This window comes from Anastrepha ludens, chromosome 6 (genome assembly GCF_028408465.1).
Source record: "Anastrepha ludens isolate Willacy chromosome 6, idAnaLude1.1, whole genome shotgun sequence".
Classification (NCBI taxonomy): Eukaryota; Metazoa; Arthropoda; class Insecta; order Diptera; family Tephritidae; genus Anastrepha; species Anastrepha ludens.
In genome coordinates, this window is record NC_071502.1 from 86,384,813 (window position 1) to 86,528,991 (window position 144,179).

At 36.6% G+C, this 144,179-nt stretch overlaps 1 protein-coding gene and 1 long non-coding RNA gene across 2 annotated transcripts; one reads left to right on the forward strand and one right to left on the reverse strand.

Moving 5' to 3' along the window:
• Positions 1-26,826: 26,826 nt before the first annotated feature.
• Positions 26,827-116,913, forward strand: LOC128868053 (homeotic protein ocelliless-like). The gene is made up of 3 exons (XM_054109782.1): positions 26,827-27,066; positions 30,544-31,540; positions 116,770-116,913. Exons 2-3 carry the CDS (start codon positions 31,021-31,023, stop codon positions 116,886-116,888), a joined length of 639 nt encoding a protein of 212 aa, XP_053965757.1. The 5' UTR covers positions 26,827-27,066; positions 30,544-31,020; the 3' UTR covers positions 116,889-116,913.
• On the reverse strand, positions 98,772-99,744 carry LOC128868054 (uncharacterized). Its single transcript, XR_008455052.1, has 3 exons — positions 99,473-99,744; positions 99,122-99,406; positions 98,772-99,050 (listed from the first exon to the last, which is right to left on the reverse strand). It is a non-coding gene; the product is annotated as an uncharacterized LOC128868054 (long non-coding RNA).
• Positions 116,914-144,179: the final 27,266 nt, after the last annotated feature.

Sequence of the window (144,179 nt, forward strand, 5' to 3'; positions counted from 1 at the left end):
ATGTAAACCGATCTATAATTGCCATGCTACTAGAATGGAAGGGGTGCAACATAAGTTCATTCCCTTTGCACTCCAACCGTTAAAATTTAAAATTCCACTTCCCTCTAATAGTTTACGCTGTATGTTAATTACTTTAAAAACATTTGAAAGCAGAAGAAAAACTCAGTCTCTTATGTTTATTTACTAAGTATTCAGTGGTTTCATTGACTGCTTTTAACTTCTAGGACTGATTAGTTTTAATATGCCCAGCAAAGCTCTTCGTGTTAAAATCTATTTTATCACCATGTGCTAACAGCAGAGAATGTTAATGATCCTTTACTAGCAAACCTTCCGAAAATCAATTGTACTAAAAAATATTTAACAGTAACATTTGCGTCTTCTCATTTCATTAACATTCTCTGCTAACGGCCAATTAACTTTCTCATGCTCTATTGAAACTCTGTGCTGTTAATTTCTATCTCCCTTTTATGGGAGATGTTATTAACATTTACATTTTATTACATTTATATTAGTCTCAGACTAAATGAATCGAAATCTAAATGAAATGTATAACTGCTTTTAAGTCCTATCTTGCTGCTAAACTATTGAAATACGGCGGAGAATAACTGCGTACACAACTACACAGCCTGATGGTAAAGATATGGGGATCAAGAAAAGGCGATAAAGCAAAACTGCTGTAATTATCGGGGCATCTCGCTATTAAACGCTGTATATAATACATTTACAAACATTATATGAAAAAGTACGCGAATATTCCGAGCAAATTCTGAATGATTACCAAGCAGGTTTCAGAGCCAACTGGTCTACAATAGATCAAGGTTTCATAGCGACACAAATTTTCGAGAAGTTATACGAATATGACAATGACGTCCACTCCTTATTTGTGGACTTTAAACAAGCATTTGACATCATAGACAGAATATAGGCATATTAAATTTTTGCTGCAGTCTATAGGCATCCCGCTAAAGCTAATTGAACATTCTATTATGACGTTTACAAATACCACGGCGAAGGTGCTCTTAATAATTTTCCATTATATCGGGAGTTAAACAGGGAGACGCTTTATCAACATTGATGTTCAACCTGGTCCTGCATGCATCAATTACCGAACTAAATCCAAATGGGACTTTATACAACAAGCCGTTCCAGCTTTGTGCATATACAGAAAGCAGGAGTGAATTACAGAGTGCGTTTAAAAAGCTAGAAAAAAAGGTACAAACTACTGGTATAAGAATTAATACAGAAAAAATGAAGTTTATGGTCCGGTCCAGCTCCGGTTTAAGACATGATGACCTGCTGATCGGAGAATGTGCAAGAATTTACCTATTTGGGTATGAAAATATCAGCTAATAAGGATATGATATTGACAATAAAAGACAAAGTTTTAGCAGCAAATATATCTTATTACTTTAATTTGAAACTGCTTAAGTCAAAGTTATTATCTCGCGACCAGAAGTTAAGAATATACAAAACCTTGATTCGCCCTGTGTTTACCTATGGCAGCGAACTATGCACGCTAAAAACCACTGACATCAATCAGTAAATGGTCTTTGAAAGAAAAATTTTACGAAAAATTTATGGACCAATAAGACTGCAGGACGGTACTTATCGAATAAGATATAATCATGAGCTGGAACTTTTAGCAAAACAAATAAGATAAGATTTATAAAATCACGGAGGATAAGGTGGCTTGGACACATAATTAGAATGCCCAAGGAGAGAACAACTCGAAAAGCAGTTGAATTATGCCTGAAGAAGAGGGCGCCCCAGAAAGAGATGGCTCGAAGACGTTGAAGATGACCTTGCAAAGCTGAACGTGATGGGGTGGAAAGAAGTAGCTTTAGATAGAGATAGCTGGCGAAAGGTTGTGAATGAAGCAATGGTTCACCAAGGAGTGTGATATTAAGAATAAGAAGGTCTGTCCTTATATATTAGCTTCGCTTCGTATCTCTGGTTTGTCAGGTTCTGTAAAAGTAGATTTAATAAAATGAAATGAAGTGAAGGTTTGTGATGTATATTTCTTCAAATAAGTTTTTGTGATATCAGGCATGACAAACTTTCTCAAAACATTTTAAATTTGTGAAAATTCAAATAAAATTTTAACTTATCTCTTTCTCCTTCTTTTTTCTGTGAGGATAGTGCGACGGTTTTCCTTGCTCTGCTGCCACAGTAGATAAAGCTCAATAGCCAACGGATGACTTCTCTAAACTCTGACTTTTGTCGATTTATCTATTTTCACAACTAAAATCAAAATATTTTCATCTATGAAATGTTAATTGAATTACCTTAATTGCAAGTATGCGAACATCAAAGTTGAGTATACAATTAAAAAATTAATTGCCTCAATTATAGGGGACCCGGTGGTCTAGAAATTTCAAAAAAATTATTTGGTTTTTTTCGATATTTCGAAAGTATAGTATTTTAGGAATATACTATGAAATTTGCAGGTGAAAATTCCCAATATTATACCTTTTACAGCCCATTAACTATGAAGAGAGCAGTCCGCACGCTCCGGTACCTCAAACTTTAAACTCATTTATCTCGAAATGACTTTTTTCGGCCTGTAATATGTTGTGCACAACATCAATGGCTATCACCGGTACTATAATCATATTATTATTTCAATTATTTCGTAGGTTTTTAATTAAAAAACTAAAAGAAACCGAGTTTTAGAGCGTCAAATTCAAAACCGAGTAAATTTTTTTTATTCTAGTACGGAACTTAGCTACAGTCATACTGATTTATATTTCTTCTTGGTTTTTGTGTTTCAGATAAATAAAAGAGCCAAAATGGACAGCCCCGTCCAGGTCCAATTTTTCGGGAGGGTCAACTTCTGCGCTTTTTTTAAATTATTGAAATTAGAAAACAAAATTTTTTTTTCATTTTTGTTAAAAAAGAAGTTAAATAAAAAGCCTACAAAATTTAAATATCGTTTTTAATTTTTTTTTATTGTAAAAAAAAAATTCCTGAAAATACCCCAAATTTTCGAGCTCCAGATCACCGGGACTCCTTAAGGTGCATGAAATTACTCAAACGTACTAATTGTGATAAAAATCGCATTTGTGATCTCTGTAAATCTTCTCGCCGCGTACGATTTCCAAAAAGATACCCGTTTTTTGAATAATCTTTTTGAAACTTGCGCCATGTTCCGATTTCTACATACGAGTATTTTAACGATTTTAGAAATGATAACATGTGATTAGTCTCAACTTTAAGATGTTTTTTTTCTTCTTTTATTCAGATCGGTTGCTCTTTAGAAGCTGTACCTTCTTAATCCGTTCGCCGAGGGTTCGTATTTCTTTGTTCACTTTGATTTTTGTTGGACCTCTGGTGGATAAAATACTCAATGTTTTTTTATGTGTATTTTTTTTATTATTAAGCCAATGAATATAATAAAATCTTATAGGCTAAGTAAATATATTTGAAGATTAATAGGCATTAAAGAAAAAGAACTAATTATTTATAATAAATATTCATAGAATTCAATATTACCTGTGAAAATATAAAAATAAATGTTTTATTCCATAAATATTTTGGAGGGGAAAAAATTGTCTAATGCTGAATGCTGAAATAAACAAATAAATTTGGTATGAAATTAACTTAAAAAAGTATTTTCTCATTTATTTCAGTACTGAAGCAAGACTTTTTATCGAATAAGAGCAGATAAAATTTGTTCTACTACGTCAGTCTGCATGCCTTTCGTGCAGTGTTATTATTGTTATAACAGCATAAAACATTCCACAAAAATTTTCGGTGAATGCTGCTGAAGAGACAGTTTGCCCAGATATAAATTCAGGTCGCTCAGGCTATAGTAAAACCGACTATTGAGGGATTGTTTCACTCAGGCTCGTCCTCACGACTTTTCCTAGAAAAGAAAGTGAGAAAGAGGTGCTTTTGGACTAGGCTATTGGGCTTTCTAAAAGCAAAGCCATCTTTATGGATGAACAAAAGACACACTATATCAGTCTCTCATCATGCCTGCCCTTTTATATGGCTTGAAAATAAAGATTAGAAGTAAAGCGCATTGGTAGCAATCGGGAGAACAATTTTAAAGGTAGTTTTCAAAAGTTACGCCTAAATGTCAGTAGGGAATAGTTCTTAGACGCTACCTTTTTTATGTCATCTCTGACATTTGTCAGGTGGAGAGATGTACAATTAAATTTATTAAAACTTACTATGAAAATGGTCGATCTTTAAGAATAACATAACGCAAAATTCGTGATTTTTTTTTGGTGAAAATTATCACGCGAATGAGTCGACAATTCAAAGTTTGGTGAAAAAATGTGAAGAAACTGGTTCTGTCGAGGATAGAAAAACGACTGGCAGACCAAAAACTGGACGTTCTGCTAAGAATATTGCTGGTGGAGTGCAAAGAGCTGCTGAACCACCTGCAACATCGATATTTCGATGGTCTCAACTATTCGGCATTTATGAATCGAAATGGACTGTTTGGCGGGTTTTACCTGTAGACCTGTTCATGGTGGACATCTAAGCACATAATTCTTAAGAGGCGTAGTTGGAATGAAAATACAATAGTGAAACCTGAAAGAATCAAAATTTTTACATGATTTATTTTAAAGCAAAATCTAGGCGCATCTCTTGAAATACCCTTTTTTATAAAATGTATGACCCAATTAGGATAGGCGACGTGTACCGAAACAGATAAAATGATGAACTGTGACTTGGACATTGTCTAGTTTAGGTTAGACTAGGCTAATTCATCATAGACGCTCAGTAAAGATGCTCCCAAGCTCATACCTGTGTACATACCTTTAAGAGGTTAGGGGTAGTCAGAATTAAAAACAAATGGATTTTTTTTTGCATTTTCTAAAAGTATAACACCTGAAAAAAAAAAAAAAAAAAAATAGGAGGAGGAGCTCGGCCAAGCTCCTAACAGAAGTGTACGCGCCAATTATTATTATTATTATTACAATATTATAACATCTGAAAATTATTGTGTAAAAATTTGAAGGGAATCCGACAAATACTTTTCTACTTACTATGTTTTTTGAACTGGTGATCACTGTAACTTAAAAACCGCTTAGAAGATTTCAATAAAATTTTAAACTCGGATTTTTTTTTCAAAAGAAGAATGACAAAATTTACATTGAATAATCGAATATACCTATTATAATTTTACCTCCTTTTCATTTATTTTCTCATTTTCTTATAATTTTAAAACTTTTTTAGCAGTCAAACTTCATCGAATTTTACTCCTTTTCCTATTTGAACGACAATTTATATGAATCATGATTAATACTCTAAAAAATATATACATATATACATAAATAAATAAGTAAATTTCGCGTAAACTTCTGTTAGGTATTTGGCCGAGTTCCTCCTCCTATTTATGGTGTGTGTCTTGATACTGTTCCACAAATGGAGGGACCTACAGTTTCAAGCCGAATCCGAACGACAAATATTTTTGTAAGAGGAGCTTTTTCATGGCAGAAATACACTCGGAGGTTTGCCATTGCCTGCCGATTGTCACCTGCAAAAAGCCTCTAATGGTGATTGAAAGCCATGGAAAATCAAACATTTTTGTAAAACCTATACAAAGCACGCGCTCACCTACAGTGGCGAACCAAAGTGATGGTGAACCAAAAATCAATGAAAGTAACCTGCTCCTTTCAAATAAATATACAGATTGGCAATACTTCAAGACTAAACTAGACACATATGTAAACACGACAAATGAAATCGATAATGTTGACGAAATTGAGAAGGAAACAATAAAGCTGTCAGCACAGATACAAAAAGCTGCTTGGTTAAGTACACCTGTAAGAGTCCAAAAAATTAATCGCCTAAGATATCCTTCGAATATAATTGAACTCATAAGGGAAAAAAGGAAAATCAGAAAAAAGTGGCAGTCGATTAGGTCTCCATCACTTAAAACACAATTAAACAACCTCACCAAAACAGTGAAATATGCTATTCAAGAAAATAAAAACAGAACTTTAAATATAAAGCTACAAAACCTATCTGCAGATAAAACCTCTGATTACTCTCTATGGCGGACTACGGCACATATGAAAAGACCAATTCAACATAATCCCCCAATTAAACAGCCAAATAGCAACCAACCTTGGGCAAAAACCGATTCGGAAAAAGCTGAGTTATTTGCACAACACCTCCAAAAAATTTTTAAGCCATTTGAAACGATAAATTACACTTTGTTTCCCCATACTGTGCAAGAATCTGTTGAAATTACAAGTTTTACCACTGATGAGGTAGCAAATGAAATCTCCAAACTAAAACAAAAGAAAAGTCCAGGATTTGACTTAATCACAGCCGAAGTGCTAAAGAACTTATCTTACAAAGCGCTAATCAAACTCACTTTAATAATGAATGCATGCATTGAATTTAAATACATACCAATGCATTGGAAAATTTCTGAAATTAAAATGATCCCAAAGCCAGGGAAAAATCCCAACGAAGTCACAACTTACCGCCCAATAGCATTACTCCCAGCCATCGGAAAGCTATTTGAAAAACTATTTTCCAAACGATTGAAGGATATAATTTCTAATAAACAATTAATACCATCTCACCAATTTGGATTTCGAGAAAAACATTCAACGATAGATCAGATACATCGTATAGTACACATCATAGAAGAGGCCATAGAAAACAATCAAGTGTGTTCAGCAATATTCCTTGATATCGCACAGGCGTTTGATAAAGTGTGGCACGAAGGTCTAATCCGTAAGCTCAGAGCGATGCTCCCATATCAATATACTTTGCTATTGGAATCATATCTCACAGACAGATATTTTAGAGTGAAACAAAGACAAGCATACTCAAACATTAAAAAAATTGAAGCTGGTGTACCACAAGGCAGCATTCTTGGGCCAGTACTGTATTTGCTCTATACTGCAGATCTACCTGTTTCAAATACAAGTAAGATAGCCACTTTTGCTGATGACACGTGTATCTTAGCCTATGGAAATAACGCAAATGAATCAACTAGAAAGTTACAGGCATCGATAGACGAAGTTGTCGCATGGACTGAAAACTGGAGAATCAAACTAAATGAAAGCAAGTCTGTTCACGTAGACTTTACAAACAAGAAAATAGCCTATAACCCAGTGAAAATATCATCTGCTACTGTTCCATATAGTAATACAGCAAAATACTTGGGTATGACTTTGGATGCAAAGCTCAAATGGAAAGAACATGTCAAAATTAAAGCAACTGAAATCAACTTAAAAATTAAAAAAATGAAATGGTTAATTGGCAGAAAGTCTACATTGTCAATACAGAATAAATTATTAATATACAACCAAGTAGTTAAGCCGGTATGGACATACGGCATTCAATTATGGGGATGTACCACTAAATCAAACATTGAAGCTGTACAACGCCTGCAGAATAAGATTCTCAGAGACATGGTCAACGCACCTTGGTATGTGCGAAATCACGACCTGCACAAGGATCTGTCGGTGAAAAAAGTCGCTGATATAATCCAAATTCTTGCAAGTAACCATGAAACCAGGCTGAAAGAGCACATAAACCCGGAGGCCGCAGAGCTTACCAAAACAGTCTGCACAAGAAGACTTCGAAGAACTAAGCCACGAGATTTAGTCGCCAACGCTGTATAATTGTTTGTAAAATATTTATAATTGTTTTTAAATTTCAATGTTAAGGATAGAATGATGTTACTTGTTAGCTTATGCTAGGCGTAATACCATGAAATGTATACAAATTTTATAACGTTTCAATAAAAAAAAAAAAAAAAAAAAAAAAAAAAAAAAAAAAAAAAAAAAAAAACCTACAGTGGCTGCGGCTAAGCATTTCGCTCTTTATTTCAACGTTGTTTTTTTCATTTCTCCTAGCCTCCACAATCAGCAGCTGCAAATCAGCCCAACTTTTCAGTATTCGCCATTTTGCAGACTATGAGAAATGGAAAAATACAACTCCTCTGAGTGGAAGAAGAACGTCAGACACACGTATAGCGTAAGAGTCTTTTGTCACGCTGATGACCGTCGAAAATCGAAACAAGCTTAACTAAATAGTTTCCAAATAGTTCGTTTTCAGTTTTCTTACATCAACAGTTAATCTTAAATCTAGAAATTTTGCCATTTTGGACGCGTAAGATGAAAAATTAGCCAGCTGATCGAGTTTAAACTCACAGGATAAGTTTGTCTTCAATCCAATTAGATGAAAATGGCGGGGTTTCCGATTTTGTATGCCCATAAATACGATTTTTAGAGATATCTCGATCACAGCGCCGCCTATCGGCTAAAATTTAAAACATATTTGGCTAGACGAAGAAAAAATTTGTATGCCAAAATTGATTGCGCCGTAGCGAAGTGTGGTATTGTTTACTAGTTTTATATAAAATTAAAAAATAAATAAAGCGTTCTCTTGGGCCACCCTTTATGTACACATTTACTAGTCTCTATACTAGCACTCATATGCGTGTACATTTAAATATTTGCATTAAATTCGCTACGTTCCACTATTTTGATTGCATGAACGTGGCTGAGCATGCAATTGTTGCTCGCTTCCAAGTTCGTGCGCCCAAATGTATACTATTGTTAAATTCATGCAAATGAGAATTGCCCACAAACTTGTGAGTGCAGTGAGGGTGAATATGTTTACACTAGGAAGTACACACATACACATTCACGCATACACTCCTTTCATATACACGAAAAATAAACCAACAAAAATAAACAGACGAATTCGTGACAAACAAGCAGACGAACACAGCACCAAAATACATTCATACATATAGCGACAGGCTGTAAGGCAAATAGGCAAATGGACGAAAATGCGGAAAACGGCAAGAGGCTGCGTTGTCTGTGGCATTGTCTGGTGCATAGCAATCATGTAACCTTACCAACGTCAACTCGCTACACACACGTTGCCACACACAGGCATGCATAAGCACACACATACACACATATGTACATACATTCATATATGAATGGGAGTGCCGGTGTATGTATGCGTAAGTAAATATGCCAATGGCTGTGTGCACGAACGTTCCGAGCATCGAAAGCGGCAGACAGCTGAACAATTCTCGAATGAATGACTGGCTGGATAGACAATTGCGCAGACAGAAGAGAGGCGACGTTCAGACAAACATGTATGAGTAGACAAATAGACATGCCGACAGGCAGGCGTACGCGAACGGGCGGTTGGACCGTCGGACGGTCGGACGTTGTGGCAGATACTAAAGGCGCGCTTAACGAGCAAAAGAGATCTCTGTGAAAAAATATTAGTTTGGAAAGCGCCGCAATTCAATTTTTTGGAATTTCCATTGCTGCCATTGCTGGCTACAGTCGGGACAGACTGTCTGGATGTCTGATAATTGCGATTGCATCTGACCGGATGCTCACATCAGCACAACTAACCGCCCACTTTGCTGCATTGGTTTACTATTAAATTAAATTTGTAGTTGTTATTGCGGCTGCTACTGCTCGTGCACGTTTCTATTGTTGTTGGGATTTCTGTACGCCCACAACTATGTACATGCCAAAGTGGCATGCTTGGAACACTTTAAAAGTTGTATCGTATTTCAGATAGAATGCAAAGCTGTCACGTAGAAAAATACAACACAAAAATAGTTTTGCATACAAAAGGTTTATTGGTTTATTTCTTGGATTATGAGGAATTCTATTTTATTTCTTAATTTGAGAAAATTGTAGTTTTTGATTTAGAAATAAAGGAGCAAACTGGGGAAGTTTAAGTAATAATTGGGTTGATTTTCTGTAGAGAAAGTTTGACTGCCGAATGTTTTAATCAGCTGCATGATGTGCCGAAGATTTCGTTATTCTCAAGGGGAAAACTATTAGTCTGGCTGATTGATTCAAAACCAGATTATAACAGTTTTTTCATTATGAGTATTATGTTTATTTCTGTAATAAGGGGTTGGGGGTAGTAGAGGCCCGAGGGGGGAATAACGTTAATTCATGGAAAAAAAGGCACATTTTTATGATTTTTTTTTATGACATAGTTAAAATTTATTCGTCAAATCTTTTACTACATAAAACTATAGCATTTGGTGTATATTTTGTGAAATTTTCATCCAAAAATATTTAAAAATACGGCAATGGCAAAAATTATTCGGACGCATCTCAAAAAAAAGTAGTTTTGCGGTGCCCCTCATAACTCGGTGTTAAATCATTTGAAATCAAAAAACCAAAGTTATTTCGTTAGATAATCGTCTTCTCCGGGTAACGCCGAGGGTTTTTTGAAATAAAAAATTTTTCGATTTTTGGGAACACGTTAAAGTCAAAAACACGATTTTCGCGTAAAAAATCGGTGAATTAGTTACCGTAAAAACAAAAGTATCAACAAATTAAAAAAAAAAACTCTTCGGCGTTACCTTGTAAAACATCTACAGAAAAAGTGTTCAAAATTTCAAAAGGATCGGTGCAGTAGTTTCAAAGTTATGAGAGGCACCGATTTTGAAAACGTAAGTTGTGGGAAAAACGCTTTAAAGTTTTAAATATATTACAAAAAAAATCAGAGTAGGTAGCAACACTTACATGGCTGTATCTTTGTAAGTTTTGCTCCGATTCATCTAAAATTTTCACAGAATATTCTTGAAAGGTTCTTCATTTAAAAAATCAAATAAAAAAAATGCAAAAAAAAAATTTAAAAACGTTACCCCCCTTAATATATAATCTTGTGCCTGATCGAAGCTTATTTTCAAAGTTAGCAATATGGCGGCCTCAGGAAATATTTTTCAGATTTTCGAGAAAAAAACCGATAATTAATTGTTTAAAAAAAATAAAAATTTTTGAAAAAAAATTCTTTTATCAGGCACGAGTTTTTTATGTTTTTCAAAAACAGTATACAATTTATTGATATCTACCAAGCGGCTTGTAAGTTACACTGATCACCAGTTCAAAAAACAGAGTTTTGAGAAAAACGCATTTAAAATTTTGCCATCGATTACTGGAGCGCTGTGCTCCCTTTGTTAATTCTTGAATAACTCGAAAAGTAGTTATCGGATGCACTTGAAAATTTCACGCAATGTTTTTAAATATTATAACTTAAGAAAATGCAAAAAAAAATCCAATTTTTTGAAAATTCTGACTACCTTTACCCCCTTAAGACCCTCGCCTCTTTTTAATTCTCGTTTCTTGGGTGCTTCTTTAAAAGCGTGTAAAACGGAAACGAAGAAAGATTTTTTAAATTTGTTTTAAGTATTTTATTTTCTGATTTATCATTAAAAAATAAAAATAAAAATTTTGGCCATACAAGGTTCCTTCAAAAAGTTGTCAGCCTTCAAAAAATGGTCTACAAATGGACAACGGACACATATACTCGTATAGCCGGTTCTACTGAATAAATTTTTATTAATTAAAATTTCAATAACATAGAATTGATGTCGTTATCGTGTGAATCGATTATTTGGAAACAAATTTAGTAGTTTTTTCGGGGCTTTAAAGTAAAAAAGGGTAAAAAAACGGGGTTTCAACTTTGAGCGTCCCCTATTTTTTCAATTTTTTTGGTTTCAAGATCGTAGTTCACACGATAACAACAGTCATACAGAACAAGAACTTTTTTATCTTTTTGATTTCAGACACCTGTGAGTCCCGGAATCCGTGTGGGCAGCGGTATAACTTTTTTTAGAAGACCATTTTTTGACGCTTGCCAACTTTTTCAAGGAACCTGGTATGGCCAAAAGAAAATTTTATTTGAAAAAACGGATTAAAAAATAAATAACTGGAAACAATAATAAAAAGTCTTTTTTCATTTCGGTTTTAGATGCTTTAAAAACAACACCTAAAAAACACCATTTCAAATGAGGTGAGTGCGTTAAACTTTGATTGCGATTTGCAGCCTAGATTAATGTATTGACCAGCGATATAAGCAGTCAGTATTTTTAAAATTTATCTAAGAAAAACCTCATCTCTACTAGATCTAGTCTAATGAGCGATAACAATGTGCAACGGTAAATGTTATGCAGGAAAGGTAAATTTATATGCATGTGAAACCATAGATTTTATCTAGTAATGCTACATACCCAGTTTTTCATTTCCTCATGAATTTAATTTTTAAAGAGCTTTAAAATTTTAAAGAACTTAATTTAAAAAAAAATATTTTAAATATAGGGTGTTTTTTTTAGAGGTTAGGTTTTCAAGATGAAATAAAACGTATATAATTTAATGTTATGACCAAGAATTTAGCTTTATTATAAAGATAAGGGTTTGCCATTATGTTTTAAAAATGACACCCATTCAACCAAAAGTGAGCTTCATCGCTGAACAAAATTTTCTTCGATGCGTCGCGCGAACCGAACCATTATTTTCGTAATAAATTTGCACGATTTGCAAACGTTGTTCAGGTGTAAGTCTATTCATTATGAAATGGCAAACCAAACTGAGCATAAATCAAGTGACAGCTGTCAAAAAGACCATCTACGAAAAAAGTAGTGCCAACTTGAAAACCTAACCTCTAAAAAAACACCCTACATTTTTTTATAAAGAAAAATAGTTTTTTACTTTACGCCAGCACAAATATAGTACAATAATGCCCTTTGAAAAATATATACTTATATACCCTTAAAATTTTCTAATGATTTATTTTGATATTGATATTGATCTAATGATATTATTTATGTTGAAGGTACATTTATTTGGTATTACATACCTCTACTTCGTTCTTCTGGCTGTTTTATAAAAACGTAAAAAAAGTGGTTCAACTTTCCTCCTCTCAAATAAAATATACGCCATGGAGGTCGCTGTTCACGTTTTCCTCTTTGATACTTGAAAGCACTTTAAAAACTGAAGTTGGAAAATGAAAAACTAAGTATGTAGTGTTACTATATAAAATACGTAGTTTTACATGCATATAAACATTTTTTGTATAACATGAATTTGAATTGAATTTTGAACCGAAAAAGTTAACTTTTTGGCGCGCGGTGTAATAACCAAATAAGCTCACAGACCATTTAGCTCGCTGATTAAATACTTGAGCTCAATTAGAGCTTAAATTAATATCACTCCATTGTGAAGACGACAGTTTACGGATTTCTTTAGTTGCACGAGATACGAGATGAGGCTATTAATCCATTACTGTCAGCCCATGGAGTTTTTTCTTTCTGAGAAATTTTTAGAGAAATCCCAAATAGGCAAAAAAAGCTGTCTTACGCAATTTCGGGCCTGTAACTTTTGCTTAATCCGAGATTTGCTTAAATTAAAGACTATTAAATACACTATTAATGGTGAATGAAGTTTTATATTAGTTGTTTCAAGTCATTTAGATCAACTTAGGAATTAGGAAAACTTCAATGCACTATGAAAAAAAAAAAATTGTGACGTTTTTCTTTCATAATTGCTATACCACTTACTCCTTCTAAATTTATATACAAAATAATAAAAATTATAAAAATTTACAAGTAATAAAAAAATTCAAAATTACACAATTCCAAATTTAAATGCATAACCTTTCATAAATAAAATACAATATTTCAGGTTTTTTTAAAACACAGTTTAATTTACTTTTAATTTAATTTAAACGAATGTCATTTAACAGCCATCGAATTCACCCGATCGAATTCACTCCCTGCGATTTTTTTGATCGAGTGACCGATCGGGAAGTAATAAAAAATCGGAGACAGCTCTGTTGCTTATTCCGAAAATAGAGTTCTAGGCATGTCTCGAGAGTTGGATCAGACTCTGTCTTAAGACCGTTGCCGTAAATGGGGAGTGCTTTTAAGGCGATAATATCAGTTTTGAGGAAACGAGAACTCTTTTCATCAAGGTATTTTAGGATTTAACAAAAAAGCAGTTCCAGTCCAGTGCCGTTCTCGTGATGCTATCTGGTGCTTTTCTCAACGTGTGACCTATCTATCGCCACTTTCTGCGTTTGATTTGCCTAAGAATGGGTTCCTCGTTCGTTAATCTCCACAGTGTGTCGTTACCGATGGTGTTTGGCTAGAATACTCTACAGATGATGCGGAGGCATTTGTTGATAAAAGATTGTAGCTTTTGGGTGATGGTGTTGGGGACCAGCCATGTTTCATTTCCGTAAAATAATACTGACTTCACTAATGAGCTCAATATTCGGAGTTTAGAGCTGCTGGAGATTTGCGAATTCGCCTATACTGCATGCATTCGCCTGAACGCCGTTCTTGCTTTGTTTAGCCTGTAGTTGACATCTCCATTTGCTCCACCGTCTGTCGTGAGGTAGCGTGCGGCCGAGGTAGACAAATTCCACCGAACAGCCGTGAGCCATTTAAGATCTTGCTTTATTGTGGTTGACTCTCAGAGGCTTTGTCTTGGTGATGGTGACTTCCAGTCCGATAGTGCGTTACAGCGTGTCTAGTCTGGCTGCCTTCGCTTGCATGCCAGTGAGTTTGTGAGAGTGGAGCCAGATGTCATCGGCGAAGTGCAGGTCCTCAAGATATCTGGTGAAACTCCATAAGACGACTCTATTGTGCAGGGTTAATTGGCTCATAACGCTATCCGGGACGATGGCGAAGAGATGAGGCGACAGGGCACATTCTTGCCGTACACCTGCGTTGGTCGGGAATGGGTCGTTGATGTTGCCGTTGTGAACTACTGCAAATTTGAAATTCTCGCAAGGTGCTTCGACGAGGCGGAGTATTTTAGCGGGAACTCCCTTTCTACTCACCGCCAGCCATTATAGAATAGCCAAACAATTGTGTAGGCAGCCCAGAGTAACTAATATAAGTGTTTTGTAAATGTGCAAAATTTTAGATTTTCCTATAGAAATCGATGTGCCTGAGATTGAGGGTCATGTTATTATGTTTTGGATAATGCTTTTGAAAATACGCGAAACTAAAGGAAGATTTCTTGTGAAAAAGATGACATCGTCGGCGTAGAGCTGACGTTTTTTGCTGGGCTGGTTCGCTGACAGTTTGGCAATTTCATCGATTTAAAAAAAAAATTTTTCTAATAGCGCTCGTCCCTAGGTAGGCAATGGCAAACTTCGAGTGTATTTCTGCCATGAAAAAGCTCGTTATAAAAAAACATATGCCGTTCGGAGTTGGCATAGAACTGTAGGTCCCTCCATCTGTAGAAAAACATCAAGACACACGCCAAAAATAGGAGGAAGAGCTAGACCAAACACCTAACAGAAGTGTACGCGCCAATTATTTATTTATTTTTGTACTTTTACATTTTAAACTGCCACAGAACTTTAGAGCTCATGGCACATATAAAATATAAGAATCATATAATTTTCTAGGCGGTAACTCCGTGCATAAAGTTAGAAATTTGACCACTCTAAGAAAACTCAGACGTAAACTTTCAAATCGCCGACACTCATAAATTTCGTTTGGCCTCTCCATGAATCCATTTTTGCATTTGATTTTTCTATGTTGTGCAGTGTAATTTGCTACTGAACAGAAATTTCAAAAGCAAATTGTGATACTCGCAGCTGGTTCGTCAGATACCATCATCCCAAGTTTTAAAAGTCTAAAAAACACTGCAGTGCTTTCTTTGCAAATTTTTTTTAAAAATCTGCATGAATTTCCATAAGCCTAAAAATATGCTAACAACTATGTACGTATATAAGTACATATGTATGCGTTGCAGCTGTCGAAATTAAATCAAACTTCAATCAACGCGTCTCAATCTCTTCAAACTTTCCAAACTCTTCGCCAACCCAAAAAAGGTATAATAAAAAAAAAAGAGAAAAAAATTACTCAGCACAAAACTTTTTCAAAGAATTTGCATTTGAAGCGGATTTTTCACACTTTTGCCGCTTTAATGACTTCAACTACACTTCGCAAAAAAGCGCTCTCCGGAAGCAGCAATTTATGACCACGCGGCTTTGTGAGTCAAGTGAAAGTAATTGAAGTAGGCAAATCAGAGGCCAGAAAAGAATTAGCAAAATGGAAACGCACACACATACACACATGTATATGTGAGACGTCCATCAGCAAAAAGAGCTTGAGCGCAGTCTCGCTTTAATCAATGACAGTTTCTGTTCACCGCCGACATGCAATTTACCATCAATGGCTACTTTAAGGCACCACCATTGAGTTGGCTGCCAGCTGCATGTCTAGCTGGCATTTTAGGGTCACCACAAGTGCTAAAATTGTTGCTTGTGCCACCCGCCAAAGCGTTGATTACTTCCCCTAAGATAAGTGCGTATGTGCGCGAGCGTGTGGTTGTGAGCTGTGAAAGGAGTAAAGGCTTAGAGTGCGGTGAATGTGGTGGACGTATTGACTGTGACTCGGATTCATTAGTGTTTTTTTTCGTAAATTTTTTTTAATAGTTTTTGCTATTTCGTTGGCCTTTTCGGAGTTGCGTTACGTTTTTGCCATACACTCAGAAAGCAATTTGACTTTATTAGATTTTGGCACGTTAAGGTGAAGCAGCGAGGAGAGCGCCAAACAGCAGTTGTAGGATTTGAGTTGTAGCAGCGCAGAGACGAAGTAGCAGGTAAATGGTGGCAATAAAGGCGAACGAACGATAAATGAGCGCGAAGAATGAGCTGGGAGTGGCAGGCAATCGGAACTTTTCGAAATGGTATGAATGCTGTCATAAATATACTTACACATACACACACACACAAATGTACTTGGATATGTGTGCTTGTGCTGCGCACAATATCTAGTCAAGGTGCGCCAGGGCTTGTTTTTGACCATTTTCGGTTGTTACAGTGTTTTGCCATAAAGGCGTGTTGCTCTGTGGTGCGCATATCTACATACACACACACACACATACAAGTATATGTGTTTAGATGTGCTTTGTGTTTATCAAACGTAGCCAAGCTTTTCATTTTCGTTTTCCTTCTCCACCACCACCACCAACACATGCATAACCAATTCTGTAATCGCTGGGGGTGCACCCAGCCATATGAGTGTTGATCATATTTTATTTATAAGATGTATTCTACTCGTAATTGTATTTGATAGCATTTTCATGCTTTCCTTACATGAAAGCGCCTTAATGTACAGATACATGAAATAGGTGCGAAGCGATAAGTGCGAATGTGGCCGGGCGTCGTCGGGGTGGGGTTGCGCGCCGCCAATATTCGTCCAATCTAATTGACTGCAATCACATGTTGATTTTGGGTATGTGCTTCAGGTAGCAGGTGCACCCACCATTGTCACAAATACCAAAGCACTTATATTCATACTCACATATGCACAAGCGCATACACATGAGTGTGAGTGTATTTACTCATAACTGAAGACACACACAGCAGTTGCTCGTTCAATAAAGGAAAGCGGAAATAGAAATTGAAGAAAAATTACTTGTCGAAACCTTACAAGCTGCACGCACACACACGCGTACATATGTAGTTAATTATGTATGCCAGTGGCAGAGGTAAGTCCATGTTAATACGGCACGTAATGAATGACAAAATAAAATTTTATTAACCTGATTAAGTCGTAAATAAGTTATGTATGTTTGTATGCATGCATATATGTGTGTATGTATAAGTACATGCGAGTACAGGTGGATTTTAAACACGTATTCTGTTCGAAATGATGTCATGGTGAAGTTACAGTGCACAACTAAGCCGTAACACCGAAACATGGAAATCGGGCGAAATTAGTACAATAATTACTAAAGTGCCTGAGTTAGGTCGGGACTGATTTTTACAGTGGTGTGCGATGAAATAGAATCTGTCTTAATCAATGCTATCAGAGTAGCAGGCGTTACAAAACTTTTAAGTTTTTTGGATCTGATTTTTTCTGGTTTTATACAGTAAATACTAATTATTTTGAACAACTTTTGGAAATATTCCAAATAACACATGGGCTGAAAAGTACCCGGCCTAACACATAGATGGCACTAGCTTTATTGCATTCACCTCTTTTTCAGTTAATACTAACCTTAAAAAGACAGCTGCTAAACTTTCATGATATTCTATTCATTAGTTCGTGAGTTATTGCGCTAAGATTGACGCTACTTTTGTTATTTTCAAAACAATGGTGTTACACTGTTTCTTGATGGGGAAAAATACCGGCACTACCAGCAATGGCTTGCAAAGTGTTTTGGGGACTCCACTTCAGCAGAAACAGAAATAAAACGATGGTTTGCTGACTTCAAACATCCAAATAATGCCCAAAATCGTTTTGAGTGATCGAAAAGTGCAGTTGCATGAGTTAGCTGACATCGCAAAGATATCAAAAGAATATGTTGGCTTTATATTGCATGAGCATTTAAACTAAACCTACTTGAATTGAACTTCGAATTGCTTCCACATCCATCGTATTCGCCAGATTTGGCTCCCAGCGACTACTGACTGTTCGCAGATCTAAAAAAATGCCCGTCGGTAAGAAATTCCGCTCTAATGAAGAGGTTATCGCTGAAATTGAGGTTATAGATATGAGATAAAAGATATGGGGTTTTCCAATAACAGGTGTTACATGTGAATGAATTGCGCTATCGAGAGATGATTAACGACCTTTTGTGGTCGGGATTGGATGGTACGTTTATTTTCAACAAGACGGCGCTACGTGCCACACAAGCAACGAAACCTTTAATCTTTTACGGGAAAAGTTTCCGGACCGTGCTTTCTCTCGAAGAGGTGATCACAATTCGCCATCAAGATCTTGTGATCTACCACCTTGTGACTTTTTTCTTTGTGACCACGTGAAAGAAAAGGTCTACGCCAACAGCCCAGGGTTGATTCAAGACCTCAAAGATAGAATTTGTAAGGATATCGAGGACAGAAGGCAGCCACTTTGCAATTCGGTTATGGAAAATTTCATGAAAAGGATATTGTCCTTTAAGCATGGTCGTGGTGGTCATTTGCCTGATGTTGTTTTCCACTATTAACGGCATACCTTTCTCTTTATAATGAAATATACATCCGATCATTTATATTAAAAAATATCAAAATAACATCTCTTATTAAAAACCCGTTTAAATCGTTTTACAAAAGTGGTATTGAAATGTTAGAGCATTGTTCTCGATGGAAATTACGTTGATGACTAAAGCTAATTTTGAACAAAATAAAACGTGTTTTCGTTGTTAGGCCCGGGACTTTTCAGCCCATGTGTTATAGTGAGAGATTGAAATACGTGAAGTTATTTATTTTTTTGATTTGTATTATAACCGCCGACTAGGGGCTGCCCCTAATGAAAACATTACTGAAAGCAGCTGATTATCTAAATGCAAATGAAAACGATTCAAAAACAATTTCGAACTTTTCGATCTCACTTGGAACTGAGAAAACTACCATGAAAAGGATTCGGAATGTGTATTGTTTTACTTTTTAAATTAAATATTCTCTACTCCTAAAATAATGTATACGACTTATTAAAAATATAGAGACATCAGCAGTGAGGTTAGGTTAGGTAGACTTGGTTCACTTCCAGTCACCCATAGACCTTTCGGTCCATAGCGATACTAGATGGAGTTCATTAGTTATGCGTTTTGAATGCGTCTATCCGAATGTCACCTATTATGGTGCCTCCATTGCGAGTTTAAGGAGACATTTTCACTCCACTCATGAGATGTCTGTTAGACATCCGCAAAGGAGATGCTCTACAGTTTCCCTTGAGCCCTGCTCCCTACATTTTCTGCATTCCTCGCTGCCCGAGATTCCCAGTTTGCTGCTACTGCGCTATGTCCTGTCAGTACGCCTATCATAGTTTTACAATCTCTTCGTGTTAGTGATAGTTTAAATGAAAATCGTCTTGTATACATATGAAATTTGCCTTCTTGCAAGTGGACAGACTCTCCCATCTTGTCCTGAATTTTCTGACCATGTTTTCGTCTAATAATAATGTATTGACCTTGGTATTTAGTTAACAAGATCCGTAGATAGAGAGACCCCGTGTCTATATCGTCTACTATTTCATTCCCTTCAATGACCTTTGGACCTCAAACCCAATAGAAATATAGCTTTCAATTCGCTGCCAACCTTTCTATTGCCTCCTTGCTCTGAAGAATGATTTTGCACGTTATACTAAGCGATGGAATTGCTTTAATGGCTGCTTGACTATCTATGCAAAAGTTAACCTTGGAGTTGGTCCCAGTAGTAACACAGGCTAGGTCTGCTGCCTTTCTAACTACAAAAACCTCAACTTGGAATACACTGCAGTAGTCGAGATAAAGCCCTTAAGCCACCTTCTTTTTCGACAGTGATTTTGAACCTTTTTCCCCTTTAAAAAACGCAGCCATATGGTCCATATTGATTATATTGTTGTAGGACCTGTATGAGAGTTCGTTTAGGGCTGCAAGTATGTATTCAAGGGTCGCTGTTGGAATTGTTCTTACAGCTCCTGAAATGCATAAAGCAGCTAGTTTCTGAACCTTTGTCATAAGCGCAATATATGAAGATTTTCTAGTCACAGTCCACCACAGTCGCTTGCTGTCTAGTACTACCCCAAGGTATTTTGTGCGTTGTTTGAGAGTAAGTGCTGCGCTGTTTAGAATTGGGGGCGTCCACCGTGGGATCATATACTTTCTTGTAAACAGAGTCGTATCCATTTTGTCCGCATTTAAGCCCAGTACTGCCTGATCTGCCCATTGCTCAACCGATCTGACAGTATTTGTCATGATGTTACTGATTTTCCTGCGCCTTTTAGAATAGCCCATTTCTGCCCATATTGAATTGATTTTCACATCTTCGAGCAAGATTTTTACATCTTCCCACAACAAGTTTTCGATGCGGTTTAAGTTTGGCGGATGTGGAGGCCAGTTAATACATGAACATTATTCGTATGAAAAATTATTTTACTGTCTCATAAACATTTGATTGATATCTTGTTGAAATAGCTAATGAAATCACTTATCAACATTTTAGTGATAGTCCGTCATCAAGTGATAATCAAGTGGAGATCAAGGCTCTGCCAATATTTGAGGCAAACTACTCAATAGTTGTTGAGTGCGATGCATAATTACATTCAACTCTTCTGGATCTCGAGCAAAACTTTAGATGGGAATAAGGAAGCTGATAGATTAGCTTAAGAGACTGCTGCAACTATGCTCATAGAACAGTATTCATAAGATCATTGGGTTTACATGAGATATTGTGAAGAGAAGAGCGTGAAATAGATCCTCAGGGCTTTTTTCGACATCCTTCTGTTTGACATCAGATTAGAAAAAGGGACACCTAACTGATTTAAATTTAATTTATTTAAGAATAGATTATTAATTATATTCGAATTTTCCCGAATTCTCCCTCTAAAATTTCTACTGCACTGCACGAGTCGAAGTCCTTATTTTTTATCGTGGCTATTTCGCTTGTCTACTACACACATTGTCATTTATTTTTGGCTGCCAATCATTTTGCCAAGCAGCCCGCAAGTCATCCAGTCACCATTTTCTGCACTCACACATCCAGTCAGTCAGGCGTAAGTATTTGCAGACAGTTTGCAAGATTCTTCTCCTTAATTTAAGCAGCAGACTTGTTGTCTTTTGCCATCTCTGCTGTGCCTGCTTCCTCATCTTTTACTTATGTTGCTTCATTTTTCTCCATTTAGTCGTACTTATTTATTTTTGGCAATTGCTATGTTCCAGAGTATTTCAGTTTTCCTTTGCTTTGCTTGCAAATTTTCAATTGTGGAGTCTTTTTTTAGTCACTCTACTTTTTCAATCTATCCAATTACCCAATGCATAAATGAGAAGGTATAAAGAGCCGTGAAGGCAGATCACATCTGGAATACGTATTTTTCATAACTCTATTTTTGGACCCAATGAATGAGAAAATGTGGCGAGGAGCTTCAAGTGGATCTGGAAGTCAAGCTAAAATGAAGATTTTTAAGTTGACAATCTGTAAATGCGCTCTTGATTTAGAGGCCACTAACTCTCTATTGGCTTTGGGATTCTCTCATTCAATGGCGCAGTAGTTGGTGTTAATCACTTTTTTGCAACAACTCAACTCGAAAAAAAACTGCATCAATATTGTTTGAGTAACTCTTCTTCTTTTTCTGGATTGGTGCGATAACCGCTTACGCGATTTTGGCCGATTTTAACAAAGCGCGCTATTCGTTGTTTTTTTTCGTGCTAACCGGTGTCAGTTGGAAACATCAAGTGAGGCCAAGTCAAGTCAAGTCCTTTTCCATCTGATCTTTCCAACGCAGTGGAGGCCTTCCTCTTCCTCTGCTACTACCGGCTGGTACTGCATCGAATACTTTCGCGGCCGGAGTATTTGTATCCATTCGGACGACATGACCCAGCCAGCGTAGCCGCTGGATCTTTATTTGCTGTGCTATGTCTATGTGGTCGTAAAGTTCATTCAGCTCATCGTTTCATCGCCTGCGATATTCCCCGTCGCCAACGTGCAAAGGTCTAAAAATATTCTGCAGAATCTTTCTCTCAAACACTTCAAGGGACACCTCGTCGGATATTGTCATAGTCCAAGCTTCTGCGTCCCACGATAGGATGGGCAAGAGGAGAGCTTTATAGAGTATTGGTTTTGTGCGCCGAGAGAGGACTTAACTACTCGATTGCCTTTTTACTCCAAAGTAAATTCTACGTTGGATTTCAAGGCTGACATTATTATCGGTGTTAATATTGGTTCCTAAATAAACGAAGTCTCTTACCACCTCAAAATCATAACTGTCAACAGTTATGTGGGGGCTGATACGCAAGTGCGCCGATTGTTTGTTTGATCACAGGAGGTATTTCGTTTTGTCCTCATTCACCATCAGACCCTTTTACTTTGCTTTTTTATCCAGTTTGGAAAGGCCGAACTAGCAGCGCTATTGTTACGGCCGATGATGTCAATAGTGTTGAGTAGCAAGCTTGAGTAGCTCTCCTCTGGTATGAAATTTGAATCCATTTTGGTCGAGGACCTTCGAATACGATCTATTAAACATTATTATAAATGGATTTAGCACAGAGATCTGAAAGATCTGTTGGGCCCACCCCTATCTAGCTCAGGTCAAACTATGAACAGCCCAATATAAATTGGACGAAGATTACCTTTAATCGGGATCATAGGGAAAGAGATTTCTTAAATTGCAGCGTTTCTATAACGAATCGACTTTTATCGGAAAACTACAGATATAAGAAGATGATATAAAATCTTATAAACCGTCGATCTTTATGATCACTTCATCATTTGTAAGACTTGAACGAGCTGCTGAAAAAACCAGCAAAATTTTGATAGCGATTCATCAATCTGCGAAGGAGAAATATTATGAGTAGTATTTTTGAAAAGAAAAAAGATATTCATACTGTTTCACTTGGAGCGCAAAGGCTTTGAGGAGGAGAGCTTAAGAAGAGTAGGAAAGTATACTCGTATGCCAGAAATCATGTTCAAGTAAATGTATCTAACCACTTGTGTCTCATCACGAAGCCTTTGAACAGTTAAGAGTGACTTTATAGTCATGATAGTTTTGACAGCTGCGTTATTCTTCAGTAGCTTCCAGCTGTTGTCAAAATAGTCGGTCAGGCTTGCCATTTCTTCATGCAACTTTTCACGCTTGCTAAACGCGTAGAAGTTATTAAAAAAAATTATAGAAATTTTGTTACAATTGTATATAAGGAGATTCGAGATTCAGATTTCGGCCAAAGTTAGACAGATCGATATGCTCGAGCTATGGCTCTAATTAGACAGCGCTACATGTTATGAAAATGATAAAACGCTCGGAATTGTGACGACTGGATTATTTCATGACGAGGTCTCACCAATTGGACGCCGCTATACTGCGACTTGGCGTCCCTCGACCAGCTTTTCTGAGTCTACGACAAGTTCCTAGTTTGTGCACATAAGCTACCTGCTTTGAATGAACTCGAGGCTAACATTCACGGCACTATTGCCGGAATAACGTTACCTATAGTGGATTGAGTCATCACAAATTCTAACGACGGCGGGGAGACTACCAGCGAAGCCCCAGCGGTCTTTTGCGATCTTGCATCATGGTGTTAATGCAACTTCGAAATAAATATAAGGTCACTTTTTCCATTTCTTCAATCAAATTTAGTTGAATATCATTCCTACAAAGCAATATGTGATAAGGTTGTTGGTAAGGATGTTGTCAATAAGAAAGACATACGCAAAATACAACTTTCCAACTGTCAACTTCACCTGCTTCTGGTGCATCCTGCTCAGGCAAAAGAGGCTCTGACGACTGAGATTAGGCGGTATAACCTACAAACGAACTGAGGAAAGCAAAATCTATCTGATGGCTCAGCTGGCAGCCCCAGCACTCTGGGCACTGGGTTGCCGTAGGCAAATAACCTGCCCGCCTGAAACTCAACATTATTGCAACCTCAACCAGTAAAAATAAAAACTGGAACCTGTTACAGTTGACGAACTTTTACATGAAATCAAGGACACGATTTGAAACATGGTACATAAAAAGGATGTTAGAAATGACTATGTTTAATAATGGGCTCCTAAGTTCCATACAAGAATAAAAGGATTAAATATATCTATATAAAGAGTGACTTGTGGCAAGAATAGGCTAAATTGAGCGGGTTGGAGTTTCTTACTATTGTATGATTTGGGATTCTTTTTTCTGCTACAAAATATGCGAACTAAAAAAATTCCTTGACTGAGATAATTAAATATTTTGTTGCTTGCTTAACAGCATTCCCGTACAACTTCTTCTCGTTCGCAAATATGGCTAGGTAGCTCAACTGGGTGACGTATTAGAGCATTATGGAAGGAACTGTTTACAATTTAACATATCAAGTAGCTCCACCTAGTGCATTGATGACTCCTTTTCATTTCGTTCTTGTGAGAATGAAATAGGGAAGAGGTATGGCTGTAAAGACCAGTTAGAGTGGTTACGGCAAAATTGAAGGAGGACAACTTCTAACCTACAAAAGTGAATGATACCCTATCTTTTCCATTCATCTCTTTCCTTAAGCGCTTTTAGAGGTGGGCACTTCTCGTGTGGTATTTATTTTGCAAAAAAATCTAGGACTTCCAAAGAGAGTCAAGGATTACTTTTATTGGGCCATAGTGCCGTTCGAGAGAAAGATTTTGCGGAAGATTTTTGGACTTTGCATGTTGGCGGCAGCGAATATCGCACGCGCTGGAACGATAAACTGTATAAGCTTTACGCCGACCTGGACATAGCGCAGCGAATAAATATCCAGCGGCTACGTTAGTGGGTCATGTCGTCCGAATGGATACAAATGCTCTGGCTCTGAAAGTATTCATTCCGTACCAGCTGTTGATAGCAGAGGAAGAGGAAGGTCTCCTCTACGTTGGAAAGATCAGGTGAAGAAGGACTTGGTTTCACTTAGTGTCCAATTGGAGCCGGTTAGCACGAGCCGATTTAGTTAAACTCGGACAAAATCACGTAAGCGATTATCGCACCAATTAAGAAGAAGAAGGAGTGCACCGCGACCTCTGATGTGGTCTATGTTGTTGCGCTTGTCCGCTAGTCTGTAATGAATTTGAGCACTTGCTCGCGCTTTTTGTTCTATATTTCCAAGGGATTGAGAGTCACACCAGCTGGTGAGTACGTCTTCGTTTTGCAAGAGTTGGATATTCGGAGAGGACGTGCTCTGCTGTTTTATTACCCAGTTGGTTGCTTGATTCTACAAATCCTTATTTCTAGATATGGGAACCAAGGCCACAATGTGCCATATAGTGTACAGTGAGAGCTCGTAAGACTTCTCCATCCAGATTTGAAAGTCTACTTGATGTTTCTCTAAAAGGAAATATAAACGCTTTTGCCTTCCTCTGTGCTGCACTTTTCATGCAGAGTTTCACTCGAACCTCTATGGCTGTAATCTTACGGTCCGTAAGTAGTGATGACCAGCAACTTGCAACCGTGGTAATTTTCGTTCGACTTCTTTACCGGCCATTCCTACATCCATTCGAAAACCTTCAGAAGAGCCAAACCAAAAGAGGATCGGCGGCGTGGCTACCTTACGTGGCTGGGTTTTTATGAGCTCATTCATGGTTTCGTCAATTTATTAACTTAGTGACCTCACCACCATTTTCACTAAAATTTTTAAACTGATATGCGAACTGTAAATGCAGCAATGTATAAGTAAGTAATTTTATACACTGTAACAGCACTTTAGCAATGCGTTGGGAATAAAAAGTTCGCGCCCCAACCTACATATGCAGAATCCTTCACGTTTTTTTTTCTTACTTGAATCCTATTTGCGCTTTTATTTCAGCAGTAACAAAAAGCATCAAGTAAAGCTGGCGTTATGCGGCGAGTGAGAGGGTATCGGTTTGAGGGGCAGATTGCTCGTGCGCCCAAGGCACAAGGATTTCGTATGCGCTACATGTAGAAGCACTTGTCGGCTTTAGCAGTTATATTTTGAAAAATTCGTACACATCTACATATACATGAATGTACTATGTGTGTATGCGAGTGGTCGTGCTAGCTAGTGCTGGTGCGGTCGTATATGCCGTTACACTTAGTTGGTTCGAAAGTCCTCTACTCAATGGTTCGTGGTTCGTTAAGCTTACTTTGTGCTGGAATGTATGAGACTGATTGACTTCGTGCCAAGCGCACTTCGTGTGAGTAAAATCTCTCTTCGCATGCTCGCATACGCTCACGAAAGGTGATAACGGTACCATATAGCCGTATGTGTATGTATGTATAGTTTTTTTTGGTTTTGTTTTCTGTTTCGTTTGTTTACTTGTGAGAAAATTTCGGCGGTGCTTTTATACATTTGCACTCTCACTTAGCTCTCCGTCGCTTTGTCCTTCGAACAAGCGCAATCTACAAACTTACGTGTATATGTATGTATGTGCAGTAATATGTAGATGTATAGTACAGGCGTACATATATAAGTCTGTATATTTTTTTGGTCCTGCGGGACTGGAGGTTGCGTCGCAAAAAAGGTTCGCTCACCCGTACACTTGTTCGTTCCTACATACATACGTACATATTTACATACACATTTCCATGCATGTATGCGTGTGTGTGTGCGTACACCGTTTGGTACTGTGTTGTCTCGCTGATGAGACACTGCGTTTATTTTCCTTGCGGTGCGTGTGCTGAGCAGACGTCCATATAAGCGGTGGTCCTGGCGAACGAAAATCAAAATTTTGCTCTGGTGTTTTTGCGCGTTTGCCGCTTTTGTAGGCGTCTTTTGTGAATGTTAAGTGCGACTTTTCGAAATTCGAAAATTTAAACGTAAATGTGTTGAATAGCAACAAAACGGTTTCAGGCAAATTAACGGTTGTGCGGCAGCTTTGGTGCAAGAAAAAAGTATTTTACAATACATTGTGTTAAAAAAGGTGCGCCAATTTTTTAGTGCTGTTTAAAAGGAAAATAGAAATTTAAAATTAAAAAAAAAAAAATAGAAAACAAAACCATAAAATGATTACCTCACCCGTTTTCTGTGCGAATAATGCGTGCACTCTTATTGCAATCCCCGCCTCAGTCCCCCAGGCATTGCACGTGCCTTGCAAAATTGATTAAACAAAAAATCTAGCACACAGGTTGCCTTGGTGTTTTTATGCAAAAATCTACATATCAGATATGTAAATGTTACACTTTTGCAATCAAAATAAACCGTAAATTATTCCGCGAAACAGTTGTGCGGTTCGTTTAAGCGAAAGTAAACAAAGTCGTTAAATCGAAAACTTTTGTGAAAAAGAAGAAAATAACATAAAAAACCAAAAAAAAAACGAATATAGTAAACAGAAAGTGCTGAGAGTTGTTAGTTGATTAAGTGGGTCTGAGAATGCGAAAAAAGCGAGAAAGTCAAGATAAATATTTATGTGAAATGTTGTCAAAAAATTCGAGTATTAAAAAATTGCAGTTGAATGAACATACAAGGGTGGCGCAAAACTAATCACCTTATCGGCAGAGTTTGTGGAACAAAATCAAGACGCACACCACAAACAGGAGGAACAGCTCGTCCGTTTATTTTCTCTATCCGAAGATTTATAATTTTTGCAAATGACGTCGTACGTCAATCGTATTTGACACTTGTAAACTAGACAGCTGTGGTATGATTTTGATAAAATCTCAAATTCTTACTTCCCTGATTTCTGAAATATATAAAAAAGGCAAAAAATATTTGCTTCTTCGCTGATATACTTTTGTTTTAGGTCTAAATATGCGCCTATATAAAAAATTTCGTCGCTCGAAATCATTCTGTTTTCTAATAAAAAAGTTATGCAAAAACTAATTTTGATGATTAATTTTGCGTCACCGTGTATATATGAACATTTCCATGATGTCGAACGTGATTTTGTGCAATTTTTCGTTTTCAAGATAGTTGCAAAAAACCAAGGCATTCGCAAAGGGACAACACTTTTTTTACGGCCAACAATTCAAACGCCGATAGCAGCGAACCTGAGACAATATTTCAATGTGACAAATTTTAGAACGCCCCTTAAAAATGGTTTTGCTTTTAGCCAAGAATTGTTTGTAAATTAAAATTTAATCACTGTCGCACTGTCGAATGCTGCGTACCCAGTTTTTGATTTTCTTATCAAATTGATTTTTTAAAGGACTTTAAAATTTCAAAATACTAAATTTTCAAAAAATGGGGTTTGATAAAATAAAAATGGTTTTTATACCCATTCTATGATATTAATATGGACATGAAACGAAAGAATATATAACTAGCGATTAAAAAATGAAAACTGTCTGCTTTCACCAGTGCAAATATAATACAACAATATTCTTTGAAAAGTATATGATTAAATATTTTTGATTTACTTTGCTGTTGCATAAAAACGAAACAAAAAATAGTTGAAGTTTCCTTCTATGAAATAAAGTATACGCCATGGCAATAACATTCTGTGCAACTGGTTTGACATCGACAGAAGGGAGGGAAGTACTCTGTTGGTTAGGATACAGGAACAGTGACCAATTAATGTGCAGAATTCTTATGAAGAAGTACTTGGGCAAAGGAAATCACTTGTAAAATGCAAATTAAAATCGATTTCAATTATTTTGATCACGAGCATAGCAGTATAATAGGCTATGTCAATAGGCGATGACTCGAAGCTTTGATTTGACTTAGGCTTTTCTTCTGGATAGGTCTACAATTTCGACTGGAGTTATGAGAATGTTATGTATATGTGTATATACGAGTATATGCGATGGTGTGCGAAGTTTTGTTATTTTGTTATTTTCTGCTATGTTATGTTTTAATATGGTATGCTTTATTATGTTCTGTTATGCTATGCTACGTTTGTATGTTATGTTATCTTATATTAAGTTTTATTATGTTGTGCTAAGTTCTGTTATGCTATCTTACTTATACATATGTTATGTTATGTTGTTTTGTTTAATGTTAGTTTGTGTTATGTTAAGTTATGTTATGTTCTGCTATGTTGATAGTTATTATGTTCTATTGTGTTAAATTATGGTCTTATTTATGTCATCTTATTTTATGTTTTATTATGCTATGTTATGTTGTGTTATGTTATGTTTTGATATGCCATGTGTTATTATGTTATGCTGTGTTATGTTATTTTAAGTTATGTTCTGATATGTGAAACATTTTTCTAATAGCGGTCGCCCCTCGGCAAGCAATGCAAACCTCCGAGCGTATTTCTGCCATGAAAAAGCTCCTCATAAAAATATTTGCCGTTTGGAGTCGGCTTGAAACTGTAGGTCCCTCCATTTGCGGAACAACATCAAGACGCACACCACAGATAGGAGGAGGAGCTCGGCCAAACACCCAAAAAGGGTGTACGCGCCAATTATTTATATATATATATGGTATGGGATGTGTTGTTATGTGCTGTTATGTTAAATTATGCTGTTATGTTATGTTACCCTATATTATGTTTAATTATGTTATATTATACTATGTTTTATTATGTTATGTTATTTTGTTTTATGTTACTTTATGTTATGTTACGGTATGTTTTGCTATGTTGATAGTTATTATGTTCTATTATGTTAAATTATGGTCTTATGTTTTATTATGCTATGTTATGTAGCGTTATATTCTTTTAATTGTTATGTTATGTTATGTTATGCTATTGTATGTGATGTATTGTAATGTTCTGCTATGATATATTAAATTATGTTGTTGTGTTATGTTATCTTATATTATGTTTAATTAATATATGTTATGTTATTTTTTTATAATATGCTAATTTTGTTATGGCATGTTGTGTTGTATTATGTTATGTTGTCGTATGTTACGTGTTATTATGTTCTTATGTTATGTTATCTTACATTATGTTTTATTATGTTATGTTATGTTGTGTTAATTTTTGTTATGTTATTTTATATTATGTTATATTATATTGTGTTGTGCTATGCCATTTTATGTTATGTTATGGTATGCTACGTTATGTTATGTTGGCCTGGTAAATGGCACTATGTAGCCAATGTAACCGAAATAGTTTTGGTGTGACTATTTTCGGAAGCGCCCGGGCGCGAAACTCATTAAGAGCATGAAACACCAAATGATAGAAAATTTTGTTTTCTATAAGCGCACACCCCTCAGCAAGCAATAGTAAAGTATTTCTGCCATGAAAGTCTCCTCATAAAAATCATCAGCGGTTTGGATGCAGCATCAAGCTGTAGATCCCTCTATGTGTAGAACAAATTGGAGGAGGAGAATTTTTGAACACTTAAAATTAGTAATTGTTTTTTTAATATCTCAGAACCAACTTTTAAGAGGAAGTGCGTAAATATGTTAATGTGATGGCTCGCAACTGCAGTGTCACACAGTAATAACTAACTACTAATATATGAAGTTCAGTACTACGAAGTCATATAAATTTAACGTTTTTTAGATTACGTCAAAAAGACTCAGTTCACAAAACAGCTCAAACGGCAGGAAGTTAAAAAACAAAAACATTAAAAATAAATAAAATTAAAACAATTACTATATACTAAAAATTACGCCCACCTTATAGCGTCTTAATTAATAAAGTTTCCACTAAAAATAAAATAATAAAAAGTTTTTACAATTCAAATATATTAAAATACTGACAGCAGAAGTTCAAAATTAAAATCACACACGCGCAGCGTAGCTTACAAAAAACCACAGTTATAACCGCAGCGCAGTAAATGAAAAAGAAAATATAACAGCAGCTATTAAAGCAACAACTACATAAACGACAAAAACAAGAGCAATAAAGCCAGTACTTCAGCAGCTTCAGCCAACGAAACATACACATATACCAACTACTACAGCCATAACTTCCAAACAGGCATCCTAACAACAACAAGTAAGATAACATTAAAAGGACTCCCAAAAGACACAGAAAATGGGCTGCAATACCAGTCAGGAGCTGAAAACAAAAGACGGCAACGCTGGCGACGCTAATGGTGAGGGTGAGCTCATCGCCATAGCCGCAACCAGTAATGGTGATGTTGGTGTGAACGCTGGGGAGCAGAATGGCAATTTGGTGGAGCAGCAAAAAGCCGCCGGCGGTGGCGGTGGTGGTGGTGGTGTTGACGTCAAACAAACTAGATTGACAGCATCCGCAGCTTCTGCAGCTTCTGCCGTCTCAGCCTCATCCGCAGTCTCCGCAGTTTCGGCAGCTTCGGCAGCCTCGGCGGCCTCGGCGGCTACGGCGACGTCAAACAATCTTACAAATCACTCGAAATCAAATTCAATTATAAGCAACGGTGATGCTAACAAGCGCTCCTCCAGAGATGAGGGCGATGGTGGCATACTCGAGAAGGCGCTGGCAACTGTGAAACAGCAATGCGATAAGGCGGAAATAGTCGAGTTCAACGATATGGGTGAATTGGGCGAAATCGGTGAAATGGGTGAGGATGAAGGTGAGTAGGCAATATGCCCAGCTATGCGTATGATAAAAAGCTCTTATTATTTTTGCTGTTCATTTTCCAAATTTATTTTCTTTTTTATCTGACTTTTGCGCATTTTGTTTGCTCGTACTACGTCGCAGGTATGTCGACGTGTTGTTGCTTTGCCGGCATTGCTGTGCGCTATGCTTATAAGCTGACTTTGCTGGCATACCCCTGCTTTGCGCACGCTGTCAAGGTGCCCTTTGCTCCCTTCCCAAATACTAACGCAAACTGCACGCACCAACCTTTAAGAAACTTATTGCTGCCGTTGTGCTTCGCATTTTAAATCATCATTCCCAGATTGCGATGGTTTGGCAGTGTTGCGAATTTGCTGCGTCAATTTTGTGGCTCATAAGTAGAGTGCGAGGACTGTCACCTGTAACCGGATTTATCTATCCAAGCTATCTTTCTTTTCCAATTCCAACTTTTTTGTTAAACTGACAACTTTTCTCCTTCCAATTTACCTCCGAGTTGCAAATTGTAAGCTTTTTATTGCTATTTTTTGTTTGTTTTTGTATTCTCAAATATATATCTACTTTATAATTTATTTTATACCCAATTTTCAATTTATGTGGTTATTAATAATACATAAAAGAAGTGGTGGCGGAAGTTGAGTATGAGAAGCAAGCAGAGGTGTATCCAATTTTTGACGGAGCTGTTGGAATCACTTTTGTGGGGATAGGTAACTTCTTTGCGTGTTTAGAGAGCGGCTTTATTCGTCAATGCAATGCTGTGTGCCACTTTTTCTTGTCTTTTGCTCGCTAATTGTGAATATCTGTATATTCAGTGGTAGATTTACCTCAATCAGCAGGAATACCTTAAGACTGCCGGCTCGCTGCATTTTTTATTATCACAGGAATCTGTCTTAAGACCTTCGAAAATCGATCGCAGTTTTTAGTCGGATTTTTAAGCGTTTTTCCGAGCGGTCAGCATTTTTAGTTTCTTGCACTCACTCACCTATCTCTGCATCCATATTCTTTCTTCAAATTCCTTTCTTCCTCAACGTTTCTCTTTCTTCCTCAACATAAAGCAACGATATTTTCTCTAATGAGTTGTGCCGTATTTTACAAGCTTCTTGACATCTTTTGCAGTCAAAGATAGAAATTTGGGAAATAATGTTTCTAGTCTAAGAAGATAATTTATTCAGAGCCGAATGGCATTGAATTTTTTTGATAATGAGTAACTGGTTCGGTAAGGGTTTATCCTAAAAGAATCAACTTAATCAATCAAAATAAACTGTGTGAAAATACTTAAGCCTTTCGGTATAAAGAGTGCTGATTAGGTCACGTTGGAATGAAATTTTTATTTAATGAATTTTTATGCTGCTACAATAAAAACAACAACGAGGCCTGTAAGGTTTTGGCCATCTTGAATTCTAACGAGCCAAAAGCCCTCGCATTTAACAAATAAGAAAAAAAGAAATACACTTTTTGATTACTCATGTAGATGGGCAGGCAGAAAAATACTTACCCAAGTAAGCTTCAGACTCCCTTATAGAGGCTAAAAGATGTTTGATTCCTGAAATCCTGACATTAATGGGCTTAGCTATAAATTTCTTGAAGACATTCAGTCTAAATAGATTCAGCTAAGACCGAACTTTCATATAAAATGTATTGAGACAACTCGTCATTCTTCAGTTATGGTTACATTTTTTTTCAGTAGACTGATCCAGGCAGATGCAGGTGGGAACTTAGTTTATTATGAACGGTACGATGAGGTAATCTGGGAATAACCGGATGATGTCCTCTCTATCAAGAGGGAGTCCAAAAAGCTGTTTTAATAATAACTTTGGTACTTTGTGAAAAAGCTCGTGGAAAAACCTTAGTACAACAATATAGTGACCATTTTTGATTATTTTTCTTCCTTTTTTTAATTTTGAATAATTTTTATAAAAATATCAAATAAGTCAAAGTTTTAAGCTTTATACTGGCAGATCTTGTAAAAATTAAAAAAAAAATATCAAATAAGTCAAAGTTTTAAACTTTATACAGACAGATCTTGTAAAAATTTTAAAAAATTGTATAAAATATTCAATATTGAATAAAAATGTGATATATTTTTTAATTTAAAATGAACTAAAATTGAATCAATAAATTTTAATTAAAATTAAATTCAAATTAAGAATTCCCTACGTAGTTTTATAGCCCAAAAAATAGCTTATTAAGGGGGTAGGGGTAGTCAGAATTTTCAAAAAATCGATTTTGTTTTTTTTGCATTTTCTTAAAGTATTATATCTTAAAAATATTTTGTAAAAATATGAAGTGAATTCGACAAATACTTTTCGAGTTATTCAACAATTTACAACGGGCGCTCGGGCGCTCCAGAGCAGATAGCAAAATTTTATATGCGTTTTTCTCAAAACTATGTTTTTCAAACTGGTGAACACTGTAACTTAAAAACCGCTACGTAGATTTCAATAAAATTTATACAGCTTTTGAAAAACATAAAAAACTTGTGCCTGATCGAAGGATTTTTTTTTTTTCAAAAATTTCGATTTTTTTTTAACAATTAACTGTTGGTTTTTTTTTCTAAAATCTGGAAAAAATTTTCTGAGGCCGCCATTTTGTTCATTTTGAAAAAAAAAAAGCTTCGATCCGGCTCGAGATTATCTATCAATAAAAATAATTTTTCTCATCCGATTGGTTTTAGATGAATCTGCAAGGACTTGTGATGTTCACCGCAAGGGACTTCTGGAGAAACGGGCTTCACACAAACAGTGATAACTTTTGCAATTATTAATTTTTTTTTTGAAATTTTGGTGAAGTCAAGTTAAAACATGATGTTTGTATGCTATGTTTTTATTTTTGTTAAATAAATTAATTAAATAGCAAAAAAAAATTCGTGAAAATCATAATTTTTTCGGGCCTCTGACTACCCCTAACCCCTTAAAGTGCAAGTTTGAAGTGCCTCAAAACTCCCGGTGATTTTTAATAATTTTTTCCCTTGACGATGTTTCGCATTTACTCCATACAACGAATGCACAACATTTTGCCGCAAATTCATTTTCAACTCCCAGCCAAATTTATTGTCAGCAAATGTCTTTGCGTAGTCACTACAGTCGCTGTATACATTTTACGAACAATATTTGTTTTATCTGGTTACACAAATAAATATATGCACTGGGTATAACATCTCCCATTCCCACGGAAGTTAGTTTTGTTGACTTGTCTATTTTGACTTCTGTGGCTTTGCTGGTTTCGCGCTCCCTTGACTTTTGGCATTACTCAATTGAAACAAATAAAATTGAATTGTAAATTTTTGCTAGCGTCACCTTCCCCTGCCGCGCTTTACTCCTCTCTTTTATTGCTCATCTTTCATCCCATTTCGCCCTTCTTTAGCCATGCAAATTACGCTACAATTTACTACTTTGCAAAAATTTTCCGCTGAGTCATAAATCGTAAAATTTTCAACAACTCAATGGTTTTTAAATTGTAGCAGGCAGCAGACACTAAACAGTAGGATCGTGGGCGTGAATGGTGGACGTTGGGCGACCGACAATCTGTGATTGCTGTGGTTGCTCGTAATGAGGGTTGAGCAGAAGTACGTCCAAAAAAAAAAAAAAAAAAAAATATTTGAGTGGGTGTTTGACCCTTAAGCACTGCTAGCTGTTCGTCTAACTTCATTTGTTGTTGTGTCTTTTGTAACATCCATAATTCAAAAGTGATTAACCTTTGGGCGTATTGACTCGATTACCGTTTCCCGTTGCACGCCATCAGACACTTGTTTACTGGATATTACCGTCAGGTAGTCATTACATACCATCTAAGTATATGTTCGGCTGTCTTTTGTTATTATAAAAAATATTATATGCCAATGAACTGTGTGCTTTGAAAAGGTCAAAGATATACAGATTTTGAGAGAATTTTAGCAAAAGTTGAGTTAGAGTTTTCTAATAATTTTTGATGCATGAAATATTAACGGCTTAAAGTTGTTTAATCGAGAAAAAATAATAAGTAAAACTTTCATATAACACTTTTGGGACAAATGCCCAGGGAAGCTCTCCTTCACTCATAAAGGCTGAAATGTTTTTTGCATGAGATTTAAAAAAATGGAAGCAAATAATGCCATTTTCAGTCCGACCGAGTTCTATGATTCATAGTTGGCTTGTTCAGATACTTTATCAACTTGCTTGTAGACCTTTACGTACATGAGCATGGGTCAATAAGATTCTGAATATTGAAATGTGGGAAACTCATTAGGTAGCATAGTAAAAGATGAAGTCCAAAATAAACAAGACTGAACTAAAATAGAAACGACAGAAGCTTTGCTCTGATAATTTCGAGTTTATTTATTCAAAATAGTCTCCTCTGGCCTCAGGTCATTGACCGGAATGTCCTTCAGGATGTCGGTATAAGTCTTTGGGATGGCCACTACGCATGCAAAACGTTTTCCTTTCATGGCCAAATGCAATTTTCCGGATAGGTAGAAGTCACAGAAAGCCATATCAGGCGAATACGGAGTTATTTGTAGGTTAATTGTGATTTCTAGTCAAAAAATCAGTCACAAGACTGAATCAATGAAGTGGTGCAATATCATGCAATAAGCGCCAGCTGCCTACTTCGCGGTATTCAGGAAGGATTCGACGAATGCGATGCAACAAACGCGTCAAAGCGCGAAGGTAGAGAATTGCTTTGGAATCATAAAAACAAATGAGCATCGCCTTGATTTTTGACTTCTCCAAACTCGGTTTTTTGGGGAAGAGCTTCGTTCTTTAAAGAAAAAAAAAGCTTTTAGTAAATTTAATACTAAAATTTTTTTAATTTATAGGTAAAAAAAGAGGTTATTCCTTCCTAATTTTATTTTGAACATTTTCTCCTACAATAAAAATACGTCGTAACAAATTCTTTTAAAAATGAACTCCGTGATACTATTTTCCAAAAATCTAACTTACGACGTAGCCATTCGAACCCAATCGTTTTGAACGAGCCTGGTGTCAAGGTAAATGCGAAATATTAGCGGTAAAGTATTCTGGAGGTTGCTTTGAAGCCGTGGGCAGACAAACATTTCGGTGGCAGACCATGAACGTTTCAACAGGACTCGGCACCGTCTCACAAAACTCGAGTGAATCAAGAATGATTAAAAAACAACATTCCGAACTTCATAACGTCCACACATTGGCTCTCACATGTACCAGACGCGAGTCCGATGGATTATTCTCTTCAGGCCATTTTGGAGAACAAGGTCCGAACTAAAAGATTCACCAGTGTCGTGCCGCTGAAAAAAGTCATTGTCCGCGAGTGGGCCAAAATACCCGCAAATCACATTCGGGCAGCTTGCGCTTCGTTTCTGGACCATCTCAAGGGCATAGTTAAGGCAAAAGTTGGTCATATCGAGCAAAAGTAAACTGATTTTTAATGTTGTATTATTTTCATACATTTTTTACTTTGAATTGAATAAAAGTAATTTTCCAAACTAAAATTTTAATTGGTTACACTTCGAAGGCCGGACCCTTATTTCATCAATATGCATGAAGAGTACAAATGTCGTATATAACAAATTCCCGCTAACTTTTGGAAGAGGTTTGGAGAAGAATTTTTCTATCAAAAGATAATAAAGGCAGATCGCAAGAATACTACAGTTTTTTTTTGTATTAAATTTATGGTTTCAATGTTGTTTGCAAACTTTATGCTTCAGATTCTTTATGCGGAGAAAATTTTAAATTAAAAGAGATATAGTAAATCAATGGTATTATAGATACGCCTCTTTCGGGAGAGATTAGCTTAAAAAAAAATTATAAATTATAAATAATTTACGGTAATAATATTTTATTTTATGAGATGTACAGGTGCACACATTTGTCTACCTACTCGCGTATAATCACCCATGAACTGTTAGTATTTTATAATAAATACATACATGCATAGCTCTAAAGTTTCTATGACCAATTTCGGCATGACCAGCTTTTGATCTTTTCACAAAAATATTTTCTTCGTCCTTCATCTTAGCAGGTCATCCGGAGACATGACTGACTCAATATATTCCAGTACTTCACTACACTCTACCTGCAGTATATATCTATGTACATATGTATTTTAGAAAGTACAAGTAATACATTTAATTTCTGCAATATTTGCTGAAATTCACTTAGCTCATCGACTATATTTTACGGTCAATAAAGGTAACATAAAAAGCCAATTTCATGTTCTTAAAAGCTAGTAAAACATACACGTGCTGCCATGTCTGCTTGCATGCTGTGAAAGTGTGTGTGTGGAGATATATTTTATCCATAGTTTGGTCAGTTTGGCCCAGATTAATAAATTTTCACAGTTCGCAAGGTAGAAAAAAACCAGAAAAAAAGAAAAGCACACATTTTGTGGCGGCAAAACAGAAGATGAAAATTTTAAATTCACCTCACTCGCTGCTAACGGAGTACCCGCAAATGGAGAATGTATTTAATATTCTATTTAGCTACGAGTAAGAAAATTGTTTTCTAAAATCATCTTCTATGAAACAACAAATGTGAGAACAGTGAGTGTCATCTGGTGTAAATTAGATCAGAATAAGTGCCAATCAATATAAAGAAGCATTTGCTGTTGGTAGTTTTGCTTAATACAAGATAACTTGTGCTACAAACGGACGCTGAATCCGAATTCGATCTCTAAAATTTTACACAGAATATTTGTTTTACATTTGTACTACAACACCGTGCAACAAAATTAATTTTTTACTCTTATGTATCCCAGCAGCAGCGGACAACGGGCCAAATTCGGCTTGAAAAATTTGATTGAAATATTCATCATACATTTGCCCTAAAGCACTGAGCAACAAAATTAAAATTTTTATGCTTATGCATCACTATTTTCAGAGAGAGGGGGAATCCGTATTCAGCCTAAAAAAATTCATACGAAATATATATGAGAAATATATTTCTACTGTAGCACTATGTAACAAAATTTATTTTCTTATGCTTTTGTACCAATAATAGCTGCTTGTAATGGATCCGAATTCGGCATAAAAAAATCATATAAAATAATATATTTATCCCACATTGGTACTATAACACTATGCAACAAAATTATTATTTTTATACTTATATATCAGTAATAGGAGTAGGGCAATGAGTCCAAATTTGGCTTCAAAAATTTCACACCAAAATTTCATCATACATTTGCCCTCTAACACTATGTAACCACATTTATTATTGATGCTAATGTATAACTAATTGAAGTGGGACTCTAAATCCGCACTCCAGCTCTATAATTTCACATAGAACATTTATTGTATATTTCTACTACAACATTTGCAACGAAATGAATTTCTTATACTTATGTATTACTAATTGTATGATAGTAGGGCTCTGGATCCGAATTCGGCTTAAAAAAATTAACATAAAATACTTATGTATCATTAAATGCTGTGGGATACTGAAATTTCGCATAAAATACTATCACACATTGGTACTGTAGTACTATGTAACACAATTTATTTTCTTGATACTTAAGCATCTATATTTGCTTTGAGGCACTGAATCTAAATTCGGCCTCAAAAATGTACAATTTCATATTTATTTCATACATTTGAGTCTGAAGTCATCTTCAGGGTCTTATAGTAATGCGTGGTCGACCAGTGTGGTGATTTACTGGAACATTGATGATTTAATAGAATTTATTTGGTTTCTATAGGAATTTGATATTTATGTATATGGTAGAAAAAATATCGTTTTAGGGAGTAAGAAATCTCACCTCTCACACACATAAGATTTGGTAGAGGGCTATTAGTTCCTGCAGTGTCAAGTTAGAGAAAAATTGTGCGAAAGTACCTCGATGGAGGATATTAGAGTTTTACAATCAAGATTTGTTATTATTTCTGTTGATGTTGTAACAGCAGAAAGTATTTCCAATAAATTTTAGGTGAATGTTGCCGAAGTGAGAGTTTTTGGTCGAATATATGAAAATTCGGTTCGCTCTGGTAGCGCCGAATCGACTGTTTGAGAATGGGAATTTATTACGAATTTACTTGGTTTAGAAACATTTTTTCCAATTTATACGAGTGCTCAATGAATACGGTTGGCCAATATTTCAAGTAAAACTAATATCGGAAGGCATGTGAAAAATCAATGTGGTATATTAAATATGATTTTTTGGTCATAGTCTTATATTAAACAGCCAAAAACTTACTTGCAGTTCATAAGATTTTACTACCGCTACCCTAGACTTTGGAATAGAGACTATGGTGAAGCTCCCCACGTGATAAGAATGGGATTTGAATTCAACAGTCAAAGAGAATGCACTGAAGAGAGAGTTTGTGTCGGCGCGGGTGTATATTCGAAAGACCTGGAAACGTCCAAGTCTGGAATTGGAACAGAATTTTTGATTACATAGAAACCATCTACAAAAACTATCGGACGTATGTATTTTTTCAGATAGTCAAAGAGCCATCTTTGCTTTAAAGTCACCTATAACCAATGCAAAAATCATCAGACAATGCAAAGAAGAACTTAATGCTTTAGCGCGCACGACAGACTTCACTCTCATCTGCGTACCTGGCCATAAGAACATAGAAGGAAAGAAAAAAGTAGATGTACTGGCAAGGCAGGGGCATTCTATAACGAATTCGAAGCAGTAGAAATAGGTTGTCGCCAAGGCATACGTAAAAGGGAGATCTTCTTACTATTCCAGAAGCAGGCCGTTGATAGATTGACTAATACGGATACCTGCAAAATAGCTAAACAAACGTGGCCCAACTTCAACAAATCTAGAACTGATAAGATGTTAAGAAAGCCACAAGCAGACATATTCAGAATTACGTCAACAATAAACAGCCACTGGCCTTTCGGAGACCGTGCCAGGAAGATAGGGTGGCCGTACAACGAAAGCTGTAGAAGCTGCAATCTAAGAAGAATCTAAGGAAACAGTATTTCACTGTGAGTGCCCAATTCTGGATGCTCTATAATAGGAAATAAACGACACAGACAGACTCATCAGGATGGTTCGACTAATAAAAGGCAGTGGTTTTACATGAGGTGTATCAAAAAGGCATGTTTTGTGCCAATTAGGTCGGGACTGTGTGGCTTAGATAACACATTCACCCCCACCACCACCATAAAGATCAGGAATATACATATATTTTTTTTGCAATCTATAAGAATATTTTCTAAAACAAATTTTGGAGCACAAAATTATTTTTCGAAATATCTCGTTTCGAACTCCGTCAGACGGATAATACAAAATATACTCGAATGTCCTACAACTACTAGTGAAAACCCCATCAAAATCGGTGTAGCGAATTGCTATATGAGCCTAAAAACCCATTTATTTTAAAATCCCACACAGACATTTTAATTTTATTTTTGCTGGCTTTCCTCTTATACTAGAATTCGTGAGCATTTCTTATAAGTGATTTGTGGGCTCCGATCTAACTTGATAACACTTTTCGAATGAAGTGACATTTTGATGAAAGCGTTTTTTTGTTTATATAAAGCAATATGAACCATTTCGGCTAATTTTTTAGTGTTGAGTAACGTTAGTGCACAATTGCATCCGGCTAATATGGGTCTCAGAACACAGAGGTATAACTGGGAACGAAATAGCGGACGCATTGGCGAGAGGCGCTGCGGCCTTGCTTTTAATAGGACCCGAGGCCTTCTTTGCCATGCACACCATCAAAGAGAAGCTCAGGAGTGAAGAGCTAGGGGGCTAAGGGAAGTTTGCTGGCACCAAACTATGGGGCTACGCCAGGCGAACCCCTTATTGGGAGGGTACAACCAAAAGAGGTTTAAACAACTCATAACCCTAGGCAAGGCTAATCTGAGAATGCTCACGGGCATTCTTACGGCTCACTACAGACTGTGAAGTCATCTGCACATGATCGGGATTCGGTCTACGGACTCCCGCCGTTTCTACGACCAATTCCAGGAGACTCCAATGCACCTTCTCCTGGAATGCAGCACTATAGCGCGGAGAAGTTTGAAGCTTCTTGGTCTACTGCAGCCAGAGGAAAGGCATATACGTTCAATCCAACCCACTGGTACTTTACTGTGATGAGTAGAGGGCACAAAAGACGATGAGGTCGAAGTGCAAACCTCATTTTAATGTTAATGATGCGAGAGCAAGCAACATACATTTGCCTCTGGGGAAAACAACCAGCGCAAATATGAATTATAATTTTTCTCTCAGCCGATGGCCCATGCTGCTAGTGCTGCTGCCTTCTTATATTTGTATAACTTGTTATTATACAAATTTAATAATAATAATAATAATAATAATATAATTTTTCTAAATATCTCAACTACAACGTCAAATTCCTTTTTCATTTTGATTACCTGCTGCAACAGCTGCTCTTGCTCCTGTTCCGGCATAAGCACATTTTTCTGCACTTTTAACTGCTGGAATTTGTTTATTAATTCGTTTTAATATTTTATTATGTAATTCTTGAATAGGTGTATTGTTGCTTTTGTTCTCTGCTTGAACTATATTTTTAGCTGCATTGGGGGTTAATTTTGAGTTTGTTTTAAAAAAAAATTATTGCTTTGTAAACTCTAAGTCAATTGGGTTTGATAAAAAGAATTTTTTCTATCGCTTAGCGGATGAGGTTATCTCAGTAAAGAGGTAGTCTTAGTAAAGACCAAATGTTTAGAGAATAAGCTAAAAATATTTGGCTGAAATATGGTCTACAGTTTTTGGGCATGCGCAAAAACTGCCACCCATCGAATTTTCATAGATTTTAATAAAGATTTTTTTAAATATTTATGATTATGTGATTCTGAAATCTTGGATCCTATACCGAGCTGCTTAAGTCAAAGGTGTGAAAGGTTAAGTACTCGTACGAAGTTTATATTTGTACCCGAGTTACCATATGTGTGAATATACAGGCATGCCTCTTCTCACTCTGATCACTTAGTTTTATTGTCTAAATATCTACCGATTCCGTCACGGTGTTACAAACAAACAGTGCGTGAGAAAAGTTATAAAAATACCCGAGTTTACCAGTGCAAATATAAAAATTTACAAAAATTTGGTATAATTCTGAACAGGCACATTTAAAGTTACATTCTAACCCATGCAGCTCTCATACGTTTTTCCATACGGCTACGTTGGCCACCCTAAAAGGGGTTCGAATTTATCTGATTTCAAAAATGTGTAAAAGCAATAAATTCAAACTTAATTTAGTCAAGCATAATTCACAAGCAACGAAATTTATTTGCGTCTCTAAATTCACTACAGCAATAACAACAACAAGAGCGGTTGAAAAACACGTGGCATTCGAATATAAGTAGAGTTGTTTTGGTTGGTAGGCATTTTTGCAGAATGTCGAACATTTCCTTGATACAAGTCACAAAACAAAAAATACAACAACAACAACACTGTATGTGACATTAAGTTTTCACAACCAGGCAAAGTGTTGCCTGGTCAAATTGCGTCAAAGAATTCATATCTGCTTTTGGTTGGTTTCAAGAAAACACATGCACATGTATGTGTATACATATACATTACATACATGCATACCTACACACATCCTCATATACATTGCACATACATATACACACATATGTTACATTTTGTACGGTTGCCAAGTAATGCTCATAAAAATCAACAATAACAAGAATAAATAAGTAGCTGGAAGGAAATCGAAAATCACATACATTGGCATACATTTCTGCACATACGCACCTACATGCATATATCGCACTGAAATAGTGTTAAATCTATTGGCTTTGCATGGAAAAAGCACTCAAAATGGAAAGCAGTGAGAAAAAATTAACACCAACCAAAGGCGGTCGAGTTTTAAACGTTTCTTTTGGTGCTTTCCACCCTAAAAGTAGGCAGAAAAGTTGGCACACTAAGCTGCCAGCATGGAGACAAACAATACTCAGCAAGAACACACACACACACATACATACTTGCATAAATGTGCAAAATATCAGTATAAGTAAGTCATGCCAAAAATAATGAAAGCAACAACACAAAATACAAACATGCAAGCGAAAACAATGTAAAAATGGGCGAGTCATTAACCTTTAAATATTAGTTTAAGTATCGAAGCCAAGCTAAGAAATATATTTTATGTGAATAAATTTGTTATGGGGCTGTTTTTTGGTGAAGTAAAACATTTCATCGTTTTTATAGCATTTACATTTTCTCGTCGATTTCCAGTTAAGTTTTTGAAAACCTAATCGAGCTTATCTTTGTGTTTTTGCATTTGACCTCAGGCGAGGAAAAACAGAATGAGTACTTGAATAAGTTGATGCGTCTGCTGCTCAAAAACCCGGCATACTTAGGCAAGAAATAAAAGCTGCCTGTAATATTAATGTTTATGGCTTTTGCTCGCTTTTGTGGAAGTCCCAATGCTTCTATTGAAACTCATCAATCATTTTAAGGCAATGCATGTCACCTGATTTAGCTCAGCTATACGGAAATGATGACCTCAGATAGCACAACCTGAACTTGCACAGAGTGGGAGAATTGAGAAGGGGGCGAGGAACCATTTTTTCCTCTTCATGGCTTTTGCGCTCTTCGTTTTCAACAGAAGTGACTCCGGAAATTATATAATTCAAAGCGAAGACGAGCTCCAAATCTGGACAGACGACACACAAATGCACATTAGAACAGGATCTGATGCCTTCTTTCAGTCACTCTAACTGATGGGAGCTTACAGATCTGTAGAACATTGCTACATTTTTCAAGTTAAGCTTTATGTAATTAATATGACAACACAGCTGGTAAGTTGCAGCAAAACTCGTATTCCTTCTAGGTTCCTTACTACACACTGATGCTTCGTGGAATGAGGAAGCGGATGAGAGTGCGAGAAAAGGGCTGTTGTTAGGAATTGAGAAGTCGAGTGCAAGTATACTTATATAAGTCTCAATGCACTTCCTGTTTTCACAAATAGAGTAGATCTTTTGGGCAGCTATCAACAGTAGGTTATTAATCTCGGAACCTCTCGCTCACATTGAGTAGTGGTCGTTGTAACAGGAACACTGAACTTACAGAGAGTCTTTCTCACTTCCTGATTCTCGCGAAAGTATTAGCAGACACAAACACAGGCTATTAGTTTATAGTCATACAGCAGGGGAATCTGAAGCACCGTTTAACGAATTCTATAGCAGTTGCAAATATGAGGAAGTAGCAAAGCCTATTCTGATGAACTACTACTTCGACGATCTGTACAGTTTGTGCACAGTTTCGCTGGCGAGTCTGATTGGATGCGAAAATAATTGGAATAAAACTAGGTAAATATTTCCAGAGTAATAGGCAAACTGTGGGCTCCAAGTAACCTCTGTTAGAGAATAACTTATTTAGCCTAGCTTATCCTGAACAAATCTAATTTAATCCATTAGCTGGAGCCTATTTTTAGAAAGCTTCGCGAAGACAAGAGATTTAACTAATTTCTGACGATGAAGTTCAGATCTTATTTTCATGTAGTATCTTTGTGATTTTGCTCCCAGATTGCAACTAATCCGACAAAGTTAAGGTGTACCTTATACCAGGGAGCTTCCAGTTGACCTTGAAACAGCCACGAGTACAGCCGAGCTAGAGAAAATACCAAACCTTTACTCAAAAGACTGGTGGAAAAGATCTCGGCTGAAATTCGCCGATTCGGACATTCCTTTATATAGCGTTCTTCAGTAAGAGCGCTTCGACTTTTTTTTTGAATAAAATACAAACGGTTTGACTTTTTTAACTAATTTTTTTTTATTATTGAGTTTGAACATATACATTTAAGTATAAAATTCGATTTTTTTTGCATGACTACCGCGTGCACGTTTTACGAAGTCCAATCGTTGAACCCAATTTTCGACCACTCTTTTGCATAAATCGGCCGAAATTCCAGCAATTTCGCGTTCAATATTGGCTCTGAGCCCAGAAATCGTCGCCGGCTTGTTACTGTAGACCAATGACTTCACAAAACCCCAAAGAAAATAGTCTAGAGGCGTCAAATCACACGAGTGCGGCGGCCATTCGACCGGTCCATTTCTGGAAATAATGCGCTCATCGAACTTACTCTTCAACAAATCAATTGTAGCGTGTGCTGTGTGGCTTGTGGCCCGTCCTGTTGAAACCACATGTCGTCTAAGTCCATACCATTCAATTGCGGCCAAAAATATTCGTTTATCATGTCGCGGTATCGATTTCCATTCCCAGTAACGTGACGATCGTTCTCGTCAACGAAAAAATATGGGCCAATTACGCCGCCGGCATGTAAACCGCACGAAACAGTGATTTTTTCGGGATGCAACGGTGCCTCATGAATCACGTGTGGATTGCTTTCTGCCCAGTAACGCATATTTTGCTTGTTGACAAAGCCATTGGCCAAAAGTGAGCTTCATCACTGAAGATGAACACACTGAAGAAGAACAATACTGAGGAAGAGCAACAGAACGATTATTTTCATAAAAAATTTGCACAATTTGCAATCGTTGCTCAAGTGTGTAGCGTTCCATGATGAAATGTATACTAATGAAGTTTACAAATGACAAGCGAAAAATAAAAAATATTGCGTCCATCGCCCTCCATATCGGAAAAAAGTTGAAGCGCACCTATTGAAAAACGCTTTATAACTGGCATGTTTGGCTGAGCTCTTCCTCCCATTTGTAGTGTGTGCCTTGATGTTGTTTTAAAAATAAAGAAACCTACAGTTTTATTCCCTCCTCAAATGCCAGATGTTTTTTAATGCGGAAATACATTCGGAGGTTTACCATTTCTTGCCGAGAGGCGACCGCTATTAGCAAAAACTTTTTTTTGATTTGGTGTGTTATGCCCACAGTGAGTCTCCACCTACAACTCTTTCGAAGATGGATCTAAAATTACTAAGGAGAGGAGGCCATTGTTTTATATCCGGATCTTTAATGACTGTGCAAAGTTCCAAATTACTGTTGAATTTTCAAGGCCGAGGTATACGTGTCTGGCGAGCTAACTATCCAACCATTGATTTCATTAAAATCAAAATGGAAGCTGTTCCAAGCGGTATGCAGAGCGATACAAACCTACGCAGCGCAAGTTTGCGGGTATGCCTTATTCGATGAAGTAAATAAACTTCAACATTACTTCATTCAAAGGATCCTCAAACTACCCGAGTTCACTCCGAATCATGCAATAACACTAGAAACTAACGTGAAGTATATCTGGAAAACCATTTATAAATACAATTGCAACAGACTCCCTGACAAACTAACACAAAGCATCTTAAGTAAAAATGTGTTTTAGCTTAAGCATCTGAACGACATGGGAAGTGAAGTTCGGTCTGAAGTTTCAAGAAAACATCACCGCTATAGACTGGCAAGATCGCTGTGTGCAACTTCTTACCAAAATGAAAATAAAAGATCTCAATATGGGAAGGCAAAAAGCACAGTTCAGCGCGACGCGAATTTATAAACATTTAGACTACTCAAAAGGGGAATCATATATTAAAGAAGATATGCAGATAGCTGACATTACGACAATTGTCAAAGCAAGATTCGGTCTACTGAAGCTAAATGCAACTACGTATGGAAATGCTCAGAAAATATGCGCTCTCTGCAATTTAAATGAGGAAAAAGATATGCATCACTTCTTAGGAAGATGTCTGGTACTGAAGGATATCAGAACAGGATATCTAAACGCAGCGAAGCTAAATGAAGCAGAAGTAATAGATGTACTTAATGGCCACAATTGGAAAATACTAACTTGCTTTATATACTCAGCCTTACGCCACAGACATTTCCTTATTGAGGGGTTTAATTTTTGATTAATCTGAAATGTAAGTTGCAATATTTATAAATAAATAAAGATTTACTACTACTGCCATCCTTAACTCGAATGTGAACATCTTCGTTGCCACACAACCAAGAGTTTAAGGCCCTAATAGCGATTACCAATTTGTTTACCGTTTTGTGTACGCTGATAAAGAGCCCAGGTAGACAAGCCACTATCTACTATGTGCCCACATATAATTCAAAATTTCATCAAACAAACATTTTTAGCTCTCAGGATTTGATTCAAATGTTATTCATTAATTTAATAATTTAAATGCTTTTTAACTAAAAACAGAGAGAAAAAGCGGACTCTTGAATTAACATTTGATAAAAGTGAACTTTTAAATCCAATGTCTCGAAAACGGTTAACCTTCAAAGAAATCAAGTCATGTACCTTGTTAATCATAAATTACCTTAATAATAATATATTTAAATATCTATGACGACTTTCCCGGTAATTCTGTATATAAACTCAATACATAAATTCATTGGTGGTTCTTTTTTATTTTCTTCTTCCGATCGTTACCTCTGCTGTTGTGGTTAAATTGGCTTCGAATTGAGTGAGGCTACATTTTTTTTCATGCCAGCGAGGTTACCATTTTAAAACGCGCGATAAGTTGGTGATTATATCATTTCTTTGGTTAGGTAGGAACCCCAGGTTTGCAATTTTCCCAATATTTTAGGACATTTCCCAATAATTTTTTTTCAGAACAAACCCATTGCTGTTATGGGTAAGCCAACATTTTTCGAAAATATTTCAAGAAATGCCTCCACTCTGTGCACAAGTACCCATACGAGTATTATGACTCGCTTAAGTGTGCAAGTTTCGGGCTTGAATTTGGTTAGGTTTCACGATTTGGTTGACGTTTTTTGTTAACAACTAATTAACCTCTTGTTGCGTCGCTTTATTGTTGTTGAATTGTTGCTTTAGCCTTTATTTCAACTTGCTTGAATAATTATAATATTTGCATGCATGTACACCTGTGTTCAAATTAATAGGAGTGGGACGAATTTCCAAGTTTTAATTTTTTTTGCAATTACTTAAAGTATACTGCATTTTGCAAGCTCCAAACTTTGTACAAAATTACAAAAAAAGGGAAAAATCCAAAAACAGAAGAAAATTCAAAAAAAAAATACGAAAACAAAAGTACAAAAACAAAAATACAAAAAAGGGCATCAAATTTTTCAACTTTTCTTGAGACTTTTATAAAAAATCTGGGTACGCAGTTTTCTAATCTGTTCAACCTAAGGAGTGTTAGTTTTAAGTGGCGCAAAAAATCGACTTCTACATTTTTTTCTTTGCGTTTTGTTTTTTTTTACTCCATTATTTATTGCTTCTGTAAATTATCCTTTGCCATATTTGAAAACTTAGTTTAAAATAATATTAACTCAATCGTAACGTATTGAAAATTATGTGTACTCAGTCCTGCCATAAGTTCTGTTACGAGTTAAGTCCCTTACAGATATTAGATTATAATACTTTTTTAATGAGGTTAGTTTTATTTAAATATTAAAAAATAATAAATAAAAATAAGTTTTAATTTAAAATTGTCACTATTTGCTTTTACACAAGCCTTAAAACTATAAGGCTTCATCAGCTATTGTAGCACGCACGGTTTCCATGGACTTCGCTGCTCGAACCAAAGATTGTTTAAGATTCTCTCTGTGAGATCTTCCATAGGCCTTATTCTCTAATTATAGCTGTAAGCTGTAGTACAATGGATTCCGATCTGGACTTCCCGACGACCAATCTTCTGCGGCTATAAACCCAACTATATTGTTTCTTAGCCACTGCTGGAAAGTTTTCCCCTTATGGACTTGTTCGAAAACCCGACACTTTCCATTGAAGACAGTACTGCCCAACTGCTTTACCACGGCATCTAAGACATCCTCCTGGTACAATTTTGCCCCGGTAACGCCTTAACAAGACACTTTCCACCAAACCATTACGGAGGCTGGATGAACACTTGAAGTTGTAGCATAGATTTTGACAGTGAAAATTTTCTCATCTAGGAAAATAATATTTTCATGGCCGCGTGCCATCGAAAAAGCTGCTTGCATCCATCGAGTCTAATTTTCTTCAAGCGCGTTGTTAAAGAATGACCACTCGAGCGATGGAAGGATTTCATGTGGAGATCATTTCTAATTAGTCTTGGCATGGATCTGGTCGATACATTCATTTCGCTGGACTTGATTTTCTGCTTTCTAAGGGGATTTCTCGGATTCTTTTTCGAACTTCTTTTTCTGTTTGTCACTTCAGACGTAAGTCTCACTTGCACGTTTACTGCACTTTTTTTTTGTCGGGACAGACTAGCAAGTGCAGCACTCAGACACAATTAAATCCATTGTACTGCACTCGGGTTCCCTTTTTAATTTTCTTTAAATCTACCCGACCTCCGCAAAAATCTGAGTAGATCTTCTGGTGCCAAGGAGTTAAGGTGGTCGTTTCTTAACACATTAGTGCCAAATACCGCACAGAAAATGGTCCGTCGTCTCAGTCGGTCGGACATGAAAGGTAGCATCACTTTTGTCCATCAGCAGCCTATCTCAGCCTACCAAGCTCGCTTGTGGGCTAGAGTAACCAATTTGCTAACCGTGGCTTTTGATAGCTGCAGAAAGGAGTGGCAGAACGGGCTCCGGGCCAAAAAAGTTGGCCTCAGAGCCCAGCCTGGCTAAAGTGTCAGAGATCTCGTTTCCCGCGATACCCACGTGTCCCTGGACCCAAGTTAGCATCAGGCTATTATGTCTACCGACATAGTTTAGCCTGGATTTACAGGACTCGACTACCCTTGAAGTGGTTGGGGGGCTGTTGAAGGCCATGAGCGCAGCTTGACTGTCGCTGCAGACACATATAGATCTGTCTACCCATCTGTTTTCCACAACAAAGTTCATCGCTTCTTGAACAGCATACACCTCCGCTTGAAACACAGATGCATGCATTCCAAGAGCAAAGTGCAGTTTCGTCCCGCTGGATTCCACGTAAACCCCAGAGCCGGAGCCATGCGTGGTCCTGGAGCCATCCGTGAAAATGCGAAAACAGTGTTTGCCGGGCTAATTTCCTGAGTTTGACCACAGTTGAGCCTCTGGCAGCACCACACTATATCTCTTCTAAAACGCGACTCTGGATGGCATGGAGTGAAGGGGCATGGCACACTGAGTAATGCAGCCACTGCAATGCGATTTTTCTTACCTCCCCACTCCATTGTTAACCATCGAAATGTGTTACGAAAATGAGTTTAATTTATGAGTAGATAATTCATACGAACAAAAGCAAAAATAGCGGACATTTTTTCTGCGAATTTGTTCTTGCTATAGACTATGTAAAATTGTTCACAGAATTTTGGCAATACTAAGTATACATCACTAAATTTATTATGATTAGCTTGTGCGGATGCATTCAGTGCACCAATAAAAATATAAGCTCAGTAAAGCAATTTGAGCGGGGTTCTTCTAGTCATCTTTATTTGGTGGGAATTCGTTTCTCAGCCTCTTCTCAGGAATAATATATTTTTATCGCGGGTCGCTGTGCTTTTTTATTCCTCTTTAACCGTCGATATTTTGAGATTCCTGTGGATTTGGGCATTGGAGACCTACCACGGGCAATTTAGTATTATTCTGAATAGTTTGAGCTGAAATCTCTGTAGTATTTCATTAGCCGCAGTAATGCATAGCTGCCATGGATTCCATATGTCTAGTGGTTTTGAGAATGGCTTTATATAACAGAATTTTGTTATGTAGCGACAATTGGGATTTTTCCGTTTTTCCGTTTCCAGTAGATAGAAGTAGGTTTTTTAAAACTTTTCTTTTGGTGATGTTGTGATTTTTCCAAGTGAGTTTGGAGTTCATCCCTAAATACTTAGTTTCGTTGGATTGTTGGTTCGCGATGTCATTGAGCTTTACTGGAGGATAGTGTTCACGTCGGGTTACAAATGTTATTGTACTTGAACCGATTTAGTCTCATTCGCTTTAATTTGCCAATTCTCTATGCATTGGATAATGTCTTGGAGACATTTTTGCAATTTTATAGTTGCTTTGTTTGCGACTTTATTTACAACTAGGGTAGTTGTATTATCGGCATATGTTGCGATTAGGGCTCCAGATGAGGCAGGCGGAGTATGCATGAATAACAATATATGTATATATATACATAAGCGCTTTTGTTCTATCTTTAACAGTATTCGTTTACAATTAAACCTTTATATTTCAAAACATCTGTGATATACCAAACTCGACAGTCTCAAGCAAATGCTTGGGATAAATGCAAATAAAGTATTAATTATTTCTTCATGACTTGAAGAAAGCATTCTCAAATATATGTATCTGATTCTTTTCAAAATTGGACAACTTCCTAAAAATGATCTATGTTTTTTAATTCGTTCAAGTTATAACGTGTATAGTTTATTTTTCTGAATCGTCCAACATGTATAAGTTCACACTTTGCCTTCAATAGCCTCCATATTATTTTACAATACAATTATCAATATTAACATTTAAATAACTTTGATCGATGTTGTGATCTAATTCTTGTTTCCTTCTACTTTAACATCACAGTCCTGAATGTACCGCTGTTTCGCTTCCCATACGATTGTTGCTTGAAGTCTTGTTTAGGTGCACTTTTTTCTGGTATTCTTTCTACGTGTCCAAGCCAACGATTTTGTTGGGATTTGATGTATTTTATGATGTTTTGGCCTTGAATGAGTTGCTCAAGTTCATAGTTGTATCTAATGAAACTTGCCAACTTGGTTGAAATACTCAGATTATGTAACACTTAGTTCACACTTTGCCTTCAATAGCCTCCATATTATTTTACAATACAATTATCAATATTAACATTTAAATAACTTTGATCGATGTTGTGATCTAATTCTTGTTTCCTTCTACTTTAACATCACAGTCCTGAATGGACCGCTGTTTCGCTTCCCATACGATTGTTGCTTGAAGTCTTGTTTAGGTGCACTTTTTTCTGGTATTCTTTCTACGTGTCCAAGCCAACGATTTTGTTGGGATTTGATGTATTTTATGATGTTTTGGCCTTGAATGAGTTGCTCAAGTTCATAGTTGTATCTAATGAAACTTGCCAACTTGGTTGAAATACTCAGATTATGTAACTTGTAGATGAGAAGGTTTCGAGAAATTGAGTCAAAGGCAGCTTTAAAGTACACAAAACATTTTGTCTCCAAAAAAAAAAAAAAAATTATTTTTCTAAAAAACAATGTTATATTTTAGGAGGGGGAACTGATATCGAGGATATTTATAGCTTTGTCATCTAATACAGTAAAAAAATTGCAGAAATTGTGAATAATTTTGAAACAACATTTTTTTTATTTATATATTTTTTTTATATTTTATTTATTTAAAAAATGTTTTCTTATTTTTCTAAAAAATTTTTTTTGAATGTTTTTCTTTTATTTTTTTATTATTTTTAGAATTCTTCTGTCTACAAATTTAATATGTATGGGTGACAACAAATTATAAATATTAGCTACTGTCGAGTGACTTTTTCTAAGCCTTGTCTGATATTCCGTGATTATGGTTTTACTTTCCGACCTATTTGTCAGACGTTCATTTCAGATGTCCATGCACGACATTTTCGCAAAAAAAGATTTCCAAAATAACGCGATTTTTGAGTGACTTCAAATGCACACTTTATTAGAGTAGACTTAAATGGGCTATACAACTGCACAGCCCGAACTCGATTTTAATTTGAAAATTATTATGAGAAAACACCTCTACCCGGACACCATCATTAAACACGTCATTGACACCTACCATCAAGACACCTACCAGGTAAAAGTTGCAAATGGGCTGACCCAAAGCTTCAACGTTAATGTAGACGTACATCAAGGCTCAGCTTTAAGCCTTCTTCTCTTTAATCTGGTGAGGGGCTTCTTTACGCGTGAAATCGAAGGCAACCTCCTTTCGACACTGCTGTATGCACGTTGTCTCGCACGCGACAAAACCATCCTCCAAGAAAATCTGAATCGGTGGGTTACCGTTCTTGAATCGAATGGGCCACGAGTAAGCTGCATAAAGGCCGCAGTAATCGAGTTTTATTTTATCACAGCGAGTTGTGATTCCAACTCTTACAATAAATAATGCCCTCCTCAAAATAGTTGATAACTTTAAGTATGTGGGCTCGCGTGACAGCGAAGATGGCATCTTCGAACGAAAAATTGCTCACCTAATTCAATGTGGATGGCAAAGCTGGAGAGCCCCGGCATCCTGTGGGGCAACAAAACTCTACAAAAATTAAAAGGAGCAATAAAGTTGCTCCTATCAGTACTAAACGCCAAAAAACCGCCTACGCTGGTACGGCCATGTAAGGAGAAGGCCATAGGTTCACGCAGAGAGGCGAATGTTGCAGATGGAGGTAGCGAAAAAAGGGCCAGGCAGACCTCTAAAAGCTTGGAGAAATACTATTGAAAAGGGCATGCGATGCAGAAACGTCAGCAAAGAGACGACTTAGGACCGCGTGAACTGGAGATTTCGCACAAGGATATCAGACCCAAAGTAGGATAAAGCTAGGTGAAAGAAGAAGAAAAATAAAAATAGTGATGTATTGGTTTTTTTTCTGAAGCTTTATTTATTTTTTGTAATTTTTACACAAAGCTTGGCGCTTTGAGTTACATGGTTTTTGCTGTAGAATGCACTATACTTAAAAAGAAGATAGAAAAAAAATTAAGTGTAAAAAAATTAGCTCAAATTTGCTAATTCGTCGCGCTCCTATTATTTTGAACGCAGGTGTATGTGTATCTACATGAACATATACATACATTTGTAGATAAACAAAATGAAGCCATTAAGCAGCTGATAACAGCGCGCAAAGCCCCAACAACAGCTGCATAATCCCTAAATAAATACATACATACACAAGCGTACCCATCCATACACACTTACACACATACACATACATGCACGCTTTAATTTACAAACACTGACACATACATATGCGCATACACCGCGCTATTTACATTTATTCCACACACACTTGCAAACCCATCTAGCACCCAAATAACGGCTGTTGGCCATGTTGGCGGAAATGCGCCTTGAAATATGCATTTGAATTTTGGGAATTCTCAATAAACACTTGACAACTTGGAACACACAACGCGTCACATAACACCGAGAGCTGTAAGCTTTCAAGTATTCACATAAATATTATAAATGGATGAGTTGACATGTACTTATATATGCACACACACACATACGAGTATAAGCAATTGAATATGTAAATTCACGCTTAATTCTAGATTTGCGTTTGACAAGCAAGCTATTAAGGGTAGATTTGTATCTCAAAATATGTGCATATGTAGATTTGTGTGTTAGTTGTAGGTTGAGTATAATTGTGTAGGTACTTGCGCCCTTACATCCATGCATGTTTGCTTGTACGAGGATTTTTCCTACAACATTTCCATAATTTTAATTAAATGCTAGACCCAAAAAGGCCTCTTCAACAACGAAACAAAAAAAAAAGCAAACAACAAAAGGCAATATGCCAAACCAACAACAGCAATTGTCAACGCCTTGCTGAGCCAACAACGAGTGAAAAAAGAACAAAAGGAGTGTGCAAATAAAATAAAAATATTTGCCAGTTAAAATATGGGCATAAATGCTTTGGAATGTGCAGAATTTCAATAGAATAAAACACAAAAATATTCATGGCAACTAAATTTTCAATTAAACGCAAAAGTAGTTGGAATTTTTGGCTGATGAAGCCACATCGCAAAGTTAATTGAATGTAAATACTAGGAAGGGTGGAAAATGCCAACTAAAAGGCAGGTGAAGATTTTAAGAAGGCAGAGGGAGATTTTAGGTACTAGCGTTGGGCGTGTGTCCGCTACGATTTTGGGACAGAGATTGAGTGTGCATTAGACTGATTAGCTTTTATTGTAGTAATTACTAGTGATTCATGAATGATGATGAAAATGTGTGTCACCTTTATGAGGGAATATAATTATTTGCACACTAAATGTGATAGATTTATGAAATATCAAGAGAAAACTGTCGACGAATCGTGGTGAGCCGGTGCAAAGCTGGTCAGAACAGGATTGATGCTCAGTATGATTTTGCTGTGTACTTTGTAGGATTATATGAATAAGAGTTGGATCGTCTGAAATATATATATATATAATTGGCGCGTACACCCTTTTTGGGTGTTTGGCCGAGCTCCTCCTCCTATTTGTGGTGTACGTGCTGATGTTGTTCCACAAATGAAGTTGCCTACAGTTTCAAGCCGACGCCGAACGGCAGATATTTTTTATGAGGAGCTTCTTCATGGCAGAAATACACTCTGAGGTTTGCCATTGTCTGCCAAGGGGCGACCGCTATTAGAAAAATGTTTTTCTTCATTTTGGTGTTTTCTCCGAGTTTCGAACCTACGTTCTCTCTGTGAATTCCGAATGGTAGTCACGCACCAACCCATCCGGCTACGACGGCCACCGTCTGAAATAGCCCAGATTTATTTAATAGGAGAGTTAGTTATTTGGGAGGTTAGAAGGTTAGAAATGAGTTCCACTTATCATTTATATCATTTTATATAATTCATAATGCACATCTTTGTGAGTTTTAACAACCCGTTCAGCCTTTTGTCAGCAATATCCTTCAAGGATGAAAAATATGTTTGACCGATAGGCATATTTGTCGAGTCCTACAGACAGCAGGGCAGTGGCAAAATGTATGTTCCAAAGTAACCCTGGCATTCGCTTCGATGCAAGTGCTACATGCATCGCTTTGGGCTAATCCCATTTTGGCTGCGTGATGTGGGGAGAGACAGTGTCCCATTCGAACCAATATTGTTCAGTCTTTCTTAGGCAGTGATAAAATAAAGTTTACAGCTTTGGTATTCCATGTCCTTAGCACAATTTTGGCAATTTTGTATGAGGTTGAGTGTTTCCATATCGACTGCGTTTCCAGAGCTAGCTCCTTATTTAGTTCCGTTTTCAGAAAGGAGAGTGATGAGTATATGTCTGACGTGCTCAACCTCGTCAAGGCAGCACTTACCTTAGCGAGCTCATCAGCTCTCTCATTTCCTGCAATTCCTTTGTGCCCTGCTATCCAGTAAATAGTGATCTGCCTATTTCTGCAGAGTTCATCAATTTTGGATCTGTATTGTTGATTACATTCCGAGTTAGTGCAAGAAGCCATAATTGTTTTAATAGCCGCTTGACTATTAATAAAAATATTTGGCCGAGTATTAAGAGGAGTTAATCCCAGAGTTAGTTCAGCTGCTTTTTTCGCTGGTATGAAATGTATAATTACTTTTAGTGCCCACTTTCGGTTTTTAAAAATGTCCGAAAAACTTCCATTTGCTGGTTACAAATGTCCGCACACCCCATTGACTGATAATGCTAATATCCATATTTAGACGTAAGAACCATATTTGGACGTGCGACTTGGATACACTTTTTTTCTTTTTGCACTAACGACGAACTTTATTCCTGAGACTGCATCAAAATACGGTCGAGGCTAACAAAACTGACTTTGAATCTATTCATTTAATATAACAATGACAACTTTATCTCCTAGGTTATATAACTCCTCTATATCTCCTCTTTTCATCTTTCTGTCGTTGGTCAAATTATGTTGGCGCTATATTCACTGCATCGTTCTGTGAAATAAAAATGGATCCAAAGACTCGTTTAAAATATTTATAAACAACCTGCAATTTCCTCAGCAGCCGGCGTATCTACAAATGGTTGGCAGCAAAGTTTTCCTTTTCAAATTGGTCGACGACTGGGATCCTGTAACAGTGTTTATTAGAGGCTGGATTGGAAAACTATACCTTTTTTTTCAAAGATCCTTCGCAATTACTGCTACCGTCGTCTACTGTGTCGAGTGGTGTGACCACAATCCCTCATATTCTTCTGGGGAGACAAATTTCCGAGGATTACTTTCTGCAATATTTCGGGAGCGCCTAGAACGGCATCCATAAAATACCAATTCTATTGACCAACGTCTGGGTCCATCGTATTTCTAGACAGTTTTCATGCTATAGGCTCATCTTCTGGTGTCTCTATCTGTACGGCTTCCCTTTGTTGCACTGTGTCGAGGACTATCTTTTTTTCCGTAGTACAATCCCGATGTTTCTCTTTACCGCGTTCCAGTTGTACTCATATTTGAGCATTTTGCTGATTATGTGGCTTGGTACGACGTCGCCACTCTGCTTCCTCAGACCACCTCTTTCCGCAAGTCGACTGTCAGAACTAAAAAATGTGTGTTCAGTATCATCGCTTGACGCTTCGCGGTATGAGTATCCCCGGAAGTATACTTGGCCCGAGAGGAACTGAGTTAAGAAGTAATTCACTACCCCGAAGTTCCTTTGGACCCATTTGCCTATTCATGGAATAAATTTCGCCCTCCATCTACTCCGAGACGCACCGGCATTATATAATATCTGCATCGCGTTGCCTAACTCAGGAAGCGCTGTGCCTACATTCTAGTAGTTACTTACCTCTTTCTCGTCTATACTATCAGTGCTCTTCCCACGCCAGATAACTTTGATCCCGTTCTTCATCATCTCTGCTAAAATCAGGTGCAGTCGAGTCTTGTAGCACGGCTAAAATATATTCATCTGCAAGCTGTTCTAAGGAACGGAATTTAGGGAAAAACCTTTGTTTTGAGTAACTTGCGACCTATCACGTATTGAGGAACTGAAAGGATTATAAAGAAACGTGCACCAATGACGCTCGCTGTACCTGCCCTACGATCCAACGGAGAAAGTAAATAGCGGATTTGCTACTGTGATCGAAGAATGATAAAAAATTTACTCAATTGCGATCATAAACGGCAAAGATGAAGAATTTGAATATTTCCTAAAGAAAACCGATTAATTTTAGTCGCGAAATACTTCAAAATAAAATGGGGTACTGACTTATGAAATCTAGTGTATGTATATATATATATATATATATATGTGTGTTGAATCCTAAAGATGGACAACATAATCAATACTAATTTATGAGACTACACCAGTAAAAGAATATCTGCGAAGCTGAAGTTGCCTGACAAAAAAAAAACCAGAAAACAGATTTTTTTAGTTCTTCCTTTCATTAATACCCAAAACTTATGCCAGCCTTCATAACGTAATTTTCCCCCGCTAACTTTAATAATTTTTTACTCACTAACCAGCTACTCCAATTTCGTAGAATAATTAAGTAATTTCCAAATTAACAAAAGTTTTGGCTTTTAGCTGGAATAATGCTGAAAAGGGATGGGATAAAGCAACATGCACTTGTAAGTGGCTCAATTTGTGTGTTAATAAAATAATTTCGAAGCTTAAGATTTCTTAGTATTTATGCACAAAAGCACTTGAAAGGGATTACTCAGACATACAAATGCGCGAACATAGCGAAAACAAAGTGAAAATGTCTGGCTATAAACTAAAATGTGAAAAAGGACAGGAAGTAAATTTAAGAGAATAATTTTGCCAAATCCATTAAAGACAAAATTTTCAGAGGACGGAAAGTAATTACACAAAGTAGCAGACAATTAAAGACAAGAGAAGAATGCGATATATGAATTACACTATACGGCCAAATCCACTTTTTCCTAGGTATTGGACCATACCAATTTTTTAAGAGATTGAGGTATAAGTAATCTGTGAAATCGAGATGTGAACCTTCGAAGTTAGAAATTCGGGCTTTGGGAAAAAATTATTTAAATTTAAAATTAATGCTCCACCTGTTTAAAAATTATATAATTTTTTTTGGCCAAAATTATATTACAGATGCTATTAGGGGTCAAAGACTAGATCTTCGAAAAATTAAAGAGGTTATTTTTATCGCAACTTCGGTAGTCTAGCGTAAGTGTACTAGCCTGCCATCCCAGAGGTTGTGGGTTCGAATCCCATGTAAAGCACAGTCCTCGCACTTTCTCAAATTCCAAAAAAAAATAAAAATGAAATTGAAAAAACATTCCTCAAGCGCAAAACTTTATCCATTCCATCCTTACTCCCGCACAATAGTCTGCGCATTATTTGTATTGTGGCTGCTAAAAAAAGCAAAAAAAAAAAACAAAGAAAAACACACAGTTACACATTGCATCAGTGGCGCCAGCAGGAGGATGCGGGCGATCGCGGTAATAGCGTTGACACACTAAATTTAGTGAAGCCCTCAACCATCTGTCTGATCCTTCTGCAGAAAAATGTGAAACACAGATGGCGCTCCAAGCAGTAAAGAAGGCGTTGTTCCTAAGGAACGATAGGTGGGCATTTCCACCACTTAGGACAGGTAGCGGCAGGGTAATCAGCAACCCTGCGAGAAATCAAAATGATTAACGAAATCAACTCAAGGCAAGTCTTGTCGAGCAGCAGTTCAACAGTTTCTAACACCCAGTGCGCTCAGGTCCATTACAAAATGTTCAAGGCATGCTATTCTTGGACGTCCTCGTGCTTTAAGTGCTACGGGTTGTATGACACGATTGATTTCTGGGGGTGGTCAGCTTTAATGCGCGTAATATGATCCAACCATCGCTGTCTTTAGGACCTGAGGTATCTCACGATGTGCCAGTACATAGATGCAGCAATTCTCCAGTAGATATCATCTTGCAGTCGCAGTACTTTTCGCTCAAATACACGATTCATCTTTAGAAGTCATTACACAGCGTTCACAGCCTTAAGTGAGAACTGGCCGTATTTTTGACTGATATAGACGTAGTTTGCAATCTCTTGTACGAGGTCTACGAAATATGCTCTGTTTCCTGCCGCAATCCTGCTTTGTATTGTGTCGTGTGAGTTATTGCCCTCATCTCTTATAGCAAAATGCGTTTTCAACGCTGGACTGGGCGAATCTGCTTTTTTTCTGGCTGTAATGGTCCGAGATACCTCGAACTTATCCGCGCTATAGCGATGCATTCAAGGGTAAGGTGCATTGGTGTCTCCTGTGATTGGTCACAGAAACGACAATAATCAGTAGACCAAGTCCCGATCATGTGCAGATGACTGCGCAGTCAGTACTGGCCTGTGAGAATGCCCGTGAGCATTCTCAATTTATCCTTGGGATTATGAGTTTTCTAAACCTTTTTTGGTTCTACCCCTAACTTCCTTTAGCTTTAGCTCTTCATTCCTAAGCTTCTATTTACTTGATGGTGTGTTGTCCCATAGCAAGAAGGGGATCGAGTCCTATAAATTAAGACACTCCAGCCTATCTTGAAAATGCGTGCGCTACTTCGTTCGTAGTTATACACCAGTGTCTTAGGACCCAAAATTGGCCAGATGCGTTTCTGCGCTCGTGCCAGGTTCAGTTTCTCAATACACTCAAGGACCACCGTGGACTTAATCTCAAAGGTTGACAGAGACCTGAGTTCCGCCTGACTGTCGTTAAGAATGGCAATTCGCTCATTCCGGAAATTCTAAGTTCTTCTTCTTCTGTCTAAGTTGTTTTCAGCACACAGACAGATGACATACACTTAAGGAAGATGCTTGGAAAGCTACCTATCGGCACAGAACGCTTAGTTCTTCGATGACGTTCAAATACGGTGAATGTGCAGAAGTTTCAACAAAGTGCTTAGGGTCATTATCTTGATAAAAGCGGAAGTCGTCTTCAGTTTGTAGTTTTCTAGCGCTTTGAACTAAATTTTCTTGCAGAAGTTTTAAATAATCCATAACATTGCCAGCGTCGTGCTTCATAGTAGCCCGAAAACTTTTTGGTTTCAACTAAGTATTGGCCTCTAGCAGTATAAAAGGTCTGTCATCGAGTCTAAATAAGTTTATTTTTATCTCGCCTGCAAAAAGTACGGTTGTTGTTGTATCAGCTTACTAAACCCTATCAGTGCGATTTCGACAGTTAGTGTCGATTGGGCCAAATTTACGCGCTTCTCGCTGTCGCGGGGGATTGGACCCCGATAATGGCATTCAGGAGTCGGCTGTTTAGGAAGGCGGTAAGGATAGCCCAATAAATGTCGTTTAGTGTTGGTCTGTATGATGCCCGGGATCAGTAGTTATAGTTGTATTTTGTCCTGAATCTCGTCAGAGTAGTTAAAGAGTTATCTTCTGACGTGCCTGGGAGGTGGCTCAGGCTCAAGCAAATGTCTGCAGGGGTGATACCTACGAGCACCACGAATAGCAGTAAAGTTTGTATCTCAAGTTTGTTCCACTGCGAATCACTGGTACCAGGCGACCATAATTTAGGCGGTCGCAGCGTAATTTAAAAACGGCCAATTGCTTTAAATGTCGCCAGCAAAATTTCTTTGTCCTTGCCTCAAGTACTGCCGGTTTTGGGCCTTAGTAGAAATTGTTGTTGTATACGCAGAAAAGAAGACCAAGCTATCAAAGGTGACACCCAAAATTTTGGGGTTCTTTTCTATTGATATTGGTGTGCCCTCGACTTTTACCTTTAGCTGTGGTTTGACCTCTTTCGCCCAGGTGGTAAAAAGGATCGCCGTAGATTTAGTTTAGGAAAGTTACAGAATCCTCGCAGTGAAAAAGCGAGAGAGTCTAGTGAGATATATGATTCACTTTGAAACACAAGCCATCGATGTCATTGCCCGATGACATTATCGAACAATCGTCTGCATAGAAAACCAGGTAAACTCCCTCTGGTTGTTGGGGGAGATTCGATATTTAGGAGTTGAAAAGCAAGGGTGAAAGGACACCAAACTGCGTAACATCTTTTTTCCCCCCTCTGTTTTGAGCTTTGGTATCGAAAGATGACTGATGAATGCCGACCTCTCAAATAGTTTGCGGATCATCGCTTCAGTTCCGGAGGGAGAGTCGATTGTATAACATCAACCAGCATCGTGCAATGGCTGACTGTGTCAGTTGCCTTTTTTCAAGACCAGCGCTACTACGACAGTCCTCTTGCAGGGGCGCTTTTGGTTAAGCCAGCAGTTTATCTGGGTATTTATGGCGGTGAGTGATTTGGTTGTACTATGCACTCGACGGAATACATTCTGATGTGTGGCAGGGGTCAGATTTTTCGTGTAGAGTGAAAGTAGGGGGCATAAGAATTACGGCCCTCCAAAATGCTGGGGACTTATAATAAGGGTGGTTAAGTTTCAAGGGCCGGTGTTGATTTTGAATAAAATACAATTTTTTTAGGAAATTATTGCCATTTCTCTTTATTATGATAATAATAATATTGGTATGGCTCAATTACGTATAGAATAAAATATCGGCCAAATGGCCGCCGCGGCCTTGGCGGCACACCTCCATCCGATGGTCCAAATTTCCGATGACGCTGAGGCATAATTGAGTTTCTTTGCCGTTAATGTGCCGAATTATCTCATCCTCTAGCTATTGAATTGTTGCTGGCTTATCGACGTACACCTTTTCTTTCAAATAACCCCAAAGAAAGAAGTCCAACGGTGTCAAATCACATGATCTTGGCCGCCAATTGGCATCGCCGCGAAATGAGATTATTCGGCCATCAAATTTTTCGCGCAAAAGAGCCATTGTTTCGCTAGCTGTGTGACAAGTGGCACCGTCCTGTTGAAACCACATATCGTCCCAATCATATCTTCCAATTCGGGGCATAAAAAGTTCGTTATCATCTCACGATAGCGAACATTATTCATAGTAACTGCCTGACCGACCTCATTTTGGAAAAAGTACGGCCCAGTGATGCCGCCGGCCCATAAACCGCACCAAACAGTCACTCTTTGTGGGTGCATTGGTTTTTCGGCAATCACTCTTGGATTATCATTCGCCCAAATGCGGCAATTCTGCTTCTTGACGAATCCACTGAGGTGAAAATGTGCCTCATCACTGGCGATGATTTTCTTCGAAAATTGGTCATTCACTGTTGCCATTTCCTGCCACCATTCTGACCATTGACGTCGCTTGAAATGGTCAAGAGGCTTTAGTTCTTGAGTCAATTGCACCTTGTAAGCGTGTAAATGCAAGTCTTTATGCATAATGTTGATCAACGACGAGCGTGAGAGGTGTAATTGTTGGGCACGACGACGAGTTGAGGTGGACGGCAAACAGTAGCAATATTTTCTGCAGTACGAGCTGTACGAGCATGCACTGGTGTTTTCACATCTCCTACAGACCCGGTTTGCTCAAACTTTTGCACAATTTTTCCGATTGTACGCACATTTGGACGATTAGATTGACCGAAAAAATCACGAAGTGCGCGATATGCATTTTGAATAACTAAATAACTTTAATGCGTTAATTGATTGTGTATCTTTCTACGATTCAAATTGAATTAGTCTGGAATTGAAAAATGTTAAATGAAATGCAGAAAATAACTTGAAGTTTAGGTGTGGTTCACATTCAACAGCGGCCCTTAAAATTAAACCACCCTTAGATTGTTACGCGTAAACTGCAATTTCCTACTTCTACTCTTTGCACTTACAAAAGGTTTATTTCGGGCTATTCTAGCATTTAAATTTGCTTTAAGTCTTAGCTAAATCCTGTGTGGTCATTTCAGTTAACTTTGGGGCGTTTGCTACTGGATTTTTCTTCAACTGGCGCACTAATCACTCACACTCTAAAAGTTTTATTTGAAGTCTGTAGTCCCTTATTTACCACACGATTTTCATGCGTATGCCGATTTTCTCATACGATTTTCTGTCAACGCTCTAAGCGTTTTGGATTAAATCTCTGTATTATATTTATGCTCGTTGCGCAAGCCAACCCCCACTGCACCCAAATCGTATATAATCACTATATAATCAAAGCTCAACTAAAATTGTTTGTTTGAAAGCCAGATTTCTTTTGCTTTATTTCCTATATCTTAGCTGTTATATGCCTTCCCCAAGCATGTTGCGGTATATTAATTCGTTTCCCTGAGAAATAATGGCATCGCAATATCTCTTTCGTCCTCCACTGGGACACTCTACAAGTGCGTGAACTAAATTCGCTTCACGGTAAGTCAAACGTGACAAGGTACAAATACTGTGTATCAAATTCAAAATAAACGATCTAAATGGGACAACCAATACCTATACATACAAACATATACACGTCCAATAAACGAAATGATTCTCGCATACATTACTCCAACCAATAAATAACTTGTCTTATTGCTCTATGCGGAGTTATTTCAAATTTTCACGATTCCCATCTTCCCATCCGTTGGTCGGTCACACCCTGGAAAGTTGTAAATCTCATTTAATTTAATCTGAGTTCGTGTAACGCAATATGCTTTTAGATAATTTATGTGTGCAATAAAAATTGCGAATCGTATTATTGTCTCGCTAATGCTGTTGGCCTGCCTAGTTGGATCCCTTAGCACGCCTACAGTCGGCTTACTCAACCACTTTGCCCCTACACTTTTTTTATTAAAGTTATACGCGCAGTGAATTTATGGACATTTTAAATTGAGTTGAAAATTCGGCAAATTCACCAAATTTCATTTACGTAAAAAATAGAAGAATAAATCCAGTTCGGAATACAATAACAAAGTGCAAAGCTAATTGTAAACATAAAATTCTGAGGCGCGCCTATATGCAGGCAATGACAAAAAGGATTGTCTCTTGTTTGGCCTGGCTCAGCTGTTTTAATTTGGTGGTACTCATTAAACAAAACGAGCAGTCGTTAATAATGGAAAGTGCGTGCTCTTTGGCTATTGTTGCTTTTGTTATAGATATATACGCGCATGCTAATATACATATAATATAAAAGGTAAATTTAAGAGCGTGTGACTGTGAGTAAGATTATAAATGGCAAATTGTGTTAGTTTGGCTAAGTTTGTATGTGTCGTGGGAATTTATATGTTTGCAAACGTATCTATGTATGTGTGCGTAAAATGATAGTTGACGCGTCCACAAATTAATTAAAGTGAAAATGAAAGCAAAACAATAATCGGAGGTTTGTAGGCAAAGCAGTCAGAGGCATTGACTGTGCGTTATAGTGGCACGTGTCGAGTTTAGGAAGTGGCAAATGTCAACAATAATAAACGAAATGTGCAAATATTTGTAATAAATAATCGCGGTAATAAAAATTTGTGCGTGTTAGTGTGTATGTATAAAAATAAATAACGGCACAAATGTGATGAGCCGTGTAAATGTAAGAAAAAACGACATTAATGGGAAATTAGCATATACACGCATTAGGGTGGTGCGATAATTTATGGGAACTTTTTTCTCTTTCTTTTTGTACTGGCATAGCAATGAAAAGTTGGTTTTATAGGAGTTAGTAAAAATCCTAAAGCATTATATAGTGGTTTCAGAGAGTAAAATTAAAAAAATAAAAATACCAGTCTAACGGTTAGACGCGATAGAAGTGAAACCTTCCGTAAAACAAACTGAGAGAGAATGCGACGAAAGCAGCATTAGGAGCGGGATAATTATAGGTTCACTATAATATTGCTATAAAGTTCATACTTTATTTTCTTCATTTTATTATTATTTTTTCTGTCGATATTCACGATACTTTTCTGCATTATTTTTCGGCCTAGTTGCGGCAACTATTTAAAAATGAAAATATTTACGAATATAAAAATACGGACGCAATACAGCACACGCGGTTGCTATTATGAGCGTCGTAACGCGTATATTACACAGACGTACTAACATACACACAAACATTCGTAGGACGCTTGGTTTGAATTTTTTATACATATGTATGTATGCTATACTATGGCCTAGCCTATGTACGTACATACATATTTGTGTTCTGAACTTCCAGCAAAACAATACTTATTAATATACACATATGCATCTACATACAACCGCACACACAGGCCACTCACTTTATTCCTGTAAATGCGTATGTCTTCCAAAGCTAAAATTCTATGCCTAGCGACTACAAGAACAAAATACATTAATAGGCGCAGGCGTAGCGGCCATCATCCTAGTTGCCATAGCGCTGAACAGTCGCGGCGGCGCCGAACAGTTTCAACTATTGTACTGTGCAACAAAAACTCATCATCAAAAAATTGATTTATAAATTCGAGCTCATAGTTCTAAGAGCAAGTACTTTCATTCATAAAACGAGCCGCCCATATGCTAATTTTCTCGACAATTCGAAAATAGTCAATATTGGAATATTTCGCGTAGAATTATTTGCCAATATTCAATTTTTGTCAAGTCGAGTGCCCGCGGCTCCGTAAATATGTTTGCACCCATATATGTATGTAAATATATGTTTCTAAATGCTCGACAACCGCAGCTGCCTGTTCAAGGTTACTGTACATTAGGCCGGGTCGATTTGTGGGAAGGCAAAAAAATCGCCCATTGCTCTGTGAAAATCATATTCTAGGGATCAGAATAAGAAATTTTGCCGAAGGAACCATACCTCTAAAACGATTTCTGATGTCCCCCAATATGGGTCGCACTTTTTAGTTTCTTTTCTAGAACTCACATTCATTCATTTACATATGTTCTGACTAAATAAATTTCTTAAGAGAAAAAATAGATAATATTATAAATAAATAAAAATAAAGAAAAAACATAGCCATTTAGCTGATTTTTTCATGTAAAGGCCAAAAATGGTGATATTTTGAAATTGGGGGGCATCAGAATTCGTTTTAGAGGTATGGTTCCTTCGGCAAAGTTTCTTATTTTGATCCCTAGAATACGATTTTCATAGAGCAATGAGCGATTTTTAAATCGACCCGCCCTACTGTACATGCAATGCTGTGCCTATGAATGTGCGCTGTGCCTATGAATGGATTTCTTGAGAAATTTTACCGTATGTTTTGCTGTGGCGAGGCACATATGTACATACACACAACATATATACATATATCCGCATATATAAAAATAAATAAATAAATAATTGGCGCGTACACTTCTGTTAGGTGATTGGCCGAGCTCCTCCTCCTATTTGAGGTGTGCGTGTTGGTGTTGTTCCACAAATGGAGGGACCTACAGTTTCAAGCCGACTCCGAACGGCAGATATTTTTATGAGGAGCTTTTTCATGGCAGAAATACACTCGGAGGTTTGCCATTGCCTGCCGAGGGGCGACCGCTATTAGAAAAATGTTTTTTATTAATTTTGCTTTCACCGAGATTCGAACCGACGTCTCTCTGTGAATTCCGAATGGTAATCACGCACCAACCCATTCGGCTACGGCGGCCGCCTATACCGCATATATACATACATATATAAATTCACAAATTTAAATTTGCTTATGCCATCCTTCTGTGTGCCTGGTAATGAAGCATTTTCTATACATACATATATATACGTATATCTTTTTTCTTCTTCTTTTTGGTGTCGCTTTTTCGTTTCATCGAGTCTCAAATCACTCCCAACGATTCTAAAGAAGTTTTCACTTCAAAAACCTTTCCTTTAGGTTACCTACTGAGTATTTTTGTATTTCTGTATTATTGGATTTTATTTAAAAATTTTGTTTTTTTTTAATTTTCTTGCAAGCGACTAATAAAATTTTCAACACAAATCTCCTCTTTTTGAGGGGGAAAAAATAAAATCCAATAATACAGAAATACACAGCAGGTAACCTTAACTATAAAATCATATGATAAAATAAATTCTTATAATAAATTCATAATTTGTATTGTATTATAATTGTATAGGGCTTTGACCTTCCTGACTGTTTTCGCTACATGTGACACCGCCGCATCATCATTTCTCTCTCAATAACTGGAAATCGTAATGAGATAAAGCCGATGCGGCGAGTTAGAAAAAATTGTTAAGTTATTTTTTTCGCTTTTTTGCCTTACACAGTTTGTAAGGGTCTATCAGATGTAACTCCCGCAAAACTTTTTTATATAATATCACAAAAATTATAGTTCCCACAACCAAAAAGTTAAAATCGCTCTGAGAGAACGAGAAATGTGAATGTCTCTCAAAAAAAAAAAACATAGTTGAGAAGGTTATTAGCAGCTAAAGTGGATGCAAAAGTAAAAACTCCTCAATCGAAGCAGAGAAAAATCAGTTGATATTGAAATACGAGAGCGCAAATGGAATTGGATTGGCCATATGTTGCGCAAGCTAGCGACCGACATAAGTAGAATGTCACTGGACTGCAACCGACAAGGATCGCGTTGCAAGGGATTCCTTAAAGGATCTTGGTGACGTGGCCTTAAAGAAGAATTTTTAGAAATGGACTAATCTCTCTCATAGACCCAAATTAAAACGAAAGCGAGTAGACAACATTTGTTTCGGCCCAAAGACGACGCGATATCAACTAATAATTAGCTACTTGTAAACTTCATCTAATAAAAATTTGTATAACACGTCAGTAAGTTTGATAAAGTTGTGTGATTAGTTTGATGAGAATGCTATTTTTTCCAGTGGTACTCTTTGTTTCATATTGATGTATAGGCACTCATCTCCCGTGGCGATTCGGTACAAAAAGTGCTTTTTATGACGGCATGTTGGTCGATAGTGGGCGAGACACTGAGAAGCAATTTGAAGGCGAGTTTCTTAGTTTTTTTCGTTGAGCTCGAGAGACTCCCAGGCTGAAAATTTTTCGGCAAATCCCATTGACTGAAGGTGAATGAGAATCGTTTTATGATCACAGTTCGTTTTTTCCGCCAATTCACGACTGGTTTGGCGATGGTTCTTCTTCAAAAGAGATTTCAGACGTTCTTCAACGAATTCAGACGAAGCAAATAATATTTTGCACCCAGAAAAATTGATTTCTGCTGGTCTGGCTAAGGAGATTTAATAAAAAATTCACTCCACCAAAAAAAAAGAAGATTCGTATACTTTTGCGGTCTCATAATTATTAAGCCACTTCATATTCCTACAATATTCGCAAAATTTTTAGTATTTAAAAGTAAATTTTTTGGGAAAATATAATTCTTTGTATAACAAAAGCTTTATAAATAAAGTACCAAACTTGGTACAAAAGTCACAAAAATTTTAAACTTTTTAATCCGAATTTTTGAAAAGCGTCTTTGAAAGTCCATTAAGTTTTAATATATAAATTGTAGTTTGAGGTCGCTGAAATATGTATGTTGTTGTTTTTTGAAATTTTTTTAAAGATATTAAGAATTTTCTTCCTTATAAAGCACTTGTTCCGAAGTCTTTCCAATCAAGAAGTAGAAGAAGATTGAGCAAACTGCAGACATTTAGTCTTTTATTGGATAATTAGAGGCCCATCGACCTCTGATGTGGTTTATTGCGCTTGATCATGAGACAATAATTGAAGGATTCTAATGAATTCGCGCACTTCCTCAGGTCATTCCTTCTATGTGACCAACATATGTATGTTAGCATTTCATTGTCCAACTCGTCAAACCAGTAGACGCTTATTTCTGCTAATCCGAAGTTCCTGAAATGATAACGAAGACTACAATGTCTCTAACCAGACTTCGGAGCCTACTTGATACATTCAAGCATACATAGTTTTGCCTGGCTCTGTTCTGGGGGTTGCATTATGTGTCATATTACTTCCGCGCCTTCCTCACCATTACCATCATCATTATCCAGCTGTTTGTGCCCACTCTTTAACATAAGCTGCTTCCGTTGGTTCCCATTTATCTCTATCTTGTGCTGTTTATATTCAATTTTCTTTTAATGCCATCGCGCCATCTTCTGTGCGGTCTTCCAATTTTCCTCTTGTCTTCTCGTGATCTCCTTTCTAGGATTCTTTTTGTCCATCTGTTATCCATAAAGCGCGTTACGCGACCAGCTTATCTCCATTTTGCTTTAGTTTACATCGGCAACTCTTGTTTTCTATCTCAAGGTTGCATTTGAAATTCTGTGCCTTCTGCTTACGTCCAGTATCGAACTTTCCACAATTCTTTGAGCCACGTGCAATTTCTCCTTCAGTACTCTTAGTAAGAGCAAACGTTTCGCAGTCATAGGTAATAACGGCATATGTTTTGCATACCCTTGTTCACTCTGCTCAGGAGCATAGACCCTCGTACACGATTCTTGTCTGTTGTTTTTGCGCCGTCCCTTGTTATGTCGGCATCTGGTAGTTCGCGCAGATCTTTGGCCGACCGCGACCTCTGCTCCCTTGCGGATTCCAGTCCAGTGCCATTCATGTGATTTCCTAAGCGTTTGATCTATCCATCGCCATTTTCTGCATGTGTGCACAGCGCATCGTTGCTGATATAGACAGATTTATTTTCAAAAAAATCTCTGAGCTTTCCAAAAGTCGCCCATCCTAGACCAATTCTTCGTGATATTTACTCAGTTTAGTTACTTTTGCCGATTGTAATTTCATGTTCGTCTCGCGCATATATTTAAAAAATCTTCTTAGTCTAAATCATTTCCTTTATATGGGCTTTGGTATGCCCGCAAAGTTGCTCTGTTCCAGGGAATTTCGATGTAGTATCTAATTTGACTAGGCTTTTCACTTGTTTGTTGCCGTTATAACCCACTATACACAGGCGGTGCTTCGGAAATTTTTTGTACACCTTCAACTCGGTGGCGTACAATTAATCATCCAATCTTGTTTTTGAGTAACTTATTTATAAAAAAAAAAATTATCTTAAGTGATGAAAATTTTTATTTTGACCTTTACGCGCTCCATTGCTTTTCTGTTTGTAGCTGACCAACTGCAGCTTTTTAGTTCACGCGATTGATGTTCGACGCCATTTGCAGCACCTTGTATTTTTGGGCAAACTAAGTCCAATGAAAGCTGCTTTACCAAGAAGTTACCTCAGTTTTTTCTATACATACAAAAATATACTTTTTGCAAACTGCAAAACTTTCGCCCCCCCAAAACTCTACTACTTTATCAATATTTTATCAAAACAAATAGAAAATATTTGTTTATTTTTTTAACGCATAAGGCACTAACCCATGACCATTCCTCCTTCCTTCTCATCTAGCTGCTCAAGCTAGGTTCAATGCTTTCATCAGCCCACCACTTCAATTCAAAACATTTCGTTTGTGAAACCACGCGGAAAGCGGAAATGATAAATTGACATTTGTGGTAGAACCTTTTATTGCCCAAACAGTAAAACACGAACGCCTACAATATGAGTGTGTAAGCAAAAACAAAATGAGTAGACAGATAAGATGAGAGTGACTCATGGAAGTGGGTGTGGTGTGGTGTGGTGTGGTGTGGTGTGGAGGTTGCAAAAGTATGCTGCCTCGTAAGTTACGGGTTACGCAATTTTTTTTTCCTTTTTTTTCTGTGATGTGGCCAGTGATAATCAAACTTCTGCTCCGTCACTTTCGCGCTGCTGCTGCCTGTAATCTTCTTCTTTTCTATTTCCTTGTAAAATTTCCGTGCGACTCTAGCAAGTTTGTTTATGAGGCACTTTTCCTCTTTTTTTTAATTTTTTTTTTTTTTTCATGGCTGAAATGACGCCGCCGGGCAATTGCTGTTGGCCACTGGAAGTCTAGAAAGCATACAATTTTTTTTACTATTATTTCCTTGTTTTTATTGCATGTTTGTAGGTAAGAGATACCTTTTTATATATTGTACTTCCGCCCGGTTGTAAGTACTTTTTTCGCTTAAATTCTTATTTTTATTTTTCATCTGCATTTCTGAGAAATGTCATAATTTTTCTGATGATTATGAATTTATTTTCTCTTTTCATTTTCCCACTGTCGCCATGCAGAGTCCATTTGCATTTACGCCTTATTTATTTATGATAGCCATTCCTTGCTGACGCGCCACTTCCTTACAGGACATTCATCATGCCATTAGCCTTTGCTGATTCTTTGCTGCTTTTTTTGTCATTAGGTGAATTTTTTACTAAGTTGCAAAAGTAATGTGTTTGCACCCGAAAAGTTTACTTCAATACTTTAGAAAAGTAGATACGTATGTACAATATATATGTATATTAAGATGGGTCTGAGTAATGTGAGACGTTCTTTACAAACTGGGCAGAAATTCAAAATAATTGCCTGTTCAATTCTTGATTTTAGTGACACTATTTTATAGATTTTATATCGTCAACAGACAGTAGACAAAAAGATAATTCGGAGGAAAAATATTATATTAGAGCACTTTTCTGTTTTTTTTCTATGAAGGGTGTTAATGCTTTGAAGATTTCGTGTGTATCAAAATGGCCACCAGTATTCAGTGGCACAGGAGCTTAAAGTGTAAATTTTGCAGGTTCTGGACATAAATACACTGCGGATATTAATTGCTAATACAATTTTCAATACTATAAATAAAAATGGAGTTTGCGTATTATGTTAAAAGCACAAAAAGTATTTATTTTTCCCTGAACCTTTACACTTTTTACTTAAATAGAATGCAGCGAAGAAAATTTCGCGCAAAGTTATGAACTATTTGCAACAATTTCGCAAATTTTTATTTAGTGAGTTTGTTGTGTTATATTTTTAGTTTTTTTTTTCTAAATAATAATATATTGAAAAAAAATCTTAGTTCCATTTATTATTATACTGATATACTTTCAAAATAATGTGAAGCAATGAGCGGTTAAGCAAATCTCGCTCACTGTTTAACTGGAAAAGGTATTGGAATCCGAAAAGTTATGGGAATCCCACTTAGAAACTTGCAGAGATTACTGAGCATAGCTATTATATACTGGGGGGATGCTTTTTATTGTTTTGTTTTTAAATGCTTTAAAAATTAATAAAAGACAATTTCATACATTTTTTACCAAAAAGAATTTTTCCCAAAAATTTGACAAACTTTTTGTAAATTTTTTATTATTTTAAATTAACAAAATTGCAATGAAGACGTTTGGTTAATAAAAAGTTTTATTAAATTTTTTTTACGTTTCAAAAACCTTTCATTACATTTCTGAAAAATTAAAAAAAAAAAATCTTTACTTTAAAATAAAAATTTGTTCCCCAAAAATTGGTCAAGTTTTTTGAGGAAAATTTTTTTGGTAAGAATTTTTGGGAATTTGTTTTATAAGTTTTGAAATCATTTCAAAAAAAAGTTTAATAAGTAAATTGAAATTGTCATTTTAATAAAACTTTCTATTAGCCAAAATTTTTTAAAAAGAAAACCAGATTTTAATTTTTAATTTAAAATGTAAACAAAAGTTTATTAAAAGTAAAAATAATAATTTAAACAAATTAATTAAATCGATAATTAAATAATATTTTTAAAATTAATTAAATTCATAATTAATATTTAGAAAATTTAAAAAAAGAATTTTTTTGAAAATTAAAAAAAATAAAGCCCCTTTTTATACAAATTTAAAATTTACGAAAATTTAAATTTTTTTTTGTTAAAAAATATTTTTTGAAGTAAACAACATTGGTTTACTTAAAAAACGTACAAAGAAATTAATACAATTAATATTTTTTTTAAATAGTAAACGAAATTTAATAAATATTTTACTTAAAAGAATTGTTTTAAGTGAAAAAACTTTAATACATATTTTAATAATTTTAATTTGAAATCATTATCTTTAAAAAACAAATTTTATTTTTTTCTGACCGGAAGAAATAATGAACTTTGTTTTAGCTTTAAAGTAAAACATATCTTACTTTTCAAGCAAAAGTAAAAAAAAATTTAATATGTTTACAGATCAGAAATTAAAAGAATAAACAATTTTTAATTTTCATAAAATCTTTTTTTTTTAAGTAAAAAATGTTCTAGAAGTAAACAATTTTTTTGCTTAGAAACAAAGGTAAAATAATGAATACCATTAATACATTTTTTTTAAATAGTAAACGAAATTTAACGAATATTTTAAATAAACAAAAATATTATTTTAAGTAAAAAAAGTTTAATACAAATTTTAATATTTTTTTTTTGAGTTTTAAATCATCTCTAAAAAGTATATTACAAATAAAAATTTAATTTGTTTATGTAAGATTATATATTTACTATTTTAAGTGCAACCCTAATTCTCCACTATGTTTATCCGTTATCGCTTTCCAATATTATTCTGTAACTTTATGCGACTTTGTTATTACATTTAATAAATCGTGAACCGTCTAACGTTATACAACGCGTCTTTTACTCCTGCAAAACATATTTTAATAGCTAACAGTTTACAGACCAGAAAAAATAATAATTTTTTTTGTTTTTAATTTTTTTGTGAAATACAAATTTGTTTTTAGGTAAAAAAATTTTTTAAATACAATGGTAAAATAAATTTACTACCATTCGGAATTCAGAGAGAATGTAGGTTCGAATCTCGGTGAAACACCAAAGAAGAAAAAGTTTTTTCGAAAAGCGGTTGCCCCTCGGCAGGCAATGGTAAACCTCCGAGTGTATTTCTGCCATGAAAAAGTTTCTCATAAAAAATATTTGCCGTTCGGAATCGGCTTGAAACTGTAGGTCCCTCCACATCCATGACGCACGCCACAAACAGGAGGAGAAGCTCGGCCAAACTCCCAGAAAGGGTGTACGCGCCAATGGTATATATGATATATATATTGTATATATATATAAAAGAAATTTAATAAATATTTTAATTAAAATTTTTTTTTTAAGTGAACAAAAAAATTCAATATAAATTTTAATAAAACTACATATATTTAAACAAATTTTATTCAAACAAAAATTTTAAACATTTAATAAATCACGAAATTACAAGTTTTTTCTAACAATTTTACCAGTTTACTTCTTATTCTCAAGCGATAATGTTCAATATACTTGGATCACTTGACATGGAAGTGTTCTCTCATGAAAAAAGTTGATATAATTAATATAGATTTTAATAAATTTTTTCAAGTGATCCGAGTATTAATTACAATTTATATTAATTTTTTTTTTTTGTAAGTAAAATAACATTTAATGCAAATTTTAATATAAAAATTAAATTTTTTAATATCAACAACAACTTTAAAAGACCCTAAATCAAAATTTTCAAATTAAAAAATTCTTAAATTATCATTTTTTATAATATTTGCAGTTTACCTCTTATTATATTGAAGTCTACAAAATAAATCAATTTTCAGAAAAATGTACGATAATGTCCAAAACACTTGACGCAGAAATGCTCTCTTGCTCCCGAAAACACTGTTCTTGGGTGATCATATAGATTCTGTGATATTCACTGATACAAATTTCTTCATATTAGCAGCTAGTATTCGTATTCGATTGCAGTGAAAGAGTTGAACACAATAATGAGATCCACCCTAATATGCAACGTACATACATATGTATGACATTTATTGATTTCCATAAACTTCGCATACATTTCCCAGCTTTATTTCTTCATTTCGATGACATTTGACCGTTCACTATGGTATTTGCATTTTTTGCTAATAAATTTTTTATTATTCCATGAAATATATTTTTCATCTCTGCTCAATTGTTTAACCGCTTTTTCATGACTACAATAAAGTATTTTACTCTGAACTTTGGTAAGCAATGTTTTACTTCGTTTAATGGAATATTTATATTTGTAATTAAAATGCAATATATTAAGGGTCTTTATTAATGGGATTTCATGTTTTTCATATAAATATTTTTTAATTAAAAGCCGCTACAAAAAGTCTTTAGAGTAAATATTTCCGAAATAGTTCACGCTATTAAGCAATTAATAATTATTTACATGTTTATTAAATTTATGTATATTAATTAATACTAAATAGTTTTTGTCACACTGCTGTAAATTTTCCAACCTCATCTAAAAAATTAAACTTTCTGCTCATGGTACGCTATTGTTTGGTTTTCATTCCTCTTTCCACCGCTCGTTGCAGTGCTGCTGGTGATGGCATCGAGAGACTCATTACAAACGCCCCTACGTAATTAATTATTGCTTGGGTGGCAAATTAATTTCATATCACACATTGGCTCGTTGAATGTGATAAAAGTGTTTTTGTTGTAGTTGTACAAATATTCTTAATGGGCACAAATTGCTGGCCTACTGGTTGCAAAGGTGGTAAAGTTATCGGAATTATTTACCTCAAGTGAATATTTATTTGGCTGACTCTTTGGTGGGTGAGAGTGCGTGTGTTATGTTTGTAAGCAAATCAACTTTCCACTTCCCATTTTTTTCTTATTTGCACTAGCCAAATTGAACTTTTAGTTTTTGCTTAGAAAACTTGACTATTTGGACACTTCCTTTTTAGGTTTTCTTTCATCTAAATTTAAAGCAAAGTTTAGCTAATTTTTTCACTTCAATGCAAGGCACATTGAACAGATAGTAGCAGTAGAGCAAAACAAGAAAAGATCAATGAATTTGGTTTTGCCTGTGTACCTGTAGTGTGCCCAATAGAAGACACTTCGACCAAAAGGATCTTTTGTGTCCCCTTTGCCCTTGGTCTCTAAAATGTCTTTTCCGTTTCTTTTTGGTATCTTATTTTACCTTCAATTTCTCGAATTAACTCCATGATTTCTTCGTTTAGGATCAGGAATGTAGAGATAATGCACTGTTTTAGCACTTATTTCCTCATCAAGCTCAATCTCCAACACTTCCTGGTCTTATTTACCTAAAATAAAAAAAATCTAATTTATGTTATTGCTATGACTATTATTCACCTGTAGAACCTTCGGACATAGCTCAATAGGAAAGTGGAGTTCAGGTTGCATGGACTACATGACTCCGTACTTTAATTGGGAGAGAAGGTTTCGTACTACAATTGAAGAGGAGGGATGGCACAAAGGCGTGAAGCCTGGCCATAGGATTTTTCACATCTATACAGACGGCTCTAAAACTTTAGATAGAGTGGGAGCGGCATTTACTGCTCAAAACTAGGGATAAGACAGCCTATCAAGCTGCCAGACCACAGCGGAAGTTTTTGCTGTGTGGAAAACCGCGGAACTAGCCTTCACAAGAACAAGAAAGAACTCGATAATTAATACATACGTGGACAGTCAAGCAGCAATAAAAGCAATAAGTTCATATTGTATTAAGTGCAAAAATGTTCAAGCAGGGAGGCTAGCCGCAAACAGTGGGCTGCATATCTACTGGGTACCTGGTCACAAAGGCATTATGGGGAACGAAATAGCAGATGAGATAGCAAAAAGTGCTGTGAGACTACCATTTGAACAAGAGAACGACATACCAAAACCGCTAAACACAATATACAACGAAATGGACGACCACATGAAATGGCAAGTGGAAGCTAGGTGGACTAACCTGACCACATGCAAAACAGCAAAAGTCATGTGTAGAACTAACGACAAAAAACTGACTCAATTCGTACTTACGCTCTCGCGAAAGGAATGCAGAACTATCATAGGTATGCTAACAGGTCACAATCTATTGGCTGCACATGCGTACAAGATAGGGATTGCTAACACGGACAAATGCAGAAAATGCAGAGAGGATGTTGAGGAGACTTTAGAACACCTTCCGTGCGTTTGTCCGGCATTATTAAAAACGCGCTCACAATGCCTGGGAGCCCCATTGTTTGAGGGTCTGGAGGACGTCTCAATAGCGCATCTCACAGCTCTGCTTAGATTCGCCAAAAGCGTTGACATCCTACATGATGCCTACTTTCGGAATTCATAGAGGTCGGTCTCCATCTGATATCGCTAGGGACCAAAAGGTCTATGCATAGCTTAATGCCAATCAGGCTAACTTAACCTATCCATTCATAAAAACTACTTAATTTTTTATGTGTCAATTGCTAAATATGAATGAGAAATGAGAAGAATCACCCGCAGAAATATTCTTCCATTCCTAAATATCGGGAAGATTTACTCATATCGGAGGGTATTATATGAAAGGGATGGGTAAAATTTATCAAGCGTTAAAGGAGATATGTGCATATAAAGAGTTAATTTTAAGGATTAATATAAGAAAGCGCAAAATTAATCATTATTTATGTTTTAAAATAAATAAAAAAAAGTTTTGAGTGATGAGCATTCCATTGTCTGTCTGTTTGTTTACTGCAGCTGTCTAGTTCACCAGTGAGGCTAAAGTGAAAAGCTAAATTTAAAATAGGCTATCTTGATGGAACACCTTATACTTTAGATTCACGAAAATTATGTTGTTGGTGTTACAAAATAAAACAATTTCCATAAGTCTGGGGCAAATTTCTCCAGTGGCTTAGGATTTTGAGATATTTTAACTTAACCCTGTAAGGTCATTGTTATTTTAGTAAAGCAGAAATCATGCTTGATTCTAACTACCATTCGGCAGGGCCTGGGTTCGAAATTCACTTTGCGGATAAAATACCAGATTTACTAGTCTACTAGCGATCACCCCTTGGCATCAATGGCAAACCTAAGCGAATAATTCTGCCATGGAAAAAGCTTCTCATAAATCGTCTGTCATTCAGAGGCGGTATAAAATTGTAAGTCCCTCCATTTTGTGGAACAATCATCACGCCATAAACTGGAGGAACAATTCGGCCAAATATCCAGCTACATATATACATACAAGGTTGCACAAAGTTAATCACCCCATCGAGGGATTTATAATTTTAACAAAATTGCATCGCAATCAATCATATTTGACACTTGTAAACTAGACAGCTGCAGTATGCAAACAGACATGCGATGGACTGTGTAGAGGTGAATTGAGGTGAGGTGATGAAAAGAATTTCATCACTACAAATATTTTTGTATTTTTATTTAGTAAAAATGTAATTCAAAAATAAAACTCGATGCTTAATTTTGCGCCACCTTGTAATACGGTGTATCTTATTAGGAAAAATATTAAAATTTACGTGAGCTGGAACGAATTGAAATACCTCAAAAAATTTCATTATTTTTATTGCGCCAATAAATTTTGTAAACTTTTTTATGCGAACTTTTCAGCTTAAACTCTTCTGTCATCTGAGGTGATTTTTTAGAACAAATATTTTTAAAAACTTAATATAATTTATAAAAAGGTCTTGGTACTTGCAAATCGGTCTTACTTTCGTAAAACTTTATATTTTTGGTGAGAGTTTTAACAATATAATAAAGAAAAATAATAATTTTTAAAGAAAATAACCGTACTTAATGAGTTTATAAACATAATTAAAATAATGGAATTGTTTGTGCTATTTTTGGATTTTTTGGAGAAGAAGGTGAAATGGTTGAATTAGCAATCTGGCACCCCTCAAGTGGTATTAAAGCGCCTGTTTGATTTTTGGGAAGATAAGTTTATTGAAAATTTGAATAATTCAGTCAAATCTTGACCTTTAAACTCTTCTTCTATTATCTGAAGTGATTTTTTGGGAAACTAATAATTAAATTAATACTTTTTTTGAGGTACTTACGTTCAAATTAGCTCATCTCGCCTTTCCTGTGCTTTTCTGAAATATTTTCGTAGATGTCTTGAAATATGATACATTTATAACTCTTGAAATATAATAAATTTTATAATTCTGGTGGAAAACCGCAACGTTTTCTTGGCAAGCCACCCTAATACACAACCATAGCATTTACATATGGCTTATAAGTTTATTTGGTCGCACTCATATTCAGAATGTACAAATATATAAAATATACTACAAATATTTTTGTTTTTGCAACTAAAAATTTTTTATAAAAAACTATTTATAAAAGTCTTTCGTCTTTCCTGTTAAAATCTTTCGAAAGACTTTTGGATATACACCTCAGAAGCTCTTTGGAGGGCTGCACAGCACACATATCTTAAAGGCAAATCTACGGAAACAGCGCATCACGAGGTAATCCGAACAATAGAGGCCTCTCTAGAGAGCAAACATTATACCATGGCGGCATTCGTGGATATAGAAGGTGCCTTCAACAATGTTAGTACAGATGCCATCCAACGGGCGTTGATAGACCTAGAGGTGGACAGTTGCATTATTAACTGGGTCATCTCTGGTAGAAACCAGGATCATCAAAGCTAACATGGGTAATATCAACATAACCAAGAAGGTCCACAGGGGTACTCCACAGGGGGGAGTATTATCTCCACTTCTTTGGCTATGTGTGATCAGCAAAATCTTGATAAAACTTAATGGAGGTGGGGTAAAAGTGGTGGCGTACGCTGATGATGTGGTGCTAATGGTGTCCGGACTGTGTCCCAACACGATCAGTATGATCATCCAAAGGGCGTTAGGCGAGCTTAACTCTTGTGCCACTGGATGTGGCCTAAGTTTAAACCCGTAAAACAGAACTTATGCTTTTTACCACCAGATACAAGGTACCAACTTTTACCCTACCAAATATCAACGGACAAACTCTTTCCCTTTCACCCAGTGCAAAGTACTTAGGGGTAATTTTGGACTTCAAACTTAGCTAGAAATTAATCTTCGAAGCACGGGTAAGGAAAGCAGAAATTGCTTTATATGCCTGTAAACGTATGCTTGGAAGAAGATGGGGTTTTCAACATAAGCATACATTATGGCTGTATAAGGCGGTTATACGACCCATTTTATCGTATGGTTCGGTAGTTTGGTGGAAAGCTCTAGGGAGAGAGTACAATACCAAATTACTCGGCAGAATACAAAGATCAGCCTGTGCAATAACGACCGGTGCAATAAGATCTTGTCCTAGAGAGGCTCTCAATGCACTGACACACGTTATTCCAATAGACCTACATATTAAGAAGACGGCAACCATGAGTGCATTTAGGTTAAGGGGTTATATACCTTGTGGTCCGGTGAAATTAGCGAAAGTTGGGTTTTTTTTAAAGATATGTAGCAATAATTTTATTGTATAAAAGTTTTTATTATTGGATATTACAATGTTTAAAGAAAAAAAAAAGGCTTTGTTTGTGTAAAAATATTTAAAAATGGCGGAGTTATGGCGTTTTCCCCCAAGACCCTTTTTTTGGAAGAGGCTTGCGGTGGACGCGATTCAAGTCCACCAAGTCAACTGAAATCAAAAAATCGAAAAGATTTCATTAGTATAGGGTTATATCTTCTTAGTGAACGATCAATATATTAAATATTTTGATTTTTGTGAAAATAGGAACATGTTTTTAAAAAACTCCACTTCTACAGTCCTAAAATTGGCATTAAAAAATTCATATCTGCAAAATAAAAATTTATACATAAAAAGTTGATCGTTCACTAAGAGGCGACATCAATTACAAACAATTTAAAAAAAAAATTATAAAAATCGGTTGAATACTTTTTTTGCAATCGCGTCCACCGCAAAAGCATTTTTGGAAAAACACGTTTTTGAGATAATCGCGTTTAAAGTTTCAAGCGCCGCATGAGGCCGTACGCTCAGGACGTGACGACGCACAATTTAAAACGCTGTACGATCTATTGCTCAGATCTCTATGAAATTTTTGGAAAATGTTCTCAAGGGATTGTACTTTACGATAAAGAAATAAAATTTATTTTGATTTTTTTGAAAAACACAAGGTATATAACCCCTTAAACGAAGCGGGCCGCTGGAGAGAAAAAACTTATGGTCATGCCAGTCTATTATTGCGACAAACTCAGTTAATCTCGGTGAGGACTGACTACATCGGCCCGACGGTAACTTTCAATAGGAATTTTGCCACTCCCTTTCCATCTAAGGAAGAATGGAATAAGGGATTCTCTCAAAACAACTTCGACACCACAGTCTATACAGATGACAGTAAAATGGATTGTGGTGTTGGAGCTGGTATATATTCTCATAGACTTGGAATTGAAAAATCTGTGCGTCTCCCTAATACCAGCAGCGTCTTCCAAGCGGAAGTACTAGCAATTGGAAAAGCCTGTAGGTTACTAATCGCAGATTTCTCTTTTAAGGGCAATATCGCTATTCTTTCGGATATCCAAGCTGCAATCTGGAATCGGCTACAATAACCTCTAAAGTGGTGGAACAAAGTAGGAATAGCCTCACCACCTTGAGTGAAAACCATAAAGTAACCTTAATTTGGGTCCCGGGACACCGGAACATAGAAGGTAACGAAAAAGCCGATGAATCTTGGAGAATCGGTATTCACACCATTAGGTGCAGTAAAAAATGCAATTTCCCTAAAATACCTTCGAATCGCGGATTGTAGATGGAGAGACCAGACGAAATGCAAAATCAGCAGGACGCTATGGCCCACCTACAACCTCAAGCAATCGTCGACATTGATAAACATGAAACGACAGGACGAGTGTAGACTAACGGCAGTCATAACTGGCTTCTGGTCTATCGGAGAACAAACCGCCAAAATGGGTATTCCTCACAACACATACTGTCACAGTTGTAAACAACCGCAGAAAAAGGAAACAATCTTCCATTTCCTCTGTGAATGCCCTACCCTATGGAAGGACAGACTGTTAACCTTGGGCAAACCGCTGTTCGAGAGTCTGGAACAGCTGTCTGGCTTAGATGTAACGACCTAATAAGGTTCCTGAACCTTGGATATAGTCTTGCTGTAAGTAACTGTAAAACAAGTTGGTAACGAGGATGTGGCAACAAAATGGTGCGGAAGCGCTAGTTGGATTCTGGATGAATCACCACTCTAACCAACCAACCATTTATAAAAAAAAAAAAATTTAATATGTTTTATTTATAAACAAATAATTCTAAATCTCGTTTTAGAAACTCGATTTAGTGCGGGATTTCAGTTGGGTACTCAAGAAATAACGTTTTTGATAAAAATTATCTCACAGAGAACATTTTTTATAAAAAATATTTTTTGAAAGATATTTTTAAAAATCGTCTTCAAGATATGATTTAATACGGGATTTGAATTGGGTGAGAAGGTCGGAAATTTCACAGATACAATTTTGTGAATGCATTTCTTTCTTTTATGAAAACTCCGCATAATAGAAAACTTTACTTTCGCGTTCAGTTATATGTCGTCTGCTCTCGTATTGCAAATCTAAATAATTTATATATATTCTTATAGAAGGTGGAAAAACTAAAAATTTATGTGTACCCTACGGCGTTAGTATAAAATACTTTGCTTTAAAGGTAGAGCAGCGCATGCCAGCTATTTGCTAGCTGCTTCATAAAAAGTGCTTATTCTTCATAGGAATATTTTTTATACTTTTTCTTTGAGCAAACAGCGCTAGAGCTCTACTTATCTATCCTCTTTTTGTACCTCTCATTTTTATTTGTATTTGTGTCCATTTCTTTCATAATATTTACGAGTATTGCAGCAGGTATTACATTTCTATATCTTTTCACGCCAACGCATTTTCTTTTTATCTACTCACTTGCGTCACTAGTGGCGACACCTGTCATGACAGTTTTGATATTATTTTAGACTTTCGACTCAATTTCATTCGCTTACCGCTCATATTTCTTTTTTTTTACATAGTCCTTAACAATTTCTTTTCCACTTTTTCGCTTTTATTTGTAGTTTTTGTTTATTCTGTTTTTTTTTTTAGCTTTGCTTTCGTGGTATTTTTCGCTTTTCTTACAAACTTCACACGCTTTCGTGACACAATACGATTTCTTCAGCTCTACTTATAACTTTTCTCTTTTCTTATTTCTCTGCCAGAAATAAGTTTGCACTTATTTATATTTTCGCAAATAAAATATCCAGCGAAATCCATCGCAAACAAGCAAAGTCCATCAAACTCTATTTCCAACTTTTACTAGAATTAGTTGCGATGCGTTTTCGTTTTTACAGTTACTTGCGTAGTTGTTGTTCACAACGAATTTGCTTGCTTATAAATATATTTGTAATACTTTTTCTGCAACTAACCCAAACTGCTGTGAAGACGAGGAATTCAGCAGACTCCTTTTGATCAAATTTTGCCGCATTGGCAAGCTCCTACATACAGCCCCGGCAGAACTCACGCTAATTATTTACTTTTGTTCTGCGCAATATCTTACTACACAGTTATTAGCTTCAGTTAGTAGATTCAATTTGCTACTCAGTGATGGCTCAACAAAAGGTTACGTATACGCCGTGTGCTTGAAATGCGTACTTTGACGTGTGATTAACCTAATTGGATGGGATAATGAAACACGAGAAAGGCATGGAAAATAACAGTATTACTGCATGATATACCAAGCATATGTTTGATTATCTAATATGCACCTATATATGTGAGAATGTAGTACATATACTCGTATGTGCATATAATTTTATGGAAATTCATGCTTATAAAAGCATTATCCGAGGGTGAATACGGCTCATTGCTTTATTACAGATATTTGCATTTATAATTTTCTGTCTAGAATATCCCAAGAGAAGCTAGAATTTGAAGTAGGTAAACATTTTCCAGTGTGATAAACTTTGGTATAATCAGCTTAAAGACACTGTAACGAAGTAAAAGTCTTCAAGAAATCTTTAAACTAAAATTTAGTGTAATAGGTATGTACTCCGTGATGTGCGAGTAAAATATATCTGTTTACTACTTGTACACTTATTAACAGATATCCATGGCAGTACAAGAGAGAGGTATGAGTTATATGAGTTATCCATATAAAGGAGACTATCAAAGGCCATATAAAAATTTTACAACTAAATATAATTCTTTTTTTAAAATCATCTACATCAAATAAAAACTTCAATACACCATTTTGATCCATACAGTATATATTTTTGATATATCGGATCCACTTTTTGCTATTAACGAAACCGATACCATCCTCTCTCAAAAAGTAATGACTGATAGTAAGTCCCTTACTTTCTATTTAGTTGATGAATTTTTCTGTAGTTGAATAGGTTTAGACCTCGATGTATTGCAAAATTATAGTCCAGGCAAAACCAGTGCATAAACTGCAAAGAATCTACACATTTATATACTTATAAAGAAAAATCCAGGGGCATGGATACTTCTGTGAAAAAAATGAGTGTAGACTTAGCTTATAAATTTTACAATCTTTCTTCTTCAAAATCTATTTCATCTCTTTCAAAGCAGTTGCACTTCGTGAAATTACACTAATGCCGAGATTTTAATCCTGGAAATGATTGTTACGATTTCCTAAATGGATTTTATTGACCAGAGTGATTTTTTTCAAATTGGCGAACGTTTTCTACAAGGATTAATATATAAGTTTTTAAGATATTACTTTTTGATTATTAGGCGTTTCAATTAAAAAATAACTTTATTCTGAAAAAATGGTTCCAAGTGAATCATTTAAAGTATTGCCCATCGCTGGCTACTACTTTTTCCAATCTTTCTGGTAGATCTTGTATACCATTGTGGTAAAGCTGTTCATCTTTTGAGGCTATCCACCGATCAAGCCATTTTTTGAAGCCTGCATATGAATGGAACTGCTGGTCAGCTAGTCCATGTGCCATCGATCGGAACAGGTGATAATCGGACGGCGCAATATCTGGAGAATATGGCGGGATGGGGTAGGATTTCCCATTTTAGTGTTTCCAGGTGGGTTTTAACGGGTTTGGCAACGTGAGGCCGAGCGTTGTCATACTGTAGAATCACTTTTTCTTGCCTCTCCGCGTATTGTGGCCGCTTCTCGCGCAGTGCTCGGCTCAATCGCATCAATTGAAGTTGATACCGATCCCCAGTGATGGTTTCGCTTGGTTATAACAGTTTATAAGAAATAACTCCAACTTGGTCCCACGAAATACATAGCATAACCTTCGCAGCGTGAATATTCGGCCGAGGCGACGACGTAGAAGGATGACCGGGCAGTCTCCATGACTTTCTTTTCTTTGCATTGCTGTAATGAATTCATTTTTCATCATCCGTCCCGATGCGATGAAGAAAACTCTTATTTTTTTGCCGCTGGAGCAGTTGTTCACAGGCGAAAAAACGACGTTCAACATCCCTTGGTTTTAACTCATAAGGCGGGTAACTCCTAATACTGAAGCGAGCTCTTCTGCGTTTGACATGGCTCCTCATTGAGCAATGCCTCCAATTCAGCGTACTGGAAGGTTTTTGGCCTTCCTTCACAAGGACGATCGTCAACATTAAAATCACCGTCTTTGAAGCGACCGAACCAATCCCGGCACGTTGTTTTACTTAAAGCAGCATCTACATAAAGTTTTTATAGCTCTCGGTGTGCCTCAGCCGCCGTTTTTTTCATATGAAAGAGGAAAATCAACACTTCCCGCAAATGACGATTATTCGGCACAAAATCAGACATTTTCACAAAACCAAAAGTATATGACACCAAAACAAAATCACTAATATGTCGAAGCAGTTTGTTTACTATACGTCTGAGCTTGGTTTATGACGTTTAGGTTATGTTAGAATCGACTATCATACACTGCTTACGGTGAGACGCGATTTCTTGTTTAAACATGAGGTAGCACATAACTGCATAGACTTAGAAAATAATATCTGAAAAAATTTCCCAAAACTTTTATGTCACCAGTCCATGACGTTATTGAAATCTGACTGGAACTTACACTGCTCGGAAAGACTTCAAATTGATTTCAATTTTTGTAAATTGGCTGCGTATAAAAGAAATTTGAGAAAATTGAAAACACTCAGATATATCATTAACAAAGCTGATGAAGAGTAATTGACTCGCTTGCTTAGTTGTTTCGAGGTCGTAATTAAAAACTGAGGTCTTATCTCCAATTAAGACTTATTTTATTGTCGCGTCATAGTCGAAAATCTTCACTTTGCATTTGCTAATAGGACTATGAATAAGTTCGTGCGGTTTTTTTCGAAATTTGAAACTTTATTGACGTAAAATGGTTACAAATTTAATATTCAAAATATTGTCCATCGCTTACTACTACTTTTTCCCATCTTTCTGGCAATTCACGGATTCCCTTTGTGAAAAATTCGGTCGGTTTTGCCGCAATCCACGAATCGATCCATTTTTTGACTTCATCGTAATTACGGAAGTGCTGGTCAGCCAGGCCATGTTGCATCGATCGGAAGAGATAGTAATCGGATGGCGCAAGGTCTGGACTATACGGCGGGTGGGGTAGGACATCCCATTTGAGCGTTTCTAAGTATGTTTTGACCACTTGTGCAACATGTGGCCGAGCATTGTCATGTTGCAAAATAACTTTGTCGTGTCTATCGGCGTATTGCGGCCGTTTTTCTCGCAGTGCTCGGCTCAAACGCATCAATTGTCGTCGGTAGACATCCCCCGTAATCGTTTCATTCGGTTTCAGTAGCTCATAATACACAACACCCAGCTGGTCCCACCAGATACACAGCATAACCTTCAGGCCATGAATATTCTGCGCCGACGTCGATGTTGAAGCATGGCCAGGGTATCCATACGTTGCCCGACGTTTTGGATTGTCGTAGTGGACCCACTTTTCATCGCCAGTCACAATTCGATGCAAAAAACCCTTTCTTTTGTGCCGTTGAAGCAGTTGTTCGCATGCCATAAAACGGCGTTCAACGTCTCTTGGCTTCAATTCATACGGCACCCAATGGCCTACCTTTCGGATCATTCCCATGGCTTTTAAACGTTTGGAAATGGTTGATTGATCAACTCCCAAAGTTTTTGCAACCTCTTCTTGCGTTGAGCCGGATCTTGATCGAGCAATTCCTCCAATTCGGTATCCATGAACTTTGGCGGCGCACCCTCGCGTTCTTCGTCTTCCAAGCCAAAATCACCACTTTTAAAGCGTGCAAACCACTTCTGGCACGTTCGCTCAGATAGAGCATGCTCACCATAAACTTCCACCAAGATACGATGACTTTCGGCTGCTTTTTTCTTCATATTAAAATAATGAAGAAGAATTCCCCGCAAAAACACATTATTTGGCACGAAATTCGACATTTTCAAGTGTGGTAAAAATATTGTTGTTTACGCTTCAAATAAAAAACTTATACTGACGTTTGTGCCTTACGACAGTAGCTCTCCAATGAATGTTTGGAAATGTGGATCGATGGAATAATAATCAAGTTACGCCATCTGTTGTAAAACCGCACGAACTTATAAATAGACCTATTAAAGCGACGCTGTTTTTCAAAGCAGTTGTTCTCGAACTAAATGAATTTTTTTGTGGCGGTTCATGCGTTTTATTTTTATAATATTTTTTAATTACTTTATTATTATTATACTTTTTTTTTATTATTAAAACTGGCATTTTTTTTAATTCTATTGAAAAAGTTGGGGCATTTCCTTCCACAAGAAATGAATTTTTATGTGGATAAACAAATTATTAAAAATCAACGCGAGTTTTTGGTCCTTTAATACCTGCACTTATTTTAGGAAAATTTCATTTTTCTAAAGATTTTCTAAATATTAAGATTGGAAAGTTATGTAAAAATGTAAACGAAATTTTTTCAAATTTTGTATAAGTTCGAAAGTTTGTTACAGGTATGTGATTTTAGTTGGCGGTCGCCGTAGCCGAATGGGTTGGTGCGTGACTACCATTCGGAATTCACAGAGAGAACGTCGGTTCGAGCCTCGGTGAAACGCCAAACTTAAGAAAAACATAATAGCGGTCGCCCATCGGCAGGCAATGGCAAAGATGTTTTTAGTTAAGATTGAGCGCTCCAAATTTAGATAAACATTTCTTTAATTTTTTTAAGTTTTTTATAAAGTTCGGGAGTTTATTACAGACGTATGAGTTTGGTTAAAGGTAAAAGCAATATTGGAAAAAAGTGATAATAATTACACGCAAATGTTAAATAGAAAAACATTGTAAATATCATATTAAAAAAAATCACTATGCTTTCAGTTATGCTCGCCAATGTAATAATATGAAATTTGATCTAAAATATTGCGCTAAAAAATATTTATTATTTCCGAATCGATATACACTGAAGAGCAAAACTGTAACAAAATGTAATACTTTCTATTTCAACACATTTTTTTTTAGACATGTTTTAACAAATCAAATATTTTTTTTTGCATAACTTTATTGGCATGTATGTACTCTCTCTCTCAAACCGGTTTGGTGTCAATGCAACAACAACAACACTAGTAGCAAGCAATAATGCAAATAAAGACAAATGTTACAGTTTTGCACTCACTCTTAATTTTCAAATTTTCCGTTATTTTTCTCGTAATTATATATTTGGTGGATTTTTAATTATTATAAACGTGACCGTGAATAAGACAAAATGTTAAATCGGGAAGTACAACGCCAAATAATTGATTTGCTGAAGAAGGGCGAGTCTATAAGAAAAATAGCTAAACAATTCGAAGTGAGCCACATGGCTGTGCAAAGGCTGCGGAAAAATGTACCAGACGCTGTTCCCAGTAACAAAGGAGACCGGCCAAGGAAGATAAGCGACCGCGATGCCCGCCATCTGGCAAATTTGGTAACAAGCAGCAAGGCGGTCACTCCCAAAGAAGCACTAAAGATGCTGGATATTGATGCCAGTCAGTGGACAGCCAGGCGCAGCCTGTCAAAACTGGGGCTAAAGGCAGCGGAGAAGAAAACCAAGCCAATGCTGACAAAAAGACATGTGCGGTTGAGGCGGGATTTTGTTGCGGCTCACCAAAGCTGGACAGCTGAAGATTGGGATCTGGTACGTCTTTATAAATGGATTATAAAAGACCTTTTTTCATAAAATTTCAAAACGATTGCAGGTTATTTGGTCTGATGAAACCAAAATCAATCGATTTCAGTCAGATGGTCGGGCTTGGTATTGGGTTAAAGACCCAAATGCAGTCCAGCCACATCACATCAAGCAGACAGTAAAACATGGTGGTGGCTCCATTATGGTGTGGGGCTGCATTTCCAAAAATGGTGTGGGTCCTTTAGTACAAATAGACGGTATAATGCGGAAAGAGGAATACCTGGCCATATTGCAACAAAATCTGCCGGGTGTAGTGGAAAGTATGGGTCTTGCTGCTGAAAAAGTAATTTTTCAGCAAGACAATGACCCTAAGCACACCGCACATGTTGTACGAAATTGGATGCAACGCCAAAAATTTCGTAACTTGAAGTGGCCTCCACAATCACCGGACATGAACCCAATCGAAAATTTATGGAGTCATGTAAAATCGAAGCTTGCCGAATATTCAAGTCCGCCCAGTGGAGTTAATGAGCTGTGGGAGCGAACACGCGATGTATGGGATGCTATTCCGACTGACTTTGTCTTGAGGTATACACGAAGTATGCCCAATCGTATCCACGAGCTGAAAAAATCCAAAGGATATTGGACATCTTATTAATATTTATTTTATTTATTGTAAAAAATAAAAAATGGGTTGAGTGCAAAACTGTAACATTTGTCTTTATTTGCATTATTGCTTGCTACTAGTGTTGTTGTTGTTGCATTGACACCAAACCGGTTTGAGAGAGAGAGTACATACATGCCAATAAAGTTATGCAAAAAAAAATATTTTATTTGTTAAAACATGTCTAAAAAAAATGTGTTGAAATAGAAAGTATTACATTTTGTTACAGTTTTGCTCTTCAGTGTATCCATGAAAGTAGGGAGTGGTTATATAGAGGAGAAGTGAGAAATTAATATATTATGATTGTTCTAAATTATTGTCTCGTAATACTGTAATTTATTGACTAATAACTCTATTAACTGATTAAAACAGGCTCTGATTACCTAAATCATCTCATTCCCACGATAGTCGATTCTGCGTTTCGGCAATTACCTTTATTTATATTCCACCAAGGACTGCCACTTCAGTAGTATTTCACAAAATTTTAAAGGGAATGTTATATGCTCCTATAACAACAACAAACCCTCAGAATTCCATCACCTTAACGTAATCGTAAGTCATACCCGCTATTTACAATTTGAATGACGACCCATTAAATTACAAATAAATTTCATTTTATGCGCAAGCAGTTACAATAAAAACAGAAAAAAAAAACGTAAAAAAGGAAAATAATTTATCTGTCAGCACTTCATTGTTATCAATCCATATTTTTACCAGCGAACTAACATCTCTTCCACTTTTTTACTTTTCATACCAACCTGCGTGCTTTTAAATGACAGCCATCACCCTAACACTTTGTTCACATGCTCGCCTTCTCGCCTTCTCACATTCTCCCTCTCTCTGTCAGCTGGCGGTGAACCTCAAATATTCTTTTGCTACACTTACGGTAAGCGACAAACTTTAATCAACCACTGGCATGCAACATAACCTCAAAGTGCAATTACATTAACCAGCAACAACGCAACAACGTCACAACTTCAGTTTTCCTCGGTCGCCAGTAATGCGACAAAAATGAGCGCAAAAAGCGCAATAACAACAATGGTAAAGTAGCATATGCCTACATACCATTGAATAGCTGTCCCTGTAGGAAATTGACTGGTACTAAGATGATGCGGCGCTAGTGAAAGTGGAACCATGGCTGGTGCCATTTGTACCAAAAATTCACCACTTAAGGATTAATTGCAATGCAATATGAAAATAGTAATGATAAATAAGATATTTTCGAATTTCTACATCAAGAGCTTAACCGCGGTTAAGACTTGCATTATGACTCAGAGGATTGAGTGTTTCCGTCGTGATAGAGCCAACTCACACAGCTGATTTTTATTTATTTTTAGGTTTGTTCAATTGGAAAGTGCTTCGAGAGTTGCTCGGGTTTTTTATGCAGAGAGTTAGCTGTAAATTTAGTGTTTTTGGTTTGCTTTTTACCATTTGTTGTTTCTGAGTAAACGAAGTATTTGTTTTTTATAGAAAATATCTACTCTTGTTAAAAAGTGCAATACACAGCAATTTTCTGTATACAGTCTTATTAATACTAACTGGTTTTTTTGTATGTAAGTGGGTATGATTCTATTCGGGCAAGAAGGGAGTTATAAAAAACGTTTACATTCGTAATATGACTGATACTGTTAACATATCATAGCGCCAGTACCAAGGACCGGTCTCGGACTGACAAATCGTCAACCATTTGGTACTCTATTGAGGTCCTGGCCAATCTGCTCGAAATATTTTTTATACTCGTGTAAAAAATTTGCATGACGAATGCAAAAAAATACATGTAGAGGGAATCGCCACCTCAGCATTCCATTCCTCTCATCATTCCTCTTTCGTCAGCCCCTTCGGAAAAAGTATAAATCATTTTTGAATTTTTTTTAAATAGTTAAACATTTAGAGGTATCGGATTTTAAAGTGAAATAAAACAACGGAAATTCAAATTAACTTGGCAATCTTTATTATTTTTGTGTAGAACCATTCATGAAATTTATTTTTTAAAGATAATTTCTTTCAAATGTTGGCCGCAACTGCGCGTAATTTGGCCATCCGTAAACATCAATTTTGAATGACTCGATGGAGGACTTCGGTCGGTATCTCGTGAATAACTTTTGTAATGTTGGCCTCCAATGCCTTAATCGAAGCTGGTTTATTCCCAAAACATTTAGACTTGACATACTCCCACAAGTAAAAGTCTTATCAACTGGTGGCTAATAAACTGGTCCTAGAGGAGAGATAAAGTCCTCACGGAAATGACGACGCAGTAAATCCATTTTTTTCAGCGCCTGTATAGACTGTATGGCAAGTAGCACCGTAGTCACTGTTACATTGACGCCATCCTCGTCTTTGAAGATATATAGGCCGACTATTTCTCCAGACAATAGGCTGTATCAATCTGTTGTTTACAATGAATATAATGGCTGTTCTTGTATGGCTTCAGATCGCTTTTCAGCCCAAATACGGCAATTTTGCATATTGATGTAGCTATTAAACCAAGAATGGGCCACCATAAGTTGGCCTGAGCGCCCTGTAAACACTTTTCACGGAGCGTCGATTTTCGTAATAAAATTGTGCGCTTTGAGGTGTAAGTCTTTCCATCAATTAACACTGAAAAAAATTGTGTGCTTACTTTGACTGTAGTCACACGTGATTTGCCAATAAAATCCTATTGGGAAAAGTGCCTCCAATCTGAGTATAAGAGTCAACATTTCTTCATTATTGTTAGGCAGCTCTGAAATGGCTGCAAGTGAAAAGTACTTACCCTTGAATGACAACCGCGCTGTCCATAAAATTATAATGGAATTGCTTCTCTAATCACTTACTTGCTTACTTAATAAGCTGAAACGATATGTTTTGAGTTCTTCATAGTTTGCAAATTCACTTTAAATACATTAAACAGAAATATTAAAATACATGGCATACAAGCACCATAAAATCGCAGTAGTTGTCTCTCGGTTTTTTTTCACCGCTTATGAAATTAATTATCTCTGTCGTCCATTCATCTCCTGCATTATTTCAAGTGACAAAAATACACTATAACAGGACAGACGAAATGTAATGCACACAAGGCGATGAACCCATAGCAGATATTTTGCTATCTACATTGTAGTGCGACGGTGGGGATCGACTCCAGCATATGCTAAGTTGCATCAACGAAAAGACAATCGCTACCATGACGGACGGATTTTCTATGAGGTCATTACAGTAAAATTAACTTCGTACTGAAATAGGTTTCGCTCTTGTGCAATTGACAAATATTACCAAAATAATTAATAATAGTAGATCGCCTTCATTCTGTTTTCCACGTAAGAAACTCAGGAATCTTTCCGGTTGTGCGCTCCGTTTTTTATAGCTCCGAACAGTGTTATATTCGATAAATTAGGTAGATAGGTGCCCCATTAGTCCATAGGGAGGGAGCTTCGGTATATCATTCAGGGTTCTCTGATTTTATCCTTTGCACAGTAGAACATATTTTCGGAATCTTTTTTTAATCTACATAAATTTTGCTTGAATTACCATAACTCACTTTACAAATTTAATGAGTTACATTTCGTAAATATTCATCACTAAACTTAAATTAATTGAATACGAGAACGAGCCACATCATCTTATAGTTCAACTCGAATCCCAAAATAATTGCAGGTTCTAACTGTAGTCACCATTCGCCTCACTCTCGAAAAACTCTCCTCTTAAAATGATTTGTAAGGTGGTCTGCAATTGGGAAAATTTAACTAGTTTTGAGCCAGAATTTCATGTGAATAGTTCGGATTTTCTCAACTGACCACTTCTGCGTGGCACAAAATGGGCACACACGCGCACTCACTCACACGCATACATGCACAAATGTTGTCGTGTGATGACAAAAACTTGGCGCGTTCAGTAATTTAATAAAATGGTAATTGCGTAAGGATGCAAAAACTGCAGTATGAGTGGTAGCAGCCTCCACTGAGACAGCAACAAAGGAGACAAAATGAACAAAGTGATTCTATTAATACTAACAACAAAAAATTAAGTAGTTTGGCGTGTTTGTCAAAAGTTCATATGTGTAAGAATTGGCAGAGAAAATTAGAGGAAAATATTTTACTATGAAAACCCTCTTTCTATAAAAATCTACCCTATTACACGTACTTCCTAATTCTAATAACTGGAATACTTAAGAGCTCAGCTTCCGAGTTCCATCATTCGATATCGTCAAACCTCTAAAATTCTCCAAAATTCCAAACATTAACTCTTATCCGAACGTTAAGCGATTTTTCTTTCAGGCAATTCCAGCTTTTTTATCGCCCAAAATCTTTAATTTTTAATATTTTTATCAACCGCTAGTGTCGCTAGTGTAGTTGTAAAGAAATGTTAAATGTTGAAGCGAAATTGCATAGAGAATTTAATTAAAACTTGTTCGAAACGAAAAACTAAAAGCTATACCACAACATTGATGCATTTTGCTAAAAAACAAAAACAAAAAAAAAGGTTGCTATATTAACACGGAGCGTTATGAAAATGAAAACAATGTTTGCATCATATGAAGTCTTTGCTTTTATCAAAATATTTCAGTTTTTCAACCTGCATTATTTGAAGAAGTTAAAAAAGTCCTTTGGATAGGCCCTAGAACTGTATAAAATTTTAAATAAAAACACTAACAAAGTGGTTTGTGAGGAAACAGTTCAAAATATGTTAAGAAAAAAATTACTTCTACGGGCGAATTGAGCGAAAAAGGCCCTTTACTTCTCTGAAAAACAAGAGCGTCCGCATGAAATTTGGCACTGAATATATAAATATAACTGGCGACGTAGGCTTCTGGAAAACGACAAAATAGAATTAAATAACTACTTTTTGTACTTATACTGTACTTGTAAAATACTTGTGAGGCGAAAAACAAAAATACTACTGTGAAGCAGGAAGGTGGTTCTGTGCTGGTGGGGGGTTGTGTTTCAAACGCTGGTGTCGGAAATATTCATTTTGTAGTAGGCAATGCGCATGTCACCGAGAAAGTGAAGATCTCGATACCCCAATCGTTGACGACAGAATTGTCGTTCCGCTACCCGATCATGACGAGGTGAGAATAGCGATATAACGGCTAAAGAACAACAAAACCGCGGTCGCCGACGGACTGCCGGGTGAGCTATTCAAACATGGCGGCGAGGAGCTGGTAAGGTGCATGATGCTTCTATGCAAAATATGGTCGGATGAATGCATGCCTGCCGATTGGAATTTAAGTGTGCTCTGCCCAATCCATAAGAAGGGGGATCCTGCAATTTGTGCCAATTACCGCGGGATTAGTCTTCTAAATATCGCCTATAAGGTTCTAGCAAGCTTATTGTGTGAAAGGCTGAAGCCCACCGTCAACCAACTGATTGGACCTTATCAGTGTGGCTTCAGACCTGGAAAGTCTACTATCGACCAAATATTCACAATACACCAAATCTTGGAAAAGACCCATGAAAGGAGAATCGACACACACCATCTTTTCGTCGACTTCAAAGCTGCATTCGACAGTACGGAAAGGAGTTACCTGTATGCCGCTATGTCTGAATTTGGTATCCCCGCAAAACTAATACGGCTGTGTAAGATGACGTTGCTCAATACCAGCAGCACCGTCAGAATTGGGAAGGACCTCTCCGAGCCGTTTGATACCAAACGAGTTTTCAGACAGGCTGACTCGCTGTCGTGTGACTTCTTTAACCTGATGTTGGAGAGAATCGTACGAGCCGCAGAACTTATTCGCTCAGGCACAATTTTTTATAACAGCGTACAATTGCTGGCGTATGCCGATGATATTGACATCATCGGCCTTAACAACCGCGCTGTTAGTTCTCAATTCTCCAAACTGGATAAAGAGGCAAAGCGAATGGGTTTGGTGGTGAACGAGGACAAAACGAAGTACCTCCTGTCTTCAAACAAACAGTCGGCGCACTCGCGTATCGGCACCCACGTCACTGTAGACAGTTATGATTTCGAGGTTGTAAAAGACTTCGTTTATTTAGGAACCAGCATTAACACCGATAACAATGTCAGCCTTGAAATCCAACGTAGAATCTCTCTTGCCAACAAGTGCTACTTTGGACTAAGTAGGCAACTGAGCAGTAAAGTCTTCTCTCGACGAACAAAACTAACACTCTACAAGACTCTCATCATGCCCGTCCTAACTTATGGCGCAGAAGCTTGGACGATGACAACATCCGATGAAGCGACGCTTGGAGTGTTCGAGAGAAAGATTCTGCGTAAGATTTTTGGATCTTTGCACGTTGGCAACGGCGAATATCGCAGACGATGGAACCATGAGCTGTATGAGCTTTACGACGACATAGACATAGCGCAACGAATAAAGATCCAGCGGCTACGTTGGCTGGGTCATGTCGTCCGAATGGATACAAACGCTCCGGCTTTGAAAGTATTCGATGCGGTACCAGCTCGCCGGTTAGCACGAGAAAGAAACGACTGGCGCGCTTTATTAAACTCGGCCAAAATCGCGTAAGCGGTTATAGGGCCAATTAAGAAGAAGAAGTAGGCAATATGGTCAAATTTCAAAATCTAAACCTTCTTAAAGTTAATGGTAGACAAAGTGCCGAACGGTCTGCATTCGCTTGAACCAATTTTGAAAATACTATGACCACACAGAAGTGCATACCTCCAAACAAGCTGTTTAAAAGTTTCAATGAGCTCAACAGGCCTCACATTTCATTTCACATTTTCATGCTTGGGAACAAAAATACATCATTAGTCGATTACTGTTTTGCTTCCAGCTTATATGCATATATCCATTATGTCATTGATTTGCTTTGACTCACCATTCGTTACACTGATCGGCACAAGTCTTTTTTTGGGCAATTGTCACATTATACGGTATCCAACGAGAACAAATCTTCTTGACGATCAAACACAATATCAATGCATCATGCAATATTGAATGTACGGTGGTGCCACTAATGTCCAAGGAAGCCTCTATCGCGCGATATGTCACATGACGATTTTGCATTATCAGTTGCAAACTGATAGCTGTAGCAAGTTGATTCATACTGATTTCGTCTCTGTAAAATAATGTATTCTGTTTACATATTTAACCGGCTAGTGAAACTATAGATGTTATATAGTAATGCTGCATACCCAGTTTTTAATTTTCTTTTCAATGTAAAATTATAAAGGACTCTAAAATAACTTTAAATGATTAAGTAAAAAATTTCTTTCAAAGACTTATACTCACTCAGTGATATGAATATACATATTGAAAGAAATATCCTCTTTCTTCCAGCTATCAGAAAAAAACTATTTCTTTATTTTTCGCCAGGACAACTATAGTACAATTATGACCTTTGAAAAATTGATCATTAAATATGTTTGAAATTTCTTTGCGAATTGTTTTGAGAAAATATATATGCTAATGTTATATATGTATGCCCATACTTCTACTTCGTTTTCCTTGCTGTTTTATAGTAACATAAGAAACTTGCTCAACTTTCCTCCCATGAAATAAAGTATACGCCATGGATTTTTCCGATTACGTTTTTCTCTTCGAAAGTTTAAAGTCGTTTAAAAAATTAAATTGGCAAGAATGCAGCACTACTACATACAATTTCTTATTCTAGGTGCATATGAAAATTTTCCTTGCTAACAAAAAAAAGTTTTCTTTTGTGGCACGGTTTGTAATTCTAAATATGGTGAAGGCTAGAGTCATTTTGAGGCATTTATATATATTAATACTATTCTTAAAAAAAGTTTCCCCTGTGATGAGTTCAATGATTTAATACAAATCTGTTGAAAAATCCTTCTAAAATACTGACTTCAATAGATCAGCGGCAGTACCGAATTGCAGATATACATATGAATGTAAGGTTAAGAAAATTTTACAACAAAAAAAAAAAATCACGAAAGAATACGAGAACCTCTTCCTTTTGCCAAGGTAGCCAAAAATCGAAGATGTTGAAACGTGCGAGAATGCAGGTCGTGGCGTGTGGCGCCGAATTTACTGCCACTTTGTCTGTGATGCGCATACCAATACACACAAGCATTCATCTAAACGGAGCGCTTTTGCTTGTATGTATGCACGTACAAGTTTATATTTGTACTTACGCACAAGCAATGTACATATGTATGTACTTATGTATAAAAACAAATCTCATGGCATTTCTTGTACGCAGAAAATGCGCAACATCGTCAAGGAAACAATTTAGAAAAAAATTAACGGAGTTTTTTAAAGTCTTTAAATTTGCACTTTATTAGACTAAAATTCAATAAGCTATAAAATTGTATACCAAAAATATTTCTTGAAATTCCAAAATAAATGCCGTGTAGTTGGGATGCAATATTTTGGGATTTTTTGCTAATATTGTACAAAGTTCGATTACTTTTTTGGCCAATCTCCTTCGATTTTTTATGAAAATTAAAATAGGTATACAAATAGTCAAAGCTGTTCAAAAAGCTTAGTTGTTATCGTTTTTCGCGATTATTTAATAATAAACTTATTATTTTTGCATAAACGGTTTGAAACGGTTTTATGGCCGATCTTTAGCTCCTGAGTGATGCTACGACTACTAACATGCCGGTCAACTGCAATTATTTCTGTGATATTTTCGATTTCTTATATGACGGTCTTGCCTGTGCGAGGGGCGACAAAAATGCCTGAACCGAGTCGACTAAACCAAAATTGCACGTAAATAACTCGGCACCTTAAACACCATTCACAATTTCAGCAGACTGGCTTGCATTTTCGCCTTTATCAAAGAAAAACTGTAATGTGTCTGTAATGTGTACCGAATTTTCTCTTTGTTGACTTCCATTCTTAACACCTTGCACTTCACAGCTGAAAGCAAGAAACATAAAAACAGCAAACGCCTTTTTTTAGTGTGAAATATCACCTTGACAATATTTTGTAAAATTATTAAAAAAAATCATCATCATTTTTTGCCGACCTTTGCACTCGTAAGCAAATACTCGATATCTTTTTCTGAAGGGAAGTACTTCTTTTACTTTATCGCATCTATACTTTTAAATACTAATTAAATTTTATTACTATTTACAAGTTCCTATCTACTCCGGCCACGGTGATCTAGTAGCACGCATGATTTCTATACACATAGACGAAGCTACTGCCCTAATTGAGACTCTTCAAAGTTTGTTCAAGAGCTTTGCAGACTGTAACTTTCATCTCCACTCACAAATTGTAATTTAAAAAAGTATTCTTTGGGTCTTCCGAGGGTGAATCTTTAGCAGAATTAAATGCAGAAATATTCTGTCATGGCAGCTCTTGGTTAGTCAGGAGTTTCATAAATGTTGTCTAGAATTTGGAACGATTTGAAAAGCGGTGTTTCTGGAAATATTAATAAATATTAACGGCATTGATTGAGCCTCATAATGGTATGAAATTTTCCACGCATTTACACATAAAAATGGGCTGCTTGTTGCAAATGTAGCATGACCCAACTACAACTTTTTTGCCAGTGACGTCTCGACGTTGGTTATCAGCAGGTACTACCACCGCTACTGGTTTTTCGAAGTAACTTTCGACTGAAAGCCTCTTTGCGTGGTTCAGTATCACGAGAATTATGCGTTCTATTGTCGCTTGGAAACCACTCGTCGTCTTCACTGTCCGAAGGATCCGAATTATCGTGATCGTCCTCGCCTAGTAGCTGCTTCAAATACGCATCTTTTTCAGCTTCACTCAATCTAAATAAAAAATAAATGTATTATAAATGTTTTTGATATCCTCTTTACATATATTCTTCACATTACCTCAAAAAATCCTATATCGATAACTCCTCCATGGTTTTGCACTTATTGCAATTTTATTTGTTCTTTTAGATTAAAAACTTCAAAAAGTATACAAAAATATCAAAAAATACGTCACACAATATAAAGTTACACAATCACATAAAATATTAACACACGCGTGTTCAAACTATCTTAGTAATGACTGCGCATCGCTACGTCTTGGTTCTTCGACGATGAAAACTGAACTATACTGCTTTTCAAAATGTTTAACCACATTGGTTTCAAAAGTGTTCTCGAACATACCTCAGGTATAAAAGATTAGGAAGACCGACACTTTCGCTTACCTTTCAATTTGAATCCACCTGGCCTTCACAAAAATGAGAAATTTAGGGCGCAGCTGCCTGCGTTTTATACCTGATATATGAGTACGAATGTTGCTGTATATATGTAATATTATTGATGTATTCAGTTAGAAATATGTTCTTGCAACGTAAACAAATAAATATTTATCGAATGTATACAACTATTTTGGGATATAGAGGGCTTATACCCAAAAAATTGTTGTCGGGGTACTCGGGTGGCAGAGAATGTAGATTTTTTTGGGCGGCAACACAAGGGTTAATTTATTAAGCTTTTACACATTTTGTAGAAAGTTTGTAGCTTTGAGTCATATAGTTTTTGTAGTAGAATGCGCAATATTTGTAAAAAAAAAATAGCTAAAGCTGGGTAATTCGGCTTGTAAACACTGGGAATAAACTGCTTGGGCAGCTCAACACCTTCGAAGTTATGTAGACCAAATAAAATATCAAAAACAATAAAGCGATGTATTTTATTATTGTTTTTGGTTTCTAGAATGTAAAACCTGCCTCAGGATCCTCATTAAACGATGGTTCGAATCTCGGTGAAACATCAAAATGAAGAAAAAGTTTTTTCTGATAGTGGTCGCCCCTCGGCAGGCAATGGCAAACCTCCGAGTGTATTTCTGCCATGGAAAAGCTCCTCATAAAATTATCTGCCGTTCGGAGTCGGCTTAAAACTGTAGGTCCCTCTTCCCTTTGTGGAACAACATCAATACTCACACCCCAAATAGGAGGAGGAGGAGCTCGGCCAAACACCCAAAACGGGTGTAAGGGCCAATTATATATACATATATACATCTTCTTCTCCTTAATTGGCGCGATAACCGCTTACGCGATTTTGGCCGAGCTTAACAAAGCGCGCCAGTCGTTTCTTTCTCGTGCTAACCGGCACCAATTGGACACACCAAGTGAAGCCAAGTCTTTCTCCACCTGATCTTTCCAACGCAGAGGAGGCCTTCCTCTTCCTCTGCTACCACCAGCTGGTACCGCATCGAATACTTTCAAAGCCGGAGCGTTTGTATCCATTCGGACGACATGGCCCAGCCAACGAAGCCGCTGGATCTTTATTCGCTGCGCTATGTCTATGTCGTCGTAAAGCTCATACAGCTCATCGTTCCATCGCCTGCGATATTCGCCGTTGCCAACGTGCAAAGGTCCAAAAACCTTACGCAGAATCTTTCTCTCGAACACTCCAAGCGTCGCTTCATCGGATGTTGTCATCGTCCAAGCTTCTGCGCCATAAGTTAGGACGGGCATGATGAGAGTCTTGTAGAGTGTTAGTTTTGTTCGTCGAGAGAGGACTTTACTGCTCAGTTGCCTACTTAGCCCAAAGTAGCACTTGTTGGCAAGAGAGATTCTACGTTGGATTTCAAGGCTGACATTGTTATCGGTGTTAATGCTGGTTCCTAAATATATATTGTATATATACATGTATATAATAGCAGTCAGTGAGAAATGGCATGCAATGTAGAAAAAAATCATATCGCATGAAAAAAGCCAAGCCTTTACATGCACAAGGAAATAAACTTTAGTGTAATTTTTTCAATTTCTCTTTATTTACCGTTATAAAACGCATTCAATTTTTCAATCTCCAAAAATTAATAACTACAATACAGCAACAAAAATGCATCGATGTTTTGTGCTTTCGCGGTGCCAATATTGTCACATGACACATTACCGTAAATTTTTATAGCGATTACTTTATTTACATGCATCGAATTCTCTGGCTAAGAATACATACATACGCATAGAATAAAACCAACACAAAGAAACGTCACCTATCGCCACATCTGAAAAACATACTGGCTATAGGGACTCTGGGTGTTGCTGTTATTAGATTACCGTTGCTGGGTTTTTTCGCTTTTTTTATTTTGTTTTATTTTCTCAGCTGTTGTCCGTGTGAATATCTGTTGTTATTTGTATGGTTATTGTTCGTATTTCCGTTGTGGAATTTTCTGTGGCTGCCACATTTCGCTGGTGTTGTTATCAGAGCAACGTATGGGCAATCAGCTTGCATTCCGGGTTTTCTCATGGCGGTTTTCCGTTCTAGTCAATGTTTGTTTCTAACGGTTTTGTTTATATGGATATAAGTGCACGTATGTAGGTATGTTCATACTTCATAAAAGAAGTTATGAGGTAACAAAAGAAGGTTATTTTAAAAACGACGCTGTGTGCGATCCTCTGAGATTAAAATAGCAGATAAACAAGGTGGCGCAAAATTTGTCATCCAATTAAGTTTGAGAATAACTTGTTTGCGAAATACATAAAAAATATTTTAAGTGGCAGCTGATTAGAAACGCAATATTTTGACCCGTTTTGACTACAAAAAATATCAAAATTTGGACAAAATTTATTATTAAAATAGATGGGGCTATGTTCATAGGGAAGATGGAAGGTTTTTCAATTAATAATAATAAATTAATAAACAAGATATTCAATTAAATGTAGTTTTTATTTCATAGATTAATACAACAAATAAATATAAATAATAATTCAAGGGCCTTTGAAAATTTAAACTAGTGACAACGGGAACAAAAAGGAAATATTCAAGTGGTCACTAAAATAGGTATGAAATATAAATATTGGGTTGGGGAATAAATTCATAGCGTTTTTATATTTTCTTTTATTTTACAACGATTTGTTTGCTGTTCGTCAAAGCGTAAGTATTCATTCGATAAAACTCTTTCTGCTCTACAAAACTATGTTATTCGTATTTTTGAGATATTTAATTTTTTAGTTAGTTTTGAGGCTGAGAAATGGAATACCCAGGAGGCAAAAATCAACATTTTCGGCATCTGCTCTTCTTCGCATTTCATCGCGGTCAAAGCTCTGACATTTGCGACGTGTATGGAGAAGCTGTCATAGGCGAGTCTACAGAAGCACGGAAATGGCTTACGAAGTTCCAAAAATGTCGACTTTGACGTCGATGACACCTCTTCTGAATCGGGCGACAGGGCCTTCTGAATTAATTTTGAAAGAGAACTAGTCGTGAATTGGCGGAAAAAATTAACTGGGATCATAAAAAAATTCTCAATCACCTTCATTAAATGGGATTTACCGAAAAATTTGGAGCCTGGGTGTCTCACGAGCTCAACGAAGAAAACAAAGAAAGTCGCTTTCAAATTGCTTTTCTGCAGCTCGCTCGCCATTGACCGCATTGCGGTCATAAACAGCACTTTTTGCACCGAATCGTCACGGTAGATAAAAAATGGTGAAAAATGAAATCAATATAAAGGAAAGAAAGGTGCGGTTTATCCAAGGAGATACGCCAAAGCTCAGAGTCAAGTCGGATCTTCATCCAAAGAACATCATGCTATGTGCTTGGTGAGCCTGGGAGGGCATGGTGTACTGGGAATTGCTCGAAAAGAATGCCACGGCCAACAAGAAGCTCTACATTGCCCAGCTACATCGCCTGAATGAGGCTATTCGACTGAAAAGACCTGACCAACAAGGTTAAACCATACTCATTCACGGCAACGCCAGGCTCCATGTTGCAGAAGTCGTTAAAGCCGCATTCCAAGAGTTCGAATGGGCGGTCCTTCAGCATCCGCCGTATTCTCCAGACCTTGCACCGAGCGATTACCATCTTTTTCGCTCCCTGTCAAACCATATGAAGGACGTTACCTTCGATAACAAAGAGGTCCTTAAAAACTAGCTCAACAACTTCTTTGACCCCTAACCAGGCGATTGTTGGTGCAACGGCATCAGTAAATTGGTCGAGAGGTGAGAAGAGGTTATAAACAGAGACGGCGAATATATAATTGAGTAACTTATTGATATATTTATTGTTTTTGTTTAAATAAAAGTCTTTGGTAAACACGCTACGAACTTATTCTCCAACCCAATAGATACGATTCAAGAAGAACTTAGTGATTTTACAATATTAAAAATTCTGTTTAAACCATCACAGTTTATTCAATAGTCACTGTGCCCACCATGATCGACAATGACTTTTTGTATTCGATTTGGCATAGAATTGATAATCTTGTGCCTGATGAAGCTTTCTTTTTAAAAATTGGCAATATGGCGGCCTCAGGAAATATTTCTCAGATTTTCGAGGAAATAACCCACAATTAATTCTTTAAAAAAACCTAAATATTAAAAAAAAAACTCTTCGATTAGGCACGAGGTTCGTATATTTTTCTAAGTTACAGTTATCACCAGTTCAAAAAACATTGTTTTGAGAAAAACGCATTAAAACTTTTGCTATTGATTTATGTAGAGCCCGAGGGCCCTTTGTTAATTGTTGAATAGCTCGAAAAGTATCGGATTCACTTAAAATTTTCACATAATATTTTTAAGATATTATACTTTAAGAAAATGCAAAAACAAAAAATTCAATTTTTTTTAATTCTGACTACCCCTAACCTCTTGAATTTGAATTTGAAAATGCAAAAACAAAAAATTCAATTTTTTTTAATTCTGACTACCCCTAACCTCTTGAATTTGAATTTGAAAAGGTCGCGCCAAGGAGCACCAGGAGATTTGGTGGATCCTAAAATACTCAGGCTAAAGAGCCCATTGTATTTAAAGCTCTGGAAAGGGGGTAGATAGTTAAGGTGGGAAGGAGAAAAGTATCAGAGAATGAGATAGGAAAGAATAGAGACAGAGTAAGAGACAGTTAGTCCTGTGAGAATTTTCCAGATTCTTTGGCAAATCTGTAAATATCCTCCAGTTTTAGAGAACGAATATTACTCATTCTCATGACATCGGAACCCAATACTCGTAGTCGCGCTCTAGCAAAGGCAGGACACTCACAGAGAAAGTGCTCAGTGCTATACCGGGTCCTCGATGATTCCAATGGTGGTCATATGCTGACCCCATGGGTTGTGTCCTGTAATGATGCCGACCATCAACCGAATATCTTTCCTTCTAAGTTTTAGTAGAAAGTTTGACAGTTTTCTGTTCGGACTTGTCACAAAACACTTTGCAGTTCTGCAGCGTTCTAGACCGGACCATCGCTCTTTATGTAGATTGCCTACGTAATCGCTGATCCAATTCTCGATTCCTGCGGGACTGATTCCGATTATTGGCTCTGGCCCCTGTGGGGGCACCGCTGATCCACGGTTGGCCAATTCGTCGGCAATTTCGTTTCCTTGAACACCGGAGTGTCCCGCAACCCATATAAGTACAAGTCTGTTTTGTCTTGCGACAGAATTAAGCTTCTTCTTACATTCTTGAACAATCTTTGAGGTTTGCTTCGCGTTCTCCAGGGCCTTCAATGCAGCCTGACTGCCACTGAAGACTCCAATCTATTTCCCGCTCCATCTCCTCTCGATTATCCATTCGGCTACTTTTAGGATGGCAAACACTTCTGTTTGGAAAACAGTTGCCATTCCCCCCATAGCATAGTGATACTTATTACAATCATTTAAGTACCATCCGGCTCCAGATCCTATTTCATTCTTGGACCCATCGGTAAAGAAAATATCTGTCAAACCTTCCTGCATGCGTTCTGGATTGACATCAAATTTCCTTCCAAATGAAACTGTGGTATCAGGCCATCTTTAGGTGCCAAAAACAGTGGATACTGCTCCGACAGCAACTTAAAAATTTCTCTGTGTCCCAAAGTTCCATCTTCGTGCCAGACACCATATTTATGGAGTCTACACATTACTTTTATTGCTTCCTGTTGTATCTTAAGGCCCTGGGGGAGCAAATCAAGCATAGCATTTAGGGCATCACCAGAGATTGTACTCATGGCACCCGTGATGCATAAACATACACTTCTTTGCAGCCTGTATAGTTCCCGGATTGTGGACTTAACCATGCTCCGTCGCCACCAGACCACAGAAGCGTAAGTGATGATTGGTCTGATAAGTGCTGTGTATATCCATAGGACCACAGCAGGTTTCAGACCCCAGGTTTTGCCAAAGGCTCTACGACATTGCTGAAAAATCTTCAATGCACGATTCACCTTCAGTGAAACGTGTGCCTCCCAAGTCATCTTCTTATCCAAGATTACTCCAAGATATTTAACTTCGTTGGAAAGACCTCCCTAACCTTTTAGTTTTATAGAAAATGAAAATAATGAGATGTTACCTTTGCAATGCTACCTTAGAATTCCATATCGGTCAAGATTTTACTGAGTTTTTAAAGTTTGCCCAAAACGTATCTTACAAAAAAAAAATAACAAAAATCTGATTATTTTGATTCCGTTAAATTGTCAACTTTTTGTGCAAACTTTTAGCTTAAACTCTCCAATTACCAGAGGTTTGTGGAAACGCAACTTTATGTACCTCTTTAAAAGGTGTTAGACGGAGATTCTTCCAAGGTGTAAAGAATTAGAATGTGTGGACGAGTATGTGAATGCGTGTGAAATGAGCAAGCAAAATTCTGCTGTCGAGTCCCCGGTGGCGTTGCAGCCGAAGTTACTCGTTGAATTACGTTTTTCGTCATAGCTGAAGGCCAAACCTTGTAATCTTTTATAATCGGATTCTTCCACAATATGTTGCCTCATAAAAGGAGGGTCTAAAAATTTTGTGTTCCCTCCTAAAGGCAGACGAGTAGAGCTTACAGGCAGAAATAGATTTGTCATTGCCAGCTTTGAACACAATTTTGTTAGTGCACCTTGAGTGTATGTAACACTACCTGAATATCACAGGCAAACCCAATAAGTGACAAAAAATTTATCCGTGAATATTCCACAGTATTGCTGCTTGGCTTTAAATAAATAATAAACAAAGTCATTGTTTTGCCAGCATCAGTTTCATTTAACTTTCGTGTTTTCATATTCAGTTTCAGCAATTTTTATTCGACCGGCACTCTAACACAGCCGGCACTGAAATGTTCTGCTCCAATTTTTTTGCACAACTGCTCGATTTGTTTTTGTTTCTTTGCTATTGCAACAGTGTGGCCATATCCATTTCCTTTTCGTATATGTGAGTGTATGTGACAGTATAACATCGCTTTATGTCATTATTTTGTTGCTTTTGCCTTTGTAATTTACCCATTTGTCCTTTATGGCAGCTTTTGACTTTGTCCCTGCAATCGGTCACGCTTTTCCAGCGCAACTCAACTCAAAGCGAATGACAAAAAAAGCGCTGCGTTCTACCTTCGGCCGGCTTGTGACACCACCATTCATTTACATTCCCGACACAAGAGGGTCTGTGTTTGCCCAAATGCTTACACGCTTTCGGACAGCAGTGGCAGCAAACGCCGCTGAAATATTTGCTATGCAATTGCCTGTGAGGCTGTGTATTTGTGTATTTTCCCTTGGTAGCACTCACACAAACAAGCAAAGCCGTTTGCAAACAAACACGAATGCAAATTCAAGCGCCGGCGGTAACAGAACACAAATCACTCATGTAAACACGTTCGAGGCAGCAATTCCTTTTGCATATCGTTGGAAATTTCTCCTTTTTCGTTAAATCAAAGTGTAAAGCGGAAGTGTGCGGTGTAAGGTACTAAAATTTACTGTACTAGTGTTTTAGGCTGTCGGTGCGACTAAGTAAATGGTTAAGTGCTTTGTTGCCTGTCAAGGCATTCTTCGCTAAATATGCAAGATAGCTACTATAGACACATAGATGCATAAGTAAAGACATGACTTGTCGACGGTCAATGAAATGCTGTAATCTGCACTCCATCTGAGCAAAACAGAGAGGCCAGTGTTTATGCGCCTAAAACATCTGCTTATAAAATATTGAATAAGACAAACTCCCATCAAGCGCTGGTTGGATTGATGGAAAATGTTCAGCATCAAATCCGATCTAATCAACTCATTATGTAACCAGTGGTGGTTTCATAGATGAAGAATCTATAGGAATAATTAGGAACGAAGTTCATGTTCGTATACTCGAAGAAGACGAGGTGAGAAAAACAATAATCAGGCTTAAAAATAAAGAGGTATTTGGAGCTGATATTCCCATATCGGGTCTAGTCAAAAGTACTGAGTGAGTTTGAAGCTTTTCAGGAACCGACGATATTTGTCTGCGTTCCCACAACAATCAGTTCTACGTTATCGGAACGAGCCGGGTACATATCCGACAAGGGACTGTCACTTCAGCAGCATTCAACGTGCATATATTTATGCTATTACAAATACAATAATAACTATGATATTTTTCTGGTCTCGCACAAAAATGCTCATATACTTATAAAGTGCAAGTGAGAGGCGGTAAGCGCATTCGCAGCCCAGTCGGGTTTAAAAATTAACATCGCGTGTATCATCTATAAAGAGGGGGATTCGGCAGTTGATATACTCAGCCGAAAATCGAAAAGCTGTGTATGGTTTGGTGTATTGGACAAGGTGTGGAGGTCATCACATACATATACCTAGGCGCACGAGACGAAGAATGTTGGATCCCAATGCCAAGTCAGTTGTTTGATACGGACGCGTAAACACTGTCACCTACAACAATATCTATGTCATGTCAAAACAAATGCCAGTCCATCTAGAATGGATGGACTGGCCATACTTTATACGGAAACCCAATGGAGGCATCTCCAAAGCAGCTCTAAACTGGAACCCAAAAGGAGTTCGCAGATATGGCATCATAATGCTTTATCTTGTTGTAGCAGCACAAAAATTCCCGATGCATGTACAGAGAATATCGCTGAAGTGACACTCCTTGACCGAATATAAATCCGGTTCGTTCCGCTAGCGTAGAACCGGCTGTCATGGGAGCGAACCCACAAGGAAGTCGCATTTAATTTTAAATTGTGTATGGAGGTCTTTTGTTTCATTTAGTTTCAGGCTTGGTAGATCCCTCAAAAACATGAAATGCACCAAGAATTCATTGTCTTTAGAGCCGACGACGCCTGCGAAACCTATTCATGTGAAATAACGGTTAGCGCCACAATCAGCTCCATCAAAAATGAAAGGGGATACACAAATTAGACAGTCTCTCTACCAGAGCCAGCAGCATGAAGTTATGCTACTTAAAGAAGAGAAAGAGTTCAGCGATGAACGATGATAATACAGAGTACCTTCGGACAATTCACAAGGAGTTCTAGCAAAAAATAAGCAACCAGATGTTTTCGGTTGTTATCCGCTAGAGGAATCCGCTAGACGCTTTGTTAGAAAATGGTTTCAAGCCATTTCTTTATTAACAAGGCGTCTCGTGAAGCAAAACATGGCTGGCTTACTTGCAATTTCAGTTTCTAATGAGCAAATACTATAGGCCAAACCGAAGATTGGAGGAGGAGCTTGACCAGAAGCCCAGCAAAAGATGTATTAGCCATATGTACTTATATATTAGGGTGGCTCTTAAAAAAGTTAAATGAAAATTTTTTTAGTCTCACGTCCTCAGTCAGTAATATCATGGTCAAAGAAATCACATATAAATTTTGGTTCCAATTGGAGACAATTAAGGCATGTGCCACAGTGGTCAAAGTGCAGATTAGCCCACGAAGGCTCAGAGAATTAACATTTTTTATCTTAAGTCTTAGAATATCTTTTTACTGAAAACTCCAAAAGAAAAGTAGGTTTTCAGTTACAATTTTCTAATTATTTGACTTTATTGTAACCGAAACATATGTAAATAACAGGTGATTTTTTAGCTATTATCTTTTTAAACAGTTGGTTTAAACAGCTGATGCACGTTTCGTGTTTTGTTTCACTGCCATACGTCTTCAGTTTGGTCTATAATTTAACCATGGATCGTCCTACAAACGAACAACGCTTGCACATCATTGAATTTTATTATAAAAATGCGTGTTCTGTTGAGAAAGTTTAAAATCCACTTTATTATGGAAAAATTGTGTTCAGCGACGAAGCTCATTTTCGGATCAAAGGGTACGTAAATAAGCAGGATTGTCGATTTTGGAGTGAAGATCAGCCAGAAGAATTGCAAGAGCTACCAATGTATCCAGAAAAGGTCACAGTTTGGTGCGGTTTATGGGCTGGAGGTATCATTGGACCGTACTTCTTCAAATATGCTGCGAATTGTAACGCAACTGTGAATGGTGAGCGCTACCGTGAAATGATATCCAACTTTTTTTTGCCCAAAATGCAAGAGCTTGACTTGCATGACATGTGGTTTCCGCAAGACGGTGCCACATGCTACACAGCATGCTTAACAAGGGACTTGTTGAGAGGCGAGTTCGGTGAACATTTTATTTCACGTTCGGAACCTGTCAATTGGCCACCCAGATATAACGCCTCTAAATTATTTTTTGTGGGGCTATGTTAAAGCTCATGTCTATTCAGACAAGCCTGCTCGAATTAACGTATTGGAAGACAACATTAAAGCATTTATATGTGAGATACCGGCCGAAACATTGGAAAGAGTATGCTAAATTGGACTAAGCGGATGGACCATTGGAAGCGCAGTTGCGGTCAACATTTGCATGAAATAGTCTTCAAACATTAAATTATATGGACTGTACTATCGATTTAAATAAAAATTTCATGCATTTTTCTGAATTTTACCTGTGTTTTTTTGCAAAACTTTCCTATAGCTCTTAAAAAATCACCCTTTATATTTATTATTTATGATGTATGTATGTATCTTACATAATTGTAGTTTCTTGAAAAAAGTAAGAATATTCTATGACTCGAAGTCTCTTTTCTTTGGCTAATGTTGATTCGATTTATAGAAACTTGGCTGTAGTTAATGTCTTAGGACCCTGCTCTAAAATGCCGATGAAGACTAGTTTTTGATGTATCTTCTATTTCCACACTCTCTTCAAAAATATATGCAAATAAATTGAAATTTCGTTGAAAAATAATTATTATAGTTAGATTAGGTTAGGGTACATTGTATGGTTAGCAATGATGTCGCATGGTATCCAGGTTTGAAATGCGCCTAGGAGAGAGTTGGCTATAGTTATGAAGCAACTTCTTCGTATGTAAGTGCAAATGTTAAGTAGGCGGTACTCCTACTAATAATTATATTATGTAAATGTAAATGATGTGATATAAATGATGCTTGATGTTTTTTTTGTAAATGTGGTGTTCTAAATATATTATGTTTATATACACACATTAGGGCGGGTCGATTTAAAAATCGCTCATTGCTTTGTGAAAATCGTATTCTAGGGATCAAAATAAGAAGCTCTGGCGAAGGAACCATACCTCTAAAACGAATTCTGATGCCCTCCAAACTGCAGCGGTGTAATGCTACTGCTTGCACACCGCTTCAATACTCTGTTTTTCTATAACTGAAACTCAAAAATTCCACAAATAAAATTTCAAGACCACTACTCATACTCAAACGCCAAGTGATTTGAGCTCAAGCATTCATTTCCATGACGGTCAAATGCAAAACCTGCTCTCTTTTTGTTCGATCTTCACAGTACATTTTCAGAGAAACTGCACGCATTTGAGCGGAAAGCAAAAGAGCGGTGTGTGTGCTGATCAATACCGCTATTACCGCGTTTGTTGAGTGTATGAATATCTCGTATACTCGGTTGTTAGATTTGAAAGCAATCGTATATTCAACTTCGGCTAAGCGGTGTAACGTGTGAAATCTGTCAAATGAGGAAAACACCGCAAACACCGCGTCGTCATCCCTTGCAAATAATGAGATTGGCTGCAGTATAATTCATAGCAGCGCACGGAAAAAAAGGATTTTTATACATATGTAGCAGTATTTTTAAATGAAAAGTTTTTTCTTTATTGAAGCAGTGATATTATTTTATTATATTATTGTATATTACTATTAATTATGACAGAAAATAATATGAACTTTAAAATAAAAATTGAAAACCAAATTCATTCTTTTTCAAATTACTTATCGTACAAAAACAAATAATAATTTTTCTTTTAACTTACTTCTAAAGATACTTATGTATAAAGATATAACGAAATTTTCTCAGCAATAAAATTTGAATTCTCCGCCATTATAAATCTTTTAAAAATAAACATATAATCACATGCACACGTTAATATACATATCTGCAAGTAGAGTGATTCGTGCCCTTTGTTAATGCACTGCCGACGACAAACAAAGATAAAAAAATATAAATAAGAAAGTGGACTCCTTCGAGTGCTAATCATTTATGTATTGAGTGAACGCGCGATGGCATAGATATTTTTTAGCGGTACTCTTTTGCTTGTGTGTTATGATCTATTTGTGCAGGCGGTGTTTTCAGTATTTTTGTCATTCGGTAGCGGTCATATGCAGCACCGCATAGCCGAAGTGATCGTACAAGCGGTAGTTATAAATGAAGCAAAGACTGAACAAAGAAAGACTCGGATGTACAAACGATATACATAGAACATTTACTGCTCTGTTGCGGTTCTGCTCAGCGCAAACACAGTTCTCTGTAATACACATACATAATAGGGATATACTTTTTCTTCTTCTTCTTTATTATCAAATTCTTAATACAGAATGTAAGCGATCACAGTAAAAACTTGTTCATTAATTTTAATACAAATGTCATAACTAATTCTTTCTTCTTTTTTACATTTAACAAAACTATAAAATATTATTATAGATATACATAATATTATGGTAATTGTCTCTGCTTCGTGCTGCTTCAACCAATTGCCCAATGGTCCTTAACCCTGTCCACTATCTTATGTTATGTAGCCAAGACATTTGCTTCCTTCCAATTCCTCGTTTGCCTTCGATTTTATCGCACAATCAGTTGCAGTAACTAATATTTAGAACCACGTATAATATGACCAAAATATGCGGTTTTGCGGCGCTTTATGGTTAGCAACAGCTCTCTATCCTTTCTACGTTTCGCTTAAACTTCTTTGTTACTTGACTAACTTTGTCTGTTCTCGATATTTTCATCATCCACCGATAGCGGCACATCTCAAATGTTTCTAATTTATTCATACTCGTAACCGTTATTGTCCATGCCTCCACACCGTATAACAAAACAGACCAAACGGAACATTTAAGGTACCGAAGACGTAATTTCATGGTCAAACTTTTATTGGTAAGAACTTTCCTGTAATTGAATAAAGCTGCCCTCGCTAATTCAATCCGACAGCAAATTTCTCTGTCGATGTTTTGCTGAGCCAACAGCCAGGGACTTAAATTGGGATACTCTTTGGGTCGGATTGTCATATACATACATACATAAATGTTTCATTTGGTGATTTGTTGAGAGTTTTTTGAATCGACCATGAATTTGGTTTTTTGGGTGTTTATATTGGGTAGTCGAAAAAGTCTTTTCGTATTTTGTAAATAGATGTCGTTGGAGTCATCTATCTCCAGTGCTACCATCACATTGTGTCATATCATATGGTGTTAGAAAGGTGACATTTTAAGCTTCATTTAACCAAAAAAAAAATTAAGTTCGGAGAACTTGAAAAAAAATTATAGCTGTTCAAAAATGAGCGAAAATAATGAAGAAATTCGCTATATTTTGAAATTTTTGTATAAAAAAGGGAAGAATGCCACGCAAGCCACCAATGAAATTTGTGAAGTTTACGGAGACGATGCTGTATCAGTTCGTGTAGCACAACAATGTTTCGCTCGCTTGTCGTTGAAAAAGTCGCTGAAATTATGGAAAAGATTGGCAAGAAGCCGTTACATAAGCTGCCATGACATCGCCAAAGCACTAAACATTCATCATCAAACGGTTTTGAACCATTTAAAAAAGGCTGGTTACAAAAGGAAGCTCGATGTTTGGGTTCCACATGAATTATCTGTGAAAAATTTAATGGACCGAATTAACATATGCGATTCTTTGCTGAAACGAAATGAAATCAAACCATTTCTAAAGCGAATGGTAACAGGAGACGAAAAGTGGATCAAATACGACAATAATGTGCGAAAAAGATTATGGTGCAAGGGTGGTGAAGCTCAAAAAATGGTCGCAAAGCCAGGATTGACGCCTCGAAAGGTTATGCTGTGTGTTTGTTGGGATTGGAAAGGAATCATCCACTATAAGCTGCTCCAGCCTACTCGAACGATTGATTCTATACTTTACTGTCAATAACTGATGAGACTGAAGCAAGCAATCGAAAAAAACGGCCAGAACTGATCAGCAGAAAGCTCGTCATCTTCCATCAGGACAACGCTAGGCCACATCTTTGATGACTCGGCAAAAACTGGGAGAGCTTGGCTGGTAAGTTTTGGTGCATCCACCATATAGCCCTGACCTTGCACCATCGGACTACCATTTGTTTCGGTCAATGCAGAACTCCCTTAATGGAGTAAAGTTGGCTTCAAGAGAAGCCTGTGAAAATTACTTGTCGCTTTTTTTCGCCGAGAAACCACAAAAGTTTTACACTGATGGAATAATGTCTCCAGAAGAAAAATGGCAAAAGGTGGTCGACCAAAATGGTACATACATATTTGGTTTAATAAAGTTCATTATAAATATAAAAAAAATGAGTTGAAGTTTGATTGGAAATACGACTAGATTTCGACTACCATACAATACCCAGACTTTTTCCGCTGACTTCTTTAAGGAGATATTGCAGGTCATTAATTTTTCAGTAAATTTTGTGGTGCCATCGTATAATCGTATGTTATTTATTATTTCGCTGTTGACTTTTATTCCTAAGTTGACTCATGCCAAAGCTTCTTTAAATATATATTCCGAGTATAAATTGAAGAGCATTAGTGATAAAACACATCCTTGGTGAACTCCTCTTTTGATTGAAACATCACTTGTCACATCATTTTGTAGTCTCTCGTTCGCAGTTTGGTCCCAATACAAGTTGGAAAAGCACCTTATTTCTTTTACATTAATGTCCATTTGCCTTAAAATGTCAAAATGTCAATGAAGCATATACAAATATCTTTCTGGACGTCTTTACAGTTTTGTACTAGGACTTGAAGGCTGAATAAAGCTTCACGCGTTCCCATAGTATGTTTGAATCCAAATTGTGTATGACCCATTGAGTTTTCGGATTTTATAAACGGTTGTGAAAGATCTTAAGGAGTATTTTCAGGCCTTAACTCATTAAACTAATGAGACGATAATTATCGCATTTGTTAGTTTTGGATTTTTTTACGATTCTGGGACTTTCGGGATTTTCGGTATCCCGGAATCAGTCACGAGAGTCTGATATTTATTATTTCAACTTAATTTGAAAAAAGGCTATAATAAATAAGTAAATAGACATTTTTATTTAAAGTGTACACTTTTTCAGTAACAACAAAACAAACTCAATGGTTAAATTTAGATGCATTTAGTAATCCTTTAGTGCGTACATGTCTCATAGTCTCATAAACTAATTTGAGGTCCATATCTGGGAAAAAGGTCGGTGAAAAAAACAGAAAAAATCGAAAAGCAAATTGAAATGCAAATTTTGTGATTGAAAATATTTTTTAATCTTGTGCAATTTATGCGGGATAAGCGGAAAGTAGTGGGCTACTCATTTAAAAATTCTTGTATTTAAGTCAAAGTCACAGTTAAAGCGTCAGTAACCGTAGCCGAATTAGTGCGTGCTATACTATCATCCAATTGCTGCGGGTTCGAAACCCCAGCAAAAATGAAATATTAACAAATGTATATGTAAAAGCTGATGAATGTATTTCTGCATTACGGAGATTTTTCTCAAAAGAACCATCTGCTTTTTTAAGCCAGAATTGAACTGCATCATATAAATTTTTATTTTTATTTCCGGGGCTTGAATGGAGGTTTTCGGAATGCAATGCTCAGCGTCTAACCATGTGGCTACTAGGTCTTCAGTGTTTAGAATTTTGGGTACATTATGGGCAGCGCTTTCAGAAATGTAATTACTTTTCTATTTTTCTTTATTTTGCAGTTAACTAAACTCACTTTTTATCCAGTTTTTTCACCACTTTTGGCTGGCAGGGACCTTTTACAACAGAGGCATAGAAATGCATAAATTGCTTTTAAAACAAAAACTTCAATTATATGCATATTTACTGAAATCCCAAAAATCTCGTGATTGGCGGAACTCTCACGAGTTTCGGCACTGAAAAAATAGTGAAAGACTTGGACTCCGGGATTTCGAGATAAATGATGAAATCCCGCAAATCTCGGAATTGTTGCAAAATAGTCCCTTTAGTTTCGGTACTTAAAAAATCCCAGCATTTCGGAATAACTGACGAAATCCCGAAAATATCGGGATTATTGGAAAACAATCCCGTGAGTTTCGGCACTTAAAAACAACGGAAAAACTTGGACCCCGGCATTTCGGAATAAATGATGGAGTCGCGAAAATCTTGGGATTGTTGGCAATAAATCCGTTGAGTTTCGGCACTTAAAAATTACTGAAATAACGGGACCCCATATTTCGGGATGAATTATGAAATCCCGCAAGCATCGAGATTGTTGAAAATTAATTCCGCAATCCTTGGAACTTAGAAAATACCGAAATACTTATGCCGGGGAAGTCGGGAGTTCGGGATTAACATCTCTAATACATGTATATGTCAAATTACATATATTTATCATCCCCAATACATATTTGGTATTTATCAAAAAATATATTTAAAAAAAATGCATACCACTTTGCAGCTTTGTTAACGATATAAAATACTTCTAAAATTTTTCGCTAGGTTATTAAAGATTAAAGAGATAAAATATTTCGCTTGGTACATATTTCCTAAAAATTAAAGAGATTGTTGGCTTCTGGCTCTGCGCCACAAATTTTGCCTCAGCAACAGGATGTTACGTTTACAGCTGATAAAAGCTTTCCGCTTTAGTGCTTTATGATTGCTTAACTGTGTATGGGTGCAGGCAAGCTTTCAACAGTTTGCAAGCTTTGCGCTTTCTAATGAAATCTTTGAGGGTTTCTTTTGCCATTTTTAGACATTTTATTGTTTTTTTTAACAATTAATGATTTTTGCTTCTTGTAATAAATGTGAAATTTCTGTACTGTCAACTGGATTACTGGTAATAATTATTTTATGTTTTCAATGTTTCTTCTTTCCTTTTCCAAACCAAACCAAAAACAAAACTAACACAAAAAAAATGTTAATAATTGTGTACAATTTCGTTGCTCCGTTTCGTTCGTTCGCTCGTATGTGCACAACAACACCAACTATGTTCCATGTGCGTATGTGTATGTGTGCGTATTAATATTTATTAACGTTTGCTGGCTCAAAAATGAATTGATGACGCTCACACCAGATATCGAGGTGACATATCGCATACCACCTGGCCATCATCATCATGGCAGCAAGAAGATACAACGAAATCCGCTCAGAAATCTGGATCTCGATTTTAAATTCGATGTTAATTCGTTTTAGCTACCTATCACCAAAGCAACTACACAAATCGGTGTGTGTGGTGAGAGTTGAAATTTCTGAAAAAATATATTTAAATTATTCAAAAGATTTGTTGCATACTCATATATGGGCTTTTTACTATTTACTAATCTCAGAATTGTTAGCTACTTACATACATACATATATTTGATGTAGATAAAATTCTATAAACGTGAAATTGCAGTTTCTTAAGCATGTCCTTGCGTACGTATATACTCGTGTATGTATGTATGTGCATAAAAAGTAAACATAGTTACATAGATTAATGACTAAAATTAACAATCTCACTATACCATCTGAGTGTCGTTTTCAATTGTTTTGTTGTGCATTTTAGCAACATTTAACATCGTTGCAGAATTTTTTTTCTAGAGTTTGCACGTTTTTCCCTCAATAAATTAATATTATTTGCGTTCGATTTCTAACTCTGCATGCAATTTTATATTATTTAAATACCTATAACCTAATTGGCAAACATTGATTTCTCTCTTTGTCGTTTCCGTTTGTTAAATTTAAAAGCTGTTGCAGTGTTGCCAAATGGTTATACCGAGGCTATCTATCAGTGTTTACAGTCTGTTATTAGTGTTGGTATTGGTAGCAGCGAATTTCTCTTTCATATTTTTCCGCTTTCTCTCACCAACATAGACGCATAACATTTCTCGCTCTTTGTGTACATTTTGCGCCGCGCAAATACTTACATACTCGTATATACTCTCTTTCTGTCATCTCTTTTATGTAATGGTTGGTGTTTAGTATTTTCACAATTCCGTATCCTTCCCGTTACATATTACCTACATTATAATTCCGCTGTTTATTAATGAAGCTCCTCTATATGTTAGCTTCAATTATTTTTTATTTAATATTTCTTTTAAGCAACTGAAATTTTCTTGAAACTTAATATCTAACAATGATTATTGATTTATTTTTTGCAGGTAAATATCTACTAATATATGGCATTTTTTGAAAATTACTTGCTGCAAAAGGTATGTATACTGTGTAGAATTTCTGTAACTTAACGGACTGTTAATGGGAAAAGCTCACCTGCTAAAATAATAACATTTGTGGGTAGACACCAAGGTGGATTTAATAAGGTGACAGCATTCACCCAGCTGAATTTTTCGCCGTAGGTATGGCTTACGTCAAATTGATATGCTTTGTTTGTATGTATTGGTATGTTTACATTCGTATGTTTACATTTGCTTGCTGATTTTGACATGATGCTTGCACCAAACGCAACAACAAATACATGTAGGGTTTTACTTATATGTGTTTGCTGTCACCTGTAATAAATTCGCCTTGGTAGACACCTAGACAGAAATTGAATCTCCCTAGGGGGGATTTGAGTAAAAGGAATTTCTGTTACAGTACAAATTCTGCATATGAATATTTCACCAAAATGAATTAGTTCGCTGGTGACTACATCCTTACTAGTTCAAAATTAGTAGAGGTGTTAAGAATTATTAAATTTTACTGTGATTTCCCTAGAAATACCAATGTTTTATTTATGTTTTATGATTTTATATTTGTATTTTATTCAATATTTAATTAAAGTGCAATAACATACAAAAGGCCGCCGCCGTAGCCGAATGGTTTGTACGTGACGTTCGAATCTCCGTGAAATACCAAACTAGAGATAAAAAATATCTGCCGTTCGGGGTTGACTTAAAACTCCAGGTCCCTCCATTTATAGCGAAATATCAATACGTACACCATAAATTGGATGATGAGCTCCAAAAAGGGTTTAACCGCCAATTATACATATACATAAAACATAAAAAGTCATGAATGAAATTATATTCAGTAAAAAATTCGTTAAACGTACAAAGTTAAGAATAATTTTCAAGTTAGAATATTTTCTACCAAAATTGTGATAGCAGTAATTTGAAAGATTTGGTCTTTTCAGGGTTAAACTTCTCAAGTACCCGGAAAATATATTTCATTAGGGTTATTAATACTGAGAGAGAACTGTTAATACTTGGAGAGGCTATATTAGGTCATGGGTGGGCTATGTATTAGCTCAGCCAGCACTGGACTATTTAGTCACGCATGGGTAGCAGACGCTCGATAGGGTTCCTAATACCATTTAAGCATCAATTCTCGATTGCGGGGTCATAACCGAGAAGTACATATTAGACTTCCTGTGTGATTTTATATAAGTTAGAGTCTCGTTTGTAGCAACCGTCCGGAGGTTGACGGTTGAATCATCTCAGTACCTACTCTTAGTTTATAGCATTTTAACACTCATTGCTTAATTGAGCTGGTGGAAATAGTCGGCTGTCGTATTTTATAATCAGCACGAAGCGATTATCACAGTAGTAGGTAGGTAGGTAGGTATAGTGGTTGTCGTTTAACACACCTAGGCCTGCTGTAGACCCATTGTGATACCACCGGGGTTGCCCCCTCTCCTCACTCTACATCGTCCTCATTGAATCAACCTGTGGCTTTGATATATCTAACAAGACTTACTATTTTTATATTGGCTACTTCTGCCAAGTTATTCAGGGAACTTTTTCCTAAAATAGAAGAAAGTGTTCTACAGTCTCTTTTTCTTCGATGTCGTTACAGCTTCTACAATAGTCGTCATAGGGCGCTCGTAGTCTACTAGCATGCCTTCCAATCAGACAATGCCCTGTTAGGACCGCGAGAAGATTTCTCATATTTCTCCTGTCTAGTTTCAACGGTCGGTTTATGTGGCCCATGTTCCATTCCGACCACGTCATTCTACTAGTTGCGCAGGTTAGGGACTGATACCATAACCTGTTGGCAGCACTGACAGTTTGTTTATCTATAAGCATCTTACAAGTTGCTAAAGATATAGGTATATGTTCGGTTTGTCTGGTGGGATCGGTAGCGTGGTACCCAATCTAGGCAGTTCATCTGCTTTGCAGTTGCCTTCTATGTCTCTATGACGCGGCACCCAGAGCAGGTTTATTACAAAGTACTGTGATAGTTCTGTCAAAACGTCGATACATTCCTTTACTGTCTTCGAGTTAATGTTAGGCGATTTTAAAGCTTTCAGGCCGATTGACTATCTGAATATATGTTTATATCTCTTGTTGTGAGGACACTTTTATTTAGGGCTAGTAGGCCTTCTCTGATAGCCAATATTTTAGCTTGAAATACGCTGCAGTGATCCGGTAACCGGAATGAGATGTTGGGATTCATTCCTTCAGAATGAAGGCTTCCGTTTACTTGATCATTTAACTTGGAACCATTAGTATAGATGCTGATTCCGCTTTTATTGTCCATTACCCCATTGTCCCAATCGTCTCTCGTTGGGAAAGTTGTGGTAAAGGATGTGTTTAAATGCAACTCCACTGAGCTACAAAAGTCTGTCGTTTGATGTAAGAAGGGGTATTCGTCTAGTATTCTTCTGTGATCTCTTCTGTTAGTGGCTAAGTTGGAAGATTCTCTTAACCTAAGTGCCGATTTCGCCGCCAGCTGTTTGCTGTGGGCCTCAATCGGTAATAGGTGCAGCATGACATTCATCGCTGCCGTGGGCGTAGTCTTTAGTGTCCCGCTTATGTAGAGACTAGCACCCCTTTGAATACTTTCTAGGCGTTTTACTGTTGTTCTTTTCTCGAGTGTTGACCACCAGACTAAGACACCGTATATCATGATAGGCCATACCACTGCTGTATATAGCCAGTGAACTATTTTTGGGGTTAGGCTCCATTTTGCCCCCACACTTCTTTTGCATGTATAGAGTGCTGTGGCTGCTTTCTTTACTCTATCATTAATCGTATGTTTCCACGAGAGCTTCCTCGAACCTAGAACCTAGTCTATACTCAAATTAAAAGAATGATGTGGAGACCTGGGTTAGCCGATCTAGTCTGACTCAAGATATCTTGATGCAATTGTAGAGCTTCTTAAATAGGTACACCAATTGGTCCTTAAACGAATGGAGAAATATCAATAGGAGGAAGAGCTCCGCCAAATACTCCACAAAGAATATAAGCTCCAATTATACATATACGTATAAATATCAATTCGGACGAAAACTTCGGTCACCTTCCATATACTGTAAGGTCACGTTTTATACGGATTAGTTTTATGCGATTTCGAAGTTGTGCGGTTTGTATTTTATCGAAAACTTGTTTAAAAAAACGTCCATATAGGCTTGTTTAGGAAGCCGGCGTATAGAAAGTTTCCAAAAATCGTGTAACGCTGAAAACTCAAAACATTAATCCATTCCCCTTACCGCAAATATCTATTGCAGAGACCGGACCTTTTGATGATGAAGGTGATTTGTAACCACTTAGCAAACGGTGCAAATTATTATCAGATAGTGATAAAGATTAAAAAATGTAAAGCTATATTACCTTTCAGTAAAATGCAGTTAATTAAGTTTGTATATCATTAAGCTTTAATATGAATTTCCTTCAGACTAAGACTCTAAGATGAACTGTGGTGTGGGAGCTGGCTTCCATTCGGAGCCACTCAACCTATCTCAGTCAATTCGTCTTAATGATTATGCTATCGTGTTCCAGGCAGAACTTTTAGCGATCAGAGAAGCATGTAAATCCCTAGAGCTCTACAAGGAAGTTGGTGCAAGAGTAGCTATCTTCTCAGACAGTCAAGCAGCTATTAAGGCCTTATACTCCAACTACATTTCATCCAAACTGGTCCTACAGTGTAGAGAGGAGCTGAAACTGCTCAGCCATTGGCTTGAAATTACCCTGATATGGGTTCTCGGTCATAGGAACATACAGGGCAATGAGATAGCGGATGAGCTAGCAAGAAAGGGCTCGACACTAGACATAGCAGAGGCGGTGGCAGTCTCCACCCCACTGAACACACTAAAAGCATCCATTGCTTCACACTATCATGCTTTAGCCGAAAGAAGATGGAAGCAAATACCTACATGTATTACAACAAAAAACACATGGCCAAAAAACAAAGGACGAATGACCTGCTAGGATGTTCTCGGCCAAACATTTTACGCATCACTGCAACCCTTACAGGCCATTGGAAAGTAGGGGATCATGCAGCTAGACTCAATCTACCCTTCAATCCTATCTGTAGAAGCTGTCAAGCGGAAGGGGCGAAGGAAAGTCTTTTCCACTATTTATGTGAATGTCCGGGACTAGCCAGGGCACGACTCCGATCCTTCGGTAAGCCTTTCCCACAGCAAATTAAGGAGATCTCAGACATCGAGATAAAGGATTTGTTGCTATACTTGGACCTCACTAAATGGATCTGACTTGGAAAAAAAAAAAAAAAAAAAAATACATCATCACACGTGATAGTGGTAGTAAAACGGTGCTGGTCACTAATTAGGAGTATTTCAGTGGAAATGTTCAACCACCTCAACAGCAACAACAACAACAACTTTCAGACATTCGAAGTAATTTTTTAAGCAACCTATTTATTTTAATTTCTGCAAATTTTTTTTGTACGGTTTTAAGTTAATTATAACTCGTTGTTTTGGTTTTATGCGATTTTAGAAAATTACGTAACGCATCCTTATTTTTTCAAGGCAAGTAAAGCCTTTTTAATGCGCTTTTCTATAGAACGTATCCACCGCATAAAACGAGGCCTTACATTGATCTATTTTGGGAATAGGTATACTCGTACTTTCATAATTATATAAGTGTAATGGTGTTGAAATTAGAAAAATTAGAAAACCATATTTTTGCCAACTTTTATTTTGAAGCAGTTTAGAATTAGTTTCGTATGAAAAATAAGCGCATGCCGCAGTCATGATTTTAAATTCATTGCAAGCTAACCAGTCCTGAGGTAGTGAATTTCTGTGCCGGGTTGTTTTAAAAGCAAAAGAGAGAATCTCCATACTACCATAAAAAAGCTTTTAAGTAAAAGAGAACAGACGCGTTTTTGAAGGCCACTCAATTAAGCAGAAAAGCTTTTTTCAAGCATATGAAGAGGTGGCCATCCTCAAAATGGGACAGAGCGAAAGGAAAGAAAAACGTCAAAATTAAAATAAGTAGTAGAATTTAAATAAATGAATTGTAGCTGCTAATATAACGGAAAACAAAAACAACAAATAAACTGCATTTGATAAATTAGTTGAACTTATTTCACTTAATAACTTAGTTTACTTCAGTCACGCCTACTATTGGGTTGGCAACTAAGTAATTGCGGATTTTTCTAGAAAATCAAAGACATTTTTTTCATGGAACTAAATAACTTTATTCTGTAATGGATTGCCTATTTTGATCAATGACCTTTTGCCATCTTTCAGGCAGCATCATAACCTCACGTTCCTAAAACTTCTGTTAGCAGTTAGCATAAAACTGTATCATCATCATCATTATTGAAACTTTTACCATTCAAGGAGTTTTGTAAAGATCGAAACAAAAAGTAATCAGTTGGTGCAAAGTCAGGACTATATGGTGGATGTGGCAAAACATTCCAACCAAGCTCCAATAATTTTTGCCGAGTGGCCAAAGATGTGGTTGGCCTTGCATTGTCATGATGGAATACAATTCTTTTTCGATTTGTCATTTCGGGCCGCTTTTCTTCAACTGCATTGTTTAATTTCGTTAGTTGTTTAATGTAGATATCAGAATTCATCGTTCGGTTAGGTGGTAAGAGTTCAAAGTAGACAATTCCTTTGTAATCCCAGCAAACTGATAACATAACCTTCTTTTGATGAATATCAAATTTTGATGTTTGGGTTGGTTCTCCTGGCCTGCTCCTCGATCTTTTCCGCTTGATATTGTTGTAAACAACCCCTTTTTCATAGCCAGTTATCAATCCTTTTAAAAATGGATAATTTTCATTACGTTTATTTAGCAAATCGCAGCTGTTAATGCGTTTCCTTCAGTTCGTGAGTTTCGAGTTCGAGTTTTTGAACATAGCCCAGTTGTTTTAAGTGATTTTCAATTCATGTACGTGGTACATGAAACTTCTCTGCAATCTCATGTGTTGTACTGTGATGATCCGAATCGATTATTGCTTTGGTTAGGGCGTCATCAACTTCAACTGGACGGCCAGAGCGTTTTTCATCTTTGAGTGAAAAATCACCAGAACGAAATTTGGCAAACCAATTTTGACACTGCCGTTCTTTTAAGGCTTCGTCACCATAAACAGCACATAATTTTCGGAAATAAAAAAGCAAAATACAGGGTGGCTGATGAATTTTACTACATTAAGAAACTCAAATAACTTTTTTTTTAGTGAATGGAATTCATTTTTTTTTTTTTTTCAAGTTGAAGGTCATTAAATTTTATTAAATGTAGCTTAACTAGTTTTAAAAATAATTGAATTTAAATGCCCCCCATGCTCGTTGACACAAGTGCGGCATCTAAGTAAAAAGTTGTTCATTGCTGCTTTGAGAGTTGCGACAGGAATAGCCGCAATTCTTGCCCGAATGGATTGTTTTAGTTCATCCAAATTTGTTGGCTTTGTTTTATAAACTTCTTGTTTACATAAACCCCACAAGAAAAAGTCAGGTGCAGTAAGGTCAGGCGACCTGGGGGGCCAACGAAATTCGGAGTTTCTTGAAATCAGTTTATTGGGAAATTTTCGTCGCAACTCTGTCATAACAGTCTGGGCTATGTGAGACGTTGCCCCATCTTGTTGAAACCACACAGAGTTGAAAGGAATTCTCTTTCGGCGTAGTTCTGGATAGAAAAATTCTTTCAGCATTTTCAAATAACGGTCTCCAGTAACCGTAACGGTGTGACCATTTTCTTCAAAAAAATAAGGCCCGACAATACAGCGTGAAGAAACCGCACACCACACTGTCACGCGAAGAGGATGCAATTCCGTCTCGTGGAGTATCTGTGGGTTAGAAGTACTCCATATTCGACAATTTTGTTTGTTCACATTGCCGTTTAAATCGAAATGGGCCTCATCAAACATGAAAAGGCAGTTTAACATGTTTTGGTCTTCTTCCACCATTTGCAGGATCTTCTGGAAAAATTCCAAGCGAATCGGCAAGCCTGCTGCATTCAGTTTGTTAACCATTTGAATTTTGTAGGGAAATAAGTCTAAATCTTTGTGCATTATTGTTTGCAAAGACTGTCGGCTGACACCAAGTTGAGCAGATAAGCTTCTTGTTGAAACCCTTGGATTGCTTTGTATAGCTGCAGCTACAGCAGCGATCGTTTCCTCCGTCCGAACTGGTGGGTTTCGATGATAAGGCCTTCTTGCGACTGTTCCTTGCTCAGCAAAATTATTCCCCAGTCTCATTATGGTCCATCTGCTCGGGGAATCGCCGCCAAACATCCGCCTGTACTCTCTCTGTACCAAAACTACGGACTCCAGTGCGTGATAGCGACGGACTATCCAAATTCTTGTTTGCGTGTCCCAGTTATCCATTTTAATAAATTTTAAAGATCAATCTGCAAATTAAAACAAAAATGGAACAGATAACTTAAAAAGAAAAAAAGTTATTCAATTTTTTTTTGGTAGCGGCTTTCATCAGCCTGACGAAAATGTTCCTTTAGATTTTCCATTTTTCAACGAACGCCAAACGAAAACTACCCATCCGATCAAAATACTGTTTTTACTGATTGACAGCTGAATTGCCAACTATCAAATAACAAAATTTTTTACATTTGTACTACGTCTGCAATCTAAAAGTTCAACGGAAGCCATCTATAAGTGAAACCTGCAATTACTTATTTGGCAACCCAATAGTTCTGAACTCACAAATCACTAGATCGCTTCGCACATCTACTGGTGTGCGTTCCATTAATTTTTGGTTAAATACCGTGAATTAATATTATGTAAGGGGTGTTTTGTTTTTATAAATATGTATCTTTTTTCAAACAAAGCATAGAAAAGAATGAAAGCACCACAATTTTGCCTGCATTACCTCGAAAGGTGTTTTGGTGTTTAGCATTCGTAAATAATTTCGGTCATAAAGCTACTCCAACTGTGTTTTACGAAGAGCAGCTTGTCTCTTCACTTCATTTGACTAGTTTTTGTAGTTAATTTTGGAATAGCCAAAAAAATGACAGTCGCTAAAACTCTTTTCAGATGTTCAAGAGATGAATTATTGTAATTACTTGTATGTGATGGAATTGGGTATTTTTCATTCTTCTTCATTAAATTTATGTTTGGATCTGTGGTGTTTTCTATACGAATATTTTTTCTTGCGCAATGCAGGCCACTTCTACATATATAATATTATATTATTTCGGCAATCTGAGACAGTCTTTCCGGTTTTTTTTTTATCCGAAGGGGGAATCTTTCATAGATACCGTCAGCATAGACGGCATGCACGATTCATACTGATCGCTAAAGGTGCACCTTATTCGGGACCACGCACAGTCAGTATTACTACTAAACTGGACTTGCGAAACATTACACATACGTACTAAACCCTAACTCCGACCGCCGTTTAAGCATTGCATCGCAGGGCCAAGCTGGCCAGTATGGCTCGTCATATTTGATTGGGGGTTATTCTTTCCTCTATCATTTCCTCAATAGACATTCCAGTCTTTCCAGTGTGTGCTGAGGAATTTGTGTGTGAAACTTTTGCAAACTTTATAATCCCATTAAACAGATTTCATTGGAGAATACGAGTTTTCTAAAGATATTTTCCCGATTAATGAAGCACAGAGGTAATATTTAATATTCGAGCTTAATTTATTTGTTTTTTTTATTTGAATAATATTTATTTTATGAATAAAATTTTTTTTTCAGCGTTAATATTTATTTTTCTATTTTAAATTTTTGGGAAAAAGTAAAAATTAGTTTGGGGTCTTATTTGTTGTTGGAAAGACTTTCCGATTTATATTTTTCGTTAGCAATATTAAGCGTTTTTTGCTTGCCATTTATTTACCTAAAAGTGTTTTATGTTACAAAATGGTTTTCATTTTCTTCAACAAAAATGAAAATAAATTCTTGAGTTTTATTTTTTTCGAAAAAATTTTGCTATTTTTTCTTCAGGAATAATAATCATTTTTCTGTTTTAAGTTACTTGCTGAAAAGTGTTTCTTATAATAAAAAATAAATCCAATTTTGCGGTTTTTATTTTCTTCTACAATAAGAATTATTTTTTCAGTTTTTCATTTATTTTTTCAAAAACAAAACCACAAAGATATAATAACTATTTTTTAATTTCAATTTATTTGCTTAAATGTGGGCTTTTTTCATAAGAAAAATAAAAATTATGTCACAATTTAAATTTTTTCTTCAGCAATAATTCAATTCAGTTTATGTGTTCAAAAGTTTGTTTTGCGATAAAAAATATTTTTTCTTTTCTTTAACTAAAGTGAAAACTAATTCTTAAGTTTAATTCTTTTAGGAAAGATTTTGAGATTTATACTTTTTTTGAGCAATAAAAAAAGTTGTTTATTTTAATTTGGGATTCAAAAGTTTTTTCGTTTGCATGATTTATAAAACTATATTTTTTTCGGCCGCCGTAGCCGAATGGGTTGGTGCGTGATTACCATTCGGAATTCACAGAGAGGTCGTTGGTTCGAATCTTGGTGAAAGCAAAATTAATAAAAACATTTTTCTAATAGCGGTCGCCCCTCGGCAGGCAATGGCAAACCTCCGAGTGTATTTCTGCCATGAAAAAGCTCCTCATAAAAATATCTGCCGTTCGGAGTCGGCTTGAAACTGTAGGTCCCTCCATTTGTGGAACAACATCAAGACGCACACCACAAATAGGAGGAGGAGCTCGGCCAAACACCTAACAGAAGTGTACGCGCCAATTATTTATTTATTTTATTTTTTTTTAACAATAATAATTATTTTTTGTTACTCTTATTTAATTTTTCTTCAGCAACAATAATAATTCCTTGGTTTTATTTATTTCCTCAAACGTAAAAACTAATTTTGTGATTTTTTTTTTGTTTTTTGGATTTTTCTCAAAATATCGACGAGTTCCCGTTCTCGACCAAATTCATTCCAACATTTTTGCCACCTTAAACTTTAGATAATATAATTTTTTAAGAAGGCGTTCGACACTATCAAACAAAAAGATGGCGACTTTCAAGCAAAATAACTAAGCAAATACAATATATTTTTTAAAATCAAAAGTAGCTTAATAGACTCCATCCGTTTACACTCGTAAAATTGTATAGGCCTAAAGTTTTTCAGGCGCACAAAATTCAAAAATTGTATACTTGTAGAATGTTTTAGAATTGTAGAATATTCCTTCACTTCTTAGTAATCAAGCCAAATAATAATAAGCTTAATTTCATTCAATTGTAACTGATTTTTTTCATTTTCTTAAGCTTTAGTCTTAAATGGCCCTCCATGTGCTTTAATTTCAGGCATTTTTGTTTTCTGTTTTAACTGCCAACATTGCCGTGAAATTGAAACACTCGTAAAATAAAGCTTTTCAAGCACCTGAACGCCGATAGATATGACGATGCATGCAATGTAAAAGTGTGTGAAGCGAACAATGTCTTTTCTAGGTTGGTAGGTTATGGACGACACGCCAGCATGTCAACCGTGAGCCATTTTCCATAATTCGAGTATGCCTGCAACCACTCAGTTTCATTTCCAAACTATTCCTAGCTTGAGTGAATGCCGCTGTTTCATGACCGTTTTATTTATACATTTGCCCACCAGCTCATTCAATATTGCTTGCACTCAACATTCCACAACGACCAACAAAATGCACTAAACCTTTCCTTCAGCTGGCTTTAAAGCTTTTACTCACCTCGCTGCCTTCTTCAGAGCTTGCACTTTTCACTCAAACATTTCATTTCAATTTCGTTATTTTGTTGCACAAATCGCTCAAGTGTTGCTGCGCTCACCTCGTTCGTTCGTTCGTTTGCTTACGTTTCGTCCTGGACACAAATAAAATACTAATCCAAAACATAACCGCAACCAACGCACAACAGAAGTACCTTGGAGGCAGCAGCGCAATAGGCCAGTGTTACAAATCAACCGAAGCGTTCAATTCGAAAGGTTCTTCGGTGTTGGAGTTCGCGCGTCAATTCACAATTTACACATTGGTGTAATTTTAAAACAACCACAAAGTGACTAACAAATACATGTTAATATAGTTACACACATACATACCTATATGTGTGTGTACATATTGTGTTTGAACACTTCAGTATCATAACTCGTGAGCATTTTTATCGCACAGCGCGCTAAGAGCGATTCTTGCGAGTGCATTCATAGCTTTAAAGTGTGACACTTGTTTGTTTATGTGAATATCCTCATTTGGTGATAGCCAATTTAACGGTTACGGTGCTGAAGCTTTAAATCTATTCGTCGCATATAAACTTTGCAGCGCGCAGCATTTTTCAAGCTACTTAAAAAAGTGTTAACGGTGTTGTAATCAGGAGTCGCAACTTCGAAGCAGTGATCAGCAGGTAGGTTGTGGATGAATTGCATAGACAGCTTCCATTTGTGTATAAAAGTTTATTTTTTCTTCAGGGAAGAAATCTAAAAAAAATTTACTAGTACACAAAAATGATTATTTGAGAGAAATTTTGCATTTTAAAATAATTTGAAGCAATTTTTTATTGATGGTAAGGGGATACGTATTTAAAGAACATTTTTCAAATATCTGGTAGAGTTAGGTTAGGTTGGGCTAAAGTGATTGCCGCTTTCCACAGAGCGCACGAATGTATTCGATAAAGAAACTTTCAAAATAAATTTTTTTTTTTTTTTTTAAAGGTATTTATTTAATAAGGATATATAAGAATTTAAGAATTTTCCTTAATTAAATTCTTACAAACAAGGGAGAGGTGAGTGGACGCAAAGAGCTTCTATGACAGTCAGAACTCATAAGAAATATGCACAAACCTGAGTTCAAAATAATGGGAATTTTGATAAATTTTTTTTTTAATTTGATAAATTTTTGAAAATTTTCTACTGGGAAAACATGCAAAAAAATGTTTATATAAAAAAAAAAGTTACAATTTTATTGTTCGTCTCGTTCCTACTATTTTGAATAAAGCTGCAAATACTGGAGAAAAGAAAAGCTTTTAATTTTTTTCACCTCATTTAGACGACGTAATTAACAGTTTCGACTATGAGTTTTTATTCTGATATGCGCTCGTTTGTTCGATACCCATGAGCGATTCCATGTGAAGTGACCCAAGTATTTTGGGTATTGTCGTAGATTTTTCTGGGAATTTGTTTATTTCTAAGCGCGAGATAACAAGAAATAAACCGAAAAAATTTTAAAAATAGAAGACAAAATAATAATTTTGGACTTATTGAAATTTTGCTGTAGAGGTTTTTGAACTGAAATATTTTCGTTTCTTTCTTATATTTAAACTATTTTTTTTTTGTTTTTAGGATAAAGTAAACTTTTTAAACCGGTTTTTTAAGAAAAAATTTAAATATTTTATTAACAAAATTTACATTTTTATAAAGAAAAAAAGGTTTGTTTTAAGAAAAATATTTAAGGTAAAAAATAATTTTAAAATATTTTGTTTTAAGAAAAAATTTTCATTATTTTAAGAAAAAAATTGAATTTTTTGACAAGAAATAAAACTAAAAACATTTTTTTTGAGAATAATTTAGTTATTTTAAGAAGAAACAAAAGAAAAAGGATTACATTTTTTAGGATTAAATATATTTTTTGAACAAGTTTACAAAAAAAAAAAAAATTTAGTCATGCTTAGAAAAAAAAATTATTTTTTAACAAGAAAAAAATATTATTGTATATTTTTTAAGAAAATTTTTTAGGATAAAATATGCTTTTTAAATAAATTATTTTAGAAAATAGTAATTTAAGAAAAATTCCTAAGGTAAAATACACTTTTTAAATAATTTCTTTTAAGAAAAATTTGATTATTTTATGAAAAAAAATGAATTTTTTAACAAGAAAAAAAGAAAGAAAAATAGTTTTTAAGAAAAATTTTGAAGATAAGATACACTTTTTAGAAAAGTTTATGTAAGAAAAAATTTTATTGTTTTAAAATGGAACCAGAAAATAAATCAAATTTTTGAAGAAATATTTTTGGGATGGAATGTACTTTTTAAAGAAATTTTTTAAGAAAAAATTTAATTTACGTTTTAATTTGATTTGTTAAGTTATGTCTTCTTTCGTGTTTCGTATAGTAAATCTTTTGAAGTGATGCAGCCCCGTTTTAAATTAAATAGAAGTGTAAATAGCGAAACCGCCGTTAATCGCCACTCAAAGGGCATAACCCACTATTAAAACATCAGAAGAAACCTCACGGTTTGGTGCAATGGGCAATGCATTTATTGAACCATATTTTTTTGTAAATCTTCGAGGGCAAGTAATTTCGCAATTTCTGTGGAGAATATCTCTTAGTGGCGCATGCTGAACGATTATTTTCTGTAAATGAAGACAAAACACCCTTCCTTCAGTACACACACAGGGTTTCAGCAAGATGGCCTGACGCCACACACGGCCGGAGAGACCATGGCGATACTGCAAGATTTCTTCCCTAACAAACTGAAAATACATTTCGGTGGCGTAGCCTAGTCGCCCGATCATACCTCTATGCACCTTTTTCTGAGGCGGGGATGTCATAAACCATCTCAGTACTAAAAGGTTAATGGTATCCTGACACCATTTCTCCAGCGAGTGACATGGAGTACGGAGGCTAAATTCCAAGTGTGTGTCCAACGTTTGGAGCGCATAATTTAAAAAAAAAATCACTTGCCTTCTTTTTAATACATAGTTAGTGAAATAAACTTTTATTATTAGTGTTTATTTTTTAATATCGCTTTTAATTCATAATCCTGCCAACGGACATCCTGTAAGTGCACCGAGGGTGTTTCATAAGCGCTTAACAGAACGGAGATGTGTTTACTGCTACGACAAAGTGGTCTGTAAGGTTAAAAGATGGTTAAAAAAAACGGCTAATTCGACCAAAAGTTAAGGATCTTATGAGAAGCTCGTCTCATTACCTACTCTGTCTTTAATTGCGATTTTGGGAGTAATCGAAATTTCCCCCATATCATTTCTCTTAGTTTCGCTAGACGTATAACTTATTTATGTCTAAGTCTTCATAAAATTGCCTGCGTTTTTTTCAGATTTAGTCTCATAATACAATCAAAATTGTAAGCAAACAGTAACGTTTTGAAATTCCGTGCATAATTTGATAAAACTAAAAGTTAATACGCCGCACTTTTCACACTAACGCAAGAGAGGAGCCTTTTATTTTTGACTCGAAATACTAAATCTAAAACATGCAACTTTAATGAATGAGTAATATGATAAATGTTTCAAGTGCATGGCAATATGAGAATTTATGGAGATTGAATATCATTCCCATTGTTCAATAACATCGAACTTGTCGATTACTTATCAATTCAGAATTGCTGACATAAATACTCGTTTATTGATAAGCTGGAGTATTTAGTCAATTATTTATTTTTCAATTAGACAAAATGGAATGATGGATGTACATATATGTTATAGTGTAATCGTATGTGTGTGCACATACCTAAATATATAAACAACTCAGTCTCGTTAGTTTATGCACTGGTCTTTGATGGAACAATTCATACTAAGTAACTGGTTCGAGAGGAATTGTACCAGTTGCAAAATGGCATAGTAGAGGCAGGATTTCCCATACATTTATGGGCGACATTTCTGCTACTGCAGCAAAACACATTTTGTGTAGAACAAAAAAATTTTTTGGGGTTGTGATGCCCTTCCAGCCAAAAAACGAAATATTTGTTTGCATTACTATAAAATATAAAATACTTCAGGGCTAGACCAACAACAATGTTTTGTGCGTTTGATTTTCACGGCAAGGTATTGGCGAAGTAGAAAAAAAGTAAGAAAAAAAAAAACAAATCAGCTGATTTTCCAACACCACCTTTAATAGATTCGCCTTGACTTCAGCTGCAGTGGCGAGTCCTACTCAAACGTCCATGGTCTGCCACCGAAATGTTTGTCTGCCCACGGTTTCAAAGAAACCTCCAGAATACTTTCCCGATAATTTTTCGCATTAACCTTGGCGCCAGGCTCGATGAAAACGATTGGAGGGCCCCCATCTGCGGTTACAGCTGCCCAAACCATTACCTGTGGCGGGTGCTGCCTTCTAATGGTCAATCGATGACTCAAATTCTCGTATGAACGGCCGGGCATATAAACCCTATCGTTTTGGGAGTTTACGAATTGCTCAATTTGAAAAATTTTCTCGTGAGAAAACACAATTTTGGAAAATTTACCGCTTTCGGTCAAGCGAAGTAACTCCTTGACTCGCTCAAGTCTGACTTGTTGCTGCTTTGGTGTGAGATCATGTGACTTTTGGATCTTGTACGCCTTGAGTTTTAGATCATTTTTCAGTATGCGGGGGATGCTACGGTCAGATATTTTCAGTTCTGTCGCCCGCACTTCGTCAGGGACTTCGCTCAAGTTGCTTCTTCACTTTTTGAACCATTTCACTGACGTTGCAGTCTTTTGATGACCACCTCCATGACGTTTCGCGATGTTTTACTTTAAGCTGCTCGAGCTCACGAACAATCGCTGGTTGTGATTTCCCAGCCAAATATAATGCAATCACACTATTGCGTTTGAAATCCATTACTGATTTTCTTTTTTCGCGTTTACTCTCGGGAAAATGCTTCCGTGGGCATCAGCTGAGCGAGCGGTCTGAAGTTGGTGACACTTCGAGTGCCGGACCCTGTATTATGTTTATGTGATTTCTTTAAATTCTTGACTTTAAATTCACTTCTTAATTAACACTAAATGAATTCCATATAATGTTGAAATTACAACCACCATCTAATGGTTTATTTGTGACGATATCGTAAAAATTACCGTGAACAATTTGTTTTTAAATGATGTGGTGTGAAATCGCTAATAAACTATTATTTTTTTTAATTTTGACTTAAACCTCTTTCATAATTTTGGGTATATGTATGGGCATACTGTATGTATGAATGTTAATGCAAATCTCTTCTTTTTAACAAGAATTATGATTTTTTTCCTTCTTCGAATGCAAATAATATTCAAAAGGGTAACAAAATCAATTGCTGGAATATTGTAACAATTTGTTAATACACCTTGATCAAAGAACTCCCGGAATATATTCCGAAAATTCAGTATATTTATTTCTAAAATATTTCAATAAAAAGTGATAAATACTAACGCCTTCAATGTAATGCACTCATGCCGGCGTTTGAGCCAGCTCTCGAAATATTTCTGGCACTTTATTTTCGGTATAGCCGTTAGAACTGTCTCTGATTCTTGCTTTTCGCTGTTAAAACACCTAAATGTTTCGTCGTAGTGGGTTTTTTGGCTTCTTCAAACAGAAAAAAGTCGCAGGGAGCCATTGCAGGTGAGTTCGATGGATGCAAATCCACTAGTTTTTTTGCGCTCATTTCTTTTTCAACGAATTGCTTCACGCAAAAGTCTCATACGCCCAAATAGTGGTTCTTATTAACTATCTGACCTTCTGGCAAAAATTCGTGGTGTAAAATTCCGCTGTTATCTATAAGAACTGTGAGCATCGCGAGCATTCTTTAAAAACTGACTGACTTTGACTGAAAACGACGCGTTTTTTTGGTCCTTGTTCATTCGGAGCTCTTCATTTATTCACCTGAAGTCTCGATTGCATGTCGTACTCATGAATTCCCATCTCATCCCCAGTAATGAAACGTTTGATGAATGTCGGGTTCAGCCCTGTAAATCATGTCTTTGGCGATAGGGTCCCTTTTTTGCATGAAATTTAGGTTCTCTGGGACCAACTTTGCAGGAACACGATGCAAACCCAAGTCATTAACTGCAATGTCTTGAACGCATCTATAAGCAATGTTAAAGTCCTCTGCTGGCTCTCTGATGGTTAATTTGCGGGTACTGATCGACTTTTTCCACTTTATTGATGCTTTCAACTATTTTCCATGTCGACGACCTGCCACTACGTTCGGCATCCTCGATGGAGATCTCTTCATTTTTTATACATTGCTAAGCATCAAAAGTCTATGGCCTATCATGTCCTACGGTATGTCCTCTCGGAATTTGACGTTTAAGTGGTACGGCAGGAGGTCGTTGTCAGTATATTAGTACTAAACCTTCTGTTATTGTCATTCTTTTCAGTACACTGCGTTAAGGAGTTTTTTCTAGGGATCTATGAACATATTAAGATATAACTCACTTATCTTTTCACCAAACGTTCTCTCAAGCATATTTGGCTCATTAATGAACCGCGGGCGTTGAAATAATATATGCCTCGCCGTTTCTTGGTTTTCGGGGCACTGCGGCCAGTACGGGCCATTCTCAAGATCGAACCTGTGTCATTATGCTTTGAAGCAACCGTGTCCAGTAAGCAATACAAAAAATGTTTTCTCCGTGTTTTTTGTTCAATCCACCTCGCAATGTTTGGAATAAGTACAAAGGCCCACCTACCTTTCTCGGATTGCTCCATCCGTATCCGCAATTCTTCAATTGTTCGCAGCCTTTCTTCTTTCTTAGCCGTGCTCGACGGTGTCTGCCCAATGGTATCTCAAAGCAAGAGCCTGTTATCAAAGTGACTTGCTATGATTTGTTGCAGGTATGTCGGCACCGTGAAAACTCTCGGGGCTAGCTTGCGGAGTTGAACTCATGTTTTATATCTAAGGTAACAACAGCGCAGTATTTCTTCGTGCCCACTTTTCATTGCTTGCCGCTAGTGGTTTGACGAGCAATACACAATCACATTCTCTTCTGAAGGGTTATGCCGTTCATGTAAGCGGCTGTTTTTCTTAGAGTAAACCAACATTTCTACGGTTTTGGCGCCATTGGATCCATTTCTAATGCAAAATTCAAAACAAACTCGTTGTACCAAATTTAAATTCATTTTTAAAACTGTAAAAAATCGAAAACACTTGCAGAGGTTGGCCTACTAAAGATGGCGTAACTTTTGCAAATGTCAAGAAATGGTGCTAATATTTTGGTAGAAAAGTTCATCCCAGATGTGTCAAGCTAAGAAAGTCGTCACTTGGCGGTTGTTCCGGGAACTTTTCGTCCTAGGTGGTTTGCATATGCATTAATGTATAAGGTACATATGTCAGTATATCATCATGTCCGTTCATATGTAATAGCATAGTTTTTCTGCTATTTAAAATAATATTAATTAAATGAGTAATTTTTCTTTTGAAAGTCGTTGAAAATATTTATTTTTTCTGATTTTGTTTTTTTGCGCATTCCAGCAAAATAATCAAACAACCATAAATTATTGAAAACACATGTGAATTTTATACGTACTACTGACATACATACATAATTCCATTTTTTTGTACAAAATTATTGAAGAGCGAAAATTGCATTTTCCGAGCAAGCAACTGTTTTATTGCCAAAGCAAGGCGCGTTTTTTGTCTCTCCCTTGATTTGACGTGCTATTTTGTTTTTGCATGCCTGTGTGTGCTCAGGTGCATGCGTATATGTAAATACATATATGTACGTACGAGTATAAATGTGACAAACAGTGATTTTTTTGAATGTCGTTTGCCAATGAAAAGGGTTTGAGATAAAAAGATAAACAAAAAAAAATTGGAGCGGCGTTGAAAAAATTATAAACCGTAATAAATGGAGAAAGTAAAAATATAAAAAATATTTTGTTATGTGTACTCATATTTACATATATAAGTAATATATAGACTGTTTAATTTAAAAAAAAAATGCCATATGAGAGGGGCTGAAAAAGAAATTTAAAAAAATAAATATTAAAGCGTTACCGCTTGAGCGCATGCTGGAAATGTGATGCTGTGATGCATAAGTAAATTAATGTAATACGTTTAGAAGAAGCCGTAGCCAAGGCACCTAATGTAGTTCTGAAAAAAATCTAGCATGAAACAAAAAATTTTTTTGACAAAAATGTCTGTAAAAATAATCATACTGAAACATAGTTAAATACAGCAAAAAACCTCGGCATATAAAGGACTTAAAACACCTTAAAAATGTAAGGAACAGGTCTTATAAAAAGTTCAAATCACGGTTTGTAAATGGAGAGACCAGACCACATGTAAAATTAAACCCACCTACAACCTTAAGCAATCGTCGACATTGATAAAAATGAAACGACGGGACGCTTGGAGACTCACGGCAGTCATAACTGGCTTTTGGTCTGTCAGCCAAAATGGGTATCCCTCACAACACATACTGTCATAGTTGTAAACAACCGGAGAAAAAGGAAACAATCTTCCATTTCCTCTGTGAATGCCCTGCCCTATGGAAGGACAGAATGTTAGCGCTGGGCCACCCGCTGTTCGAGGGTCTCGAGCAACTGTCTGGCTTGGATGTCAATAACCTAATAAGGTTCTGAAACCGCTCAGACTGGATATAGTTATGCCGTAAATAACCTTTACACAAGTTGGTAACGAGGATGTGACAACAAAATGGTGCGGAAGCGCTAGTTGGATTCTGGATGAATCACCACTTAAACCAACCACCTACCCAACCGTATAAAGAGTTCAAAGTGGCATATACGTGTTTTCACAAGCAAAATTAATCGCCGAATTTTGATCAAAATTATAATAAAATAATTTAAAATGCAACAAAAAAATTAAAATATAACTAAATTAAAAAAAAAAAAATTATTTTCAGTGATGGAAATCTTTATTTGGCTTTTACGCGCTCCATTGCTTGTTCGTTTCTATACTTCAGTAGTGCGATTCACGATCTTTTAACGATTCGACAACTATTATTTTTGGCTACAGTACTCGTATTTGCCGTTTGCACTAACGATTTTGCTATTCACAAACTTCTGTTGACTAACACTGAACAGCTGTCTTCTTCTTTTTATTCAAACTCATAGAGAGTGGCATCTTTGTCAAATTAAATATCAAAATGAGTGAGTCTTTCTTCAATTAGTAGTAAAATAAAATAATTCTTAATATTTAATTACTTCATACTTTTTGTACATATATACATAGGTATATTGCTTTAGGATATCAAAACAGCCGCTCCACAGCTGAGCATCTCAATCAAAAATTGTTTTTGTAGCCTGCCGCTCCACTTGGTAATAGGAAACCTCGCCCTTGCGCTACACATGGAACGGTTAATTGCATCTATTGGTATGGGAATAAGTTTCCGTCCTTTCTTAACCAAAGTTAGGAATTCTTTAAACAATGAAATAATGCACGATATTAAGTGAAGTATGTGCCGTTGGAAGCTAAAGCTTTAATTTTAGGCAGCATACGGATGCCTCTTACAAAAAAAACGAGTTCTTTTGACTTGATCCATTCATTGAGCCAGTTTGCGATGCTCTCGTAAGAAGTAAACCGCTCTCCAATAAGGGCTGACTGCATTGATCTGATCAGATGGTAATCCGAAGGTGCAATATCTGGGGAATGCGCCGGGTGGGGCAAGATTTCCCAATTCAGTCGCTCTAAATATTTGTGGACCGATTTAGCAAAGTGTGGCATGGCATTGTCATGCAACAAAATCAGTTTGTCATGTCTACCGTCCCATTCCGGCCGCTTTTCTTTGAGAGCTCGATTCAAACGCATTAGCTGCAGTCGGTAACGATCGCCAGTGATGGTTTCAGATGGTTTGAGGAGTTCATAATGAGTTCAAATGACACTCTTCTGATCCTACCAGATGCACAACATAACCTTTGTAGCATGAATATTTTTTCGCTATCGATGGACCTGGTTCACCAGGCAAGCTCAACAGTTTCGACGGTCAGGGTTATCATAGTAGATCCATTTTTCATCGCCAGTGACGATGCGATGCAGAAAACCTCTTCTTTTCTGCCATTCAATAAGCATCTCACACGTTACCAAACGTCCCGGTATCCCTCTCCTTCAATTGATGTGGCACTCAGTTACCTGCTCTCTGGACCCATTGCATGCAAACGTTTACCGACGGGGTATCTGTCCACATCCAACTCTTTAGACATATCATAAAGGGTGCGACATGCGTCTTCATCCAATAATTGTTGTAGTTGAGTATCTTCGAATTTTTTCGGTGCCCCTTCGCGATCTTTATCACTCACGTCGAAATTGCCACTTTGGAAGCATTGAAACTACTCTTTTCAAGTCGTACTTGGTGGAGCGTGATCACCGTAAATATTGATTAATATACGACACGTTTCAGCTTCACTTTTCTTTAAAAGATAATAATGAAGCACGACTTTTTGCAAATGCTGGGGGGTGAACCTAGACATTTTTGATGTCAGATAAAAAGGGATCTTTACGCTTCAAACAAATGTCAACTACTGCGATCGAGACTTCACATATACACCTTCAACTCACCAGTATATTACTAGAGCGAACACCAAAATAGTATCAGCAGCGACACCTCTTTTATGAGGGCGGAAACTTATTTCTGCTTCGTCTAACGGACAACTTAGACAGCTCATGGATACTTCCTATTACTCACCTACGGGTCGTTGATAACACCAAGCTGGAAAAAATCGCAGTGCAGCTAGAACCTGGTAATATAAGGGCAGAGTTTAGAATTAAATTAGCTTGAAAATTATAAGATTGACCTGTTTTTCAATCGAAATCGGTGTTAGTCTGGAGTCTCTAAGATGACGTTCAATCTGAAAAATTAGGGCCTCAGTCAAGTCAGAAGTTAACCGGAATAGGTTTTGGAACTTCCCTGCAGACAAATGAAATTGAGTGCCCACTTCCTGGAGTAAACGTCGATTCACTGTTTGAGGGTTCACCATCTCCTCTCCACGCGATAAATCATAAGCCAAATACTCAAAGAACATATTCCCGTCTTCCCGCTTTTGTTAATGGAATTTAAAAATTTTAATTGAAGCTACGAATTCTTATTTTCTCGTATAATTTAACCAAAAACAAATTGTTCTCGTTTAGTTTGCGATAATCGACATGTTATGAAATGGGGTGCCGAATAGCAAAATCGTTAAAATTGTCGTTAAGTAAATATAGCAATGCGAATATCGTTAAAATGTGTTAGTGAATTGCAGTACGCAGTCACCTTGCTCAATGTTCCTGGTATGTTTGTGGATGCAGCTCAACTCCGGCTTAGTGGCTATATTATTATGCAAAATAGTCTCTTTTGTAGCGACACTAATACTATAGACATCCCAATAAAGTTACTGTATCATTGTTTCATAAATTTCTTAAAACTGATGACGGAATAAACTCTTAACTAATAAAAATATTTTTTTTTATGATATTTAAATACACCCTGAAGCACGCACAAGCGCAAAATGCTCTATATTTTACATGACGTTCGACCAGTTTGTACACTAAATTATTAATTCTGAAATTATTCATTCAACATAAAAGGAAAACATGCAGCATAAACTAAACGAAAAAAAAATAGTGCCATAAAAGCGGCGATAAATTGAGCAAAATGCCGGCGGCCGTAGTGGCGTTAAATTTTAATGTGTCGCGGTGGCGCTGAACCACTGAACCGCAGAGCTTTGTGTGTGCCACATTTGACAGAAAATTGATCTCTGGGTTAAAAAATACACACCCATGTATATGGTACCGTTAAAATACGTTGTACACACATACTTACATACACATGCATACATGCACCCATTTGTAGTGGGGGCTTTTTTTATGTAATCAAGCTAATCAAGCGTAAGCTCGTTGATTAAAAATCGATTTACTTGCTTTTTATGGATAAAATTGAAACACAGGCAATCACAGCGAAGGAAACGGAACTGATTTCAGGGAATGTGGGAATGTCAGCTGTGAATATTAGCGTACGGCTAACGCGTAAGCCGTCAAACTCACGTGACAGTTTGGCATGTCGTTGAGTAGGCAAAAGTCGTAAATTGGTTTCTCTTTTGCACCAAAATTTGTAACATTTGCACTTACTTTGTGCGCTTCAAGTTTGAACAACTAGGCGAACACGTTTTGATATGCCACTGGCAATGGTTTTGTACAAGGTGGCGCAAAAGTAACCTTGCGATGTTTTTTGGCTGTAATTTAAAAAAAATGAAAAACTTTGATTCTTCTTGTGGATTATTTTTATTTGGTCTTTTAATTTTTTTACATCAAGTCGAGAAAATGATGTCATGTAAATGGCCGCCGCCACAGTTGATTGCCATTTGAGCCCTTTTATGGCATTTTCCATCACTTTGGCCAAAACTTCCGGCGATAGGTCCTCACATTCTTGACGGATGTTGTCTTTAAGAGCTGCAAGAGTCTGAGTCTTGTTGACATAAAGCCGCGACTTCAAAAAGCCTCACAAAAAGAAGTCTGGAGCGGTCAAATCAGCGATCTTGCTGGCCAGTGCAAATCGCCAAAACGGGAGATTAGGTGCCCGGGAAATGCATCCTGCAGCATATTGGTTGTGGCACGTGCAGTGTGTGCCGTTGCACCGTTCTGTTGGAACCACATGTTTTCCAATCCCAATTCATCAAGTTGCGGCAAAAAGAACTCTTTGATCATTGCTTTGTAGCGCTCACCATTCACAGTAACCGTTTGGCCCGCGACGTCTTCAAAGAAAAAAGGCCCGATGACTCCTCCAGCGAAAACAGCACACCATACAGTGACTTTGAGCGGGTGTAATGGCTCTTCGTGGGTTACACGCGGATTTTCGGTGCCCCAGAAGCGTAAATTTTGCTTATTTACGTACCGGCTAAAATGGAAATGGGCCTCATCACTCGTGATTATTTTTGATGAAAAATCATCTTCCTCTTGGTGGTGATTAAGGATGGCTTGAGCGTATGTTAGACGCGATTGGCGGTCAGCAGCTAACAGCTGATGCACCGTCTGGACTTTGTAAGGAAACATCTTCAAATCTTGTACCAAAATTCGCTGTAAAGACCGTCGACTGATACTCATTTGCGTGGCACGTCGTCTGGTCGATGTCGACGGCGCTTCCATGACATCCTCGGCTACAGCAGCAATATTCTCTGCAGAACGGCTACTCCGGGGTCTGCCACGCCTGGCAGCATCTCATGTTGTGCCAGTCTCTTCGAGGCGAGCGGCTAAACGTCGCAGGGTTCCACCAGTAGGCGTTGGACGGCGAGGAAATCTGCGACGAAATTCACGTTGTGCCAAAGTCAGCGACCGATTATTGGTCAAATAAATAGTCAGCAATATTCCGCGTTCTGTAGCAGTGTAGCATAACATTGTTTATTAGCATGTATTTCGCATGTGTTTACTACACAAATGTCAAAACAGAACTGACATTAGGCGCCAATCGCAAAATTTATAGCACTTTCTGATAGGAGGATTACTTTAGCGCCAGCTGTTAGTAACTTGTTTTACTTTACTTTATCTCAGCAAAAATACTTCTGCAACAACAAAAATGTCTTGTCTATTAGAAATACTCACGTTGTAATTCCTTTGCCATTAAGTTTTAATAAAATACCTGCGCTGACATGAATTTATCATTTCTGGCTTTTGAAGCGCGGCAACAACAAATTTGACAAAACAGAAAATTCTTGTATAAAGAAATGCCAAATAAATAAGTTAAATAACTGCACCTGTATAACGGTAACACTCAACTATTTTACTATATCATCCCTTTGCCCACATACCCCGCTTTAGCCGCTATGCTGGCTCTCGCATATACCTACAAAATATATAAATAAGCCCCAATTTGTAACAGCACATCGATTTTTCCAAAGTTGCCACGCCATCTCGTTAACTTTACACCCCCTGCACCCCGACCAATGTATCCATAACACACACCCACAATGTAAGTTACGCCATACATACATATTTCAAACCGTTTACAATCTAAACCATCTGCTGTGGGGGGCACTAGCGGTTAAGCAAAGGCATATTTATAGGCGCACGAGCTGCTAAAGCAACTCGGTATGCATAGATAACCACATTTAGTAACACATATGCTTGCACCTGCATATGCACATACATATTTATTAGGGGTGTGCATTTTTGCGTGATTTTCGGGGGATCGCGGAATTAGTCCCGGGATTTAGGTATTCATTATTTTGCAGCAACTTTACTTGAAAAAAGTGCATAAGTACTGCTTGAGTAGCTCTTCATATAACGAATGTACGACGCTTTTTTATACAGAGAAAATGCGAAACAAGGTTGGGGAAAAAGTTATTAAAACTTGTATCTTATTGTACTAAAATTTAATGGGATACTGTTGAAGTAAATTTAAAATGCTTTATACTATAAATCGAAATGTGTACGGAAATGTTAATTTATAGTGAATATTGAAAGAAAATTTAAGTTTTAAGAAAAGTGGTATTTTAAAAACAATCTTTCCTTTCGTTTTTCACATATTATGCGAATCTTAAATTTCTAAATGTTTTACTTTGCGTAAAGTACCCAAATTTTACTCAAAAATTCGATTTAAAAAGCTTGAGATTTTAATGAAAAATTTTCGAAATATTATAAATCTGGTAGAAGCTTTGAAACTTAGGTCTTTTTATAGCATGAACTATATCTTCAAAAAAAAAATTACAATTAAAAAGAATCTATAGGTAAGTAAATACTAAAAACTTGTCAATATGTGGTGCCAGTATAACAATCTCGGCGGTGTGTACATAAAACAGATCGATGCATAAAAAAACTAAAGAAGTAAACATATTTTAATCAGAAAGTCTTAGTCTGGTCAAATACTCATTTTTATAGATATTTTTTAAGAATTTTTTTTTAAGAAAATGAAATGCGATCGTTTTGACCTTATAGCATGTTATTATTGACCTCAAATAGTATACAAAAAGAATTTTCTTTTTACATATTTTTTTTGATTTAACGAAAAAGTTAAACTGATTATTATTCTGTAGGCTTGTCATTCTGGCAGATGCTACAATGGGACAATTTTTTTTTAAATAAAAAAATGGCGGACTTTTAACAAAAGTAGTTTTTTCCTTCCTTTTCAATACAAAAGGAAAAAAATTGTTTGAGGTCAGTAATAACATACTATAAACACAAAACGATCGCACATTATTTTCTTTAAAAAACAGTGCGTGTAGCGTAGTACACATAACAGAGGTGGAACTTTTAAGGCAGATAAAGAAAGAGGGAGAGACCCGAGAGAGAATGAGAGTAAGAGAGAGAATATATATCTAAATAAATTCAAAGTATTTGCAGAGAAAACAAATAGATAAAATTTACAAAAAACGGAGAAGGGTCGACCGGTGTAGGTAAACGTCGGACACAAACCGTGGCAAAAACGCGCACTACTCCGAGCGTTTTATCACCCGCACAAACGCAGCAATTCCAGGACCGCAGCAACGGCACAAATTACCGCAAGGCAATGCCAATAAATCCGACGCCGGAATGGATAGCACTTTATACGGGGTGGGCCATATAGCGTTCGCTTTTTGAACCACCTATTTTTTTGAGAATGGTAACACGAATGACATGTCAAATGTGTTCATAATTTACTTAAAGGTTTGACATTTACGAAATGGGACGCTATACGCTTGAACAAAATTCGGAGATATTGAAAACCAATGCGTTTTCGGCTCGCTCAATGGGCAGAAAATCGTTTGACCAAAGATGAGCATTTTTACAAAAAAATCATCTTTTCTGATGAAGCTCAGAAACTCCACACGTTTC

What these genes read in the sequence shown, in the direction of transcription:
- LOC128868053 (XM_054109782.1), top strand. Translation starts at nt 31,021, where the DNA reads ATGGGCTGCAATACCAGTCAGGAGCTGAAAACAAAAGACGGCAACGCT. An exon ending in TGAAATGGGTGAGGATGAAG is followed by an intron (nt 31,541 to 116,769) that starts GTGAGTAGGCAA and finishes CGCTCACACCAG; the next exon opens with ATATCGAGGTGACATATCGC.